The 138,580-nt window shown below is 44.7% G+C and overlaps 9 protein-coding genes and 2 long non-coding RNA genes across 22 annotated transcripts in view; 4 read left to right on the top strand and 7 right to left on the bottom strand.

Moving 5' to 3' along the window:
* The window catches only part of ACTG2 (actin gamma 2, smooth muscle), a 14,130-nt gene extending 1,195 nt beyond the window's left edge, over window positions 1–12,935 (bottom strand). The window contains exons 1-8 of one of the 2 annotated variants that reach the window (XM_039324249.1): window positions 12,813–12,935; window positions 9,123–9,287; window positions 8,188–8,316; window positions 7,321–7,431; window positions 6,867–6,951; window positions 6,050–6,211; window positions 923–1,114; window positions 1–154 (exon numbers count right to left, since the gene is read on the bottom strand). The exon at window positions 1–154 is cut by the window's left edge and continues 28 nt beyond it. In XM_039324249.1, coding sequence (XP_039180183.1) covers window positions 1–154; window positions 923–1,114; window positions 6,050–6,211; window positions 6,867–6,951; window positions 7,321–7,431; window positions 8,188–8,316; window positions 9,123–9,248 — 959 coding nt within the window. In that variant the 5' untranslated portion in view covers window positions 9,249–9,287; window positions 12,813–12,935. Of the gene's footprint in view, window positions 155–922; window positions 1,115–6,049; window positions 6,212–6,866; window positions 6,952–7,320; window positions 7,432–8,187; window positions 8,317–9,122; window positions 9,288–12,675; window positions 12,769–12,812 lie in introns of those variants that run through there. The other variant, XM_039324248.1, reaches the window with a different exon arrangement.
* A 5,490-nt stretch (window positions 12,936–18,425) lies between these two features.
* Window positions 18,426–34,607, bottom strand: LOC120299416 (STAM binding protein). Of its 2 annotated transcripts, none has more exons than XM_039324251.1 (10): window positions 34,463–34,607; window positions 32,842–33,054; window positions 31,157–31,232; window positions 29,624–29,719; window positions 26,863–27,226; window positions 25,660–25,784; window positions 23,798–23,935; window positions 22,973–23,085; window positions 22,061–22,160; window positions 18,426–21,011 (listed from the first exon to the last, which is right to left on the bottom strand). In XM_039324251.1, the coding sequence occupies exons 2-10, from the start codon at window positions 33,042–33,044 to the stop codon at window positions 20,955–20,957; spliced, it is 1,272 nt and encodes a 423-aa protein (XP_039180185.1). In that variant the 5' UTR covers window positions 33,045–33,054; window positions 34,463–34,607; the 3' UTR covers window positions 18,426–20,954. The 2 variants fall into 2 exon arrangements, with proteins under 2 accessions (XP_039180185.1, XP_039180186.1); XM_039324252.1 differs by having other exon boundaries at window positions 27,004–27,226; window positions 34,463–34,583.
* Window positions 34,608–37,891: 3,284 nt separating this feature from the next.
* On the bottom strand, window positions 37,892–49,521 carry LOC120299418 (RNA/RNP complex-1-interacting phosphatase-like). The gene is made up of 9 exons (XM_039324257.1): window positions 49,120–49,521; window positions 47,903–47,978; window positions 47,252–47,383; window positions 46,879–47,002; window positions 45,587–45,647; window positions 44,037–44,083; window positions 43,030–43,105; window positions 41,084–41,185; window positions 37,892–39,022 (listed from the first exon to the last, which is right to left on the bottom strand). The coding sequence occupies exons 1-9, from the start codon at window positions 49,488–49,490 to the stop codon at window positions 38,980–38,982; spliced, it is 1,032 nt and encodes a 343-aa protein (XP_039180191.1). The 5' UTR covers window positions 49,491–49,521; the 3' UTR covers window positions 37,892–38,979.
* On the top strand, window positions 49,448–70,709 carry KANSL3 (KAT8 regulatory NSL complex subunit 3). 6 transcript variants are annotated; one of them, XM_039324241.1, is made up of 22 exons: window positions 49,448–49,587; window positions 51,189–51,464; window positions 51,680–51,850; window positions 54,022–54,112; window positions 54,316–54,501; window positions 54,939–55,070; window positions 55,734–55,850; window positions 56,758–56,859; window positions 56,999–57,070; window positions 57,488–57,562; window positions 57,953–58,110; window positions 58,968–59,031; window positions 59,249–59,452; window positions 60,278–60,431; window positions 62,326–62,505; window positions 64,661–64,745; window positions 66,322–66,479; window positions 67,537–67,649; window positions 68,188–68,410; window positions 68,793–68,935; window positions 69,198–69,351; window positions 70,003–70,709. In XM_039324241.1, the coding sequence occupies exons 2-22, from the start codon at window positions 51,247–51,249 to the stop codon at window positions 70,572–70,574; spliced, it is 3,372 nt and encodes a 1,123-aa protein (XP_039180175.1). In that variant the 5' UTR covers window positions 49,448–49,587; window positions 51,189–51,246; the 3' UTR covers window positions 70,575–70,709. The 6 variants fall into 6 exon arrangements, with proteins under 6 accessions (XP_039180175.1, XP_039180180.1, XP_039180179.1 ...); XM_039324246.1 differs by having other exon boundaries at window positions 69,762–70,146; XM_039324243.1 differs by having other exon boundaries at window positions 49,458–49,587; window positions 51,193–51,464.
* A 345-nt stretch (window positions 70,710–71,054) lies between these two features.
* On the bottom strand, window positions 71,055–76,689 carry UFM1 (ubiquitin fold modifier 1). The gene is made up of 6 exons (XM_039324260.1): window positions 76,619–76,689; window positions 76,470–76,526; window positions 75,950–76,007; window positions 75,677–75,716; window positions 73,214–73,246; window positions 71,055–72,114 (listed from the first exon to the last, which is right to left on the bottom strand). Coding segments are annotated over exons 1-6 (297 nt in total). The 5' UTR covers window positions 76,621–76,689; the 3' UTR covers window positions 71,055–72,007.
* A 4-nt stretch (window positions 76,690–76,693) lies between these two features.
* POLB (DNA polymerase beta) lies at window positions 76,694–104,149 on the top strand. Of its 5 annotated transcripts, none has more exons than XR_005554415.1 (16): window positions 76,694–76,827; window positions 78,470–78,527; window positions 78,839–78,905; window positions 79,253–79,327; window positions 80,693–80,751; window positions 82,288–82,337; window positions 82,849–82,900; window positions 83,721–83,775; window positions 83,862–83,934; window positions 84,751–84,821; window positions 85,166–85,252; window positions 86,384–86,448; window positions 87,414–87,553; window positions 91,625–91,717; window positions 93,546–93,725; window positions 94,364–96,066. XR_005554415.1 is itself a non-coding variant. In XM_039324254.1 (16 exons), the coding sequence occupies exons 1-15, from the start codon at window positions 76,767–76,769 to the stop codon at window positions 101,206–101,208; spliced, it is 1,065 nt and encodes a 354-aa protein (XP_039180188.1). In that variant the 5' UTR covers window positions 76,694–76,766; the 3' UTR covers window positions 101,209–101,228; window positions 104,029–104,149. The 5 variants fall into 5 exon arrangements, 4 of the variants coding, with proteins under 4 accessions (XP_039180188.1, XP_039180187.1, XP_039180189.1 ...); XM_039324254.1 differs by lacking the exons at window positions 93,546–93,725; window positions 94,364–96,066 and adding exons at window positions 101,150–101,228; window positions 104,029–104,149; XM_039324253.1 differs by lacking the exons at window positions 93,546–93,725; window positions 94,364–96,066 and adding exons at window positions 101,150–101,228; window positions 103,911–103,957.
* Window positions 91,741–99,064, bottom strand: DKK4 (dickkopf WNT signaling pathway inhibitor 4). The gene is made up of 4 exons (XM_039324259.1): window positions 97,531–99,064; window positions 96,552–96,705; window positions 96,152–96,286; window positions 91,741–93,812 (listed from the first exon to the last, which is right to left on the bottom strand). Exons 1-4 carry the CDS (start codon window positions 97,639–97,641, stop codon window positions 93,559–93,561), a joined length of 654 nt encoding a protein of 217 aa, XP_039180193.1. The 5' UTR covers window positions 97,642–99,064; the 3' UTR covers window positions 91,741–93,558.
* Window positions 102,231–124,504, bottom strand: LOC120299414 (vitamin K-dependent gamma-carboxylase-like). Its single transcript, XM_039324247.1, has 15 exons — window positions 124,368–124,504; window positions 123,654–123,857; window positions 120,789–120,947; window positions 119,065–119,230; window positions 115,900–115,978; window positions 115,152–115,258; window positions 114,877–115,040; window positions 113,921–114,198; window positions 113,374–113,505; window positions 109,650–109,801; window positions 108,778–108,947; window positions 105,158–105,288; window positions 104,286–104,433; window positions 103,949–104,144; window positions 102,231–103,519 (listed from the first exon to the last, which is right to left on the bottom strand). Exons 1-15 carry the CDS (start codon window positions 124,399–124,401, stop codon window positions 103,360–103,362), a joined length of 2,280 nt encoding a protein of 759 aa, XP_039180181.1. The 5' UTR covers window positions 124,402–124,504; the 3' UTR covers window positions 102,231–103,359.
* Window positions 104,424–107,288, top strand: LOC120299423. The gene is made up of 2 exons (XR_005554416.1): window positions 104,424–104,563; window positions 105,233–107,288. It is a non-coding gene; the product is annotated as an uncharacterized LOC120299423 (long non-coding RNA).
* A 2,802-nt stretch (window positions 124,505–127,306) lies between the features above and the next one.
* Window positions 127,307–131,435, top strand: LOC120299404 (vesicle-associated membrane protein 8-like). Its single transcript, XM_039324230.1, has 3 exons — window positions 127,307–127,464; window positions 129,065–129,232; window positions 130,567–131,435. Exons 1-3 carry the CDS (start codon window positions 127,462–127,464, stop codon window positions 130,708–130,710), a joined length of 315 nt encoding a protein of 104 aa, XP_039180164.1. The 5' UTR covers window positions 127,307–127,461; the 3' UTR covers window positions 130,711–131,435.
* On the bottom strand, window positions 130,766–135,763 carry LOC120299405. Its single transcript, XR_005554412.1, has 3 exons — window positions 135,634–135,763; window positions 133,091–133,304; window positions 130,766–132,068 (listed from the first exon to the last, which is right to left on the bottom strand). It is a non-coding gene; the product is annotated as an uncharacterized LOC120299405 (long non-coding RNA).
* Between the last annotated feature and the right edge of the window lie 2,817 nt (window positions 135,764–138,580).

Raw genomic sequence — 138,580 nt, 5'->3', positions numbered from 1 at the left:
GCAGTTATTTCCTTCTGCATTCTGTCTGCAATGCCAGGATACATGGTGGTGCCTCCTGAAAGAACATTGTTGGCATAGAGGTCCTTGCGGATGTCAATGTCACATTTCATGATAGAATTGTATGTCGTCTCATGAATACCAGCTGATTCCATGCCTGTGGAGAGAGTACAAGATCACAGGGGCACCGTTCCAGTTCTACTGAGGTTTCAGAATCGATCTAGAATTCCCTCTCTAGCTTCAAGGAGGATTTTTGCCTTGGTTTATCACTGTCATTACCCCAAATACTACTAGCGGGCACAATTTCTTTCTGCAGAATATCTTTGGAAAAGATCTGTGCCCCTCTTGTTTCCAGCACTAGTGTTTGGGTAGTAATGGCCAAGGGCATATGCAACACATATAAAAAGAGGCTGGGCTTTGACTGCACCATTGTGGGTACCATGTTGGCTTGTCTGACCACCATATACAACAGAAAAACAAAAGCCTTCAGGATTTGTCATTGCTAACTGGCATGTAATTGCTAGCTTCACTGAAAATGTGACTTTAGTGTTCCCTACAGTTTCACTGCAAAGGTGTTTATTGCCTTCCATTCATTCTTTAGCAATAGCAATAGCTGTTAGACATATACCGCTTCACAGTGTTTTACAGTCCTCTCTAAGCGATACATAAGAGTCAGCCTGTTGCCCCCAACAATCCAGGTCCTCATTTTACCGACCTTGGAAGGATGGAAGGCTGAGTCAACTTGAGCCGATGAGAAATGAAATGCCAAACTGCTGGCAGCCGGCAGTCAGCAGAAGTAGCCTGCAATGCTGCACTCTGACCACTGCGCCATCACGGCTCCTATCCTTCCTTTATCCAGAAAGAGGCACTTTGTCAATGATGCTAATATGCCCCCAGAAGACCCTCCTCCACAGTAGAGACTCACCAATGAATGAGGGCTGGAAGAGGGTTTCAGGGCAACGGAACCGCTCGTTGCCAATGGTGATGACCTGTCCATCAGGCAACTCATAACTTTTCTCCAGGGATGATGAGGAAGCTGCCGTTGCCATCTCATTCTCAAAATCCAGGGCGACATAGCACAACTTCTCCTTGATGTCCCGCACAATTTCTCTTTCAGCTGTGGAAGACACAGGCTGGTTGCACCTGCAGCAGCCCCCAGCAGGGCACTGAACATGCAGGTGTAAGGCACGTACATCCTCTGAGCCCAGGGCCAAGTTGCGGATATGTCCTGCACTAATCCGTGGTCTGTTAGAGAAGCCACACAGTCCTGAACTAGCTTGTTTTAACCACAGGCCTGATATATAAAACCTAAACCATGCAGTGGATTGTTCCATGTCCTGCACTGGGCAGACCCACTTTCAAGCCTTTTCTCAGCACTGGGCAGTCGTTCTGCATTACCTACACGAAGGGCTTCTGGGCAAGGGCTGGGCTTCACCTCACAAGAATTGGGAAGGATGTATTTGGAAAACGACTGGCTCAGTTTCTCTGACGGGCTTTAAACTAAACTGAGGGGGGAGGGTGACCAATCTTTTGGATCTTTAGGATTTAATACCAAGCATAAACCCCAAGACAACCAGCCAAATAAGGAGATAGGCAGTGAAAGGAAGGAAGAAAAACTCAGATGCAAAGTAGAAGATGTAGGAAACATACCCAGGGTTGGCCACAAGGGAGCGAGATGCCTATACACTAACACTCAGTTTGGGGAACAAACAGGATGAGCTTGAAGTACTAGTACACGAGGGCAGGTATGCTATAGTTGCCAGTCATTGAAATTTGGTGGGATGAAACTCACAACTGGAATTCACTGATGGAAGGATACAAACTATTCAAAAGAAACTGACCTAATAAAAGAGAAGGTGGAGTTGTATTATATGTAAAGATCACTTCCTCTCTACAGAGATGCACACAACAAAGGATGAAAGTCCTCTAGAATACACACAGGTCAACATAAAAGGAAAAAAGAATGACATTGCCATAGGGGGATACTACAGGCCACCCAACCAAGCAGAATAAATGAACTTTTTGCCCATTAACAAACACACCACAGTAGTAAGGAAACAAACTCTGCACCAAGTGAGAAATTGAACAGATTCCTAACCAACTTAGTTGACAACTTAGTCATCCAAAAGGTAGAGGAGGGAACTAGAGGCTATACTGGATCTAATTCTTACTAAGAGAGAAGAAATGGTAGAAGGGGTTGAAGTTGCAGGAACTTGGGGGAGTGTAATCACGTCATATTGAAATGCAATATAATGCAAACACAAGCAACAGAATGTAATCAAACTAGGGTCTTAGATTAAAAGAGCTGATTTCAACAAACTTAGAGAGAGCTTGCGAAGGATTTCATGGATGAAAATCTTAAAGAGGAAAACAACTAAGAAGCTCAGGAAACACTAAAAAATATGATTAGTAAAGCTCAGTCCAGCACAATACCACAGAAAGAGAAAAAAACAGAAATCCAAGAAGAAACCAGCATGGTTGCACAAAGATCTCTCTCTGATAAACTGAAAGACAAAAAAGATAAGTATAAAAAATGGAAAGAGGGACATACCAATATATAATCCGAACCTGCAAATATGAAATCAGGAAAGCAAAGGCTCAGAATGAACTAAGTCAAAATATTATGTCAAAAATAATTTTAAAGTTTCTATCAACATATATAAAAAAAGTCAAGGACACAGTTGGTCCACTAATGGGAGAAGATGGCAAGGAAGTGACGGGCAGCATGGAAAAAGCAGAGCTGCGTAATTCTTTCTTTGCATCTGTCTTCACACAAAAAGAAAAACTAGCTCAACCTAATAGAAACAGAACAGAACAAAAGACAGACTAGGAATACAAATTAAAATCGGCAACAAAATGATAAGACAACACTTGTCCTCTCTAGACAAGTTCAAATCATCAGGTCCTGAACATCCCACGGTTCTGAAGAAGCTGGCAGAAATGATTATGGAAACATTTAACCATATCTTACAAAGATCCTGGAGCACCGTGGAACTACCAGAGGACTGGAAAAGAGCTGATGTGGTTCCCATTTTCAAAAAAGAGGGGGGAAAAAACGGATGCAGGAAACTACAGATCAATCAGCCTAACATCAATACCCGGGAAGATACTGGAAAAGATAATCAAGCAAAATTATAACTAGAAGCCAGCATGGGTTTGTCAAAAATTAATCATGCCAAACAAATTGATAAAATGACATAGTCAGTGGACCAGCAAAATGCTGTGGACATAGTATACTTAGACTTCACCAAGGCATTCAACCTTACCAACCTAATTCTTGGTAAGATAGAAAAATGCAGAATAGACAGCATCACCACCAGATGGATTTGTAACTGGCTGACAAACTGCACTCAACAAGTAATCCTTAATGGAACTACATCTACATGGAGAGAAGTAAGCAGTGAGGTACCACAAGGTTCTGCTTTAGGACTCTTCAGTATCTCCATAAACAGTTTAGATGAGGGAATAGAAGGGGAACTTTTCAGATCTGCAGATGACACCAAGCTGGCAGGCACAGCCAACTCCCCAGAAGACAGGTTTAACCAGATGAATCTTGATAGACATGAACGTTCGGCCCTATCTAACAAAATGGAATTCAGTGGTGAGAAAAATACAGTTTTACATTTAGGCAAGAAACACCAGATATACAGGTACAGATTAGGTGAAGCATGGCTCCATAGCAGGAACTTTGAGGGGATCTTAGTGGACCATCACTGAAATGTGAGCCAGCCCTGTGCTGCAGCCATAAAAAAAGCCAAGCAATGACCCAAAGATGGAAGCTACAAATGAAGAAAATCACAGTTTAACCCAGACAAAGAAAAATCTGCAAGATTTTGCCATAATATTGGAAATGGGAAAGACATTTCATTTTTCAGGACTTCAAAACAAAACGGAGGATAAGAAAGAAGCTTTGATAAAATGGACTAGAGATGTCAGGAGAACCACAGAGCTTGGGAGACAAAAGATGAAAAGAGAAATTGAAGGAGAAGGAAAGTGGAAGCTTCTTAACGAATATAAATGGGTGAAATTCCCCCTCAAAAGTGCCTTACTCAATTTGTCTTTCCCATTTTTAACAACATTTATAAAAATACAGGAAGAATCCCCTGGCAAGCTGAACACTCTGATCCGGAAAGCTGCCTGGCAAAAGAAGGCGGTGAGAGCCAGACTCAAGAGAGAGATGATTTGACCTACCAGATGGAGCACAAGAGGACTAAACACTTGTTTGAATATGGTTGAAAGAATAGTTAAACTTTGGATATGAATGGGTTTTATAGTGAGAGAGATGTGATTTATAAACAGTATGGTATTTTTTAATGATATGGGAAATGTAAAAATAATGGGATGAATTAAACAAACGAAATGTTTTGGATATTTAAATGTAATCAACTTGGAGAAAATTATAATTGACAAGAAATGTTCTGAATACTGAGGGGAAATTAAGCTTAAATAAGAATAGGAGAGAGCCAGACTCAAGAGAGATGATGTGACCTAACAGATGGAGTACTATATGATTAAATACTTGTTTGAATAGGGTTAAAAAAATAGTTAAATTTTGGACGTGAATGGGTTTTATAATAAGAGAGATGTGATTTACAGGTAGTATAGCATTTTTTTATGATACGGGAAACATAAAATACTGGGATGATTTAAATGTATAAAATGTTTTGGATATTTAAATATAATCAATTTTGAGAAAATTACAGGTACAGCAGACTGAAATAAGCACATTCAACTCTTTAGTCAAGCTTTGAAGTCTATTGTGTCAATCAAACTCCAAGCTGTTTCAAGTTTGGGTGACAAAGTGAATCCAGATCTTGGTGATTGACAAAAAAATATAATGGTAGCATATCTGTGTCCTTATTTACCAGCTCTGAGGAAGATGGGCGTTTAACAAAGATGAAATATAAACAAACAAAGAAACTTAGTAAGTTGCCCGAGGTCCTGTGACAACTAGAAGAGCAGCAAATTAATTTAATAAAATAAATATTTTTTTCTCTTAGGTGAAAGCAGCGTTATGGATTGACCTTTATCCCAATGATTTCCTGGGAAGTGTAGCTTTGTGGGAGGGAACCTGCACTCGCTGATCCTCACAGTAGCCACAGAGTTCCTCGCATGGAAGTCATGATGTAGACCTATAAAATGGGCTCATCTACATGGAGATGACATGTCGTAAAATCACCAGTCACATCAACTCAACCTCCAAGCAGGAATTAAAATTAAAGCTCTGCTGCTTCCACCTGTAAACTTCCAGTGAAGGGGAGAACATCAGCTCTCTGAATCAAACTGCTTGACTTTTTAGAGATCAGAATCTATCTTCTGGAAAATTAAACCCTTGTATGGTTTTAATCATTATTGTCAGCCCTGCCCCAGCTAGCTCTCTAGGAGAGAAAGATGCTCGACTCCATCAGAAAGTTTCTGTAAAAAGAGAGCATAAGTTTTAAGCTTCTTCTACATGACATCCTTCAGGGGGCCATCACACATTTCTCCCTCCAGACTTCGCCTTTCTCAAGACTAAACATATGCAGCTCCTTCAATCTACCTTTATCAGACTTAAGTTTCCACTTAATAAAAATTACTTCCCAGGCTTTAGAAATTATACTTCAGTTGATGCAGCCTAAAGTTGCATTTGCTACTGTCACAGTCCCTTCATACTTATGGTTCAGATTCAGCTTGCCTTCAATTATTCCAAGAACTGTTCCATAGACGCCATTACCAGGCAAAATATCCTCCACCTTACATTGCGTTCTGTGCCCTGAGTGCAAAACCTTAACTTGTTCTTGGATAAACTTTGCTTTCAACCTATTTTCCCAGCCCCTTAAGATCATTCTGAGGGCTGTGTCTGCTTTTAGGACACTCTTCAGGGCAGCTGTGCATCCATTCAATTGCCATGTCATCCAGACCGTGCTCACTCCAGCCTGGCTTTGTACATGGCACGAAGGGCTTTGTTTCCTGAAAGAAGGGCCGTTTTCTTCCTCGGCAGAGAAAGAAATGCTAATACAGTCTCCCCCCCCCCCATCACTGCAGCATCCAAGAAGTCCCAATCCCACCTTACCGGTGGTGACAAAAGAGTAGCCTCTCTCTGTAAGGATTTTCATGAGGTAGTCTGTAAGGTCCCGGCCAGCCAGATCCAGGCGCATAATTGCATGAGGCAGGGCATAACCTTCATAAATGGGCACAGTGTGGGTGACGCCATCACCAGAGTCCAGGACGATACCTTGAAATTAAAAAAGGGAAAAACATGTGTTTTTTTCTTTTCCCCTCACCTCCTAGCAAAAGCAGTGTGTGTAAAACCTCAAGAGAGATGCCCATTTGTGAGTGTGGCTTAAGGCTGCCGTCACAGCCTCCCTTCCCTAGCCTGGAGCATTCATAGGGGTCCAGGGTAGCTGGAGACCTGCCCTTAGAGGCCGTTGAGACTTTGCCCATTATAAGTATTGATCTCCAGCACACGCTTATAAACTTGCATAAAGCCAATCTGCTATGGCTTCACCTAAAGAATTCAGCCAAGAGATTAAACCAGCCTGGCTAGAAGTTGCAATTTGTCATGTTCCAAGTACCAGCAGGGGAGAGCTGGAGCAGATTGGTAAGGGGAAGCAGCTGATAGAAGATGTCCATGGAGCACTTCTAAGCAGGCCTTTAAAGCAAATGCCTCCTTTTCCTGGTTCTTGCAGCTCCAGGAAGAAACGCAGCTGCTTTAAACAGCTTTATTGTCCCTTTCAGCAGCGCTGTTGGATTTATTTCTGGATTTGCTGTAGTTGTAGTTGTAGAGTCTTTCAGATGAGATGGGTGGTGTAGAAATGTGATGAATTAAATGCTATGATGTATATATGCATGTTACAAAATCACACAAAGATAAAGACTGAAGCGCTCACCAGTGGTTCGGCCAGATGCATAAAGAGACAACACTGCCTGGATGGCAACGTACATGGCTGGGACATTGAAGGTCTCAAACATGATCTGGAGGAGGAAAAACAACAATCAGAAACAGGACCAAGACCAATCACCAAGAAAAGGGCTTTTCTCAATAATTCTTGGGAACTGTTGTGCAAAACCCAAGGAGCACCCTCTATAACTCTAAAAACAGGGGATCAAATCCTCTGAGAAACTCTCTTGAAAATGAAGAGGATCCGTCCAAGGGGAGATCTCCCTGTCTGGTTTTGCCTAGGAAGCTTCTGACCTGCCTGCTTTCTGGGTCTCCCAAATCCTTCTTTGCACAGGTCACGTTGACCAACATCTCAAGTTCTGCCCATGACACTAGCTTGCAGCAGAACCAGGATTCCTGCCCGCTTGCCCTTTCCCACAGCAGCCTTGGGATGGAGGATTTACCTGGGTCATCTTCTCTCGATTTGCCTTGGGGTTCAGGGGTGCCTCTGTGAGCAATGTGGGGTGCTCTTCCGGGGCCACTCGCAATTCATTGTAGAAGGAGTGGTGCCAGATCTAGACAAAAGGACAGTGTTGCTGAGTTTAATTTGCAGCAGGAGGGGGTCTAGAACGATCGAATGCAGCTACCCTAGCACTGGGCTCCCTACCGCAGCTGCCCCCCCATGGCCATTCATATTCAGCTGGCCTTCCATAGGCGCTCCTTCCCCGCTCCTTCCTCCCTGGCAATTCACAGAGGGATAACTGGCTGTGCAGGATATTTAATCAAGCTTCCCGGCTGCCGATTCATGCAGAGGGGTGGGGGGGCTCCGTGCTGGGAAGGTAGGAGGTGCGGTGGTTGCTTTGCTGCAGTCAGCACAGAGCATCCTCTGCATGGGGGGGGGAAGTGGTCCATGGGGGTGGGGGGCTTCCCCTTCCCAGCAGTCCTGGGATCGGGACCACCCGACCAGTTTGCTACGTGCCCAGATCAGGTGGGCTGGGGCTGCCCCTAAAAGGTTTAAGTGGGAATTGGTGGTGATGACATTTTATAAGGTATTGTTGTCCTTTGTGTATCAGATATAAAAGATTCATACTTTAACATACATCCCAGAAGCTTTTTTTCTGGGGGAATTCAATTAAATGCACACCTGTCTTCAATTCTGATTTTGTTTACTTGGAAACTGGCAGGTTGTGGTTTGAACTAGCTGATTAAATTCCAACCGACAAATCAATCAAGGCATAAGAAAGTGTGCCTGAATTCTCTCCAGTTGCTTCCAGTCAGAAATTTTGCTTAAAGACCTGAAGGTCAGATACAACCTTTGAGTAAAAGCCCACCTTCTCCATGTCGTCCCAGTTGGTGATGATGCCATGTTCAATGGGGTACTTCAGAGTCAGGATTCCTCTCTTGCTTTGGGCCTCGTCCCCCACGTAGCTGTCTTTCTGCCCCATCCCCACCATCACGCCCTAGAAAGCAAAAGCCGGGAAGGGGGTAAGGGCAAGTGGGCAAAGGAGGCAGAACCTACTACAAGTGTTGAAAAAAGTTTAATTTTCTCCAGCCAAGGCAGACTCCTTGGCCTAGAAGAGAGGCCAAGTGCTGTCCAACATTCATAGGACAGCTCAACCTTTTCACAAACTTTAACAAGAATTGGAGAGCTGTCGTAGCTGAGCTGGTATGGAAAGCCATACCAGCTCAGCTACGACAGCTGAGGGCCCTCCTAGAGATTGCAATATTTTGGAGAATATTAAAAGAGGCAGAATATTATATTTCCCCTAAGGGAGAAGGGGAGAAACATGTTTTTAAAGGCAGAAATGGGAAAAACAGCCTCAAGTAGAAGCCTGAAGTCTTTTGTAATGGAGATTTTGTAATCCATTCAGAAAGACTGGACCACCCTATTCATAAACAAAATGCCTTCAGCCACAGCCCCCACAGAAGGCTGAAGCTGATGGGATTAGAAAAAGTAGAAAAACAAAGACTCTTAAAATCTGCATTTCCCCACCCAAATGCAGGAGATGTGTGACTTTTGCATTATTAGCATTTAATGTACATTTTCTTGATTGTTCTTACATGAAGCATTTTCCTTTCAGATTTTAATTATAGCATTTCATCTCCTCTTTTCTCTGAACACCTCTGATATTGTACCCAGATCCCACGGTTGTTTTCAGCGGGAGAGGAACTGGCCTTCTTGATGCTCTGGATGCCTTAGCCAGGGCTTTGCACTCCTTCTGTGTACAGAATCACTCCCCCCCCCCCAAGACCTTGAGATACCAACCTGGTGACGTGGGCGGCCCACAATGGAGGGGAAGACTGCACGAGGAGCATCATCTCCAGCAAAGCCAGCCTTGCACAGCCCAGAGCCATTATCACAAACCAAGGCCGTTGTCTCCTCTTCACACATGGCTCCGATAAAAAGTGGTGCAGGGACCTCGCAGGGGACCTGGAAGGACAGAATAGTTTGGTTGTGCCGGGAAGCTGATGGTTAGGAGTTCTTTGCTTGGAAGAACCAGGATGGGTAGGCAAGCAGCAGCAGCAGGACCTATGGCAGGTAGCGCAGCAAGCCCCAGATCCAAGTCAGAAAGGGAAGAAAGCACATCTGGGGAAACTGTTTCTGAAGGCATTGAGCCACAGATACGTCTCTCTGCATGGGCTTCCGAAAATGCCAGTGGGAGCAGATCAGGAACTCTTGCCAAAGTTTGGTTGCTACATCACCAAATGCAATTTCTTGGATTCTTTAAGGGGAACCTTGCTTGATAGACTAACTGGAAGGAAACCACTCTATATGTCCAACAATCAATCAATTTTATTTAGGCCCCAAAGGCCCAAACGATATATGTGTGCTGCACTTACTGGTGCCTATAAAACCCATCATGCTGACATCCTAATAGCTCCCCCTCACTGGATTTCAGCTTTTCGAGAGGCAAACCAGAAGCCTTGACTGATAGTAGCTGCAGCTTATCCTTACAGGTGCACCCAAGGAAGCTGTATCCCCAGGGAGAAGGATTAGCAATGGATGGGGACAAGAGAATTTTGTAGCAAATGAACTCAGGATTGTTAATGGGGATTTTGCCTGTGCTGTGCCCTCCGGCTGCTATTCCTTGCCCAACTGAGACAAAATGCCTCTGATACAAGAAGAGCATTTCACTGCAGGGAAATGTTCCAAAGAAACTTCAGTAGGATAAAACAGAAAACAAGAAGTCTTGGCTACCACTCTTTGAAATAACATGGCCAACCTACGGCACCTCATAAAGGGTTTTGCTGAAAGAATCGGATGAGAAGGCACCAGGCTGCCGTTGAGCTCTTGTACAAAAGGTGCGTGGGTGTGGGAGAAAATCTAATAAATCCAAAATAAATAGATCTGCTTATTATATCAAGGAGCTGCTGATATAGTTCTACAGAGGAATTATTGAGTCCGTCATTTGTATTTCTATAACTGTCTGGTTTGGCACAGCAACCAAACGGGACAGATACACAGTTCAACGGATAGTTAGGACTGCAGAAAAAACAATTGCTACCACCCTGTCTTCCATCGAGGACCCATATGCTGCATGAACCAGAAACTGAGAAAATATTTATAGACCCCTCACATCCTGGACATAAACTATTTTGACTCCTTCCCTCAGAACACCACCATAGGGCATTGCATGCCAAAACAACTAGACATAGAGACAGTTTATCCCCCAATGCCATTACTCTGCTAAACACCTAATTCCCACAACACTGTCTTCTGCCTAAGGATATTTATCCGTGTAATATGGCTGTATTATTGTTCTCTTTCTCACCTTTCCTATTACCTACTCCTATTGGTATCTTGTGATTTATCACTTTGTTGTTGGTATGTACACTGAGAGCTTATATACTGGAGACAAATTCCTTGGGTATCCAATCACACTTGGCCAATGAAGAATTCTATTCTATTCTATTCTATTCTATTCTATTCTATTCTATTCTATTCTATTCTATTCCATTCCGATTCCGATTCGATTCTATTCTATTCTATTCTATTCTATTCTATTCTATTCTATTCTATTCTATTCTATTCTATTCTATTCTATTCTATTCTATTCTATTCTATTCTATTCTACTATACTTTATTCTTATTCTAGTCTGTTCTGTTCTATGCTGTGCCATGCCACGCCAGCATGGAGACCAGGGCTACCAATGAACAATAGCTAATGGTACAATCCACGATGATGATGATGCTCTATACTCAGAAGAGTGAGCATCTTTGCTGGAATCAAATACAGCCCTTTCCACCTGGGTCTAGCCCAAACAAATGGATGCTCTGTTCCATCCCTTCACATTCAGGGAATTCTTGACCAGCAATTCCCAGCCCACACTAGGGTTTCCACATGTCCTGTGTGACCCAGTGCAGTTTAATGACCAAAGGGCAACTTCATATTTACCTCTAAAGATTATTGGGTAATATTAAATTAATATTTTGTACCATCAACTGTTTTTTTTCCAATTGCCAACTAGCTAAAATTCATTTGAATTAAATTTTCTTTCAGCTTTATGTCTTTAGCTTTTAAGGATACCATAAGTCATTCTAATATCCAAAGAGACAACAGAGGAAACAGGCTTAGCACTTTTGCAGACCAAAAGACTCCGGTCTTTGCTCTATCCCAGTCCAGGTTGTGCTTCTCTCCTCACTTCAGGACTTAATGCATGTTTGGGTAAGGTAGGACTTAATGAAGGTCCCCCAGATCACACAGCTTTTAAAGCTAAGCAGCTACAGAAGGAGGAAGGAAGGATGATGTTCCCAACCTCAACATTTGCTTCTCTAAAAGTAAAAGTCTTAAAAGTATTTGAATGAAAACCTGAAAGGAGCAGAAACATTCATGATGGTTTAGGGCAGTGGTCCCCAACCTTTCTGGCTTTGCAGAACGGTGTGTGGGGGGAGGGAAAGGAAATGATTCTGTGTGAGTGGCAGGCTTTGCACATGCGCAAGAGTGCCACCGCTCATGCAAATGGAGCTGCATGCATGTGCTCACCTGCCGCTTGCGTGGCCCTGTTCCGAATAGGCCACGGCCCAGTCCCAGCCTGTGGCGTGCGGGTTGGGGTTCCCCCGATTTGGGGGATTTTATGTCTAATTTCCTTCCCCAGATGATGCGGTATTATCATGAATTTAAACAATCCATCTTTTTTTAGCACAACAGCATGGCAATATGAGACCTGGTTCTTTGCTAGAGTCCCTTGTCAGTAGATGACCACAACCTCTGATTTTTCCATCCATCCCAACAGCTCAGCACATGAATCACAAAACAGTGATGGAGGAGAGCTCCAGCATGGGTAAGAGTAAAGAGAAACATGATGTACACCAAGACTTTTCCCAAAAATGGAAATAATCTTTCTAGTTCTGCCTTTTTAAAAAACAGCCTCTCCCTATACTTCAGATCCAGGCACAACATCCTGCTTTTGTAACAATAAAAAAAGAACAAACGGTCATATCTTAGGAACTGATACTTATTTCAGTGGAATTAAAAACATAATACAAATGTATTAAAGTAATGGAATCAAAAATCTGGGGAGGTAGTAGGAACAGAATAACACATGATCTGCCTGTCTTGAATTATATGCAATATCCAGAAATAGCAATCCATATGCTACACAATTTCCCCAACGTTTGTTTCCAAACTGCCAGATCTAACTTTTCCTGAGCCTCCAATTTAGGTCCTCCCTTCCCTCTTTCTGGAAGCCACAACAGTAGCTGCTGAGGGTGTTTCACCCCTCCTGCAACTGAGACCTGCCAAAAAATTAGAAACAATCTCTCAAAAGGGTTTGCAAAGATTCCCTGGGACTTTGAGAGGATCTAAAACACCAGAGACCTGACTGCTGTTTCTCAATCCAGATGGAATCCAACTTCCACAAGCAGCAGCCACAATTTTTAGAGGCAGCCCTTCCATGGATCTCTCTGATCCTTCCCAGCTCTTCTCCCTGAGCAGAACCTTTCCACCTTACTCACCGAGTGCAGAAGAAAACTCCTTTCCTCAGGGACTTTGCTCTGGGGATGCCTTCAGTATAAATACCAGTGAGATTATAAAACCCCAGAGGCGGATCTTCCCGCGATCAAAACCCTAAAAAGGCCAATGAGTAGCATGTTAGCCATATAAGGTGCTTTATTTCAGTATATTGACCTTGGCCGATGGTAGAACAGAGTCCAGTGAATTGTAAGAAAAATGTGTGCTTTAAAAAAAGTTGGAAAGCAACGCCTCAGTTGTGAATTCGCTCCTTCTTTGCTACACTCTCAATAAACAAGTGAGGGGCAAGTCCTTATAAGCTACAAGTGGGGAGGGAGGGAGGGAGTTGCAGCACCAGGCAATGAGGTGAGAAAGCTTCCCAGAAAAGTGAGATTCTTGAAGGCAAATCCTTCAAGACAAAGGATCTCCCTGCTGCTGGGAAGACTGCTAGGATGTCCTTTCGCTTGTGGAGAGCCACGGGATGGGCGTGAAAGCAAGAGGGTACACCCCAGAAAGCCCAGTCAATTTGGGAAGACTGAGGGTGGATTGGGACCTGGAGGTCAGATTTGCCACTGAGATGTCTGCTTCGTTTTTGCAAGCCTTTTACTTTGTTTTGCTAAGTTTGCACCTGACAGAGCCAGTACCTGATCTGCCATAAACACACATCTACCATGATTTGTGGTAGGCTTAACCTAACAAAATGGCAATTAATCTGGGCAGGGCCACTTTGCTTCCAGGACAGGTCCCAGCAGAGCAACCCAAATGGCCTTTAATGGTCGTTCAAAAGTGCCCACATAAGACCAGTAGAGAAGGCACCAAAGTTGGAACTAAATCAGAATATCTGCCCACTGCCTTGATGAGATTCTACGCACAAACTCACCTGAGTGTCTGCAAAGCAAGGATGGGGCAGACCCACTCTTTTTGTCACACTCCATGGGTCCCCGTTCACACTCCACATATTTTTAGTGAAATGATTGTGCAAATGTGTCCTTAGGGCTTCAGTTGGAAGCAGGAAAGACTGGGGAGAAGATGCTAAAAAGGTTTGTGGTTTGGGCAACCAAAAGACTGGAGTTACAGGCTGCTGTTTGAATTTGGTTCAATTTTTTTGCCACTCGCAGTCATTCAGAGTGGGTGATCTACAAATGTGAATAAAAAATAAGTTTCTTCATGCCTGCCTGTATTTCTGACCATTAATCTTGTGGGGAAAGAGATGTCCATACTCACTGTTCACTTTATTTCACAACCGGAACTTCTCAAAAGTCTTTTGATTTCAAATCCTTAGTATTTGGCAGTAGAAGAATTCACCACAGTAGAAGAATTCACCATTTGTAAATTGTGGTTAAGTTGAGCCATCCAGGAAAACTTACAGTGTGTATAATAGTGTTTCTCAACATTGGCAACTTTATGATGTGTGGACTTCAACTCCCAAAATTCTCCAGCTAGCAACACTAGCTGGAGAATTCTGGGATAGTTGTGCAAATGTGCTCTTCCTATAGCCAGCAGATGCAAATCTGGGGGCCAATTGGAGGTTCATTCAGGGTTCAAAGAGAAGTCCCAAATGATGGATCTGCTCTTTCTGGGAGACTGCTGCCCCACACAACACAAGCTTTTTCATGCTTCCTTCCTGGGCCTGTAATTGGATTAAACCCCATTCAGGATCTAAGAAGCAGAGAAGAACGGGGCCGGCCACTGGCTTTCTGATATACTTTATTCCACTCCAGAACTCCAAATGGCCTTTCTGTGCAGTTGCATGTAGAAGCTGAACAGCAAAAGAGACAAGGGAATTACTCTAGGGAGTATCGCAGACACTGTAGGAAGAGAGATGTGTTGATCTATGGCTGTTTCTCAACCTTCACTACTTTAAGATATGTGGACTTCAACTCCCAGAATTATCCAGCCAGCATGCACTGGCTGGGGAATTCTGGGAGTTGAAGTCCACACAACAGTTGCTAAAACTGAGAAATACTGGTTTATGGTGACCAAAATCACCACCCCACCTCTAAGATGGAGGTAGTATTTTTTCCAGCTCACCAATTTTATTTAAAGACATACGCTTTTGCCTATAGTGGCCAGACTGGTATAGGGTTTAAATTGGGATGGGCTGATCAGCTGGAGATGTGGGTCTTTGTGGGTCAGGTAGATCAATTTCTGATAAACGACAGTGGCAAAACTCCAACTCTGCCCCATCACACATTCTAAAGCAGGGGTCTTCAAACTTGGCCCTTTTATGACTTGTAGACTTCAACCCCCAGAATTCCTCAGGCAGAATGCCTGGCTAAGGAATTCTGGGAGTTGAAGTCCACAAGTCATAAAAGGGCCAAGTTTGAAGACCCCTGTTCTAAAGAATGACTGGAGGGGAAAAGAAAATAAAAAGAAAAAATCCATCAATTCCTACTTTGCAACTTTCCTGCCTTAAACTGTATGAAGCCAGGCCTTGTTGCCGAAGTGCAGACAAAATATTGCTATTTCTGCCATACTTTCTCCAGGATCTGAGAGAAACACATTAATGTGTCCATGAGGAAAAGTCTTATGCTGAGGCAGAGAAGCCCACGCACGCCATCAAGCCAAGATATCTGAATGTCAAGATGGAACCTCAGTTGGAGGAGAAAGGAATTTGACCCAGATCCACCATGATCCTGAAACTTTAGTGTGGAGAAGCACTTTAAGGACTAGAACAATGGTAAGAAAGAGGTCACGTTGATCCACTCAGTTCAGAAAGCTCTAAAGGGGCCAGAAGCCCAGCCTCAAGAGGACTCCCTCCAGAGAGGAAGGGCAGCCTAGTGGACAGGCTCTCTGGAGTAGCCCAGCTTGGAATATACACAGCCTTCGTTTTTTGACAGAGCTGTTTTCAGGATGCACCCGAGACGTAGCTTGGGATGAATACGGTGTGGATATGAGGCCATCCATCTCCTGTCTCTGCTAAGAACTGATCACCCCAGAGACTTTCATAAGGCACCATTTCAGCAGGACGCCAGAGGATGAATTTTAAAGATTGGGTGTAAATTGATAGGATTTAAAATACATTTCTTTTCAGTTGGTCTATATTTTCTCTTATGGCTGTTTTAACACCATATTTTATATGTAATTCAGCGTAATAGAAGGATACTGGCTATTGACATTGATATTTTCAAGTAATTTATATTTTTGTTACATGTTGAACGAAAACCTTGTTCCGATTGACTATAAAAATGGTATCCTGAAGGACCTTAATCTGGAAAATAACTGTATCTCGTGAAAGCCTTCCCTGTTTCTGAGAAGAAGGTTTCTACCTTGAAAGCATCAAAAACTTTGAGGAGCCCAAAACGCCGAACTGCAATTGAAAGGTGTGGGGAACTGGCCGTTAGCTGACCACTCATCATGGAAAAAGGGAGAAGATGGCACAGATCAGTCTGGAAGGACTTACCCCAATAAGAGACTGAACCCCAACCGGAGGCCACCTTTAAAGCCGCCAGGCTATTAGGAAAAAGAGCATTTTCTGGTACAGCAAAAGCTGATGTTCACATTCAAGGACCGATGGGAAATACAACAAACGGTGGATGGAGGCCTGAGACATGCTTTTGCCTGACATGGGCATCCTCCTTTCTCCCTGAAGAACAGGGGTGGGGGTGGGGGGAGATGGGAGAGCAAATGGCACATTGCCATTCCAGTCCTGCGTGCCTTGGCAGCTGATGCGTCAGGGGCGTCAGTTCACCCTCGGTGCTCTTCAGCAGAGGACCGCTCCCTGCTGCAGACATGGGCCGTTTCTCTCTGCTCTGGGGCCCTCTGCTCCTGGGGCCACTGCTAGGAAGCTATTAAAAGTTTCTGCTTAACTTTCAACTCACTCTGAATATTAGCAGACAAAGTAAGCATGGAATGTTCCTCTCCGAGACGCTGAAATGCCTCCTCCCCTTCCTGGTACAAATCCAGTTCTCAGCCCTGCATTTACACATCCATTTAAGGCCCCTGCTGCCGCCCCCCCCACACACTTCCCTTTAATCGTGGGGCAGGCACCTTCAGCCTCCTCTCTGTCTGCAGGGCTGGCTGGCCCTCCAAGAGTCCCTGGGAGGCTCCTTCGGGTGGCACAACCCATTTCCTGCCAGCTGTGATGAGAAAAATCTGCAACAGAAGAAGAAGGAAGAGCAGATGCCTTAAAAGACCCGGCCAGATGCTGAGAAACTCCCTGTTGCCTTTTTAAGGGAAATGAATGTGTCTCCGAGCCCAGCAGAGGCTCCTGGGGGGGAGGGGGGTGCAAGGAAAGAGGGAGGCTAGCCAGGCACAGAGCATGCCAGTAGGACGTTTGCAGGATCAGGAGCAGCTCGTTCCCAGAGCTTCCCGTCTGCCTCCAAACTCAAGGACAGAAATTTGGCATTATATTTTTTGACAGGCAGCAAAATTCACCGCCAGATCCCCGACTTCCACCTCAAAAGACAGACTTGCAGGAAAAAAAAAATGTGGCACCTTAAAAATAGGCAATTTTATTAAAATCCAGTTTCACTTCCCTTTGCAAATGCTGCGCTTTGTCCCCCATCCCCCTAAATGTGTTCATTTAATCTACACAAGATTACGGGCAAAATATGAAAGTTCAGCATGATCCAGCCAGAAAGCTGAACTGGGGAAGAGGGCGGTGGGAACCATGGACATCTTCGGATGCATCCATCAGCCAAGGCTGCCCCAGGAAGGTGGCACAATGGACACCTGATGAACTGCACCCAGGAATGGAGACAGAAAGTTTCCATATAAGAGGCTGAGTCTAAGAAGGGAGGGGGCAGTGGGAGTAGGGAAATAAATCCCCAGGGGGTCCTGCTTTCCATTCAAATCTGGGGAAATCTTACAAGCAGCAGTGGCAGGTGGGAGAGAGTCCTCTTAAGACTCTGCTGCAAAGGCAGGCAGCCCTAAAGCTGCTGGTGAGTCTTCTGCTTCTGAGGGGGGACGAACACGGCTTCTAACAAAAAGCACGCACATATCAGAAATTGGAATCTCTCTGCTTAGAAGCAACAGGCCTAACTGTTCCAGATATCCCAAGAAAACTACCAGAAGTGGCTGTAGTGCTGGCTTCGTGCTCAAGCAAGTAAAAACCTGGGCTAAACATACCCTTTGGTCAACAGCAAAGCTCTGTCTAGGACACCAAAACCAGCTCTTAGCCCTGTAAACAATTGTACCAGAAATTTGTCAACAGAAGCAAATCTGCAAAACACAGTAATTGCAAAAGTTAAGCCCATCAAACCACAATTGGCTTGTTGCACAATGCTCTTCATACTGCAAATGGGCGCTTCTCTGGAGACAAAAGTTGCTGCATCCAACATTGTTGCTGGAAGGGATGCCCCCCAGTTCCAGACTTTCCCAGACTCGGCCAGAAAGGAGGAAGAGGATGTTCCTGTCTGTGGGTCTCCTACCTGCACACCTGTGTTGGGCTCACAAGAGACAGAGGTGGCAGGAAGAACAAGGGAAAAGATGGAACACAGACCTCTTCCCAGCTATCAGTGCAGTTGAAGAACCGCACAACCCACCTCACCACCAACTGTCCTGGTCCATTGGTGCCCTGTTGAAAGAGGAGCAGTGAAGAGGAGGGGATTTTGCTGAAGCCCTGCACAGCACAGCTCCCAATGAGTGGTCTGTGGCAATAAATTTAATGGATAACCCTCAAGGCATGCTGAATATCCTCTGCAACAGTCTTGCTCACCAAGTGGCAGCTTCAGAGCTTTAGGTCAGTTTCTGCTTACGCCAGGAAGGCCTTTTGAGTTCAGCCAGAGGACCCCTTCCCCTTCCAGATTCGGAGCCTTTGTTCAAACAGCCCCAATTTGTGAATAAGGCAGCACTGATCTGGGCATCCAGTCCAGCTCCTGCCTTGGGTTCATATCCCTTGGCCATTGCAGTGGAATGCAGCCCTGAACATAGAACAGGCCTGGCCTGGGGGGGGGGGGACCAACTCTCAGGCCAGGGACGCTGCCTTGAGAGTCGGGGGCAAAGCTGTCTTTGGTTAGGCGGCAGCAGCTGGCCAGCCGTGCTTGGGAATTTGCACTATCCAATTGACTATCATGGACTGAGGCCACCAGCTAAGGTTTTCTGCCATTTAACTCAGTGGTCCCAAACCTTTCTGGTTTTGTGAACCAGCGGGGGGGGGAGGGGGAGGGAAAATGGTTCTGCGCGAGTGGCAGGGGCGCACACTTACACACACAGCTCCATGCAGCAGGCGTTTGAACGTACACGGGTACCCGCTGCTCGGGCACATGGGGCTGCGCCTGTGTGCTGGTCTGACACTTGCACAGCCCAGTTCCAAACTGGCGACAGCCCAGTATCGGGCCATGGCCCAGGGGTTGGGGACCAATTTAACCTTCACATTTTTTATTGATGATCCTGTTTGAAAAATCCTACTTTGCCTAATTATTAATCATTAATTAGCATGATGCAAGATTTCCAGAGCATATTCAGATACTCATTGCAAACCACATAGCAAAGGGTCTGCCAAGTATCCCTTGGAGAGAACAGGTAACACTCTATTTTCCAGCACTTTTCTGCAGTTGCATATTGCAGAGTAAGATCAGTAGCAATTGACAGCTGTCTTCTGAGAAATCTGAACTACTAATGTCTGCTGCCCTTCACCTGCCAGATCCCAAGACAACTTTGGAAGCTTTTGGCTTTCCCAGAGGACAGATCACAGACTGCACAATTCAGTGAAATAATCCCTCCTAAATCAGCTCTGACAGCCACTTTTGTTCCTCACACACCCAGACTTTGGAACCCAGGCACCACCCATGCTGAAACCTGCTGTAGCCTGGGGAAGGACATGCAGCAAAGAAGCCTGGTGCCCTATTTTCAAGGAGCAAACTTAGCCTATTCTCAGTAAGAAGTGACACATCTAGTTCTTCAGCCAGTCCTCCTCACAACTTGAAACAGGTAGCAGAAACACACTACCAAGGGTAAATGAATGAATTTGTGCAGAAATGATAGGCATTTTCATGTCTCTCTCCACAGAAATATAACTAATTATGACTGAATGAAGTCACTGGAGAAAATCAGGAATTAGAAAGGGTCTCATTTCGCATCAGCTGCTATTGAGAAACAATTATGGAGGTCACGTGCATATTTTGGGCACTCTTTTTCACTTTGGGGCAGGAGAGGATCACAGCAGCAGCACGAGAGGAATTTATTGAGCTTGAATACACGTTTTGCATCTTCTACTAGGCTGTTTTTCTGCACATGGACTACATGGGGTAGTTTAGTCTTTCACAGGGTTTAAAGCATAGCCGTAGAAAGATTAAGCTTAGACTGACATGTTTTTATAAAATGCAGATTCCTAAAAAGGGAGAATCGGTAACAAAAAAAACCTCCTAGCTAGTTATTTCAAGAAACTCCTTTGATTCTCTCTTCGTAAACACATGAATTATTCCCTTGGAACAAGGTGCCATTATCTAGGGCAAGGGACCCTAACCCCAAGGCTGCAGCAAGTGAGCACACACAGCTCTATTTGTGTTCACACAAATGGAGCTTCACACACGCACAGGAGTGCCCACCACTCATTCAAATGGAACTGCATGCATAAGTGTGTATGTCTGCTACTCGCACAGAACCATTTCCTCTCCTCCCCCCCCTCTAGTCCGTAAAATTAGAAAGGTTGAGGACCCCGAATCTAGGAAAGAGGAATCTAAGACCTATAGGCACTAGCCTGATTTTCTTTGTGGGTACTTTCTTCTATCCGACACAAAAATTGCTTTATTACCGCTCACTAAAGTCAAAATTTTGGCACAGCAGTTGAGTGTGAGAATTCCAAATCACTGATGGGGCCGATGTTTTCCAAGAACACGCAAGAGTTGAGAAAGATCTTAATAGATAGAAGGATGGATGTTCTCCGAGTCAAGCCAAACACTTCCAAGAATTGTTCCTGTTTGTTTGTGCCTGTGTGTGTGTTCTGGAGCCTGGTTTGTTGAAAAACCTTTGTCAGCAGCCAAGACTAGCTGTATCAAGGTTAGGGTTAATTTTAGTTTATAATTTTGCTTTACTGATTCTCAGCAATGCCCCAAATTATTATTTGCATGTGATCAAAGAGAAGGCAAAATTCCTTTGTTGTTACAGGTAAGATTCTGGATATCACTGCACAGAAAGTGAGAGAAGCAACCATAAATTAGCTTTAAGAAGGACAGAAATAGCTGATGAGAGATATAAAGGCAGCCTTATCGAAGGTCCAGCACTGCCACTTCTTGTTCCATGATGGTCACATGGTTGCAAGTCTGAAAGAGAGAAAAGAAACCCATGACAGTCTGGAACAATATAGGCACTGAAGGGCCAGGTCCTTACCTGGAAGGAACCGATGGCTCCTTCCTTGGAGACAGGGCCGTCCTGCCTTTTCCTAAACAGGCGGCGGTTCCCCTTCCCCCTAGAAGCTGCCCAGGACCCAACTTTCTGGACACTTTTTGTCCAATTTTCAACATTTCCTTTTTAGGAAAAGTTGCCGAGAAGATGGTGGTGCACAGCTCCAGAGAATCCTGGAAGGAGCAGGTTATCTGGAGGCTCTGGGTCTGAATTCAGGCCAGGGGACAAGAAAAGCAGGGGCCGTGTTCTTCGGGCGGGAACGGAATGGGGTTCTTAACCTCTTGGCAGCTGCTGATGCCATCAACCATGGCATCTTTCTGATTGGCTCCAGAGGCTGGAAGTGAGGAGCACTGTGTTGTGCTGGTTCTCTTCTCTCCTCTGCAACCAGTTCCAGTCAGTATTGATGGGGAAGAGGCCTTGCCCTCGAGCCCCCATTTTGTGGTTTCCGTACTCCCTCTACTCGTGTTTAACATCTATATAAAGCCTCTGGGCAAGGTCACCCAACAGCACCAGAGGAGGTACACAGATGTTGCTCAGCTCTGAATTTCCATTGTAGAACCTCCAAGTGATGCTACCGAGGTCCCGTTTTGGTGTTTGGAGTTAAATCTATAGCAGTGACACACTTTTAGGAAGCTTTGGCAGTAGAAAATTTAGAGAGGAGGTGGGAAGAGATGGAGAAAAGTTGTTTCCTGACCTGAAGAGGCAGAGAGAGTTTCACCATTAAAATCCCACTGCTTTATTTATTTTGAAACGCATCCGGTTGTCCAACTCCATGACAACACTGAAGGGATCAAATCCTACAAGGAAGGAAAAAACCTCCCACCCAAAGGCCAGAAGGGCGACCCTGAAGGCCGGACTCGCCCCGCATGCCAGGCCAAGGCCTGGGGAAAGGCCTCCCCTGGACTTTCAGAGGGAGTTCTGGGAAGCAGCTGCAACCAGAAGACCTTTGCTTCTCTCGGGTACTTACAATAAAGAGAGGAGGATCTTTGCAGTGGGGATGGAATCCTTTTTGTCTGCAGGAAGAGATCTCCTCCATTCCATGGTCTGTCAGTTTAAAGAATCCAGTCCTAGACAGTAATTGTGGACAAAATCAGCTGGCTCCAAATGGTGTGAATGGCCTCAGAGCCAAGAATAGTATTAAGTTCAGAAGAACAGAGGGAGAGCTGTACCTTGAAGAAACTTGTCCAAAACTGAACAGTTCCTTCCTACCTACAAAACCAGAACCCTGCTTATCTACAATATGGATCATTCTTTGTATTTTGCCCTTCTCGGTTTTGGCTAAGTTTCCCTCAACAGGTAAACTGGAACAGAACTAGAATTTCCACAGGATTTGAACAAAGTAGCCTCATTAATGAGCTGCTTAAATTCACCCGAGGTGCCTCTGAATCACAATCTTCCCCAATTTCATTAGTTATTCAGGGAGGCACAGAGTGCATCTGAAATGTGGTACTTGTCCCTTAAAGCAATAAGAACAGAACAGAACAGAATAGCTTTATTGCTCGTGTGATTAGGAATTTGTTTCTGGTACAGTAGCTCTCAGTATATATGCAAAGCAACAGAATCATCACCATCATCAATCATCCCAATAAGAGAGGGGGAATAAAGAAGATAATAAGGATAAGTGATAATACTACATATTATATGGGTAAATACACACAGATATTAGACAGCACTGTAAGAATTAGGTGTTCAGCAGATTGATGGCCCGAGGGAAAAACTGTCCCCGTGTCTAGTTGTTTTGGCATGCAGTGCCCAATAGCGCTGTATCAAGGGGAGGAATTTATGTCCAGGATGTGAAGGGTGTGTAGTCCCAAATGCAACCCTGTGATCTTACTCAATCTCACAACCAGATTGGGATAGACACAGTCCAATAACTTACTCTTGATACTTAGGTGAACAAACGATAGCAATAGACTCTGGCAACATCATCTGATAGGAGCAATGGGTGTGCAAATCCACGCTGGAAAGGAAAGCTGTTTGAGTAGGATGAGTCTGAAGCAAGAAAAAAGAGGGTAAATGTTAAAATGAAACAAGAATGGGGGGGGGGGATTTGGGATATGTTTCAGTTTCACTCTGCTTATCATTTTTCCATTCTGTCTTTTAAAAGGCCAAACAAAAATTTTCTTCTGTATTTTCTGGAGATAAACATTTTTAAGCAGTATTCTTTAATATATTGCCGGTTTTTATTCTCAAAAATATAGTTTTTGTGTACAATTTTGAGACACTTGCACGTTCTTATTTACAGACACATTTTGTATATAATGAGAAAAAAATCCAAAATGTGGAAAATATGAACTTCTAAAAATACGAACAAGGAAATATGAACAGTTTTGTAAACTGTTATCAAAGTTCCCATAAGTGGACTACTCAGTGGGCAGAAGGGGCAAGATTCCCAGGAGGTCCCCGCCCCCGCTAAGGGCATGCAAAGGGCATCTACTGGAAGACCCAGAGGCAATCCACCTGGGGGTCCTCCTTTGAAGGAACAGCTTCTGGGAGAGAAGCCGCTGGCTGGACCAGCAGAGAAGCCCAGAGGGACTGTCCAGGGAGAGACTTTGCGCGCGCATGCGCGCGCGCACACACACACACACACACACACCTTCCTCTGCCCTGCAGCCATTCTCTCTCTCGGGGAGAGAACGGCTATAGGAGACCCACCCCAGGGCAGGTTTTGGACCCTGGAAGGGCCTGGGCAAAGGACGCTTACATGGATCCATCCCAAGGTGATCAGGCTGTTCTGATCCTGGATTAGGAAGAGCTCCTCCTCACTCTCAGTGTTGCAATAGTCAGGGCCTCCATGCTGCTTGGGAACAATGACGTGGGTTATTGTGAATTCATTCCTCATCTGATGGGGGAGAGAAAGAAGGCCAAATGTCAGGAAAAAATAATTTTTTCAGGTAAATGGTTGGTAGGCAGGCCTGGGAATATGGCATCCTCTAAAACAGTGCTCCCCAACCTTTCCAGCTATGCGGACCAGCAAGGGAGGGGGAGAGCCATTTTTTACCCTTATGACTAATGCAGCATCCTCCTGGTCACGTGACCAAAATTCAGATGCTTGGCAAAACTGACTCACATTTATGATGGTCGCAGCGTCCCGGGAGGGTCATGTGATCCCCTTTTGCAATTTTCTGACAAGCAAAATCAATGGGGAAGCCAGATTCACCTAAAACTGTGTCACTAACCTAACAACTTCAGTGCTTCACTTAACAACTGAGGCAAGAAAGATCACAAAATAGGGCAAAATTCATTTAACAAATTGCTCACTTAGCAATAGAAATATTGGGCTCAACTGTAGTTGCAAGTCGAGACTATCTGTATTTAGTTGTGAGGTCAAACAAAAAGAGACACCAGTGGGTGAAGGTTGTGAAACCGCTATAGAAGCCTGTGGGTTTGGTCACATAAAGGAAATGGATGAGGACCGAATCCCAAAACAAACGTAAGCTGCAGCCAAGAGTGAGCATGTTAAGAGGAAGGGGAAAGCCAAGAGCACCCTGGCTGCAGAGAGAGCATGAGAGCCGCAAGAGTAAAAGAGACGGGACCTCTCAAATACAAAAGTCAACGGGTGAATTAGTATCGGGATGCAATGGAAGCAACAATGTTTTGCAAACATAGAAAGTTACACGGAAATAGACAGCAGTGAGTTGTGCTGGTGTAAATTCCTTTCCTCTCATCTTCTTTAATTTCTTTTCCTATTGCTTCTTGCTCTTTTTCTGCACTTTGCCTAATGCTGTTTGCTCCAAAAGAGAAAATAGCACATATGTTGTTAGTGGGGCTCATTGGGGAATTCTGGGAGTTGAAGTCTACCCATCTTAAAACATGCTGAGGTTGAGAAATACTGAAATACTGGATGTCGTCTTGTAGCACACTCACACAAAAAAGAGAAAAATGTTTAAAAGAAGCCCAATTTCTATCTAATTTTTATTGCTTTTATGTCTGCGAAAAAATATGTTGTTGTCCTTATCTCAGGCACAAAGAAAACAGGAACATCGAGTAACAGGGCTGGAGGGGACTTTGGTGGTCTAATCCCCTCCTCAATCAGGAAACCCTGCACCATTCTGGACAAATGGCCCTTTTTAGAAACCTCCAGTGATGAAGCACCCACAACTTCTGGAGGCCAGCCGTTCCCGCTGATTAATTGTTCCAACGGTTAGGAAATTTCTCCTCAATTCTCAGTTGAATCTCTCTTTATCATCTTTGTTGCTTTTCTCTGCATTCTTTCTAGAGTCCCAGCCTCTTTTTTGTATCTTGGTGACCAGAACTGGACATCTGCTTTCCCTGAATTTATAGGGCAAATTCCTTACCATTTGCAATTCACTCAGTTAGGAACTCCTGCCATAACTTGATCACGAGTCATACTTAAGTCATACTTAAATCACAAAAGTCTATTATGACAGGCAACAGTTTCTAAAAGTAACAGGACCCTATAGTTCTTCCAACTACTCGGGCCTCCTTCTATCTCATATACTTGCATACTTCCTTCAAAGAGGAATGGCGAGACCTGTATCAAATGATCAAGTTACCATTTCAGGAGACTTCACAGAGCCTTGAGGATTTATGCCATCATCTTACCAGCTTCCCACAGAGGATCCCACATGTCTCCACACCTCTGGCTGTATTTGCATCTGCCAACTGCAGAAATTTATGACAGAGCTCCCTGGGGACAATGATGTGGCGAAGACCATCTATAACTGCATCTGTAAAGAAAGAACAAAGTCACAGGGTGTAATAGGCTGAATTCCAGCATAGCCATTTCCCCAACTTGCTAATTTGCTAGGCAGAGACAGTTTTATTCATCACAAGCTCTGCCTACAACCCACAAGGCACAGTCTAGCAGTCTCACTTGATATTTGTAAAACAGGGCACAGAAAAATGTGGACTTGAGATTTATGCTTTCAGAGGGCCAAGCGTTATTTTAACCAGAGCAAACTCCTGCCAAAAGTGGTGAGAATAATCAGCTAACCTATTGCAGTGCTGGAAATCTTTTTCCAAAGTGGTTTTGTGCTATTCCAGCTTTTGTGTTTTTTTTTTAAAGCTTTCAATAAAAATAAATATTGCTAATCTATTACAAAAACAGATCACTGCAGCAGCACCATCTACAACCTAGAAACTTTTAGGGGGAAATCTGAAAACCTTTTGGTGGCACAAACGAGGACAAGGACCTTTAATGCCAGGACCCTCCACTGGGTCAGAGGTCAGGGTTTTCCAGTTAACAGCTGAAGACCGTCATCTTGCCAGGCTTTGAGGGAAAACTCTCTCCAAGGCCAAGTGGCACAACTCTTACCCAACTTGATTTCTCAGAAGATGGAGCATGCTGGGAAACAGGATGGGCCTTCATCTGGAGAATCAAAGAGGTCTCCTCTGACCCCAGTGGTTGTTTCCAGGCCACCTTGCTTAGAAAGCAGATGGCAAGAATCAACTCTAGGATAGTGGCCCAAGGCTACTTAGCTATAAAGCTGGTTGGAGACTGTCATGGGATGCAAAGAGAAGCATGTAGAAGATTCGACTTTGGTAGGATTTAAGTTTTGGAAAACAACAGATTTCAGACGGCAAAAGAAATGCCAAGCAATCCAGATATTCTGCTAAGAACCTTCCAGTTCATTAGAATTAGAATGTGAAATAGATCAAATGTTGGCCTCTTAAGCATTCCCTCATCTGCAACAAAGGGATTGGATTGTGCAGGGAGAGGGGATTATTTTGAGCCTTGGGAGCCAATTCCGACAAGACTATCACTGCATTCTCTAGAAGGTGTACCAAATTCATCCCAAAACATACTGTTTTCTGAGTTCCCCGAAGTGCCAGGTTTTAGAGACCTGTCCACTATGGGCGGCTTTGGTAGTCCACTTCCTCCAGCGGGGCTCAAAGGTTGACCAGCAGACATAAGGGTTTGGGGATCGGTGGGGGGCTTGAGCACACCAGGTATTAAGGGATCCTCCAAGGGGCCGGGAGTTGCTGTCCCAAATTGCTGCACCACCCTCAGGCGCTCTTTCTCAAGCTCCTGGCGCCTGATCATGTCTTCAAAGGCATGGAACTGCTCCTGTTCGGCCTGCTGTTGCTTCATGCGAGCCACTCTCTGCCTCTCCTCCTCCAGCTGTTGCTGTAGGGCCAAGGTGCGGGCAAATTCCTCCTCTTGCTTCTTCTGGAATGGTAAGAGAAGAGTCACCAGATCATATGAGAAATGACAGCAGGAGCAACACTCTTTGGGCATCTCTTTCCCTAGCAGCAAAATCTGGGTTAAGAACTGAGCAAGATTTGAGGAGCAGGGATGATCTTTGGGAGAATTTGATCCAATAGTTAGAACAGGTGAACAGAACGGAATAGAATAACAAGAGCTGGAAGGGACCTTGGAGGTCTTCTAGCACAAACCCCTGCACAAGCAGGAAACCCTATACCATTTCAGACAAGTGGCCGTCCAATCTCTTCTTAAAAACTTCCAGTGTTGGAGCATTCACAACTTCTGAGGCAGGTTGTTCCACTGGTTAACTGTTCTAGCTGTCTTCAAATTTCTTAGTTCTAGGTTGCTTCTCCCCTTGGTTAGTTTCCACCCATTGCTTCTTGTCCTGCCTTCAGGGGCTTTGGAGAATAGCTCGACTCCCTCTTCTTTCTGGCAACCCCTGAGATATTGGAACACTGCTATCATGTCACCCCTAGCTAGTCCTTCTTTTCCTTAAACTAGACATAGCCAATTCCAGCAACCATTTTTTATATGTTTTAGCCTCCAGTCCCCTGATCATCTTGGTTGCTCTTCTCTTAACTCATTAGGTGACTGGCTCATAAAGCAGCTTTCTATATATTGTTTGCATTTTTTTTTAACTCTGCCTTTCCATTATGTTACAAGGAAAATAGTTAGAAACGCTAATGTACAAAAGGAGCCTGGGCTGGAAGAGAAGCTAAAAGTAATTTAAAAAGAAGAAAGGGGGAGAGGGAGGAGAAGTAGAACTGGTGCTGGGACTAAATGGAAAGTAATATGGGTTTATCAAGACACAATTATGCCAAGCTAACCTGATCTCCTTTTTCTGATAAAGCGACTGGTTTAAGTGATCATGGAAATGCAGTGGACATAGTTTGTCATGACTTCAGCAATGTATTCAACAATTTCCCCCATGAAATCCTAGTAGAAAAGGTGACAAAACATGGGATGGACTGTGGTATGTCACTATCTGATGGCTACAATGCTGCTTGAACAAGCACACCGGATGAATGTCTGTCGGTGGCTTCTCAATCAGCTGGAGGGGAGACTGGGTGGCATCTGGGGGGACCCTCTTCTAAGCCTTCTGTTGTTCAACCCTAAGTGACTTGGGGGATGGACTAGAGAATAAGATGATCAAATATGCTAAAATCACAAAGAGTGGGGAACATCTTTAGAGGGCAGTATCACATAGTTCAGGAAAAATTGGCAAGCTGGAACAATATTCATAAACCATCAAAATTAGTTCCAGCAGAGACAGATGTGAAGCTCTACATTTTGAATAGGAAAAATGGAAGGCAACTAAAGGACTAGGGAAAATCCACAGGGCAACCGTGCATGTGAAAAGAATCACTAACTAAACATGAGCCCAGAGTGTGGAGCAGCTGCAAAAAAAAAGCAAATAGAATTCTAGTTGCAGCAACAGAAGCAGCAGGCTGCCAAGATCAAGGAAGGCATGGTTTTCTCTTTTCTGCACTGGTCATTTCAAACTTCGAGCACAGTACACACACACACACACACACCCCGACTGAACGCTGCAATTTAGGAATGGCGGTGACAAACTGAAGTGTGCCATCATAAAAAGACACTTGGAGGGAAATCTTACAAGGAAGGAGGCGAGGTATGTTTAACCAGAAAATAAATTTGCAACCGTACATGATAATGGCCTTCTAAAAGGCTGTGATGAAAGATGGGGCAGAAGTATTTTTATATTAATATAAACATGTTTATATTTCGGCGGGGCTGCAAGAATTTCCTAATATTAAGTTCACCAGTGGAACAGCCTGTCTTATGAGCTGATGGAGCCTCCTTCGCTGGAAGTAGTTAAACAGAGACTGAAGGAAGGGCTGTCACAATAGTGGATTCCTAAAACAGACAGAGGGTTGGATCCGATGATCCATGTAGTTTTCCTGGCAACTTCTTTGAAAACATTTCTTTGTTTCTTATTCAAATACAAATGAGGGCCCAACACTGCTTAGATTCAGAACCTAGACATCAACCAGCTGCCGTCATTTATACCCAACAATATTCATATTAGATATATGCCATTTTAGTTACATTTAAGTTAAATCTTTTTAGTTTTTGTTAAGGCCCTACCCACTTTTTATCTTGATGCAGCTTATTTTGTCCCTTGACTGTGCATTCTCCCAGTATCTCCAAAGATACCGACTGGGCTTCTGCAGCGCTTCAACAGACATAATTCCCAGAAATTAAGGAGAATCAATCCAGGTCAGCAGAGCTACATTGCTAGCATGACAGCCAGCTGGTTTACTTTCGCACAGCCAGATTAGGGCCCAAGCATTCCAACAGCCAAGGCAACAGAGAACTCCAGAACATTCTGTTACTCACCTTCTGTATATTGTACTCTGCATATTCTTTGTTGTATTTTGCTAAAAGCTCTTTTTTCAACTCCTCTGCTTTAGGGAATGCAACCTCTTTTAGTTTCTGAGTTAAGGAAAAAAATAGCACAAAATTAGACATTTGGAACTAGAACTAAAGCTGTCCAGGATGTGAGGGGTCTGTAGATATTTTTTCAGCCTTCTTTCTGGCTGTTGCCGTATACAGGTCCTCAATGGAAGGCAGGCTGGCTGCCGTTATTTATTCTGCAGTCCTAATTATCCATTGAAGTCTGTACCTGTCCTGTTTGGTTGCTGTGCCAAACCAGACAGTTATAGAAGTATAAATGACAGATGTGATATTTCCTCTGTAGAACTGTATCAGCAGATCTTTGGGCAGTCTGAACTGTCTGAGTTGATGTAGAAAGAACACTCTTTGTTGTGCCTTTTTAATGATGGTTCTAATATTAGGTGTCCATTTTAAATCCTGGGAGATCATAGAACCTAGAAACTTGAAGATCTCTACTGTTGATTCTTTGTTACCTAACGTAGTAAGCAGCGGTAGAATAAGAGGGCTCCTCCTAAAATCCAATTTCATCTCTACAGTTTTAAGTGTGTTCAGCTCCACATTGTTCTGGCTGCACCATAGGGCCAGTTGTTCAACCTTCCATCTATATTCCAACCTAAACCAGTGACTGTTGTATTATCTGAAAACTTCAATGCTTTAACAGAGGGACCCTTAGAGATGCAGTCATTGTATCTAGCGAGAAGAGTAATGGAGAGAGCACATAGTCCTGGGGGGGGGGCGCCTGTTCTAATTGTTCAGGTATTCTATGTGATTTCCCCTAGCATCACCTACTGCAGTGTTTCCCAAACTTGACAATTTTAAGGCATAAGGACTTCAACTCCCAGAATTCCACAGCCAGCAACGCCCTCCACCCGCGCCCCACAGCATCATCTGCGTGCAACGGGACATGAGGGTGGAGTTTGTCCCTGCTGCACAGCAGCCATGTCCTTGGCTGCGCTGCTCCACACGGGCTGTGCCTGGGGGCAACTCTTCTCCAGGGGGGCTGCTGTTGAGGAGGGAGCTGTGGGGGGAGGCGGGGTTGGGGCAAGGGTGCCCATGCCCATAGAGAGGGCTCTGAATGCCACCTCTGGCACGCGTGCCATAGGTTCACCACCACTGTCCTAGGCTCTTCTGCAAGTAAATACTAATTCAGAATTAAAGGCATGAACAACAATGAGCCATGGACTGCCTTGGCTTGGTTAGAAGAACAGAGGCATCACATCCAGAAAGAAACAAACAGCACTTCCCACCTTCCACTGGCAAAGTTGAAAAAGTAAATGTGAGATTGAACAGAGATATTCAGTTTCACAGGAGGAGCATCAAGTTTGTACATCAAACTTGTAAAACTCTCATGCAGGATTCTCTCCAAAGAGGACTTCTGAACATGCTAACTGGGCAGCCAACTTACTTTTTCCTATTGCCAATGTACAGGCAATTTTTAGGAGACACTCTTACAAGAAAAATATTTTTATCACTTACTTTCACTGTCTCTCTCTTCTCTGGAATGATTGCAGTTTTATATTCACGATGCTTGGGGAGTTTCTCTAAGAAAAGCCTGAAAGAACAGAGCACAAAGGGACGTTAAGATAGCATAAATTAGGCTTAGTGTACTCATTATATTTATCCTGGATGCCTAAGAATATGTCTAAACATTTTAATCAGAATACTTATGCCAAAAATAAGGTGAGGCTCTCCAAATGTTTTGATTTATTTACTTATGTATTATACCCTATTTTTAAATTCAAATATTATATAATAATAATAACAACTTTACTGTTGAACGTACACCAATTGGCATACATCAAAATGAAATTTCGTTGCACACAGCTCTCAAAGGGCCACCACCTCCGATATACACTCCTTGTTCGTGGCCAGCTCAAGTTTCAGATCATCCATTTTAGTCTCTAGGGAGCGAACGATGGGAAACAGGACAGATGGAAACGGAGCTCCATGTGGATTATACTATCCTCTTAAATGATTCTACTACTCACTATTCCACCCTTTACTCCTTATCCCTGGCAAGCTGGCAAGAAGAACAGTACTGTGTTTTCCCGAAAATAAAACCTACTCCGAAAAATAGTCCTTAGCTTGACTTTTGGGAGTGGGCCTAATATAAGCCCTACCCCAAAAATAAGCCCTAGTTTGAGGCACCAAAAAATCAAGCTAGGGCATGGATGGTGTGGTGGTGGAGCTTACCATTGCACCCAGACCTCCCGTGGATCGATATTTGCCTCACTGCAAGGATCAGCTTCATTCTGCAGCTGAGAATTGAACTCAGCCTGCATTTCATAGTCAGAGGCCTTTCTGGAAGGCCTTTGCAGCCAAGAACCGAGCTGTGGATTGACTGTGAACTGCAGGCCAGAGCTCCATTCTCAGATGCAGAATGAAGCTGATCCTTTGGCCGAAGAAGGGGGCCAGCTGGGTGGGCTGTCGATGCCACCGTTGTGAAGTGAATGGAAAATAATACCTGGTGCCTCTTTTGGAGGCAAATAAAATAAAATAAAATAAGACCAGGTCTTATTTTTGGGGAAACATGATCAAGTCCACAGAGCCAGAAGCTATACATCCCAGGGTTAGATTCTTAAAAGTATATTTTTAGAGACAAGATTACTATCCACATAACCACACAAATTCTCTTTCCAGATGAGGTTCCAGGAAACCTCTTCTACACTGCAGTAACACAGTGTAGTTTTCTTCAAAGGTGATCAGTTGTATCTGTCACAGAATCATACATTCTCCCTGAGAAATTACATCTCTATTGCCAATAGGATTCTGAAGATCCAGTCCTGTAGCCCAAGAGAAATTTAATTTTATGTAATTCCCCCTCCCCCAAATCAAATTGTTTTCAAGCCAGAACTATTGTATGATAAGTAGCAAAACACATCTTTCCTTTCAGGAAATTGTATTATAATATCTATAACCTACTTTGCTCCTACACATACAACATTCTGACAGAACAAACTCTTTGGAGAAATTGTAATTTTGGCTCCTATATGTTTTACTTAGATGGTGCAAAAGGCAAGGCAAAAACAGATGAACTCATTTGGGCTAAAGATAAATAAAAAGTTTACAAATTCCAGGATGGCTAGCTAGTTTGCAACACAAAGATATTCTATTGATTTGTCAGAATAAAGGCTTATAATTGAGCAAAGCTTATTTCTTACGTAATGTATTTGTTGTACAATATAAAGGCACGTTCGATGTTGCCTTCTTCAGAATAAATAGTTGCCATTCGGATTATTTCAACACCTGAACGGTAGTATCGCCGTGGTGGAACATCTTCATTCACCTCCACAGTACTCCCCATATGAATGAGACCTCTGACCCGGTCTTCTGGGGGCAGGCTGACATCTGCATGGTCAGGCATATAGGTTAATCTGAAAGAAGAATTGATATGATCTGAATATTTGTATCAATATGATCTGAATATTTGTTAGTTATTTAGTCCATATATTCCAGATTTCTTAGATATATCAGTATAACCTTGAGATAACAACAATAATAAAGTTGGAAGGGACCTTGAAGGTCTTCTAGTCCAACCCCCTGCTCAAGCAGGAGAACCTATACCATTTCAGACAAATGGCTGTCCAATCTCTTCTTAAAAACTTCCAGTGTTGGAGCATTTACAGCCTCCGGAGGCATGTTGTTCCATTGGTTAATTGTTCTCACTGTTAGGAAATTTCTCCTTAATTCTAGGTTGCTTCTCTCTTTGATTAGTTTCCATCCTTTGCTTCTTGTCCTGCCCTCTGGTGCTTTGGAAAATAGCTTGAGTCCCTCTTCTTTGTGATACTGAGATACTGGAAGGCTGCTATCATGTCACCCCTAGTCCTTCTCTGCATTAAACTAGACATACCCAATTCCAGCAAATGAATGAGGAAAACTTGTATTTGAACCCAAAGAAGCTTGAAGTTCTAGCTTTACAGTTTGTTTCAATACATGACATTAAAGAATATTTTTCCCTATCAGCCTTATCTCTGAAAGCAGATAAGGGCAACCTACATAGTCCTATTAATGCAATTTCAGTAGGAAAACTTTAGTTGAAACAGTTTCAGCACATAGATGCAAAGCACAGCCCTCATCACCTAATCAGATTAGTGAGTTGATCAGTGTATAAATTTGATCGACAAACTACAAATTGAGCAAACCATGCTTTATATTGCAGGCTGAGTGTTTTCTGGTCAGTAAGAACTCTGGAAGGAAGGAGCTGCATCCCACTTGGCAGCTCCGTAAAGGAAATCCCCTCTAAAACATATCAAGAATGGTTGCAGAAGGACTAGGAATGGCATGATAGCAGAATTCCAGTATTTGAGGGGCTGCCACCAAGAAGAGGGGGTCACAAGCACCAGAGGGAAGGACGAGAAACAATGGATGGAAACTGATCAAAGAGAGAAGCAACCTGGGATTAAGGAGAAACTTCCTAACAGTGAAGACAATCAACCAGTGGAACAGCTTTGCCTTCAGCTGGAGGCTTTTAAGAAGAGGCTGGACAGTCGCTTGTCTGAGATGGTCTAGGCCAGGGATAGGCAAACCTGGCTCTTTTATGACTTGTGGATTTCGACAGTCCACAAGTCATAACAGAGCCAAGGTTCCCTAACCCTGGTCTAGGCTCTCCTGCCCTGGCAGAGGGCTGGACTAGAAGATCTCCAAGGTCCCTTTGTTATTCTGTTCTCTTCCTCCCCGAGAAGCCCTTCGCCCACCGCCCCGGAAGCCCCTTGGGCCCGCCCTGCCTGCTGTCCTGGGGCGGCGGGAGGAAAGGCGAAAGGCGACCCTCTCCCGCCGACTGACCTGCACAGAAGCTCCCGGCCGGCAACAGGCCACCACAGAACCGCGCAAAAGTCGCTTCCGGCTTCTCTAGGCCAGCTCTCGGACACTGAGATGAGGCCGGAAGTTGAGCCGAGGAACTTCCGCTTCCTTCTGTTACGAAGGTCAACCCAGAAGTTTTTCCTGTGAGTGCCGGATGGCCGGCCGTGCTCCCTGGCTGAGGCTTCGGCCCTCGGAGGCGGCTTGTACGGCGCCCGGCTTCCTAGGTGGGGCGGGGCGTGTCTCGCAGGGCTTCCGGAAAAGCCGCAACTGGGTCGGGATGACTTTTTTTTCTTTCGAGGAGGCTTCGTGGGAAAGTAAACACGGCCGGGCGAGGCCTGCGGCTGGCGGGCGGGCTCGGAGCTTTCTCCAGATTCAGTCCCCCGCGACTTCCTCGAGAGCTGCCCGGTGAGGCCATCTGGATCTCGGCAGCTTCGCTCTCGGTGGGCATTTACAGGTACCCCGCGGTGACCACTTGCCGCCTTCCCGGAGAGCGAAATCGCAAAGCAGGGTTAGGGGGCTCCTTGCTTAAAGATCGCATCCCCAGATGATGGAGTTCCCAGCCCCGAAAGCGATCGTTAAGAACGAGGATGTAGCAAAGCGTGTTTATTTTTGGGAGCCGGGCGGTGAAATTAAGCCAACTCTGTGCTCCCTGATCAAGCACAGGCCTATGAGAAGGCTAAAAACTGAACCAAAAGGCAAAGGCAAAAAGCCCCCGTCAGTTCTAATTTGTAAAATAACCTGGAAAAGAAACGCATCTCGTTTTGCAGGAGGCGTATCGCCGTTTTGATGGGTATATACCAGCTTCTGCAGGAGCTCTGAGAAGGGCCTGATCCCATTACGTCGCTCCAGGATCAGTCTTGGAGGATGGAATTACAGTCAATGATTTAATCGAGCAAGGAGACGATGCCTAATGAAATGATGCTGCAGTTATTTTCAAACTTGGCATGCTGCGGTCCCTGGAGGGGGGGGTTGGGTACCCCTACTCTAGTACAGTATTTTGGCCGTCTGAAAGACACCAAGACTTCAGCTCCTAGAATTCCTCAACCAGCATGTCAAGTTTGAAAATCATTTCTCTGCCAAATAGAGTTGTTAATTTCAGCACCAGACTCCCAGAATGTAAACACATTTTGCTGCAGCCACTTTTTGGACTGGGAACTCTTTATCATTAGGGGATGTAATCATTAAGCAAGACACCATCTGACTGTGTTTTGCAATTTTACTGTTAGCTTCTCCATTGCTGTGAAGCCGGAACGTGACAAGGCAATAGTTGTAAATGCCCATCGATTTGTGAAGCAGCCGGAGTCCTGATCACTTAATCGCAGGGACATTGCAGCAGTTGTAAATGCAATTAGTCTTGAAGTTACTTTTTCAGTAACATTGTAACTTTGGTTTGCTAAACAGAGCATTAGTTAAGCAAGACCAGCTCATCCCATTTTTCAGCCACGAATGAGCATTACAATATGAAATAGAAATCAGAAAATTGATCTAAATTACTCATCTCTTAAATTACTGATTTCAAAACATTTGCTGCTTTTGAGTGACCACATTTGGATGCTTATATAGTAGTTGACATAATATTGTTGGATTGATAAGGGAATTTTATTTATTCTTAATATTTTTCACATTTTCTAGTCTCAAAAATGTGTTAATTTTTAAATTTCATTTTAGATAACATAATTTTTAAAATATCTGCTAATTCAGCTATTTTTAGTCATCCTAGTGAGGGCTACCAAAAATGGACTTTGTATCACCAACAATATGGACTTTGTAATATTGTACTTGCTAACTAATGGTTTTTTGAATTTTATTTTTCTCTCTTTTAAACTATTAACTGATAAACTGTTAAATAGTTTATCAGAATCTTGCAGCTGGAATATAGAATTTTCTCCCCTCAATAGTTGGACCTTGCTACTGCTAATTGATTATTGCATTTAATGTTTCCTAACTGCAAGTTAAACTATTTTTGCTCTCTAGGTGAGGATTGGATAGAAGTGTAATTGGGTAACAAGATGCCTGTAGCTTATCTCCTGAAAGATAAATAACTTTTCCAGTGTTAATTTAATCTTATTTGTCTCTTCATGGACTCTAACCTTATGACAGTAACATTCTAAATTCTCCATCTACAAGTTTCTAGAAGCTCATTTAAATGATCGTGCTTAGTATTATAATTAGTATGTAGCATATTTAACGTCATATAATTGACTTTCTATGTAAAGGGGCAGCATGGGCTTTGTCCTATCCAATTAACTTTTCTTTGTACTTTCCTTTGATGTGTTACCATTGGCTGGGCATGGCCCATTGGCTGGGCATGGCTACGGTGGTAATGGCAGACTGGGTGGGACTAAAAAGTTCAATCAATCAATTCCAACTTTGCATCTTTTTTTTCCCGCGAGAAGTTGAAATTGACTGATTGATTGAACCTTTTTTTTTTTTTGCACATGGCGGCAGAGGCCTAAAGCGAAAAGGTTTTATAAAACCCAACTGAAGGCATAGGACTGGGGCAACGGCGAGCGTACTGACAGAGAGGACTGAGTGCCGCTTCTGGCACCCGTGCCATAGGTTCGCCACCACTGTTCTATCCTATCCTATCCTATCCCCAATCCTTTGGTATCAGGGCCAAATGATCTGTTGCTGTGAAAAGTGAAGGTAGAACTGGTATCCACCATTCTAAATTACTTTTATTACCTCGTAGCTTTTTTTTTTTTTTTTTGCACTATCTGAAACTGAAAACATTCAATGGGATGACTAGGCTGGATTTATAACAGGATGTTCAATACTAGACCATGCTTTGATGCTGCAACACCTAGTATAAAAGTATATCCATAATTCAGGACAATTTATCTTTAAAAATATCAAAATCTTGCTACGTTATATATAAGCTTTGCTCACAAATAGTTGCTAATAGTTGTTAAGATATAGTTTTGTGGTGTTCATTTTATTAAACATACTTTTACTGGTCAATTACCAAAATAAAGTTTGTCTATTACAATGTATTCTATTTTAATTAAGGGCTGCAAATTCTATTTTAAAGGTATTATCTATATTTCAGGTACTGCTTTTTCCAGACCACAAGTTCTAAGACTTAAGCACACTCCTTTTCTCCCAGCAGGAAATGCATCCCATAATTCCATCTACTGTACTTCAGTTACATATAGCCGCTCAGGATTAATTCAAGAATAATAACATTTTTAGTTTCAAAAGAGCTACTCCTATAGAGCTTACCAATGTGATCAGGATTAGCAACCTGATGCCTCCCAGGTTATACCAGACCACATAACTAATGCTAAAGGACTGAGAATTTTCTCTAAATCACAATATAACTTTGAATATCTTTTACAAGCTTGAACCTCATACATCAGTAAAGGTAGAAATCAACCTCAAAAGAATAAAACCAGTTTCCTTGTGAAGACATTTTTAGTACACTGTACTGTATTAAGGAACAATAAATTTTATTTAATAGCTAAACAGCAATATCTAAAGATATTTATTCAAATGATATAAGAAGAAAACATTCTGAGTGAATTAATTGAATATCTTTAACAGAATCCTTCTGTTGGAAATATGTATCAGGTTTCCAGTTTCCTCCTCTTCCTTCCAAAAAGGCAACTAAATGATGAGGTGGCAATTAGATGCAACTCAGGAAGCATTCTATCCAAACAGCAATGGTGTAATTTAAAGATCAATTCCACAGATTATCTTTTCTTGCCAAATATTTTTTCATGATTAAGGGATCCAGTAGTGTTTGTCTATTTGACTTCTATGTTGCTACGAAGAGCCATGAGGGTTGAGTTCTTGAAAAGAGGGTCTTTGATATCCTTGAAATTGTTGCTGGGAGAAGAACAGCTTATTGCTGGGCCTGACATTATGACCTGATCTCTGATGTACGCTGTTGGCTGTGTGTTGTGGATTGTAAGCTTGGTTCCCTTCACTGTAACAGGTGATGAGATTCTGGTTCCAGATTTGAGAATGTCTCCTTAAATAAAAAGCATCCATCTGGTGGTGATGCTGTCTAACCCACATTTTTCTATCTTATCAAGTAGTAGGTTGTGGTCTACAACTTACTGAAGTCCAAGTGATCTGGGTCCTCATGTTACTGACCTCAGAAGGATGGAAGGCCGAGTCAACCTTGAGCTGGATTGAACTCCTGGCAGTGGGCAGAGTCCGCCTGGAATACTGCATCTAACCACTGTACCACCACGGCTCATGGATAAGCATAAAAGCCAGTATTTATTTTAAAATTAGTCCATGAAAACATTTATTCCAGGAATCATACTTTCTCTCACACCTGAGCACTGTCGAAAAAGGATACTAGAAACCCTTACTCTAGAAATAGTTATGCCAAATCAAGATAACAATGCAGTTTTAAATTACACAAATCATGACAATTTATGACTGCCTATTGTGGTACAACATGAACACCCCTGGAGCAGATGTCCTCTTCATCTAAGACCAACCAGAGATACATGCTTTATCTGCAGATGTTTTGAGTCCTCTGCAATTTACCTTCTTTGGTTTCGTCCACCTCTCCTAAATGGAAAATGCCTGAAACAGAAAGAAGGCAAAAACTGCTGATGCATAAATAACAGGAGCATTTGGTGAAGGAAGGGCTTGCAGTGGCCAACATGAGCTCATCCTTCCTTTGTTTTCTCCCCTGAAAATATGTGGCACTGGGCCACACCTGGTTTCCACTGATAAAAGAGATACACCGGTAGCACCAGAATGTGGGTGCTGACAGAAGAAGATTTGTGTCTCATGGATGAGTAATGAGGTAGCCATTAGCTTAGCAGGCAATTGATGTTGAAGGAAAAGCTGGCTTGGATTTCAGCAAGCTAATTGCAGACAAGCTAAAAGCTGAAGCAAAGCCCAGCAGCTTTATTACCCCGGCAAAGAGGCTGGCAACCTTTCCCCAGCACAGACTGGGAAATGGCAAAGCCACAGCAAAAGAAGCCAACTGATTTGAAATTGGCTAAATAAAATCGAAAGACCTTACTATAAGGTCAGGCAATAAGGAGAACAGAATTGTTCCTGTAGCCGTTTAGGAATTAGATAAACACAGAGGCATAGAGGTTAGAGTTGTATATTATAGCATAAGGACTAAGTGATAAAATGGAATTTAAGAATATAAGTTTGGTAAAATAAGCTGCCCAGAGTCACCTCATAGGGGAGATGGGCAGCATAAAATTTTAATAATTAAATAAACTTTTATATAACAAGAGCTTCCATGAAAACACAGGGAAGATAGCATCTCTTTATTGGTGATCTATGCTAATGTTTCTCAGTCTTGGCAACTTTAAGATTTGTGGACTTCAACACCCAGAATTCCTGAGTTGAAATCCACAGGTTGAAAAACGCTGATCTTACGCCATTTCCCAGAAGAATCCCCTCGTGCTGTTCTCAAACGAAATCTTGCAACATTTCAGCAAAAAAAAAAAAGAGCTATAAACCATAGAATTTAAGAGCTTAACAGATGGGTTTAGATTCATTAAGCCATGATGTGGCCCCTTTGATTTAGTGACCCAGTTGTTTGTAAACTATGGATTATGTTTGTAATCAGGATCCAATCTGGGTCAGTCACCAGAACTTTCAGACTTGTGCTGTGCCTAGTTGCAATGATTGTTCTAAGCAATGCCCATCTATGTGTAGTATGAAGATGAAGACAATTATGACTTGCTCAATAAACCATGATTATGCACCAGGAGACTTGAGTTCTTGTCCAACCTTAGCCACAAAGCTGTCTGGGTGACCTGGAGCTGATTCCCCTCTCCCTCTCCTCTAAGAAGGCGATAGCAAGCCATTTCCAATCCTCTGGCCAAGAAAACCGCAGGGACTAGTTGCTAGGAGTCACTGACCCAAAGCACAAAAAACCAATATGTGAGAACCCCAAGTTCAGGATGTTGTCAATAGAGAATGCAGCAGACGGTTCTTCCCCCTTAAAATGACAACAACCCAGTAACTTCAAGTCTGTGGTTACTGTTCTAACCACGAGGATTTATTTACTCATATCTATCACAAGATGTCAGAAACAAACCATCTACCAGGAGACGCATAGGTAGTGGCTGGCAAGTTAAAGATTTTGCACAATTTTGTAGTAATTTTAAAAAGCCAAGGGAAGAAGGTTAATCCTTCCATCCACTGCACAGCAACAGTAGCCTGCTTTGTGCAAACCATGTCCCTCCCACCGCCTGGGTCCTTAACCAACATACTCAGCCACTGGGCCTCCTCCTAAATCAGCTGAGTGATCAGGGTAGGGAACTTGTGGAAAGAAGATGTTAAACTGGATCAAATCGACCATTCTGCAATTCAAATGTTTTTCAGGGAAAATGGGTTTTAAAGGTAGGAAAAACAGGCAGGGGACCATGGAACTGCCAATTCTCCCCAGTCCCTCTGGAGTACAAATCAAGGTTTCTTATGGAAGACACAGCATGAAGGGCTGAGCACTGTTCTGGGGGCTGGGGAGGGAATGAGATACCTCTAGAAGTTAGTTGTGCTCATGTCAACATCTAACTTTACCCTAATCTTTCCTACTTTTATATCCAGAACCTCAGAAAGCTCTATTTTCACTGAATTATATTGAATCCACGGAAATAAAAGAAGAAGAAAAACCTTGGTGTGTGTTCCCAGTTTTGTGGTTCATAGTCAGCAACTTCATAATCAGGATTTGGGATATGACCAACATGCCCTTTCATCCAAGCCATATGATGGTTCCTTTAGAAAAAAAGTAAGGAAATCAAATACAGTTGTTTAAAATATTGCTTTCAGGGGTCCAGAGTATCTTGTCAATAACCTCTAGATGCTAGGCATAGTCTTCTGGCTTGCAGGGCGTTTTGGCTATAGCAAAGTTCTAGTTTACCCAGAATAGAAAAAAAACACTGTAAAACTGGGCTTTGGTTATGCAAATTGTGCTCAAGCTGACCAACATACTAGCAGAAAGTGCTGCATTGGGATGTGTTTATCTCTAACAAGTAATTAGTCTATGCCTTTTTTATGACAAGCATTATGTGAAAGCCTTGGATGAGCAAAGTCATGATGAACCGTGGAAGTTAATATCTAAGGTGATTTGGTGATGACCATGGCAAGTGGGAAACTGTGACTCTGAAAGTAAATGTTGTCACTGGTTGTAATGGAACGTGTGGATGATCTTGGGGGAGGAAGGAAAGAGATACTGCTTAGGGAACAATCAGACGAGAGGGAGGAACCCCAAGTGGCTTGATGGTGGAGAAAGAAACTTAGGTTCAGGTGATTAAGTGATGGTGTGAACGTGATTTGCAAGACTCTGTTAATATAGCCTTACAATAAGGTAGAATTAGTTCATCTAATCCTGTTTCCTGTCTGGTTTACCTGGAAGAGCATGAATTAAGGAATGAAATAAATGGAGAAAAAATAGATAGGTTATGTGTCTGTGAAACTAAAAGAAACAGGAACGATGTAAAAGAACTAAATGAAGGTGGTCTAATCAATTTGGAGAAAATGTGCAGGGAAATCATGTTCCCATGGTTTAATATACTTATGGACAAATCTGTAGGAAATGTGATTATAGTATGGCAACTGGCGATGTCAACATACATGTACTTTGTAAGTAGACAATGATATGTTAGCCATATGTGAGTATTAACACATTCTGCTCATTGCAATGGGATATCACATGATCATGACATGGGAATCCCAGGCAAGCAGGCCAGTGGGCAAGAATTATGGATGGATGGTGCTGCGGGCAAACACTATGGTGTGGGTTGATAGGTGCCATGGGTGGATCCTACAGCGTCCAGACAAGAGGGTAAGCACTGCAGTCAGGGCTATGGAGCACAGACAGGCAAAAAAGCAGCCCTGTGAGAGTGACTCTCAACCTCATACCGGCTTCCCCACTGACTTTGCTTAAGGGAAGCTGGTAGGGAAGGTCACAAATGGTGATCACATAATTGCTATTTTGATTCACTTTTCTTAATTATGAACCAGTTGCCAATTGCCCGGATTGCAATCATATGACTATGCAGATGCTGTGATGGATGCAACTTTGAGGACCAGATTTATATCCTCCTTGTATAGCACATCATATTTTTGAAGGATGCTGAACAAGTGGTTGTTACCCGACTATCTGTAGAGAAAACTGTGGCTGGATGGTGTTGATAGATTCCAAAAAAGAAAGGCATGAGAAGTTCAAGCAAAATAAAGCGAAGGATGGAATTGGGGAAAATCAGGATAATTTAGAGGAATAGTATTATTTATTTAACAAACTTATAAGCCACCCATCTTGCCAAAGGTGATGCTAGTATATGGACAGGCATAATGAGTAGCATTTGTATAAATTAGATTCAATTGATTTCCTATGCTCTAGTGCTTACTTCTTTTGCTTAGTACTAGGGGTTTTTTTTGCACTTTGTGTAACATTCTGAAACAGTGTGAGGGATATGTTTGTATGTTGCTTATAGGATAATGTGCAAGAGCTAGCAGCTATGGAACACAACTTCACAGGCAGGAATTCAATAGTACAAAATGCAAAAAAAAAGTTGGAATGTTCCATTTCAGCAAGTCACAATGGAAAAGAGAATTACCTTGTTCCAGATGTTTTTTGAAGAGCAGAAATATAGTTCTTTCTCTCTATAGAATGTCCCCTGCATCTGTTGAACACTATGAAAGAGAACATAGCTTTAATGTTCTTGCCCCACTATACAGATGTTATTTCTACACATACTATTTTCATTAAAGCACAAAGCAGCAGCACATCTTAATTCCAGGGAATCTTGGAGTCTCTACTGTATAAAATAAACTGCTCTATCTCTACAGGCAATTTCCTGGCATGGGGCCAGAGGCAGAGGCAGGAGTTTCTCAGGGAAACTCCTAAATTTGCAGCATGGAGACCAAGATACTTTTCTATGGAAACCAGATCACTATTGTCAGTCAGAAAGTAGTTTTATGCAAAACATCTCATTCTGTCAATGGGACATTCTAAGTAACACCAAGACATTCCGTGCTTCGCTTTTACCAGGGCTATCAGTTTTGCACAACATCCCTACTGGAAAGTGCAATAAAATCTATTGTTGACCAAGTATTAGATTACAGCAACCCGCACTGTGTGCAAGGGGAAAGATACATCTTTAGAGAAAGCATTGCGGGCCCTTTTCTTTATCAGTGCAATTCAAATTTCCTATGTATTTTTATAAGTATTTTAGTGGCAAAGGGAAAGTTATGGAGTTCTTTAATTTTAAAAAACTCCATAACTTGAAGTAGTCATAGAGACATTTTTTTTCTAGATAATCTGATGAATTATATCACCAACACGGTATATTATATCTAATCAAAACTGAAAAATGTTTCTTTTTTGCATGATAGCTTGTAAAATATGCCTGCAATTAATAGCTATTTTTTTGGTTATCATATCCCATAATCCTACTATTTTAATAAGGCAAGGCATTAGAAATTAGGTTAATTCACAGTGCTTATTTGTTAGTGTTTAATGCTTTTTGTCTTTCTTTTCTTTTTTTGGCTGTGCAAACTGTTACATTTATTAGCTACACTGTAGTTGAACTAGAGTGCTCTCAATTAAGGGCACAACACTTACATTCTATTGCTATGTTTGGATCCATTCCTTCAACATCAATAAGGTATCTTAACACAAGAACAATACATAAAGAAAGAAGAAAACTAACATAAGAAAAAATTATAACACAGTGAAGCTCATTTACTAGACTTCAGTGCAACAGACCATAAACAGAACAAATTCACTCTCAGATTTACATTATCTGCATGATGTAAATTTAAAGGAAAATTCAGTCTGCTGAAAACAGCCTGTTTACAGTTTACTGAGTTCCAATAAAATGAGGCTTTATGCAGTTTATGTCAGTTAATATTTGTGCAATGATTTAATTACACAAATGAGATAAATGAACACAAACAGCATCATTTGTATGACCTCATCCCTCATTACTCCATGGAAATGAGATCTCATAACACTTCTTTAAAAATTGGTTCAGTTTTAAAAATACATTAATTGGATTACAACAACTTTGAATATTTACTGTGCATTAAAAACGAACAGAAACAGAGGAATCGGACACAGCACTAAATAAGAGTCTAACTACTAATTACATGACTGAAATACAGGAAGTCCTTGAGTTACGACTGTAATGGAATCTGCCTATCAAACATGGTTGTAAATCAGGTCACTCACATGATCGACCCTTTTTGACAACCTTTTTTGTGGTGATCATTAAGCAATCACCATGGTAATAAAGTGACTGCCATGGTTGTTAAGTGAACCCAAGTTTCACTACTTATTTATTTATTTATTAAATTTATATGCCACCCATCTTGCCAAAAGACGACTCCAGGAGGCTTACAACCTAGTAGGCAAGAATGGGCCAGTTTTGCTGAGACTCAGAAGTAAATGCAGCTTTTCAGCAAGACTGAAACGCAGGGCTGGGCAGGAGTAATGGGACAAGGCCACGGGTGGTAAATGCAGCCTGGCCGGCAAGAATCCAAAGTGTCATCATAAGAATTGGGGCAGGGAAGTGGGGGGGATGATGACCATTGGGATTTTGAAGCTAGTTCGTAAGTAGCCCCAAGGAAGTCCACTGTGACTTCAAATTGTCACTAAGCAACTGGCCGTAAGTCAAGGATTACCTGTACTAGTTCTTTGGAAATATAAAATTCAGTAGCTGTGCACAACTTAAGAATTCTAAAATACTTCTCAATTTTAACAAATTAAGGATTATAAAAATGTGTCTACTAATTCTCTCCTCTCCCTTGGAATTCATGGATAAGCTCTCCTGGGAAGCACGTTTAACAAAAATAAAAATCCGAAGTTTCAAATTTAAGGTACAAAACTATTGAGAAATTAGGATCTCTGACATACAGGCCATCTGGGTTGCCTAAAAAAGCAATTATGAATTTTTCTAAATAAAAAACCCTGTCTTCTTTTCCCATCCTTCCTTCCTTTATAGTATTAAGGCTAACAGAAAATAAAAATTTCTACAGGAATTATAATTAACCGAGTACAACCCAATCCAACAATCTATCAACTGAAGATAGACATAAACTGATATTTCTGCAGCAGATATGCATTTTCAAATCAGATCAGCGGAATCAACTTTGTTTCTAAGAAAAATTTACCTGCAAACAAGGTAACCTGTTCGATTCAAGCCATGTGTGCAGTGGACTCCAATAAGTTTGTCTGGGGAGATAGAAAATGCAAGTGGTGTCTTTATAAAGGCCCAACTACAGAGATGATTTTACTTTTTAGCGGCTTTTATACATGAACGAATATATCTGGTTTTTTTTTATGTGTTGCAAGAGGCAGTAGCATTTATGGGCAAAAAATAGTAATGTGACGTGTAAGTTAAAAATGACAGAGAACTCTTGACAGAATAACAGTTGGAAGGGACCATGGAGATCTTCTAGTCCAGCCTCCTGCTCAAGCAGGAGACCCTATACCATTCCAGACAAGTGGCTGTCCAGTCTCTTCTCAAAAACACCCAATGATGGAGCACCCACATCTTCTGGAGGGAAGCCGTTCCCCTGGCTGATTGTTCTCACTCTCAGGAAATTTCTCCTATAGTTCTAGGGTGCTTCTCTCCTTTTCATCCTTGTTCTGCCTTCGGATGCTTTGGAGCATAGGTTGATCCCCCTCCTCTCTGTAACAGCTCCTCAAATATTGGAAGACTGCTATCATGTCATCCTTAGCCCTTCTTTTCACTAGACTAGACAAGCCCAGTTCCTGGAACCGTTTTTCATATGTTTTAGCCTACAGTTCCCTAATCATCTTTGCTGCTCTTCTCTGCACTCTTTAGAGTCTCAACATCTTTTTGTATCATTGTGACCCAAACTGGACATAATTTTACAAGTGTGGCATTACCAAAGCAGTATAAAGCTTGCTTCTAGGTGTTCACATACCCGTTATTTTTCCAGGATCTTCCCCAAAAGTACAATGTACAATATGCAGAAACTCTCTAAGAAAATGGAGATACATTGAATTATTTAATAGTGGCAGCTTAGTTTTTAGGCAAGGATTAACTGATGTGTTCCTGAAGTAGTACAAGTATCCCTATCTCTTGCTTATTTATCCTCAGTATCTAGTTTTATTATTCCAGAACATCTTTCTGTTTTTACCAACCCTTTTCGGCTTTGTATTATCTTGATGTGTTGGTTATAATTAAAATCAGCTATTTCAGGAAGTAAATTCTCCAAACTGAAAGCATTTTAAAGTTTTCTTAGTTGGACTAGGCCCAAAACAGATTTGTTTCATCCTCCTCAAACCACCTCCAACTGGGAAGTTATTTCCAGAAACTGCTCCACAGTGACTGCCTTAAAATGGTCCACAAACAGGTTTAGGAATGGAATTTTTGGGGTTTAATGCAAAAATTCGGTTATTAAATCAAAATGTTTGCACATCCAGTCAGACTCACCATTATGCTGGTTCTCTTTGAGGAATTTTTTCACAGCGCTTTTGAATTTAGAAACTATAGCATTATTAGGTACTTCGTGTCCAACTGTTAAAATTTTACAATATTGTAGCATTTCTGGTAGCTCCTAAAAGAAAATGCAAAGCACTTGAAATAATTGAAATGAATACCCAAACAGCCACTTAAGAAAAAAATAAATGAGCTCAATAGAGCAGGCAAACAATGACAAGGCTAATGATCATGAATGCTCACCTTAGATTATACAATATCAGAACAATCTCCTTGGACCTAACTATATCTTGCTCCTATAATCCCAAAGCAATGACCGTATTAAGAATTAAGATCATATAACTTATCCCTGTTAAAGGAAACTTACCATTGGCTCATAGTAGCGTGTTGTGTATGTTAAATCAATGATCAAACCAAGTTCCTCTTTTTGCTCTTTCACTTGAGTGATAAGATCTGAGGGAGAGAAGCGCTCATCTGGGGCAAGCCTCCATTCAAAACTCTGAAAAAAGATTATTCAGTGTTGCTGCTAAACTGTCAAGATACTCTGATACATATCAGAAGCCAAGCACAGCCGTATTTGCATAACCTTGTGTAACTTGAGTACAGTCCTCAACTAGTTAACAACTATAATTTGGAAGGGACCATCATTAAGTGATAATCATCATAAAGTGAAAAATCATGTGACTGCACTGACCTATCATGCAGTTACTAAGAGTAAATTTGATGGGCAGAATTTACAGGACGGGCATACAAGACTCAAATAATAAATAGTTGTTTCCAGGGAAGGAACATGGTGGGTCAGAGCTGCCTCTTAAATCAGACTGCAACCAGCTGTCGTCATAAGTATTTCTTTCCCTTGGGCAAAAAATCTTAAAAACGTACACTTGGTTAATGCTACATGAAATCTACAAATTGCTGACATAGTGCCAGCAAATCACCTGCCCCAAAGTGACATTTTTATCTTTAAAAGGCACTGAAATCACAGCAATTGAGTGACTACATTCTTCCCCTTACTTACCTTCCTAAGAGGAACTTTAAAGGCAATGAAGCGCGTCCCGGGCATTCTTTTTCCAAGAGGCAGATAATCAGTCCATCTAGAAAGGAAACTTCACAATGTATTGCTTTTGCTTCAATGTGATTAGGACAGAGTTGCAGTGAGGAAGGATAACATAGAAGCTGAGAACTCTTGAGGCAATGAATACATTTCAAATGTAGGCACTCTTAGAAAACAGCTATCAAACTCTCATTTCAAACTAGAAATCAAATTATTGATGTTATTCCCTGAAATTATCTCTACCATCCCAAACTATTTTTGTCTTTTTTTCTGAGCAGGTAGACATATTTCCAAAGGAAACACTCTGCTGCACCTGATTCATGAAAACCACTTCCAGCTGATGGCTCTGTCTTGCCAAGTCAGCCCATCCAGCTCAGGGGGGCTTTGGGCTCCCCGCCACCGAATGTTTCAGTGTACTTCAGCTGCAGCCTTGCCCTTTCCCCTGAAAGAAAGAAGTAGCTGCAGAACACTAATGGGATTGGTAGTGCCAAAGAATTGTCGTGAACCACCCGCACCATCCCAGCAAAAGAACTGTGAGGCGTCTCCTGCCATTTAACATCTTCTGGACTAGAAGACCTCTGAGGTTCTGTTCTATTTATTCTATTCTCACATACAGAAAGATGCCTATGCAGAATAACCCTTGGCAGCAGACAAGGGACTACAAATAGTCCTTAGTTAGCAACCACAATTGGGACCAGCAGCACTATTGCTAAGTAAAGTGGTCGCTAAGTGGGAAATCCATTCTCCTACCTTTTAGAACACTCAGCACAATGCAGGGATAGCCAGGTTGGCAGCTCCTGCCTACAAATCCGGAACTTAATCCTGATTTTTTTGCCCGGCCCTGAAATTAACCAGGAGGGTGTCTGAAGTTGGGTAGATTTGACGCAAATACACCGAACGGCTCATTGGACGCCACCCTGGAGGGGTTACAGGATCAAGCGCGGACCCGGCAGTTCCGACTCTAAGCCTCCACCTCGCTTGCCTAGTCACGGAGACCGAGGGAGGAGAGGCGCCGGTGCTGCCCGATAAAGCGGCCGCGGGCGGGAAATCGCCGCTGTAAGGCACCGCCTCGCTCAGCGGCAGAGAGCAGGGCTGGAGGACTGGCAGCAGAGTCGATTCCCGGGGAAGCGCTTCTCCCCCCCCCCGATACCCCCGGGCCAGAGGGGCCTCGCCCCGCTCACCTGTCCGGCAAGCCGTTCCTCCGCTTCCCCATGGCTCCCCTCGGGCCGGAGCCGCTCTCGCCCCGCCCGCCGCCCTGGTGCGGTTGGCCGAGAGAGTCGGCCTCCGCCGCTTCCGGCTTCCGGCCCTGGGCAGACCTAGAGCTTCCGGTTAGGCCCTGCCAACCGCTGGGGCGCAGGAGGGGCACCCGAGAGACTCCGAGTTCGCTGCTCCCGCGGCGCGCACCGCCACCTGCAGACGGGCCGGGGTAGCGCGCATGCGCCCAGCCGCCGTCGGACTGCTCCTCTCGCCTGGAAAGCGGTTCTGCGGCCTGAAAGGGGAGGCCCAGCCTGCCGGCCCGAGCGCCCAGCCTGCCGCCAGACCCGAACGCCATCGCCGCCGCCACCTCCTCGCGCGTGCGCAAAAGCGCGAGGCCTGGCCGGGCCTGTCCCGCCGTGGCGGCGTCCCCGCCCTGCTGGATTGGGAAGCAGGTGAGAGGCGCTTCCGCTGGGGAGGGGGTGGCGTAGTTCTTGACGGGAACTGTAGTCCGGGAGTGGCCTGCAGTTTGCACATGCTCAGGCGCGCCGGGGAAGGAGCGGGGCTGCGGCCGGCCGGGCCGGTCGGGCGGGGGAGGCGCCCGGCTTGGCTTTACAGGCTCCAACTTGGGCGCCCGCCGCCCTGCGGTCCTCCTGGGGCCGCCTCCTCGTGAGGGGGGCCGGGGGTGGCTGGCGCCCGGAGGACGGCGCTCCCCGACCTTTCTGCGGACTGACCGGGGGGGAGGGGAAGCGAGGAAAGGGTTCCCCGCCGCATGCGGCAGGCGCGCCTGCCAATAGAGCTGCCGCCTCTGGCGCGGCCCGGTTCCGAAGGAGTGGCGGCGGCGGCGGCCCGGGGCTTGGGGCCCCCGGTCGTGGAAGATCTGGGAGCGGGCGCGCCGTCCCTTCGCTCGGGAGGGTCCTGCTAGCCCTGGAGGCGCCGCGGCTCCTCATCGCCCGGCCCCGGCCTGGCCTGGCCCTCTGCTTGAGCGGCTGCCTCCTGGATCTGGAGGCGCAGAGCCGGGACCCACCCCCGGCTGCTGTGGGCAACGCGAGATGTCCTTCGCTGAGCACTGCAAGGGTCGGTCTTCCCCCCCTTCTCACGAAGCCTAAATGGGAAAGGGGATCCAGTAATGGCGGGGGTTGCTGCCATCGAGACCCGGTTTTAGATTGTTACTCTAGGCCATTCTGGGGCCCTTGGGGTCCTGTTTTGGCCCCTGGAGGCTGCGAGGGTCTGGACGAGATATCCCTTAAGCAAAGCCGGCTACTGTGCCTGCTCCGGGGTTCTTGCTCGACAGATTGGCACCAACCTTGAGGCGGCAGATCTTGGACTTGGGGGTCCTTTTGGACTGACAGCTCCTGCAAGCAGAATCGGCACTAGAGGCTGTGGCCAAAAAGACCCTGTCCAGCTTTGTCTGGTGGGCTGGTTGAGGCTGCTGGAGTAGCAGGACCTTGTCTTCATTTGCAGCAGTGTTGTACACGGAGGTGCCTTTGAAGACCACACAAAGGCTACAGTTGATTGCGAGTGCAGAGGCCCCTAGGCTAAAGTATTCGCCAGCAGAAACTCTACTCAGGTGCTGCTGACTCTACGTTGGTTGCCTAGTTGCTCCTAGGTGCAATTTAAAGGCCTGCTGTTAATCTATAAAGCCCTGCATGACTTGATTTATTAGAGCAGATTCTTCCACTGGGATTGGTCCAGCCAATTTGACTTGCCTGGGAGAGGCAGGGGGAGGCTCAGGCGCATTGCTTGGGCAGGGTAAGGCTGGTGCTTTGCAAAGCTCTTCCAATGGGCCTCAGTTCGCGGCTCTTCTAGAAGGCATTTGGGTTGTGATTCCCTCTAGTTGGATTATAGTTTGGCTTTGTTACTAATTGTATGCTATTTTTAAAAAATTATATTTTACAATCTATTTCATTGTGCATTTTATCTTGAAATTGCATAAGAGTACTTCAGAATTGTAGTGGTCAGTGATTAATGAATAAATGAATCTGGGCCACAAGGAACACAGCCCTGGCTTGTGTTTTTTCAGGCTACTCGCTCATTCGTTCTCCTTCCCTTCCAGACAGAATGAAGTGCAGCTTCAAGAGCAGGTTGTGCCATTGCTAAACACAGAGTGAAACATGTCTTATCGAGGGAATGAGCGTGATTTTCAAACCTCAGCTCGGAGGATGGGGACCTCTTTGCTTTTTCAGCTGTCAGTCCATGAGAGGGAACTAGACTTGGTCTTCCTGGACCACAGCTATGCCAAGCCATGGAGTGCCCACCCTGATGCCAGTAATGCTCGTCCCACACGCCTGCTGTTTGTCACTCCCAGACGACATCAGGATAACAGCACTGCGTGAGTTGTCTCTTTCTTTCTTTGCCTTCCATGTTGACTTGAACATTTATGGAATCAATAACTTGATTCGACCATACTTATTGGGCCCATGTTATTTTGAGTACTGTATGTATTGCTTGTGTGATGATTTCCTTCAAGCTCATAAGCCCTTAAAGAGGAACAAAATGATGATTACAAAATGCTCTTTGTCTTAAAACTGCAATTTCTCTTTTCAGAGAGGCAGATGTTCCTATTGACATAGAAACAGTTACACCAACACCCGTGCCCCTCTATGATAACCAGAAAGCCCGAACTGTGATGAATGAGTGTGAACGCCATGTGATTTTTGCCCGTACAGATACTGATACACCTCCTCCACCTGATGACTGGGAGGAACATATGAACAGGTATAAAAATGAGTGGCAGGAATCAGAGAAGAAAATCATTGTAACTGTTGATGTTATCTCTACCTTGATGCTGTTGTTTCTCACCCTGAGTGTAATTTGGGGATATATAATATTAGAACTCATAAATTTATTTTGAATTTCAAAAGATTCTTCTTGTCATCTCAGATTATACTCTGAACTATGCGAATCATGTTAATTGATGATTCGTGTTTTATTATAATGACAGTGTATGGTAAGTATAACTGCACTCATAATATAAAATCATGCTAAACTGATACGGTGTAGTTTTATTCCATATATTTATGTGAATGAACATATATGAATGATGGAAGATTGAGACTCACTCAGCATAGGCCAAAGAGGCAGGAAGATTTGATCAGAACACTTTTATCTTAGGCAGCAAATGAAAAACTAGCAGTAGGAAGAGTCTGACACTATCAAAATGTAGTTCCCAAAACCACAGATAGTTTCCCTTTGAACAGATGAGGTGGCATTCAGCTTGGAAATGTACCAGGGATGGAAGAAAATTGCCAAGAGAGACCGGCCTAGTTCTGTTGGAACATATAAGCCTAGGTCGGCACTGTAGTCCCTGGATGCCATCACAAAGACCAAGCATTTTGTATTTATTATCTCACTCTGATTCTTATTTATTTATTAAATTTGTAGGCAGCCCATCTCACTATTAGATAACTCTGGACAGCTTTCAACATCATAAAAAAATACAAAACATTTAAACAAATACTACAATTAACAGAACTTGGATGTTAGGAACCAGAATACAATGGGGTGAGGGTGGATCCGCTAACTGCCTCCAGCAAAGTAATGCCCATTGGGGTCCCATGCCAATCAGCAAAACCATTTTTAATGGCTTTTTCAGAAGACCCAGAGGGTGGAGCAGGCCTCATCTTGAGGGACATGAGTGGGGGGGGGGAAGAATCATGGCAGAAAAAGCCCTTCTGCAAACCCCCCCCCAGTTGGAATTTCTTGTCCACAGCATGCCTCTTCTGCCAGAACCTTTCCTCTTGCAGTGATGTGTTTGTCAAACTGCTCTAGCAGTTTGACCTTTAAAGCAGACAATGCCTTAGGATCAGATTTGAGTTTATAAAACTTCATGCCAGCCATGACAGTGTATCCCCAGACTGGGAATACATATATTCAGGAATGGGGTTATAGGAGAAGCCTCATAACTATGATATGGCTAGACAATTTTTTTCATTAGAGCAGGGGTCCTCAACCCCTGGTCCATGGACCGGTACCGGACCGCACAAACAAGCAAAGCCCCATCCGTGAGATTCAGGCAGCACACAAAACCACACACCCTCCACTGCGCAGAAATACCTCTCTCCACGTAACCGGTCCCTGGTGCCCAAAAGGTGGGGACCTCTGTATTAGAGGCCAGTACAAGAATCATGAAGTCATGAGATCTGTCTCCTACAGAATGCAGAAATGCTTGTTGTAAATGTTTACTCCCGGATTAAAATTGAAGTCTCTTTCTCCCACTTTTCCCATCAGAGGAAACACCACAATCTTTTACTTCGACTAGAAGTAAGAAGCCTTGAACCTGGAAAATGTGTGCTCAGTAACCTGGGAATTGCTAGTTCCTGCCTTACCAACTGCAGCCCTTACAGTTTCTTCCATGATAGAAGAAATGTGGGATATTAATGTATTAAATGAATCAGTACAATTTAATGTAGCTGTGCTACTCTGGAGAAAAATACTTTAAATGTACTTCTAATATTTAAATGGAAAATTCTTCATTGCCACGACGTGCCTGGCTGTGGGCTTCCTCCGGGATGGGTGTGTCCATGCACAAACCCACACGTGCTGTGAAGAGGACGCTGCTGCTTTAGGAACTGACACTTGGAGCTGCTCTCCCATTTGGTAGGCACAGTCCTATCATCTAGTTGGGATAGGGCAATGGGAGCATTGCGATCACTTCCTCAAGGCAGTAGAAGTCACTCCAGGTTTAAATAAACCATAATTTCCACATTTGGATGCACAGCAAACATTGAGTATTTGAAGGTGTTAAACTTGCTGTTTCCTTGTCTTTACTTCCAAAAACAAGGGCAGTAGATTTTCTGTTAGTCTGATATAAGCATGAGTTAGAGACTTCTAATGCAGTCCTGATTTCTTCAGGAGCAGGACTTCATAATGGAATCTTTCCTTTACAGATCTGGCTGGACAATGGCCCAAAACAAGCTGTTTAATAAGATCTTCAAAGCCTTGCAGTCTGACCGACTGGCCCGGTTAGCTAATGAAGGGGTAAGCATCTCCTGTCTCTTGCTAATTTTCCCCCTGTCTTCCCTAGGTTCTGTGCTTGTAACTGCTCAGAATATGAAGTTATCCATATTTTGTTTACTCCTACATTTTATCCAGTTGAATCTGGATGGTTCTGTTTACCACTAAGCTTGAAATGCTGTGATACCATAACTTACTGAGGATTTTTCTTTGTTGCTTTTCACAAGGCTTGCAATGAGCCAGTGCTTCGAAGAATAGCGGTGGACAAATGTGCTCGGAGGGTCCGACAGGCTTTGGCAAGCATCAGTTGGGAGACCAAGCTGATCCAGTGGCTCCACTCAACTTTGGTAGAAACGCTCAGTTTGCCAATGCTGGCTGCGTATCTGGATGCTCTGCAGACTCTCAAGGGAAAGGTGATGGGTGCAAAGTGTTGAGAAGTGGGCGAGTGGCTGGTTTTTCCGTGCCCTTTATTCCAGGGTTTCCTCTGTAAAGGAAATCCTCTCGTTTTGACAGTAGAACCCAAAGTGCCAGTGGCATGTTTTGCATTGTAACATAGAGGTAGAATTGATTGATGAAGAGAAGACACCAATGGGAGGGTGTTAAGTGTGAACAAAATACCCCAAAAGAGTAATTGATGTCCTTATAAGAGCAGATGAAAAATGGTTTGAAATCTGTGTTCCAGAGAATGATCTTGTTCATTCCAAGAGAGGTGGGTTTTTTTTTTCATTTGGCGGAGCATAAGAAGAATGTTTAAAAATAAGGAGAGGGTGATGTGTGCCAGCAAAGTAAAAAGTAGGTGGTTCAGAAAAAATGCGGGGCTTCCACAGCCTGCATTGTTGCTGGGTTTCAGATTCCCTCCCTGATTGACCGGATGCTGTTATCTTCAACTGCAAAAACGGGCGCAGCAGGTGCCGAGGCCTTGTCCCTCTTGCTGAAGAGGCCCTGGGACCCAGCCATTGGCGTCCTTTCACATAACAAACCAGTAAGTGCACCAGTAATGGCCTTAAGAAAAGGAGGGCTCTAAGTTACGTTGTTATTAATAAACAGCTAGTGACAATATGAACCATCCTGTCTACACAAGTGCTCTCACGTAGTCAAGTATACAAACCAAACAAGAATCGGTTCCTTGATATTCTTAAAAACAGAGACAGGTTAAAATATTCTGAAACCTTCTCTGGCAACTTTACACCCCTTTGGCCTGCTCTGTTTCCTTTGGGCCAGACTAATGGTCAGCAGAAGCACCGGACTCTCTAACACTGTTGTTGTAGAAGGCTCTCTTCTGCTGTGTCCATAATTGGTCCCCAGGGGACAAATGAGAGAGTTGATCTACGGGAGCAAGAGAGGCTGGCTCTGGAAAGAATTCTGCAGAGGTTAACATGAATTGGGATTGAAGGAGGTAGAAAGCCACTAGAGAGATGGTTGTGTGCATCCACTCAGTCAGGAGACAGCAGTAGTTTTTCTTAATTCCACTACTCATAGAGCAAAGGCTTCCCTGCAGAACAGCATCAATTTAATGCTTGAAAACAATTTTCTCCCAGCAGACCACTGTAATTAGGCTTAAAAATTTAACCCCTAGAGCAGTGTCTGAGCTGGAACAGCTGATGCGTTAGCCACAGAACCTTTTGAACCTGTGGTTTTTTTCCAGAGCAAATTACCTGGTTCTCCCCTCATCTTACTGGCATCATCTGGGCCCTCCAATTCCATGTTCCCCACTTCTCGGCGGCATCGATTCTGGCAATCACAACTCTCGTGTCTGGGAAAGGTTTGTATCGTTTTGGTGCCCTGAAGCTGAGTTTTCAGTTAGGTCTAGACCTCCATTGGCAAGTGTTGGGTGGGAGGGAGGGAAAGAAAGAAAGAAAGCAGCTGCTGGGTTTGCAGGTGAGACTGCGAGGGCCTCTTGCCTTCCCACCTCCTCCTCCCTTCCCAATTCATCTGCTACCCGGAGGTATGAAAGTAAAGCAAGAGTCAGTCAGCCTATCCTTTATCTCCAGCAGCAAAATAATGGCGCAACCCTGCCTGTTTTGTGCTGGATGCCCGAGCAGCTTTTCTCCTCCGTCCTGCTGCGGATACTCTCCTTTTTCTTCCGCTCACATACATTCCATCTTCTGGCCTGATCTAATTTGCAGGAGGCAGAGAGCATCAGAAACCCAGAAGTGTGAAGCTGGCCTAGCAGGTGGCAGCTGTGACCAAGATAACCTTGGCACAAATTAACCTTGGGTGTCAGTTTTTCTCATACCTAAACCAGAAAAGCCTGATTGCCAGTCATTCATGCGTTTGGACTATTGCAGTTCACCTTACATGAGTCTGACCTTGAAGAACACCTGGGTACTACATATTTATTTTATTCAATGTATTTGTCCACCCATCGCAGACAGGTGACTCTGGGTGGCTAACAGTAATTTTAGAAAAAAAACAGTAGAAAACAGCAGAAAGTACAAAAATAAACAATTGGCAGGTGAGATTCAAAAAACAACAGAAACAACCGATAGTACAGCTATTGCACCTGCTCCAACCAGGACTTCAGGTCTCAAGCTCAAGGACTCTTGGTAGAGAGATGGGCAACATGCAAATTTAATGAATAATTACAATAACACAGTCACATCTTTAGGGCCTTGTGGCAGGGGAACATTGGTGCTTGAATCTGATTGTTTCTTCTTTTGGGCTACCAGGTGATCCCAGTTGCTACCCACTTAATGAACAACGGCAGCGGAGTGGGGGTGTTGCAGTGCCTGGAACATATGATTGGTACCGTGAGAGGCAAAGTGCTGGAGGTAAGTTGGGCACCCTGTCTTCTGTGAGCCCAGATCGACCCCCTTGGCCCTTCTTCATTCGTTAGTTCAAAATAAACTTCTAGTTCTAGTTACAAAGACGGTCAATAGTTCGGCTTGGTTTCTCTTTCCCTCCCACCAGATCCACAATCATTTCTCTCATAAGCCGGTCATCCTGATTGGATGGAACACGGGAGCTCTGCTCGCCTGCCATGTAAGTCTCTTTACTACCTCTCCTTCTGTTCCTAGGCTGGTTGCTCTGTCCCGACTTAAATATTTGGAGTTGGAACAGAGGCCCTCCTGGAAAATGTTGCTGAATTACTTGGGCACGGTAATATTAACCATAATGTTATCTGATCATAGGAACAAATGGCCTTGCATGCTGCCCCAAAGACTTCACAATACAAGTGATTATTCTGACATGCATTTTAAAGCACATCAGACCAAGAATGTAGCTGATACAGATAGTCCTCAATTTATGAGAGCAGCTAGGATTGTTGTCATTAACTAAATTCCATGGTCATTAGGTGAGGGAACCTTCTGCCAGCTTCCCACAACCAAAGTCAGTGGGGAAATTGAAGAAAGTTGTAAATCGTTTTGGATCTGCAGCCCCTTTTGTTTCCCCACCCAGGTTTCTGTGATGGAAGATGTCACCGCAGTTGTGTGTCTTGGATTCCCTCTGTTAACAATAGATGGACCCAGAGGGGTAAGAATGAAATGTGGGCCGGGAAGAACATTTTTAATTTCTGTTTTTAAACGCATTCTTTGTTTTGCTATTTTATTTCATTGTGCTTACATTACCAGCTCTGTAGTGTTCTGCAGGTTGTCTTCCTTCTTTTATAAGACAAATACTAAGAAAATTATTTGTTGTTGTCTGACTCTTTGCGGCCCCGTGGACTGCAGCATGCCATGCCCCCCCCCCCGGTTTTCCATTGTCTCACTGAGTCTGCCCAAACTCATGCCCATTGTGTGAATCGTGCCACCTAACCCTCCCCTTCTCCTTTTGCCTTCACTGAGAGAATTATAGCCTATTTCATATTTACTGTGAAATGCTTTCTACTATAACAACCTCTGGACATTTTGTTTTGGGGAGCAGGATGTTGATGACCCTCTTCTGGATATGAAGGCGCCAGTTCTCTTTGTGATTGGTCAGAACGCTCTCCAGTGCAACCCTGAAGCCATGGAAGATTTCCGGGAGAAGCTTCGAGCTGAAAACAGCCTGGTGGTGGTTGGAGGGGCTGATGATAGCCTCAGGTGTGTGAGCCGGAGCAAATCACAACATCCTTTTTTCTGATACTGTGAGAAAACGCTGATTATAGATTCTGCCTGTAGCTTATTAGTGAGTGACAGGCACAGAAAATGCCCTACTCAAGAAGGCTCCGTGGTCTCTCCTTAATGTCCTTGGCCTTACTTGAATGTCATAAATTTTGGGGAATAAGGAGGAACAGAGCTCACCAGAATATGGAGGTGGTTGGTTGAGTAATAACAAATCCTCCCTCCCCCCCCTGCACTCTCCCTATATGTCCTCCGTTTTAATGTCTGATTTTAACTTTTATGTTTTAACTGTATGTGTGACTGTAAGCCACCCAGAGTTACACTATGGTAAGATGGGCGGCCAATAAATTTTATAAATAATAAGGTTCTGCAATGTCAATTTCTTTGAAAAAGCAATAGCTTTTCTAGTTATTTGTGGTGCACGTGGATCTGTGCACATCCAGGTAAAAATCACCTGTCCAAGTTGAGGGGAATGGCTGTTACAAGTCTGAGTTGTCCCCTGCTATTGGCTTTCTGATGGTGAAAATTTCCAAGAAGCAAGGAGGGATGATGGAGAGTAGATAGCTTTGAAAAAAGAAATGTGCAAAGCTTAACCAGGAACAAGAGGAAGGGACAAAGAGGAAAATCAAGATTGCCCCACCCCTTGACGATCTTTGTCATAAGAAGGAAGGAGGGAGGGGAAAACTCTGTCAGGCTTTCAACACGTGATATGGTGGAGCCCTCCTTGTGTTGTCTTTTCCATGACTTGGTCTACCTTGAAGGGCTGACATGAAGAAAGGAAAAGGAAGTGAAATATCCTCTGGATGTTGACAAGCTGCTTTTTTTTTTTTTAATAGGATAAGTAAAGCCAAGAAGAAATCAGAAGGCTTGACTCAAAGCATGGTGGACAGGTGCATTCAGGTGGGTAGCTTCCTCTTTGCTAGTGTGAGGTCACTCATTGCTTGAATTTTATCCCCCATCGGGTCGATGAGGCTTTTCTTCTTCTGGGACTCAGGACTGTCTTTTCTCTTGGGACACCTTTGATTAGCAATGTGATCTCACTGATTGGCTGGCTTTGCAGAATCACTTCTCTACTTTATGATTTGTGAAAAGACGAGGTCGCTTCTTCCCTTTGCAGGATGAAATAGCTGACTTTCTGACAGGAGTGCTTACTCGAGCAGACAGCCACGTAGGCTCTGATCCTCGGGACCTGGACATGGAGAGACAGAAGAAAACAGCCCGGGATGCAGCTAGGCGGGATCTGTCCTTTGACCTGCCGGACAGAAACAGCCGGCCAGCCTCTCCAGCAGCCAGAATTCCGGCTTCACCTTCTGGCTCAGAGGTGAGGGAATTGATGAGGGGAAACAAAGTATGGGACCCTTACCCCAAGCACAGAGTACCTGCTGGATAGAAGATAGTTGGTATGGGGAATTCTCTTTTCTGGCGATCTTAGTTTCTATCTTGCAAGGTTCTCCAAGTGTTCAGGTGTTCCTGAAGCAGAGGCATCCAATCGGCTGCAGCTGGAATTCAGTAAATTTGGAATTGGATCTAGCAGGATTGTTTTTCTGTAGCTTTTACTTGGGGAGGATCCTATTCTGAGTACGTTGCAGGTTGCATGGTAGCATGAAAATGAAAAATCTGGTCAAGCCTTATTATGTGCAGTAACAAAACTTGCAGCTGGGAAAGCAAAAATGTCTATGCACGGAAGACAATAACATGTCAAATATCGACCTTTTCCCAGTGGATCCGTCATCTGGCTAGATCAGTGCTTCTCAACGTTTGTGTGATGACGACCCCCGTCACACAAACGTGCCACGCATGCGCGGCGGCACCCCCATGCACGGGGCCGCCCCCATGCGCGGTGCGCATGCGCGGCGGTGCTCCCCGAGGGGGAAAAATGGCGGATCGCCTTGTTTGGCGATCCCCGAGAAATGGTCGATCGACCCCAAATGGGGTCGCGACCCATAGGTTGAGAACCGCTGGGCTAGATCATCAAGCTGCCTTTGGGAAGATGCTCACTTTGAGCACTGCTGCGCTTCAGTATTGCTCCTCTCTGGGACGTGATTGGAAGAGCAAGGCTGGGAGACGGACAGAGGGGGCGGGTTGGTGAGCATTAATCTTTTCCATGTGCTGCCCATCTCATAAACTGGAAACTCTCTTTTCCTAGGAATTTTCCAGTGTCTCCAGCAGCCCTGCCTCCAGTCCCAAGGCTAAAATGGCGGTGTCTTCTCTTCAAAAGTCCAGCCAGGTTGGTGCCAGCCAGTTGCTGAAAAGGTCTGTGCAGCGAATGGAAGGAGCCGTGATGCCCAAGCAAGTCCAAGGTAAGACCAGGCCCCTGTTGTGGTGCTGCAGATGGGCCATCTCCAGATGGCTTCCATCGAGTTCCTGCTTTGGTCTGCAGGCATCCTTCACGATGGGGCTTCCTTCTCCAGGGGGATCCCAGTGACAGCTTGGGAGCAGAGGCCAGGTGACAAAACGGTAGGCAGAGCCAAAGGCCCCTTTGGGGTCTTGGCCTAAGCAAGTGCCGCTCTCACTGAGCCTGGAGCTGTTGCGGGGCACAGCTGGGCCTGTCCTGCTGCTCTACTTTTTTCTGAACATGGTATTTTTTAAGGAGGTTTTTTTTTTTTTGAGAGCTGAGTGCAATGAAATTTCATTTTAATGTATGCTGATTAGTGTACATTTAAGCAACAATACAGTTTTTATTCTATTCTAATTTATAAATGTTAGTGAAAAAGAAGACTTCAAGAATAAGCAGAATCAGTGAGGTGGCATGCTGAACAAGAGGGGGAACTTTTGATTAATCAGAATTAAAGGGATGAGAGACATGGAACCCCTCCTGAGTGGGGAACCCATGAGTTACAAACAGGGAGTCCTTAAATTACTCCGTCACTAAGTGTGATTATTTAAAGTTGAAGACCATCTCAGAGCTGTTTACAACCCAGTTTTGACCTTCTGACGGCTGCTTCCCCCCCTCCCCCATGGTCAGGGGATCACATGTTGGGTGCTTGGCAACCAGCCTGCATTTATGGCTTTTGCAGTTTCTCAGTCACATGACCAGGATTTGTGGTGGGTTTCTTTTGCCAAAACATGGGTTTGTTTAACTATGCCATGTTTGCTTCACAGTCATGGCACTCACTTAAGAACCACCATATTTGTTTAACAATCACTTCCAAAAAGGTTGTAAAATTGGGTACAGTCACACGATGACTTGCTTAATGACTGCCACAACTTACAGCCATAGTTCCAGGCTCAGTTATGGTCATAAATTAAGGATTACCTATAATTCATTGCCTCTTTTTCTCATTAGTACCCTGGTGTGTCAGAATGTTTGTCTTAGTTTTAGATGGATACCTGTCCAAGCGTTTGTTTTGTTTTAGATGTCGGTCATTCACAAATACAACATGTAAACTTGTTCAAGCCTCTAGATCAGGGCTGTCCAACTTGCCACGTATCGTGATGTTTTTTGCCTTTGGGGAGCCAGGGTGGGCGTGGCCTAGGCGTGATGCATCTGGCCGGTGGGCCGGCAGTTTGACAGCCCAGCTCTAGATTCCGTTTATGAGATGCAGAGCCATAATAACACACTCCAAACCAGGTCTACTGAAGAACAAATAGTTCAGTGCAACTCACACCTGAGAAAGTGGTGGGATGCTCTGAAATGGCACCGAATGATGTTGGTTCTGGCTAGATTGATTTCCAGAAGCATCCAGTCATCCTGTGTCCATCCAGTTTGTTCGATCTACTCGGGAAAGAACTTTGATTAGAGGTTTAGAAAGTGTCTTCCTTTTGTGGTTAACCCTGCGTATAGTACTAACACTTGCGCTGTGCTTTGAAGGTAAGACATCGAAGAAGGTTAGAAGAAAGAATCCTAGACATCTTGTTGTGCTGAAATAGCTCAGGGTTGGGCTCTGAGAATGAGCTAGTTGAAGTCCAGTGCTCAAGGCTCTGGGGGTCTGTGGTGGGACCTGATGCGCTCATTACAAACCTCTCTCTCTGTGTGGACTTTTAGTCTCCACCCTTCGTTAGAATAGAGCACCTGCCAGACATCTGTGGTTCATGTAACGGATTTCCATAGTAAAAACGGCAGAGATTCTGAAGGCAGAGATGAGTCCTGGCGCTTCCTCGTGCAAGCAGCATATAGAAGGCAGATGGTGCCCCCCGTGGGGGGACCCGGGTGCAGGCTGGCTGACTACTTCCTCTGTGTCATTCTCCCTCCAGAGCTGTCCCCAGATGCAGGAGAGAAAGAAGAGCTCCGGAAGCAACTAAAGAGACATCAGGCCTCCAGCCCCACTCATGGCAACAAATCTTCCAAGCGAGCCAAAATTAAGGTGACCATCGTCTCTCATGGAGAAGCTGCTGGCTCCGGAAATGGCACCTCCTTGGATGGACCAGCAGAAAGTGAGTCCTGAGAACAGGAGCCACTTATACGTATCTGGAGGTGGGCAGTGCAGAGGATAAAGTGGAGCCCCCGGGATCCTGGGTTTTCCTTCGTTCTGGTCAACTGTGAGCAAAGCAGGTTTAATCTGGGGGCTGCAGGGAGCAGGGAATAGGAATCTCCTGAAATCCTCCTTGGTGGTGAGCTTGTGCTAAAAAATGTTTAGTATTGTAGTTTGTGACATTTCTTAGCTGCAGTTTTGATTTTGTAAATGTGTTTGTAAAGCATAAGTGTAACTGTACAACTCATTACGAAGACAAAGGAACACGTGGCATAGCTGTTGCAAAATTGAAGGTTTTTGTGAGTTTTGATTGATGAAAAGCAGGACATGACTCAGAAAAGACTCTTGCCTGATTCTGGCAGATACTGATGAATCGGTTATCCTCTCCATGATTTGTATGGTGAAATGTTTGTTTTTTGTGAGTTGCATTTCATCATGTAGTGAAGGTGATTGATGGAGAGCAGAATGAAACTTCATGGAATCTGCCTGGGTTTTTAAAAATTCTGAGGGTTATCTAGTTAACTTTCAACTGTGTCCTTATCCGTGGCTTTCCAAAGGTAACACGCCAGCCTTGTATTCTCTTTAGAAAGGCGAGCACTTCCATGGACTCTCTCAGTATTTCCCATTGGAAAAGTCTTTTGTTTTAGTCAGCATTTTTTGCATATCTTGCTTTTGGGTGTGGTTACCACAAGGGTCTTCAGCCCCTGGGCTACGGCCTGGTACTGGCCCGTAGTCCGTTCAGAACCAGGTTACCTAAGTGGCAGGCAAGCGCACACACGCAGTTCCATTTGCATGCACGAGTGGCTGCCACTCACAGGTGCAAATGGAGCTGCGCATACAAATGTGCTGGCCTGCCACTCTCACAGAACTATTTCCTCTCCCCCCACGAAGCCAGAAAGGCTGGGGACCCCCCTGGGTTATCAAACCGTTTTTCAGACCTCAATTGTCTTCTCCAAACTGACAAATGTTTAGAGACTTTCCAGCTTATCTGCCTTAGCAGTAGTTTTGATAAATTCCCTTCTAATTGTTGAAAAGCACTAATTAAATGGTACTAATAATACATTTGAAAGGAGCCCACCAGTATTGGCAGGACTTCATAACCAAAATCATTGTGAAAGAACTTCCTTGTAGATGGATCTCTTGTGAGTTCTGCTGGCCCCAATGTTGGGAATAACTGCAGCTCGCTGGATGAGCAGTTGATATCTGAGGCCACCAACATGGATGAATGCAGCCTTTGGCAGAAATGGCCATGTCGACAGCAGGAGTAATTGCAGACTGAAGGGTTCTTCTGAGTGAGGTTAAGGCTTTGGAGTCATGTCTACCCTTCTACAACAGCCCTTCATGTGGAGCAGGACTGAATAAACCGACCGCAGCACATTGGGACCTGGAGACTTCCAAAGCTGTACAATATTATACTTTTGAAAATCTGCCTTTGATTAATTCAATAGTAGATTTTTTACCATACAAATAACTAATTTGTATTTGGTCATTGAAGATCAGCTTTGAAAGTCTCAGCTTCTTTTTTTTTAAAAAAAATGTAATTATCCAAACTTTATTTCTCTTTACAGAAAATAATGAAATACAGAAGTAAACTTGAACCAAACAAGAATTCCCTCTTACCATACGTGGACAGGAGGAATGAGCAAGACAATTTTTTGATTTGTATCCAAACACTGCAATAAATATATAATTTTAACTCATTTCTGTTCCTGTGTATTTTATAAATATTTTAGGAGAATGCTGGCAAAGTAAAACAGATTAAGATAAGTCCTGCTGTGAATGACTGACTGCTGAGAAGAGGTGTTTGGGCAGAGAAGGAATCTGGAAAAAGAGATAGTAGTAGAGCTGCTGTATCTCATTTATGAAGGCAGGGATGGAGCTTCATTTGTTTTCTTGCATATTGTAAAAGCTGAAGCATGATGATTAAATTTTTGGCACCTGCTAAGTAAGCAGCAAGGTGTTGTGGTGTTTTGCGTCTTTTTCAAAGTCATGACAGCTTATGAACTGCAAGATGAATGTAGGGTTTTTTTTCCTCAATCTTTGTACATGTTAGAATGAAGCTGATTTTGTATGTTAGGATTACCTGATTCTTCTTCACCTATATTTTCATTTTACAGTAGCTGCAGGAAAGCCTGTTGCTGTGACTTTGGGACAGATGATGGCCGGTACAAAGGAGATGACAGGATTGTTTGCCACTTCGATGTGAGTATCTGCAGACACAGCCCAAGTTGCTGGTTTAGATGACTGAGGAGTAAAGCCTCTGTTCTAGATGGCTCCTTAGGCTACCTTCAGATCAGAAGGTATAGATCCAATAGAGTGGGGTTTTTCAGCAGGTGGTACACGTACCACTGTGGTACGTTGGACCTGGCAGGTGGTATGCATACGATGGATTGAAAAGGACTGTAAAAAGGAAACGGGTTTAAAAAAACTGAAAGTGTAGCGTGAGGATGAGCTAAAGCCGCAGCAACATTGCACAGGCCTCTGGGAGAGTCAGCTGGAGCCGCAGTGTTGCCGGGACTCTGCTGAGTGCCCAGGATCCGCGCCAGGCTCCATCTGACTGGCGCTGCCGGAAGCTGCGCGCAGCCTGGGGAAAGGAGACAGTTGCAGCTACAAAAGACTGTGAGGGGCTGGCCCCTGCCGCCTAGCCCGCAATCCAAATTAAAACCCGAATCCAGCGGGCCAGAAGGCAGCCCAGCCACTGTGCCCCTCCGGTTCCTTCTCCTCGGCCCCAGGGCCCAGACACAGTCACTGCTCCTTGCCATAGCTGGGGCTGGACTTGCAAGTACACCTGTCTGCTTCGTCTTGCAAATCGGTGCTCCCCTGGTGCTCCTGCCCGTTGCTATGCTGGCAGCCCTGACTAAAGGCCGAGCGCTCTAGTCTCGCCCTACCAAGGAAGGGGGCAGCAGCCGAGGCTACTCAGATTTGCAGCTTGTCAGGAGCGCTCAAAGGCTGCCCATCTTTACTCTAGAATTTCAGGGTTGGAAAGTGGAGGCATGGTGGCATCTGCTGGAAAGCCACCTGCTTCCCCCCCCCAACACACACACATACACATACACACACAAACCCCTTCCACAGCTACCTCCTTCAGAGCCTTCCTGATCCTGATGGGCCTGCCATGCCGGCAGGCAAAAGCACTGGGTGAGCCCCGCTTTGCAGGACGAAGCAGGTGGACCTATGCTGGCAGGTCAGTTGGGATCAGGAAGGCTCCGAAAGAGGTAGCGGGGGGGGGGGAGAGAAGCAGGAGGCTTTCCAGCAGGTGCTGCCGGGCCAGCAAATGCGGCTCTGCCCTTCTGCTTTAGCGCCCCTGATAAGCTGCAGAAAGGTTGAAAAGCCCTGCTATAGAGCAGCCATTGGAAAGCCTGTCTTCCCTGGTGGTGGGCTATCAGGGAGCATCTGCCTGGGCTCCAGCAGGAATTTGTGATGGGGATGGGTGACAGCATCTGCCTCTTATTAGTGGGCTATTGGCCTGACCTAGCAGAACTCTGTTTTCAAGAGAGGTATGTGTCATGTGTCAATTGTATCTACGCTGGCATTTATCAGAAGAAGGCAGGTGTGAAACCGAGAGGATGCCTCGAGCAGGTGCTCCAGCAGCCGTATGCAAGGAAGCTGAGACTGGGCGGGGGGGGGGGGGACAATATTTTGTGTGCAAGCAGTTCCACAGCTGGCTATACCAACAGCTCATTTGTGCAAGGAAGTCCACGTGTATAATAACCCCAGCTTAGCTACCTCAGACCAGCTTTCTAGCTTGGGTAACTGCATTTTCTTTCTCATTTCCTAGGCCAAGTCCTGCAACAGACAGCCTGTCCTCTATCAACCCCACACCCTCAGTTACAATCCCGAGCAACACAGCGCCTAGTGCTTTCCATGCTCTGCAGAACAGACTCGTGACCAGTGGCACCACTTGCTTGCAGGCCCAATCTGCTGGTGCACTCCCAGGTAACTTCAGGCTGTGATTCTGTAAGGGAGAAGCAGCCCTCAGAGGAGGGTGATAGGAAAGCATCTTTGTCTTTATCCAAATTTGGGTACTGCTTGGCCCCTGTGGCATTACTGGCACAGTCACAAGGGAGCAGATGTCGATGTTTGTTTTAAGTGTATTTAATCCGTCTGTCTAACTATATCATGTATATAACTCCCTGTCTCGTGTAACAACTCTGGATGGCATACACACTAAAACAATCAAAGTAGATTTTTTTAAAAAAACAAAACCACAATCCAAATGAAGATAAAAAACAAGATGGTGAAGAAAATGTTCAGGGAGCACATTCCAGTTAACCATCATGTAACCATCTAGCACGCTCTATCACAAAACCATGTTTTGAGGTCCTTCTGGAAGGCCAATAGGGTTGGAGCCACCTCAGAGAGGAAGGATGTTCCATAGGCTGGGGACCACGGCAGAAAAGGCTTTCCTCCCAGGCCCTGCCCAGTGAAACACTCTGGCTAGCAGGGCCCATGATGTGCCTCTTGGGCTAAACCTGGAGGGACAGGGAACTGGGAAGAGGCGGCCCCTCCGATGTCCTCTATGTCAGTGGTTCTCCACCTGTGGGTCGGGACCCCATTTGGGGTCGAATGACCATTTCACGGGGGTCGCCAAACCACGTTGTCCGCCATTTTTTCCCTTTTCCCTAGCTGTTCTACTCCCTCTTATTGGTGGCCACACCCACTTGGGGGTCACCACAACATGGGGAACTGTATTATGGGGTCACGGCATTAGAAAGGTTGAGAATCACTGCTCTATGTAGTCCTTCCGAGTCAGTGAAATTTGCAGACAAAATCCTCTATTTAAACAAACAATAACAAAGGTAGCAGCGGACCTTCCAGCAGGGCCTGATCCAAGAAGTTCTGGTTCCATTTCAGAGGGACCTGAGAGCAAGTCTGAAGCTGCTTCAGATACATAATCCCAATGAATTGGCCAACATGCTGTTCTGGGTGACCACGTCTAAAGGACTTCTTGAATTTCCTGATGCAGGGCTCTCTGTTGCCTGTTTCTCTTTAGGGGCAGCTTCAGCCAGCAGCCTTCTCCAAGGTCTGAGCTTCAGTCTGCAGGACATCAACACGAAGGCCGCTGCTCTCCCAGCCGGTGTTGCTGCTGCTGGGTCCTTGGCACAGGTGGGCACTAGAGGCAGCACAGGCCCAAGGAGAGTGGCTCGTGCCAACGGGCAACAGTCGATGGTTAAATTTTCTGGAATTTTGTAAGCTAGTTGAGAGCAGAGCTAAGCTGCAACATCTCACACACCGCTGGCCGTGTGGCAATGGCAATGGAGCTGGGAGATCTGGGTCTTAAACATTTATCAGCACACATTTCGGTAGGTGGAAAATGTGCATTTTAATGGAACATGGAAGTATGAAATAATGGGCAAAGTCTGATTTCAGCCATGCAGATTTGACCAAGTGGAAACCTGAGTGTGAAGCTTAAGAAAAGGTGAGATTAAGGAAAGTTATATTTAGTCTCTGCTTATTCAAAGGATGGAGGTGAATGAGCGCTTCTTCGCATTCCGGAGAATGTTTTTATTCTTCCTTTTCACAGGGTGCCCATACGTGGCTTATTGTGATCGGAAGACCTGAGTGTGGCAGACTAAGCACTCCTTCAGGATAGAGGAAAATGATTTTTGTTTTGTTGTGACCTTTTCTTCGTTCCACTTTGCAGAACTCAACCTTGAAGACTTCAGCACCACTCCAGAGTCTGAGTACCATCACCACCAGCACAAGCACGATTGTTCGAACGATCCCAGTTGCCACATCTTTATCATCTCTTGGAGCCCCGGCTAGTGGGAAGCCCACCACTATTCATCAGTTGCTTACAAATGGGGGGCTGGCAAAACTTGCAAGTAGCCTCCCTGGTTTGGCTCACATCTCTGGTCAGGGAACAGGTAAGGTTCCAGCTGCATGAGCAGATCAAAGAAAAGTTCTTCTTGGGGTAGCTGACACTTGATTACATGTCTCAGTGACACAAACATTTTGAGAAAAGAATCTGTGTAAGGAAGTAGCCAAAGTGTTGGAGTTGAACCAGCACCAGCTCCAGCAAAGTTTGCCCGGTAACCTTCCACCTTTTATTGTTCCATATGGACTTGCCCCGCAGGTTTAAAGTAAGCTCATGCCTTACGAAGTGCCATCTAGACAAACTAAGGTACTGGTACAATGTTCGTGATTGAGGCCCAGCTGGGAAATTCCAGATTGTCTTCAGGTCCCAAAAGCTCCCTACTGGAATGTGCATTTCAGGGCCTCCGGTAACTCTTGCCTCCTCTTTGCCAGGCTTAAAGGCCCCAACCACCATCACAGTGACCCTCCGGGGACAGGCCAGTCGAGCCGCCACACTCAGCCAGACCACAGGGGGGGCTGCCCAGACCCAGTTGGAGGAGCAGACACAGCTGCTGCTTCCCCCACAACTGCCCCAGGTAAGTGCGTGACAAGGTGATCCGCAGTCCTGGGAGGGAGGGATCTGCCTCGCACGTCCTTTGGAGAGGATCAGGCAGGGGTCTTTGGCATTCATCTAGAGACCTAGTTCTTAATGGCTGTGGGGTGATTCAATGAAAATCTGTACTTTCCGAACTATAACTCGCTGTGATGAGTTTCGACTTGCCTTGTGCTCACTGCATTCTTTGAACAGACTTTTTACTAGCCTCCATTTCAGTTCATGGTGCCTGTCCCACTTTTCAGGTTGCAGATCATGCAGCTGGGAATCTGAATTGCTCAGTTTCCAGCCCCATTCCTTCCAGTAAACGGTTGCCTCAGCTGGAACTTGGCAAAACCCAGAGTGCCGAGAGACTGCCTGCCGATCCTCATCCATCCTCAGCCGTATCACTGGCTGTAGGTGAGAAAGAGTGATAGTCCTGGTTTTCTTTCCCTTCATGCTGCTAGAGCCATCAGTTATTGTCTGTATCTTATTCTAAATAGCACCCAAGAATAAAGGGTAGGTTCTTCTGATTTTAAATCTCTGGTTTATGTTACAAACATTGGATCAAACATCAACTTTTCTGACAGCTGCTCCTTCCCAGATTACATCTGTCATGACTAGTGTGTAAATGTCCCAACAGTGTCCCTCCAACTTCCGTTAACCACAGCCAGCATCACCAGGGTGGAGTGGAAGCCTGGCGTTAATCATTGTTTTATCAGCAATTCTGGTGGTGTATTTATGTATTTTTTTAAAAAGGCCAAAAATCCTGGACAGTTTACTTATCGTTAACTTTCCTGACTTTCCTTGTATCATTGCCATATTTACAGGTTCACCGAAATTAAGAAGCTAAAGACACTCTTTTGCTAGAGGGTAGATTGGGAAGCCTGGTTGATTTGAAGGCTGCTAACAGAGGTCACAGTAAGAATTAGAGAATCACTTTATCAGTTTGTGGAGGTTTCCCTGAGGAATCCATGCCTGTGATGGCTCAGCAAAACCCAGGAACTCAGTTATAGGAGTTGAGCATTTAACACCATGTGAACCATCTCCCTTATCCTTCTCCTTATCTAGTAACTACCACAAGCCCCATGAAGACCCTCTACGTGATGTCAGATGCGAAACTGTCTGCACTCACAAAATCTGTCATGGCAGAAGCTGCATCTGTCCCTCTGAAAGCCACAGCTGTCCAAGCTGCTGCTGCTGCTTCCTCTGCTACTCCTTCCTCCCTTCCTGGAGCTATGACCTTTGCCACCTCAACTACAACCAGCACACCTGGCAGTTTGGGGCATTCTAAAGTGGGGCCTGTTTTGCAGACAGCTTCCAAGACAGTGATACTCACCTCTACGCTAACAGCTTTGAAGACTGACCGAAGCCTAGGACAGAGAGGGGAGATGGCCCTGGCCAAAGGGCATGAACTTGGGACTATGGAAACTTTGGGCAGAGTACCATCTGTAATGGATGACAGCAGTACCATCATCCACACCCAGGAGAGCCTCACAAGCAGACATTTGCTTCCACAGGGCATGTTGCCTTCAGCAGCTGGCACCACACTTATTACTTTAAGCAGCAACCTAGCTGGCTCCTCCATCATCCCCACCGCTGGGGCTGCCCTCAGCCAGAAACCAGGACATCCCACCATTTGACGACTTTTTGGCTTTACCACGGGAAATAAAATAAAATAAAACAGCTTATCATTCCTGGCTTCCACGACAAGAGGATACATTGTTTTGTTTCTTTGACCCTTTTAATAAACTTTTTGTGTATGTACCACCTTTTAATTCTGTAAAGGGCTGGCTTATTTTTCACAAGTATTAAGTACAGGCTAGATGCTTCTATTTGGAGTTCTTGAGTGGATAGGCCTAGTGCGTATAAGGGAAGCATAACCATTTCATTAACAAGGTCAGGCTGTATTCAGTGCATCAGGCCCTTCCCAAATAAACTAGGGGAAATGGGATAAATGGGAAAGACCTCATGAACTGAAGAGGTGCTGAAAAAAAAATTATCTTGCTCAATAGCAGCAAGTGTTAATCTGCCAGAAAATTTCAGTCTTTTACTATTTCAAGGGTAAGCAGAAATATTCCTGATATACTTTTTTGAGAACCCACAAATCAATAAGACAGAGCTTTCATTACTGATGGACTTTATTTTGCTTCCACAATCAAAACATTTATCAAGTTCTGTTAGAGTGAAAGATTCTAAGCATGCTCGTGGCTTTCAATTAATTATAAACCCCCTTAGCTAGAATGCAGTTCTATAACAGACTTTAATCAAAAATTTGAAAAATAAAAGGACCAATTGAAAGGTTTAAATCTGAATCTAAACCAAGCCTGAAGATTAGTGGGAACCAGTCTGGCACACCACAGCCTCTCTGGCATTTTAAAAACTCTCGTGAAATAGTGGGCTGGCTTTACGTTTTTTGCTCAGTAGGGCTCGGAAATATAATTTATTATCTATGATAAAATGCATTTCCACATAAAAACATCTCTCCTGAAACTATACATTAGATAACAAAACTCATGATTTCAAGGAACCAACATTGACACAATTTAAGCATATAAGCACCCCCCGTGATAACTTGCTATTTAAATGGCCTTTTTCTTGGAATGTAATAAAGGGTTCCTAATAGTTACACAAACGTTTAGCAAACATTGGAGGTATGTACCATACTTTTCATAATACTCAAATACATGATTACATTTCTAAACCAAATTAATCATTTGTCAATGTATTAAACTGCCTTGCTATGGCTATAGAAGTAGCTCCCCATTGCTGGTAAACAAAGAAAATGCTTCCCTATTCATTTCAAAGGAATAGAAAACATAAGATCCGTTTACTGGCTGACCTTGGTAGCAATGTCAGCTCCAAGTGAACTGGGGAACTCAAAAAGCAAACGAGCCTGGAGACTTCAAAAAAAGGCAGGCAGAGGTGGGAATGGTGATGAGATTCTCCTCTAGGTATTGTTCAAAAAGGACATTCTGACTACTATTCTTATCATGAGTTCACTGTGGTAACAATGGTTTTATAGAGAAATGCAGGATTCCTGGATGGCATCAGGCCAATTGGTGTAATTTGTCTGCTACTTCCGTTCTCTAAGTATAAGCGGACCCTGCATGTGCCAATATCTCCCCACACGATCTCTGGGAATAAGTCGCAATTCTGAACCGTGCTTCAAGAAAACATTCCCTGGAAAAAGAAAAGGAAGGTTATTGCCTAAAAGGATACACAAGAGATTTTTATTTGTGCTTTAATTAAAGGTTTTAGTAAATGCATAAACATAATTCTGCAAGGTGCAGCAGGAAAGAAACAACAGAAATTCTAAAAAAACATCTGCCTGTTTTACTCCTCCACTGCTAGGGAGGAGCAGAGAGAATATGGCAGCAGCTCAGACCTTTGTAAACACCCTCTGCACTCCTACTCAAGACATCTGGACTCACAAGGCCTTTTTAACATCTTTTGCTCATGAAATATTTTCACAGCTTGCAATCATTACACAAATATGCAGATCTAGGTAAACATTTTATTCTCATGTTCAGTAGGTTTGTTTATGACTTTAGAATCTAGACAAAACCTGTTCCTAAAAAGTGACGCTCTTAACCAATGTAGACATATTCAAGGTAAAGTATTTTATCATTTATCATAAATGATAAAAAAAGCTTGCAGGGATCACATAAACATCTGAACCACACATTAACCAAATGAGCCACACATTAACCAATAAGCTAATAAATTAACATTAACCAAATGAGCCAAACATTAACCAATAAGCTCATAAATTAGTTGCGGTCCTAGTGCTAGGTCCAGGCAAGCCTGGACCTAGCACTAGGACCGCAACTAATTTATGAGCTTATTGTAAAGGCTGTTTTGAGCAGCAATAATATAAAAGCATAGAGTCATGAAAATACTTAAAACTTTATAAGCATTTATGCTTGTTCATACTCGCAATTGCTCCTTTGTGTTCCTATGCATGTCTCAAGAGATGCCATCTAACTTCTGAGGAGCATATTTGCCCAGACAACGGTCAGCAGTCTCTAGCTTTCCAGAGTCTGTTGAACTGAAGAAGTCGTCATTCACCACAAGGACCTGCCAATTCATGTCTTAACATAATTATTGTGTATTGAGAAATGTCTGGAAAAGTTGTCAGGATGATGCTTTATGCTGCTTCTTTATTGATATTATATGGTGGAAAAATCTGTTTCTTGCTATCCCTTATCTTTAATATCTACAGCAGTACATCTGTACAGAATTCATTACAAAATACTCTTAGAATTTTACAGGCACTTACCAGCTGTCTGATCAGGGTTTATTCCTATTCCATCTGGGGGGGGGGGGAGAAATTAAAGAGATTAGTGCAGGGATCTTCAAACTTGGCCCTTTTATGACTTGTGGACTTCAACTCCCAGAATTCCTCAGCCTGGGTTAGTGAGATTCTGCTGCAGTATATCCCCTCTGGATCCCGTGAAAACGAATGGAATCATTACTAAAACAAAATCAGATTCTTGCCCAGCTCATGAGATTAAAAAATGTAATACGTAAGAAAAAATATAACAGTGCCCTCTATGAAAATGCTAGCATGATTTTAGTACATGTAATCAGAAACAAGTGGACAAGCTTGATTACTGGATTTCAACAGAATAGGCATTAACAAATCACCAGTGCTATTTTTAGAACTAAAACTCTGCAGCATTTCGAAGGCCAAAAGATACCACAGAGCATGAAGACTCAGCCTACAGTTCCCTAAAGCAGCCCACCATTCCTCGGATCACTTGGCAACTCCAGATGGTTGGCTGCACCCTACAAATTCAAGAAAAGACTTTAAGCAGTTATGGAGAGGAGCTGCATTCCTGCCCTGAATCTCAAACACTGTACAGTGGAATGATGTCTGGATTCTCAGTCATCCGGGGCATAGTGGTCTAAAAGGAGTTTTTTCAAAAGGCAACTGAACTGTTTTTTCCTTGAGGAAAAAACATTTTCTTCTTCCTCAAGAAAGAACAGTCCAGTTGCCCTTTGAAAAAGCACTTTTGCATAGTTGAAATACTTCCAAGTTTCAAAGTACTGTGAGATGCCCTTCACAATGCAGAGCCCATCAAAATTCTGGTTCACCCTTAACAAAACCGAGTATCTATAAGGCTTAGGCTTTTTTTCTGTTTTCATAGGTAAGTTGCTCATGCCCATTTGGTAATGAAAGGGGAATTTTCTTCTAAAGGATAATACATTAGCCCCCTCGTGCTTCTAGCGACTCATGGTCAGGTTTGATTGATGTGGGTGAGCCTAATTCAGGTCTAGGTCAAGGTAGTCTTTGACTCACAACCATACCTGAGCTTGGAATTACAATTATAAGCCATGGAGCTCATGTGACAGCGTCCACGTTCACAATCTTTTTTGCAATGATTGTTAAGTGAACACGGCAACTGTGAAGTGAACCCATTTACACCCAAAGGGCTTTATTTGCTGGAAACTGGAAGTAAGCAGTGGTTTCTGGTAAAACACACCAAAAATCACAAACAGCAGGCAAGTTGCCAAGTGCCCAAAATGTGACCATGTGACCAGAGGGGGATGAGGAAGGAATGGGCATAGCTGTTGGAACTTTGAAACAGGGTTGCAAGTAGTTCTGGGGTTTCCTCTACCACCGTCTATCTTTCAGAGGACCTCTGAGGACCTCCTCATTCTGCAAGACCAGCTTTGCTCTATCTGCACGTGGTGACTGGCTTTAAAAACTACCTTTACTATGCCTGCCTTCCACGCCACCTTCCTTTTCACCCTTCCAAAAGTATGGCAGAAAGAACTGACTAATCCTGAATTGCTTTCTCCACCCAGCAAGTCTCTGATGCTCAGATCCTGGGCTTTGAAATTTTACGATCTGTGGTCAACTGATCCATGACCAACAGTGGAATATATCTGAGCATCTCTTAAATTATGGGTCATGGTTAAAGAAATAGAAAGACTTTAGTTTAAAGAGGGATGAACCCTCTAAGCAAGACAGTATTTTTTCTTTTGTTTTTTGATATGAGAAATATGTTTGGGATGATCAATATAAAGGAAATGTTTTAGATATTTAAATGTAATTGATTTTAAGAAAATTCCAATGGATAAATAAAAAAATATTTTGAATAGAGTTAAAAGATTAATGATTGGATTTATTAAATGGAACATTTAAAGATTAAACATAGGTTTAATTATGGGTAAAAAGAACAGAAAAAATTGGAAATAAATGTATACTCGTTTAAGAGGAATATGTATTTTAAGTAGTATATTATTTTCTCTCTTTTTTTCTTTTTCTCTCATCTTTTGTGTCATGACATGAAAATAGATTTAAATACTTTTAAGGTAATTAACTCTGGGAAAATTTTAACTAGTAAGAATGTTTTGAACATTGTAGGGAAAATAAATTTAAATAAGAATTGTAAACAGGATTCATGACGAGGCAACCAAGATGACTAGATAGAAAAGAAGCATGATATTGAGGTGATTATTATTGGTAGAAATTTTAGAAAAAAATTTCTATTTAACTGTTACCTATCAAGCTAATAAGAATTGTATTAATTTAAGGCTGGCACAGAGAATATTATTGGAAGAAGAGAAAATCAAGCAAAGCTATTATGTGGACTTTGGAATACAGAAACTGATTGTGATTACTTTGTAAACATAAACCAAGACAACATGCTGTTTACCAAATATCAAGGTGTTTATGTTACAAAAATCAATAAAATATATTTTAAAAAATAAATTATGGGTCATATAAACTCACCATTTGTTATAATGGCACTTGTAGCTGCAGGGACTTTGAACTAAATTAAATACAAATACAACAAGTTAAAAGAATAGAATTATACCTTGCCATTCCTCTTCATAAAAAAATTATTTGCGCCACTCCTACTTTATAAGACGAAAAGTGACACTATCATACTACTATATTTTGTTCTTTTTATTCCATTTCAAAACTGCCAGATAAAAAGGAAACAGTCTTTTACACAAAACATGTTGCTAAAAAATCTATTTGTATATTTTGAAAATCACTCACTTCTTCTGCAGCAAACTTCAAGACGGCTGTGAAAGGTGTTTTTTCAGGTACACTTAACCTACAAAAAACAGACAGTTCTCTAAAGTTGGTGACGGTTGCATATTTCTACACCAAAGCTTGTTTTTTAGAACCCAGTCCCGACGTCCATCTCTAACCGCCTGCTCCGGCGGGCCTGGCCCTGGCCCTCCTAGGCGTTATTGCCGAAGCAAAAGCTCCGGGCAGGGAAGCTCGGCTCCCAGCGGCTCCGGGGATCTGCAAACAGATATCCCTCCGGGTTCTCTGCCACGTCTGCGAAGTCTGGGCGTCCCAGCACTTCCCGGTTGGAACCCGCCTCCTCCCCCCACGGCAGCAGCCGGTGACCCAGGGCGGGGGTCCCGGCGGGGGCGGGGAGGCAGGCGCGCGCCCTCGCAGGTACAGAGGGAGCTTCAGGCGCGCGGGGGCTGGGCAACCAACCCCCCCCCCCGCGCTCCAGAGCCGCGCGCGACGTGACCAGCTGAGCCGGCGCGTTGCGTGGACTCACACTTTGTAAGGCAAACGCGGGTCCGAAGTGAGCGTGACCTTGAAGGTGACTTTCGCCCTGCGGGGAGAGAAGGAAACACGGCGGTTAGCAGCCGGGAGGAGGCGCCCCTTCCCCCCCCCCGCCGGCGCGAGCCCTGCAACCCCGCTTACATCTTCGGCCTCTGCAGCCGGCGGCCCCACTTCCGGACCTGCCGCGGCCGTCACTTCCGGCTCCGCCTTTCCTCCAGCGAGTAGGAACGCGCAGAGGGCTCCCTGTGTCCGGCAGCCCGGCCGGCCTCGCCGGTCCTCCCGCGCCCCGATGAGCAAGCGCAAGGCGCCGCAGGAGAACCCCAACCAGGCCATCACCGACCTCCTCAGCGGTGGGTGCCGCCGCTCTGGGCGGAGGGCCGGCCAAGCGGGCCGGAGGGGTTGTAAGACGTTTCAGGGTCCGCCACGGCGGCTCCCGGGCCCCGCGAGGCTCTTGTCAGGCAGGGAGGAAATGGAAGCGGGGCCCCCCGCGGAGAAGCACCCCTGGGCGCCGCGCCGACGGAGCCGGAAAGCCCCTGAAAGCCCCTTGGCTCGGTTCTGAAGAGGCGATACGGCGCCCGGGTTTCCTCCCGGGGCTCCTTGCATGGCGCCCGAACTGCGGCCCTTCGGGCCTCTCTCCCCGGGAAGGCGATGGAAGGCCCCGGGAAGCAGAGTTCGTGCAGGAGCCAGAGAGAGGCCCGCGAAAGAACCTGCAGGCCCCTCGCACCCTGGACGTAAACTCCGTGGCAACACTTGTTTTAGGATGGCAAGCCACCTAGTAGAGCTGTGTTACTATTATCCCTCACTTTCCTATTACCTACTCCCTTAGCATCTTACGACTATCACTTAGTTGTTTGTGTCTTACGATTTATCTTGATTGCTTTTGTTTAGTATCTTATGACTATCATTGAGTTATGATTTATGACGATTGGATTATTATGAACATGGTTTGTTGCTTGTAGGAACTCTGAGGGCTTATGCACCGTAGACAAATGTGTGTGTGTGTCCAATCACATGTTGGCCAATGAAGAATTCTATTAGAAAAATGGTATTTGATTTTGGCTTTGCTCTCCAAGCTTGTTTCAATTTAGTTTCTGAACTTTTTGTTACCAGATAGGTAATATCATCCTCTGGGGCTTTGACTAAAGCCCCAGTAAAAAAAAGCACTCCAAAGCATAATGTTACCACCCCTGTTTCATTGTGGGTATGGTATACTTTTGGTGATGCACATCCTTGTTTTTGCACCAAACATACTTTTTGGATTTATGACCAAAAATTCAACCTTGGTCTCATCAGACCATAACACATTCTCCCACATGCTTTTGTGAGACTTGATGTAGATTTTTGCAAAACATAACCAAGGTTGGATGTTTTGTTTTGAAGAAAAGGCTTCCATCTTAGAACATAGAATATAGAATAACAGAGTTGGAAGGGACCTTGGAGGTCATCTAGTCCAATCCCCCGCATAAACAGGAGAATCTATATCATTTCAGACAAGTGACTGTCCAGTCTGTTCTTGAAAAACCTCCAGTGATGGAGCTAGCTGCTTGAATTTATGAGGGTACAACTCTATTCTCTTGGAAGTTTGGGGATTGGACTAAAGGTCCGTTTCCCAAAATGCTTTTGGACTCCCTCTGTTTTAGTTAGATAGTTTAACAGTGTGCTTTCCTTTACCATTAAAATTAATATAATAGAAATTCATAGTCCCTCCCTATGAACGCCATCCCATTAGAGATGGGAATGGCCTCCACTATGACACTTCCCAAGGCCCTGAAGAGATGGTTCTGCCAATGGGCTTGGAGACCCCAACAAGTGGCTCACAAGATTTGTCGCCAGAGGGATGGGGGATTATTGTTTTTTGTATTGTTTTTATATTGGGATTTTATTCTTATAAGCTGCCCAGCGCCGTTGAGTTAAGGGGCCATATATTTTTAAAAAATAATTAAATAGTTAAATTGAGGTTTTAATTTATGCTCTTCTTTATAACTTTTTCAGAATTGGCCAACTATGAAAAGAATGTGAATAGAGCTATTCATAAATACAATGCTTACAGGTAAGATCTACACTTTGTGAACAATCATCTAATCTGTTTCATATGAAATCTTTCATCACTGTTTTAGAAAATACAGTAGAAATTTTCCTGGTATTTCTTTCTTGCAAGAGGCTGTTCTTGGAATTCTGTCATGCAATTTGGAAAACACTTTTGCCATAGACCAGCTGTCCCCAACCTTTCTGGCTTGGCGGACCAGCGGGAGGGGGAGGGGATGGTTCTGTGTGAGCGGCTGGGACGGGGTTGGGGACCCCCGCCCTAGGCTGACAACGCTGCCCAAATAGGAAGATGCTTTTTTTTCTTGTCCCGTGCAGGAAAGCAGCATCTGTAATATCCAAGTACCCTAGCAAGATAAAAAGTGGGTCCGAAGCAAAGAAATTGGTAAGTTCTGGAGCTAATAAGAATTAAAGAATTTTCCAAAGTTTTTTAGGAGTTCTTAGTTAATACGGTTGGTATTTCAAAGTTCATTAAGAAATTGCTGGATTTTAAATATTCTAAATATAATTAAACCCATTTAAAAAGAAGGTGTTCACTAAACAAGTTCATGAGAAATCTCATACTTCTGTTTTACAGAAAACAAGTCCTATTCTGCTGTAAAAAATAGTTGAGAAATTTTGCACGAATTACTAAATTGAGAACATTTATGTTTGTATGCGAAGAGCTTTTCTGATGTCACTGGTTACTAAATGTAAGATTTGTTTTTTTTAATGTCAACTTCATATTTTTAGGATGGCATAGGAACTAAAATTGCTGAAAAGATCGATGAATTTTTATCTACTGGAAAATTACGTAAGATAGAAAAGGTAAATATTTGAATGCTTAGAGTCTTATTTATGATGATGATGATGATGATGATGATGATGGAAGGGACCTTGGAGGTCTTCTAGTCCAACCCCCTGCTTAGGCAGGAAACCCTATTCAGACAAATTTCATATATATTTTCATTAAAGCTATACTGGACTATTCCATTGGTTAATTGTCCTCACTGTCAGGAAGTTTCTCCTTAATTCCAAGTTGCTTCTCTCTTTGATCAGTTTCCAATCATTATTTCTTGTCCTGTCTTCTGGTGCTTGGGGAATAACATGACCCCCTCTTCTTTGTGGCAGCCCCTCAAGTACTGGAATACTGCTATCATGTCTCCCCTAGAAGTAAGCAGTGGAGTACCACAAGGCTCTGCCTGAGGCCCAGTATTCTTCAATATCTTCATCAGTGACTTAGATGAGGGAATAGAAGGGGAACTCATCCAATTTGCAGGACGCTAAACTGGCAGGAATAGCCAACACCCCAGAAGATAAGCTCAGGATTCAAAAAGATCTTGACAAACTTGAACAATGGGCCCTATCCAACAAAATGAGTTTTAATGTGGAGAAAAGCAAAGTTTTACATTTAGGCAGGAAAAATCAAAGGTTTAAGTACAAATTAGGTGAGACCTGGCTCCTAGTGGCTATGATCAGCAGTGTGCAGCAGCAGCCAAAAAAGCTAATATAATCCTGGGTTGTATAAACAGGCATAGAATCAAGATCATGCAAAGTATTAGTACGCTTTAGTACCTTAGTGAGACCACACCTGGAATACTGCAACCAGTTTTGGTTACCATACTACAAAAAAGATGTTGAGACCTTGGAAAAAGTTCAGAGAAGAGCAACTAAGATGATCAAAGGCCTGGAGACCAAAACATATGAAGAATGGCAGTGGGATTTGGGTTTGGCTAGTGTAAAGAAAAGAAGAAATAAGGGTGACATAGCAGTATTCCAGTATTTGAGAGGCTGCCACAAAGAAGAGGGCAGGGCATCAGATTATTCTCCAAAGCACCAGAGGGCAGGACAAGAAACAATGGTTGGAAATTGATCAAAGAGAGAAGCAACCTGGAATTAAGGAGAAACTTCCTAACAGGGAGGACAATTAACCAGTGGAACAGCTTTGTCTTCAGAAATCGTGGGCACTCCATCACTGGAAGTTTTTAAGAAGAGACTGGACAGTCACTTGTCTGAGATGGTATAGGTCCTCCTGCTTGAGTGGGGGGCTAGACTAGAAGACCTTCAAGGTTCTATTCTATTCTCTCTGTAATTCATATGCTAATATACAGCTCTCATGCATCCTTATGATAATATCCTGTGTGTGTGTGTAAAACTCAAAGTAGTGATTTTATTATATTTTCCTTCCTCTAGATTCGACAAGATGACACAAGCTCTTCTATCAATTTACTGACCAGAGTTAGTGGCATAGGGTAAATTTATGTGCATATTTAATCTTAAACTGCCAGAACGGGTATTTGGAAAAGGCAAATAATTGAAATCTAAAAAACAGGAATCAGGTTTCCTGAACAAAATAATACTAATAAAAGTAATTAAGAGCCGAGGTGGCGCAGCAGTTAGAGTGCAGTACTGCAGGCCACTTTAGCTGACTGTGTTCAGCAGGTCAGCGGTTCAAATCTCACCGGCTCAAGGTTGACTCAGCCTTCCATCCTTCCAGGGTAGGTAAAATGAGGACCCAGATTGTTGGGGGCAATGTAAATATACATTGCTTACTGGTGTACACCGCTTAGAGAGTGCTTGCACTTAAAGCGGTATATAAGTCTCATAAATAAATAAATAAATAAATTACGACTATTCTTAATAGTAGTATGCTTGGGATAACACATATTCATCATCCCACAAAAGTATATTGTTGTTGTTATTATTATTGCCCACTGAGGCACTCCTTGATATGGTTATGGGGCTTATGTGTTCTGACGAAAGTGAGAGCTTTGCCAGAGGTTCACTCATACTGGACAGGTCTCATAAGAGGTGTCAGACAAAATATCTCTTCCATAAAAAATATAATGAGACCACAGTAAATTACAGAAATTTGTAGCAGCTTAGTTGTTGAAGGTAGTATGCACAAGTGGGGCTGCGAGCACGCAAGCACCGACCCACCACTCATGCGACCCAGTTACGAATAGACCACAACCCAGTAGTGAGCCACGGCCCACAGGTTGGGAACCCCTGCCATACACTAAAATACATGCTGTAAACCTTCTCTCTCGGTTTTACTTGTTTGGTATTTCCTCAGCTCTGAATATGTCAGAACCCATTTTCCTGGTTGGGGGAGGATTTGATTCGTCCCTTTCTGGCTTCTTTCTGTGGGTTCTGTCATTCTCCTGAAGGGGAGGGAGGAGGCCCTATGGAATGCACTATTTCCTTTTTCTTTTGCTATAATGTATTCTCTCTGCTGTTTCTATCTGCTTGCTCTTTGAGCTGTTTCCCCTTGATGTCTCCCCTGGGGTGAGAAAGGAATGTGCCACCGGCCATCTGGCTTATCTCTCGCTGGGGAAGAGAAAGGTGTGAAGACTCCCTTATCAGCTCCATTCCCACAGCAGACTTAACACCTGGGGATTAGCTCATTTGAACTGACCTGATGAACTATTGGGTGGGGTTTGCTTGGGGCTCTTTTAACCTATTGATTTGAGTGGGAAGCCCTCAGATCTTGCCTTCTATGCCTGCTGTCAGCTTCTTCTAATAAAAGTTCCTTTTGGAATGAAATGGTTCCAAGAGTCCTGCTTTCTTGGGATGAGGTTTTGAAGCAGGTCCTTACAGAATAGCTTTAGTTTTCTTTGCTTCCCAAAGATTTTGAATTGCTACTATCTTATCTTTCTGAATTATTTCTACCATTTTGGTTAAGTAATCTGTCAGTTTTCTTACTCAGATGTATTAATTTGAGCTCTGCTGAGATTTTACAGTGTAAATTCTGTCCAGTTATTAATGAGTTACCTTTTTCTTTGCAGTCCTGCTGCTGCGAGGAAACTAGTAGATGAAGGTATTAAAACATTGGAAGGTGAGCCATTAAAAGTTTATTACTTGCATATCTACCTTTAGATCTGAAAATTGAGAGATTTGTTGAGCACCCTGCTGAGACAGGTTAGCAGATACCCTGCAAACAGAGTCTCCCTCACTCCCCTGTTAAAAAGAATCTTGTTGCTCAGTTAGGCTTGATTCTCCTGCATGATGATGTTATGTCAGTGTAACTGATGTATTAAAAAATTGTTTGTATGATATGTTAGGTGTTATAGTATTTTTGTTTTGTTAAAAGAATATGTTATGTGTTGATGGAATATTAAAATTAACACAGAAATCAAATTGTTCCTGCAGTAATTAAATTTCTGACACCTCTGTCTGTCTGTCTGTCTGTCTGTCTGTCTGTCTGTGTCTCTCTCTCTCTCTCTCTCTCTCTCTCTCTGACTTAAAGTTTTCAAGACAATAGATAGCTTGTTTTAGGAAAGACTTGGCTTTTCAAGAAAGCTTGTTTTTCAAGAAATACAACTGATTCCATACTCTGTTTTTTCTAGATTTAAAGAAAAATGAACATAAATTGAATCATCACCAACGCATTGGATTAAAGTAAGATCTGCTTACTTTATTCATATGGGGGAAGGGAAGACAGTGTTTTCATACCTAGGAAAGGTGCCTCATTTTTATATTATGATTGTTTTGATTCACAAGAACCTAACAGTTGACCGCAGGGTGAGAGGAGCTGAACTTGGGGAAGCAGATTATTTTCCATTTTGGTATTTTAGAGGAACAAATAGATGCATTGAAACTTACACTGTGTGTCCTTGAAAATAGACATTTCTATTCTCAAAGCAAATGCCAATACTATTGGATTATTTAAAAATTGTATCTCAGTTGTGAAAAACGTTTCTTGAGTAATCTATTAGTGGTCCTCATTATTTCTGCTCCTAATAGCAAAGAGGGCGTGGCAGGGCGTAGCAGTGGAATTTTTAGTTGCAACATTCAGTTGTTATTTAGAATGAACTGCTATAAAATTGATCTAATGTGGTGCAGTGGTTAGAATGCAGCACTGCAGGCTAACTCACTGGTTACTCCAGGAGTTCAATTCTGAGTGGCTCAAGGTTGACTCAGCCTTCCATCCTTCCAAGGTAGGTAAAATGAGGACCCAGATTGTTGGGGGCCATAGACTGTAAACTGCTCACAGAGGGCTGTAAAGCACTGTGAAGTAGTATATAAGTCTAAGTGCCATTGCTATTTCTAAACTCTGTCTAATATGCACGGTCATTTTCTTTAATGTTGATGTGCTTAAGTCCCAGGCAGCATTTGATGCCAATCTAAGCATTTCATTTCAACAGAATTTGTTTCAAAATAAATCTTGTGGATCACAGCCACAATTCATGCCTGATCCTTATTTATTTTGCATGCACAGATACTTCAAAGACTTTGAAAAAAGAATTCCTAGGAAGGAGATGCTTGAAATGCAGGTAAACAATTATAACTCCTTCCTCTGAAGACAAAAGCATATGAATTCATGAGAGATCAAATGACTTGATCTGTTTCTTCACAACAGGACGTTGTATTGAGTGAAGTGAAGAAAGTAGACCCTGCCTATATTGCTACTGTTTGTGGCAGTTTTCGCCGAGGTTGGTGTTCCATATTTTTCCTTGCCTGCCATGTGACTTTGGGACTCTATTGCTAGAATGTGGGCTAGAGGACTACATACGGGTTTCCCTTTCTTCTGAGTTCCATGCTTACCACATCTTGAGTTCCTTCCAAATAAGCAGACCTTTCATTAATGTGTCTGCAGCAGAGATCTGAGGATCATGGTGAGCAAGTTGCTGACAATTTGGCCCATCAGATAAAGCAGCAGTAAGTCCACCAACAATAAGCCCTAGCTTGATTTTTGGGGGTGGGCTAGGTTGCTTTTCTCCTTGTTAGTTTCCATCCATTGTTTCTCGTCTTGCCTTTTGGTACTTTAGAAAATAGGTTGACCCTCTTCATCTTTGTCGGAGCCCCTCAAACATTGAAACAATGCTATTATGTCTCCCTTAGTGCATCTTTTCATTAGACTAGACCTACCCAATTCCTGCAACCGTTCTTCCTGTTTTAGCCTCCAGTCCCCTAATCATTCTTGATGCTCTTTTCTGCACTCTTTCCAGAGTCTCTACATCTTTTTTATATTGTGTACTGTTTTTATATTGTAGACTATTACAGAGGCAGCAGGAAATTTGTACTTTCAGTGCTGCAAGATTGCTATTGGCCCTCCCAGGTAAACCAAAAGAAAACCTGACCGAATGAGCTAATTCTACTTTATGTAAGGCTTCATTAACAGAATTGTGCAAGTCTGAAAGTACAAATCTTCTACTGTCATTTTTAATAGCACTTCATAGATTTCTCTTAAATTGTAAACCCATTTCCAAGGCAGAACTAACTTGTGCTGTCTGGCCTTGCTTTGAAAGGTGCAGAATCCAGTGGAGATATGGATATCCTGCTGACACATCCAGACTTCACTTCAGAATCTGCCAAGAAGGTAGGTTTTCTCTTTGGATAATCCTCTTGTAATCAAGACACCAGCAATTATTGAAATCCAAGGGTTCTTTTCTGTTCCCAGGAAATCCAAGAAACTACCTGAAAGATGGCAAATTACTTTGGGATTAATCTCTTTAAAAATATTGCCATTTCATTCTCAGCCAGATTTTTCATGACTATATCAAAGGTTATGGACGTAGTATTTGAATAAAAGGAAGATACAATTTCCTGTGCAGGGACTGAAACCATTCCTAAACTTTTCTGAGGTCCAGATGAGGCACCAGGATAGCATTCTCAAGCAGTTTGATTCTCTTCCTGATTGTGACACGGTTGTTTCTTTTCAAGCCAAAGCTTTTGCATCAAGTTGTGGAGCAGCTGGAAAGCATTTGCTTTGTTACAGACACACTCTCAAAGGGAGAAACCAAATTCATGGTGAGTCTTCTTTTTTTCCTAAACAAATATTTTATGTGTCTTAAAAAGTCCTGCTTCTCGGGGGAATATTATGGCCTCCCTGAGGGCTGGTCTGTGATCCTCTTCTGACCACAGGTGGTTTCATGACCACCTTCCCTCAGACTTCCTCACCTTCGTGCCCTATGGCCAACCTGGTTGAGATGCTTTGCCACGGTTGGCAATGTTGCCTGGGAACTTGGGAAGATGCCAACCCAACATAAGTAAAATGGGTCAGATTGCAGAATACTGAACTGGGCAAATGATTCAGAAAAGCCCAGAACTGTCTCATCTATTCCATTCTCTGTATATTCTATTGTATTATTCTGCTCTGTTCTTTTCTGTTCTGCTCCGTTCAGTTCTGTTCTATCTATAGTATTAGAATTGAGAGAAAAAAACTCAGGTTAACTCAGAAGGACTTTCAGATAGGTTTTCAGCTTCAGAAGAATTTTGGCTTTGTTCAATAGAAGGGTGTTAAGGTGGAGACATTTTTGCTGTGGTTTTTTGTTTGTTTGTTTTTTGCTAAAAAGCTATTTGGAAAAAGATGAAAAAAATGTGGTACTCTTTACATGCCCTCCAATTTTACCTTATGTCACGACTGACCTCTGATTCTCATTGCCTTGTTTTATTGAGCATTCCTAAAGTTGACTTTACATTTAACATGATCTGAATTCTGTATTTTTCATGGACATCGAGCACATATTCTGAGATTGCTTCTTTTGCAAACATAGGCAATAGTGCTAATGTTAATAGGCACAAGGGATGTTGTCTGCAGAGGTCCAAAAGGATCTCTTAAGAGCCAAAGGCCAGATATCCGGCTTTGAATATTATTATTGTTGTTGTTATTGTCGTTATTGTTGTTGTCGTCATTGTCATCATCATCATCATCCATCTGGTCCTGGTGATTTGAACTTGTCTATAATGGATTGGTGTTCTCTTACAGATAGTGGTTAATTGAATCAATATCCAATTGATTGATTTATGGAAGAATGCTCTAAAAGAATTATAAAATTTGACAAGTTTTTTGCTTTTCTATATTTCTTATTTAATCAGTTGCCATATTGGAAAGAAGTACGGTAGACCTGCAATCATTTTTTCTTGTTCTTCTGGTTCTAGGGTGTATGTCAACTCCCAAGTAGAGATGATGACATCATCTATCCATACAGGAGAATTGATATCAGGTAAATCAGAAGATGAGATTAAAAATCCAGCAGTATTTAAAGGGAAGTTGTAGAGTCCATGCTTAGCCAACTTACTAGGAACAATGAAAAAACAAAAGGAAAAGTCATAGATGTGTAACTCCATGTATCCATAGAACTCAAGCTGAACCACTGTGCAACTAGTAAGCAAGATTAGCAGAGTAGTTGAAAGAACTCAGCAACCTGGATCAACCACAACCACACCTTGTGGCTTTCTGTTTTTGCTTCCCAGCAGCTGCTGCCATGTGGGGCTTAGATTCTGAATGTCTTTGATAAACAGGGACTTAGTCTGACTCAGACAGTGATACAGGATCTCTGTGGAAAGTAGGGAGAAATCTTCCTTGGAGCTTAGAAGGTTTCCTTCCATAAGTTCTCAACTTAAGACATTAATTCAGCCACCATTCGAAATTACAACGGTGCTTGAATGAATAGTGGTTACAACTGTAAACCCCCCCCCCAGAGTTCTGCCTCTCCCCCTGGTCATGTGATTACCGTTTGTGATGTTTGCTGCTGGCTTCCCAAAAAGTAAATGGGGAACTTGGCAGGAAAGGTCACAAGTCTCTAGGGTAAGTCTCCCCCAGCCACACTCCCACGCTCGGCCCTTCAGTGCTTGCGCCCTCCCAGCTGCACACTGCTGCACACCCGCCTTAAGTCCAGCCTTGCCTCCTCTGCCACTTGGGCATCAGCATGCACCCTCCCAAGCTTTGTGGGTGCCTCCTTCACACTCTTGTGCACTTTCACCAAGCTTGCCACACCTGTGTATCTTCACATACACACCTTGCACCCTCACGCACCCTCCCTGCTCCATCCTCCAACACACTCCCCAAGCCTCACTGTGCTTCCCTTGCATCTCGCATTGTAACCACTGCAGCTACTAATGTTGTAATTTGAGGACTACCTGCACTGCCAGGCCAGCAGTGCCAGTGCCTCTCTTGACTGTCTCATAGGCTGATTCCCAAGGACCAGTATTACTGTGGAGTCCTCTACTTCACTGGAAGTGACCTCTTCAATAAAAACATGCGAGCCCACGCCTTGGAAATGGGCTTCACCCTCAACGAGTACACGATCCGGCCTCTCGGCGTCACTGGTAAGTACTCTTCCTTGTCCTCTCGGAGAGCTGGCTGACAAAGAGCTTTTTTGCCTGAGTGTAATGCCACAAATCCCAAATTTTGTTCAAGCAAAGCCATGTTGTATTGTCTAGTCCTCATCAGTTTAGGACGAGGAAAACGCTTTCTTGTGTCAACAAGAAGGAATGCTTTGGTTGATGGGCGTTTGTTAACACTGCTAATAGCCGTCCAATCTTTTTGTTCTCTTTTGCCGGTTTCTGTCCTTCTCCCTATAATGGTTGGCAAAAGGTCTGAAGGGTCTCTCCTCTAGAAGGAAGCAGAAGCTGGCACTGTCAGGCCTGGCCAAGTGGAAGTTGTTTCCACAAAGCAACGCTGCCTATGCATCGGAGGCCTCCTCTTCCTCTTCTTCACTTAACAGGCCTTCTGGCCGGGGAATTGGGCCTCTCTCGCTAGGGTGATAACCAGGTGGAACTCTCTGGCTCTGAATTGGCAGGAGTTGCGGGGGAGCCACTCCCTGTGGACAGCGAGAAGGACATCTTTGACTACCTCCAGTGGCAGTACCGGGAGCCGAAAGAGCGGAGTGAATAGCCACCAGGCCCTGGAAGGTGCTTTCCGAAGCAGAGCTGGAAGCTGTCCTGGGATTAGACTTGACTGCTGTCCTGTCCTGGAAAATCTGTGGCAGGGAGAGGAGGGGGAAGCAACGGGTTTTTAAAACCTGCTTCAAGCGTGCAAACCAAGCGTGCAAATCAAGCATTTGCCATAACCAATAAACATGAAACATTACTTTGGCTTGATTTAAAAAAGAAATTCAACCTTATCTTCCTTTAAAGTTACGATGTTTCTAATTTCCTGAAATAATTAGTAGCAAATGAGGAGGTAAAATCCTGTCGTGAGAGTTGGCTGATTCCTCAAAAGCTGTCCTTGTCTCGGGAAGTTGGGGCGATTCTGCCCACAAGAACTCTCCTGGACAAGAATTTTATTCATGCTCAAACTTTCCTTCACCAAGGAGAGCCAGTGTTGAGACTGTAGGAACCATGTCGAGGACGTTACAAAACCTTTTTATTTTATTTTATTTTAAGCAGGTATTTCTAGTGCTTATTCCTGTTCCAATTGCAGCAGATCAAAAATAGTTTAAACGAAGGAATAACCGTTGAAAAATATGGATTTGTTTACTTTTTTCTCTCGGAAGAGAGCTGTTGTTTCAAGAAAATTGTGTTTCCAGTATTTTGCAGAAGACTTCACTAGAAAGCATCGAAAACCCTGTAAAATCTTCTAGATTTCCACTTCAGTTGAAAGGTACCAAGCCGCTTACTCATAGGGAGGAGCTCCAAGCCAAGCATTCTCGCCTCAGGCACGTGCACTTCATGCCACTCTGAGGTGACAAGAGAATGCAGAGCTCAGTAGATCTTTGAAGTTACATTTGAGATGTGAAAAGTTTCACATTATGCACAGCAGCAGCAGCATCCAGCCACAGAACTGAATCAGGTGAGGGGCTTAGTCCAGTCAAGTTGTAAGGGAACAGGTGGCGGTTCAAAGAAATGAGAAGCATGCTTTTAGAAGCCTACATGTTAGAAATGCTCCAATGCTATTTTGGAGGTTTGTTTAGACACACACAAAGCAAATATTTTAACTGGACATTATTTCACAAGTACTCTAGAATTAACTGTTATACTTTTTGAGCACCTATCGACTGCAGTGTTCAGTATTCCTCTCCAGTCTGTGAGCAGCAGAACACAGCTCACCTTCATTCCCAATTCTGCCTTAGCAGCCAGGGAGACTCGGGAATCTGTCCCCAAGAGACAGAAACTTTAGATGCAGTAGAAGACCCCTTCCCTTAATAGGAGGAGGGGGTCTTCTATTGCAGGGAACAGGTCACCTGCCAGTTTTGATCCTGGGAAAGGGCTCTGCCCAAGAGATCCATCTTCCCTGTGCTCCTGCTGCTGCTCCCCCAGAGAGGGGTGAAAGAGTATCTTTAGCTGTTCTCCCGTGAGCTGGGCATTTCAGCACCCAATCTGTGGTGGGCAGGTACATGTTCTGACATGTTTGGATGTGCATGCAAGAATCTTCCGGACCACCCTGGAAATGTGTCAGAAATACATCTACACAATCCTACAAATTGGGCACTAGCATGGTGGTTTTGGGTGGGAGCTAGAGAGGCCCTGCCTTTCCCCCTTTCCATAAAACATCTTCCTGGGATAAAAGGTAGGGCAGCTGCTCACAGACAGACACCTGCCATTCCTCCAACCTCCGATGGCTGTTGGGCCCAGAAGGAGAGCTCTGATCTCTCCCTGCCCACAGAAGCAGAGTGAGCTTGCAGCGGCCTCAGTCATCAGAGCAGAGCAGATTCCCACAAAGGCTGCTGTCACAGTGGTCCAGCAATAAGTTCTCTAGGAAATGGCTGGCAAGCATATTTCTGCTAAAGCAGTGAGCCCCGGAGGCCTATTACTATTGATACCATCTTTGTTTTTATTTCTATTTGCAGGTCTTTGTATTTTGACTTCTCCAGTTCTTCCTGTTCTATTCTGCTGTCCCCAGGCACTGCCACGTCCATTATCCAGACCTTTTCTTTGACTTTCTTATTGACAGTTGTTAAGTCAGGGCTGTTACGTGTCAGCTACCTGTCTGTTTGAATTCTAAAGTCCCAAAGCATTGTAGCGTCTTCATTTTCTATTGCTCTGACTATTTTGTGGTCCCATCAGTTCTTGTTTGCAAGCAGATGGTATTTCTTGCAGATATTCCAGTGCACCATTGTTATTACTTTGTCATGCATTGTCTGTAGTCAGTCTGCAATCTTATTGCAGCAGCTACTGTTACCAGGTAGTCTAATGTTTCTTCAGCTTCTTTGCAGTGGAAGCATTTCTCTTCTTAGTTCTAGCTTTGTGTGCATTTGTTGTTCTAAGGCTTGGTCTTCTTTGGCCAGAATAAGCCCCTCTGTATCTTTCTTCAGTGTTCCTGCTCTTAGCCATTGCCAGGTTGTTATCTGCTTTGCCTGCTATATTTTTAAAGTAGTGGCCATGTAATATTTTGTCTTCCTGTGTCTCTTTTCTGTTCATTTGGTTTTTCTTGTAGGCCAATTTTGTCTTTCCAGTACTCAGTAGGCCTTTCTGCTATACTAGCTTCAGTGCATCTTCTTCTTTGTCCTTCAGATATTCTTCCAGTGTCCTTTTTTTCTTTAACTGCCTGATGTACTTGCAACATTCCATGCCACCCATTTTCCTTGATAAGTAGAGTCTATCAACATCGTTGTATGAATGTAGGTCATGATTCATTGTCATTATTTTTCTGGCCTTCCTGTCCAGGGCTTTTGATTTGTTAATGTAGCCTTATAATAGCCTTACAATAAAGTAGATTTAGCTCATCAAATTCTGTCTCCTGTCTGGTTTAGGTTTACCTGGGAGGCTGATATAATCTTGCAAGTCTGAAGATACAAACTTGCTGCCTTTAACATCGAGTTTTTTAACAGTCAAATCAGTTAAGTTAGGCCCTTCTTAAGTTTCTTTCTCTGACCCCCTGGGAACTCCTCTGTCTTGCTTGTCTGATTATTCCTTAGGCAGCATATCGTTTCCTCCTCTGCCAAGGTCATCCACACATTCCATTAGACATGCTCTTTCTGAATGCATCTCTTATCCTTTGTTCTACCTTTATTTAAACAAATGATTTCTCTTTTTGAAGCAGCTGACAAGTGTTGCTTGATGCAATGAGAGAGCGCTTCCCCACTTCACCTTGCATCTCTCACCCCCATATCTACCAGACTGTTTTTTTCAGGATACATCTAAGCACAGGTTTAGTGCTATTCCAAAATGACATTAACCTTATGTCTAAAAGCAGAATACGTATGCAAACCTAGAACTTTTTCCCAGCCCCAATTCCCACGTTACGAAGATTGGTTGGTGCATGTACCTGCCCCCCCCCCCCACCCCTCATCAGATGACTGATACAGTATGGGAAACAAAATAAAGCCTCTACCCATGCTTTAACTTATCCCATAGTATTTACATCTGCAAAGGCGCTCTCCTTTATCTGCTGCACCCCTGAAATAGCCTGGGGCTTGGCGATTGGAATAATCAAATTTGTATCATCCTATTCTTCAGTGGGTTCGAGTACTGGAGGAAAGCTCATGAACAGAGCGGCGAGGAAGAACCCAGTGTTTGATAAGAGTGATCCCACCTTCCGTTCCATTACAGGTGAAGTTACGTGGTCAGCATAAATGTAAATCGGGTAACACTTTTCTGCTGCTTGAGTGAACGAGGGTGGGTGAAACGGCGGTTCGGGTAATCCTTATGGCCACTGTGGAGCCAGAATTTCAGTTGGAAGTCATTGGGGTTGAAAGTCAAGGCATCACATGACTAGACTCAATTTTGTGCCCGTTTTTATGATGGTCATAAAGTGAATCACATGGTTGCTAAACAAATCCATTCTTCCAAATGGCTTTTTTTGGCAAAATGGTCATAAATCATGGTCATGTGACTGTAGGATATGGCAACCCATCATAACTGAGCCAGTTGCCAAGCACCCGAAATGCAGTCACATGACTGAGGAGGGCAGCAGTCGTAACATTAATGCCAGGTTGCAGGTAACTAGAGATCCATTGTAGCTTTGACTGGATGTAAGCCAAGGATTACTTGTAGAAACATTCGCTGTACATTATTGCCAAGAATCGAAGCTGTGGCCGCTTCCTTTCCTCGTTAGCATTTGAGGGAGTTGTATTTTAAGGAAAAAGTCTGATCCCAGCAGAAGAGATCGCAGCCTTCACCAACCCTTGCATTTATTCTGGCTAGTTTAGACATAAGAAAAGGGGGTTGCTCAGAAGAATTATTTCTTTTAAAAAACAGTCTTGCCCCTGCTTGCCCATTTTGCACCTCTTCAGTTTCATTTCTCACAGATCTCGAAAGCCGCTGGCAGAAGGGGGGGTAGGGGACTGGGGGGGGGAGAGACAGAGGGGGCAGCTTCATCTCCCAGGCCAAAAAGCACTTTTGCAGAGGAGAGGCTGCAGAGGGGAGGGCTGGCCCTCCGCTGGTGAAGTGGACAGCAAAGGGTCAGCAGAGAGAGAGAGAGTGACGACCTCATTTGGCTCAGCTCCACACCAGCCTTCCCTGGAGCACTCCCAAGTTATTGAGGGGGGGGGAGCAGCTTCTTCTGTTGCATTAGGCCAGGGGTACCCAATCCCCAGGCCATAGCCCGGTACTGCACCGCGGCCTGTTGAGAACAGCAGTGCAAGCACTCGCGCCATGTGTAGCTCCAGATGTGTGAGTGGGGGTGCACCCGCTGCTTGCACAAATGGGGCTTGACGCATGGGCACGAGTGCCCACCGCTTGCACAAATGGAGCTGTGCATGCATGAGTGCCTACCATTCACATGGAACCATTTCCTCTCTTCCCCCTCCCCCCACTGGTCCACAAAGCCGGGAAGGTTGGGGACCCCTGCATAAGTCAACAAGGTTGAAAGAACCAGAAGGGAAGGACTTCTGTTTATGTTTGGCCCAAAAGAGACGCCGGGAGAGAGGCTCTTGCTCAGATCTAGGCAGCTTTAGCAACATTAATATCAGCAGGTCTGGCATAAAAAGAGCATTTCTGAAGGAATTGTGGCTCTCCTTTCGCTGTCTTTTTTCCATTCTTGGCATGCAGGGTGCAAAAGCCAAGGATTGACTGGCTTCCTGCCTCCAGCCTCATCTCCCACTGCAGCCCTACCAAAATTAATGCATTTTCCCCACCAGCTGCTGATACTTAAAAGGGGGGCAAGCAGGAAGACGGAGGAATCTATTGATGGCTTTACTTACTGTAATTAGGACACTCCCCCCCCCCCCACACACACACTCCAGAGATAAGCCAGGTCAGAGATAGGAGCAGAAATGGGGGCAGCAAAGTTCATGCTAGTTAATCTTCTGCCAGCTCAAGTATGGGTAACTGGGTGATGAGCCAGGTCCTAAGGGGCACAATGTCTGTAACGCTGGGTGCGCAGCCAGCCAACCCTTGTGGACTGGTCCATGGGTGCTTTGCTTCTGCCGTCTTCCAGGCTCAGACTCTCCTTAGCTGCTGCGGCAGACACGCAGACGAGCTCTCTGTGGGGCACCCTGGAGGGGCCGTTGACAAACCAGACCGGATGCACAACCGCAGCGCTGGAAGATCTCAGGGCCTGGCGCCCCACCATCCTTCTGCCCTCGCCCGGAACACACGGCCCCTTCGAGGAGAACAGGTTTGCAGATCTTGGCCCAGAAGTGGCGGGCACAGCAGTGCCCTTGGGCGCAGTCGGAGGTGCGGAGGCAGCGCTCTCCCGTGCCAGCTGTGAGAGGCAAACAGTGATCAGCTCTTTCAGAAGCAAACCCTGGTTCTGGAGGCTGCATTGCTGGGTGACAGTGAGGTTGAATGGCGCCAGAGGCAGATACAGCTGGGTGACGTCCGGAGACCAGCCACTTCATCGGGCAGCCAGTCCCTCCTTGCAGGTGGCACGGCAACCGTGCCTCCCTCCCGCACTCTGTTTTAAGAGCAGTGGTGAGCTAAACTCAGACCAAGCGGTTACCACGTGACATGGACTAGTCTACCTCACAGGGCAGCGGTTGAGAAAGGAAAGCTGGGTTTCCCCATCGCAGCTCCTAGAAGACCACCACCACGCTGGTAGCATTCACTGTCCCACCATCTGGCCTGGGCCCTCCTCGTAGAGGTGGCAAGGGCCACTCCTACTGAACCAACCTTTGGACGCATGCCTTGGGGGGCTGCCGGTGTTCCCCACCAGCTCTCCACGGCCAAAGAATAGTTCTGCATCACGTGAGGAAAAGGGCCATCTACCCACCAGGGATTTCCACCCCCTGCAGTGCATCATTTCTTTCCCTGCAGGAAAGACTGGCGATGTTGCCACGGCAAACCCTCCTTTGCTTTCTCCTAGAAGAGGGTCAGCCACATTTGGGAGTGTGGAGGTTGCAGCTCTGCCTCTCCACCTCTCAGGGGGCCAAAGGTGAAGATGTTTCTGGAAAGAATGAGGTAAACTCACTTTTTGTCTATTTCTGAAGTTTAAAGGTAGTCCCTGCGACACAGACAGTTGGAATCAACTGTGTTCCAAGTCTAGAGAGAACATCTTGGGGGGGGGGGGTTCTGCTCTTATGCCACCATTCCAGTCTTGAAGAAACATTTTAAGGAACCAAAATGGTTCTATCCTGGCTGAACCTGGCTGATTTCCAGAAGCAAGCAACATATTTGGATGATCCCAGGCCATTTGGGGCACCACCTGGAAATGTAAAGCAAGGATTCCCCCAGATCTCAGCCAATGAAGTTCCCAGTAGCTGAGAGCTTCAATTAACCTCTCTAACAGTAGCCAAGGAAGGAAATATTTCTTTAAGATGGAATTCGGAGGAAGGAAAAGCCTTTACTTGTTTGGATGTGTATTGGCCTGGCCAGGATAAGAGGGCAAGATGGGCCAATTCTGACATTGCCTAGAAAGACTTCTTTCAAACGAGGTTTGGCTTATTTCCCATCTCAAACCACACAGCTTACTCCACAACTTGATGGAAGGTGGGTCTGGCAATGGCCCAACAGAGAGTGGGTCCAGACCAGCCCTGGGATTGCTGGCAGTCCAGTCCCTAGCATGAGCCATGACGGAAACCCTGCTTGTCTTCTCTCTTTCATCCCACTTTCTGGAATGCAGACAAACTGCTCAGATGGGCACCCATCCCAATATTAGTTGTCCCTTGAAAACCTGGAGACTGTTTGAGGGACAGACGGCTGGTGCACACAGGCTGCTCCAGGGGAGGAGGGGGGCCACCTAGGGGGATCCTTTGGTTGTGCCTGTTCTGGGTCTACCCAAACTGGGTTGCCAAACTCCAGACATTCTCAGCTGGCAGGGAAGAGTTATGGTTTTCTGCCCCACGGCAGTCACCTGGGCAAATCGCCTGGAGGCTTGCCTGCTGCCCTGCCTGCCTGTCACCCGGCCCTGCCCAGCATCCTAGCAACAACTACGGTTGCTCCTGGGCCCTGCCTGCCTGTGACAGACCATGATCCAGTGTAGGTTTTTAAGGAATGAAGGTCCGGCTAGGTCCCCTGTGTCTGTGGGCCCCAAAGTGGACAGTTACCCTGCCATGACTACATCTAGGGCATTGCACGCTTTCCCCCCGAAGAGGGAAATATAGATGGGGCAGCCCAAATTTCATCCTCACAACCCCGTGAGGTAGATTGGGATGGGAGTGGCTGGCCCTCAGCTCACCCAGTGGCCTCTTGAAACTGACCTCTTCCCATCTAATCCTTCATCTTAATCAATAAGCCGCATTGCTGGTGTATAGCTTTGTGGACATGCCCTAGTTCAACTAATCATGGCTTGGTGTGTTATCTGACTCGAGCCCTGCTATTGCCACCACAAGAGCAGACCACACTGCGCCCCACAAGCGAAGGGGATCGGCTCCTGTCACACTGAGATTTAATGCAATGGGGCCACATATTCCTCATTGCCAAATTATTCATTACCCCTCCCCCAACTTGGACTTACTGTAACTGAATTGTTTTAGGTTGAGAAATTCTAAAATTCTCTCCATAAATGATTGATCTTTAAAGAATATGCTATTCTTACGGCTTCTTTCTTTGCTGGGGATGAAGAGCCCTCGGGTGCTTGCGGGAGACTCCTGCTCCCTCTCTTACCTGGGCTCCGTGTCCTCGGCCGAGCTCCCTCCTTCCGGACATGCCCGGCTTGAGCTGGACGTGCCCGTCGTTCCTTGGCACTCAAGTCAATCTGTCGCCCGTCTCTCTGCTCCTCAGCCACCTGGGCACACACATCTGGCATCCAACAGAGGAAGCTCAGGTTACAATTGTCCCCAGCTACCTGGCCCTCCTGCCCCATCCAGCTGGGCACTGGACAGGGGGGGGGAACAAGGGAGGGTAACAGGTGGGTTGGGATCACAGGTGGGCCCTGCGTGAGAGATCAGACTTTGCCCAGATAAGAAAGCAAGTGGGTGCTGCCCCCGCCTCCTAGCCCAGTCCGGTCTCCCCCCTCTAAGCCTTGAGGAGGGCTCCTGGAGGGGCTGCGGGGGCTAAAACTCACCGTTGATGCAGGTCATCCCCGGGCAACACATCCCCTTTCCATGGCATCTTCTTCGTAAACCTTGGCAGGGAGCACAGAAGGGAAGTTGTTCCTCTTGGGGCTTGTAACAATATTTCCCCAAACGACAATCTTTGTCTGTCAAGCATTGTGTGCTCTGTAGAAAGGAGGGAGGGAGGGAGAATTGTTAGAAGATGGGGGGGGGAGAGAACCAGAAGGAAACAAGATTCAGAGGTGCAAAATCTTAGTCCAAGACCTTTGCCAGGAAGGGGGGGAGGGTGTGTTAGTCTAAATTGGGCTATGCGTTACAGACCAGGGAATCCAAGCTGTTAGCTAGTGGAAGGGTGCTCGTTAGAAATAGCACCCTGGAATCCCTTCCTAAGTAATGCAGACCCTTTCTGCCTGAGGTGGCCCTGGGAAGGGGACGGAAGCTCTTTATCCTAATAAATCCTCTGCAGAGTCCCAGAGCAGGAAGGGCTGGGGGCAGCCTCTTAAATTCCCCCCCATGTTTTAAATGGTGTCCAGGTTAGCTCAAACAGACATGCCCCCACCATGTTTTGGTTGCCTCCCCCCCTGGACTCCTTAAGCAAGAGGGAGGGACTTTTGCCATATTCAGCAAGATATCCTAAACCAGACAAGTGGTTTGTCCCCAGGCTGAACTCCCCATCACTCACAGTGTTCGCTTGGGAACTCCTATTTTAGCTTCCGGAGAACAGCTGGATAATTCCCTAAGCAAGACCCCCACCAAATAGAAAGGGGGGGAAGAAATGAAGGAAGCTGTATATGAGCAAATCCCTGGCCCAAAAGTCAGGTCCCGAGTGCAAATTCATAACAATACGCAATGTGTTACATGCATTTCAGACTCAGAAGTCATCCGTGAGACACTCAGTGGTACCAGGATCTAGCCTAAATAAGACTTCTGCTAAGTACAGTCTCTTCGTCTGAAGCATTCTTTGCAAATAGCTGCCCCATGACCTCTCACCTTCCTGGGAGTGGACACTTCAGATGAGCCCCTGATGGTATTGAAGTCAAGAACCAGAGCAGTCAAAGGGGAGCAGAGGCAAGTGAGCCCCAAAAGGAAGGTAGCCTCCATCTTCTGCCCTGCAGGACTTTGATGGTCCCTGGAGATGTCGCCGAAGCTCCTTGTAGACCTTAGTTTCCAGGGCTAAAATATCACTCAATGATACATTTATTGAGCATTTGGGCCACCTGCGCAACGGCTGTCAGAGTGATGCTCTGCTTATAAGAGACTAAGGAGTTAACCTGCCTCTAAGGCCATTTCCACCACCTTATTTATAGTGGCCTGCTTCACTTTTTCTTCCTCTTTGGACCCCCCAGTCTCTGAAAATCCCTTTGATCACTACTTCAAAACAAACATTCAAAGGGATCTAGGAGGGAAGCGGGCCAGCAGGGGCCAGCTCCTCCTCTCGCCAACAATTCCTAATTACAGCATATCAAAGTCAGTTCAAAGGGCCAGAAAGAGAGACGGATGTAGGTATCAAAGGCACCTGTTGGTAATCACCTGAATTTCCTGGTCTTTGTAATCCCTTGCAAGAGTGGTTTTGTTCTGAGATCTGCTTTCACAGCTGACAGATGGTTCACTTGACCACACTGTGGTGGGAAGGAAGTGAGCGGGGCAACATGGGGCATTTTCAGCTTTAAGCAGCTGCCCAGAAACACCTGCTGCAGCCAGGCGGGTCCCACTTTGAAGGAAGCCCTCTTTCCCCCCTGGCCACAAATGCCGCTATTGTTCTCAAGAATTAAGAAGACACTTCCTGGATCTTTCAGGTCTTAATACCAGCCAAATCCTACATGACATAGAAAGACTTTATATCACAAACTGAAACAAAACCATTTGACCAACAAAATGGTGAACTGTCTCTTGCTCTAAGCTCGCCCAGACTGGGCCACAAGTGGTCGCCGTCTGCTCCCTCAACATCCAAAATAAGTCAGTGGGGAAGGACCCACTGTTACCTTCCTATCCTATTCCAGTCTGAACAATCGGATCTCCATTCAGCCAAGGCATGTCTTTCTTGAAAGCCATTTCCTTGGTGGGTAGGGGGGGTCTGCAGATCAATCAAACTGCTTCTTGCTGTTCTCCTCAAGGGAGCTTTTGTTTTTTCATCATTTGGTTGATGTTCTGCCCCCCTTGGCCTCGGTGTCACTTCAGGCCATCTAAACTAACCCTATGTGTATTAACCCAATGACTAATCTACATCATTGCTTTTTAAATCCTAAAATCCTACTAATTCAAAGAGACCAGACATTCTGAGTTCCTTCTCTGTTAAGGAGATGTTTTTAGCTTGTAATTCTTTTTTATTGCAATTGACCCATTCTTTCGTCCTCTCATCTGTGCTTCCACTATCACCATAAGTTGAATGTCTTCAGCTTGAACTCACTGCAAACAGATTGAGAAGCATCAGGCTCCAAAGAAGCATTTTCACCATGCACCTAACATCAAAGTGGTTCCCAAAACATCAGACCGGGATGCTATTGGACACTGAAAATCTGGTCAAGGTGGGAGAGTCACAGAAAGAGAAAAACTTGTAACTTCTGCGTGGGAATACTCAGATCTACTTTCACTTTTGCTGCAACCACTAATCCTTAGTAAAAGAACCTATCACTTCAACCAAATGGAGTCGAGGGTCTTTCTTTCCTAAGGATCTACCTGGGGCAGGTCTAACATTAGGCTAGATCTGCAATAATGGTCAATCTGGAGACGTATTTTGATCTGGGGAACTGTACAAGGAATGTCGGCTCACGAAAGCAACCAAGAGGAGATCAAGGCATGGGGGGACTCTGCAGCTAAATCCCATGGCGGAGGGGAATGGAGCTATGCGCATGTGCTCACCTGCTGCTTGCACAGCCCAGTTCTGAACAGGCTGTAGCCCAAGGATTAGGGACCCCTGGTCTATTAGATATGTTTACCAGCTTGAGATGTTTGAAAATAAAGGTGGGATGTAAATAAATACAGTAAGCATTTAAAATAGCCTGAGAGCTGACTGAAATAAGTCCTGTTCACCTCTAAATGTTCTTTGTTATTGGGATGGAAGGACTTGCTGGAGAGGTGCTCCAGAATATTAAATTACATGTAAACCAGCATCAGCATCCTTGCCTTCCTCATAGAAGTTCATTAGAAGCTTCAAATGGAGTTAAAGGTTTGAATTCCCAACACTGAAGCTAAAAAGACGAAAGCTGAAATGCCAGTCTTTGGAGAGAAGGGTGATGATCAGCAAGAACTATGCTTCCAGACTTACATTTAAAACACATAAAATAGATGTGATATCACCAGTATATATATTTGTAATCATTGCACCTGTACTGGGAAGAAAAATGCATTCAGTCCAGAGTTTAAATTTGGTTTATGTATGACAAGATGTTGCATATTGTGCACTCTATTTGGCAATGCTACCATGCATCCTTGGTATTTTTCCTTATAAAGCACATCTGGCAGCCCGTTTTTTAAAGAGGTGCTTAAAGGGATGATACTGGGCAAATCACTTTTCCCATGTATGACCAACTAATGATTTTTAAATAGTCTCAAGAATCTGACACTGATAGTAGCATTCCATAATGCCATCTCCCCATCTTCTTTCTGTGCGAAAAGACACTACTAGTATCAAATGCAGATGTGTCAGGCTTAATGGCAAGATCTTCTGATAGACAGTTGGTTTGGTGGTTTGTTTGAAGACTTATAACCAGTTTAAGCTTGTCAGATACACAACACAGCACAGCTGCTCAACATCTTTACCTGTATACTAGGAAGAAGTCAAATAATTGGTTACTCTGCAACAGGAAGGTGCCGCTGGTTGTTGACATGATGGCATCTCTCCCCAAGTCACCCTGGCTAGACTGCTAAGACAAGTCCTATAGAATAAGACTTGGGACATGCTTTAATGTTTTGGTTTCAGATGGACACAGGGACTCCTCTTAACTGCTTGTCAACAAATGTAAGCAGGCTCTGGCAACCTCATTTTTTCCTGGCATGTCCTCATGATGCTTGTTTTATCTCATTCTCAGCCATCTCCTCCTCTGCTTTGAAAGAAATGAGCTTCTGCTCCTAAACACAAGTTTGCCTTACTGACAGCTGACGGGAGATACGATTAGTTCCTGCAGGTCGTTTTAGGCTACTGCGAGGCATCCCACCCCCTTTCTGGTCACTGATCACCATACCCCATTTTGGCTTGCATTGCAGGAGAGAGTGGAGACTGATTTCCACCACCCACCTCATGCCAGACAGCACTTTCTGAAAACTATTCTTTTGAAAGACCACCAAACTGGGTTTTACAAATGGGTTTAGCTATTAAATGAGTGTAGTCCTTTGCTATTCAATTGTCTTAACATCTGCCCAGTTTAGCCCACAGAATTCCCAGAGAGAGGAATGGTCCAAGGTACCTTCTTGGGGCCTCACCGTTAGTGATCTTGCTACTAAGCCCTCTGGTTTTGACTGCCTTGCTCTGTCCTGACAAAACTTAACAGAATTAGGTGTGACGCTGGAAGACCCTGTATCAGTGGGGATGGATTATTGTGATTGTGGTGCTGATACGCAATTAAACATATTGTGCAAGATTGCTCACGACCTGCGTTCTCTGGTTCTTTAGATCTCCACGAAGCAACACCAGAGGCATCGCCTGGACAGCTGTATCAGACATCCAGTTAGGCGGCCATTGCCATACCCAGGTAAACATTTTGTATATAATTATGTGGATTGTGTGTATGTGCTTACTTCTGTCGTGTTCTCATCATATGCTAAATAAATACATTCTTTACTGAAAGGTTGGTTTAAAAGGGGGGGGAGAAAGACCCAGCACCAAGCCCTCAGCAGCTGGTTAAAGTTAAACAGTTGGTTTCTCACCATCTTTTTAACTAGATTTATTGAAAGGGAAGGGCCATTCAGCTACAGAAATCGTGGCAACTGGATGTTTTTATTTTAGGACCAAATTTCTTCCCAATTCTTGTGCTGGTACTGAAGAAATCACAAGAGGTGTCACAGCTGATTTCAGGTTTCCTCCTTAGACGCGAGTGAAACACACAAGTGCTGGGGGAGAGGAGAGAGGGAAACACCCGTTCATCTTCAGGGTCCTAGGCCACGGTCAACCTGGAGGTCAAGCCAGGCTCTGCTTCTGGGAAGAATCGCTCGTCACTGTCCTTGTTAAACAGGGGTGCCCAGAATCAGGCAATGGCCTCCGGGGGGGGGGGGGGGGGCTGACTAGGGCAGAGCAAAGGATGACGGTGCCCATACTCTGGACTCTATGCCTCTATTCATGCATTCCTAGATGATAGCATTTGCCTCTGTGGCAAGTACATCGCATTGCTGACTCACATTTTAGCCACCTTAACTTCCCTGAATGTTTTTGTCAATCTCTCCAGAAGATTAAATCATTTTCATTCAGCTCTATGGGGTAGAGTCAAGGCTCAGTAACCTGGGCCTTTCTAAGTGCCTCCTCTTTCAGTTTTATGTTATTTTTAAAAGAGTGTATTTTGATGCTTTTGTTTTATTTTAATTTTTAGTTAAAGTAAGTATACTAGGCTTTTTACCAGACCTGCTAGACTTTTATTAAATGTAATAATTTCCTAATTGACCACTGTCTCCTAGCTTTATAGGATAAGGGTTGCCATTTGCTATAGTGGATATAAAAATGCCAGGTTTTTGATATGTAAAAAAAATCAGACCAAGATAAATCACTTCAGAATTTTCCCATGTTTAATGTAACATATAAGCTATTCAATTCAATTAAAAACTGGCATTTTAACAGGGCTGCGTAGACTTCTTATATCCACTGTATATATGGTAAGAGCAGCTTACTTAAAGGCCTGCTACAGACATTTCTGTCCATGAAGAAGAATCAAAGTTGCCAGGAGACATGAATGGAGGAAGAGAAGGCAAAGGAAAGATGGCACCATCAGATGCTGGTGGCCAATGATTTCTTACAGCCTGAAGACTCAGCTAATGACAGAAACATTGACTTGCACAGTTTAGATATCAAAAACACAGAGACTTTTGCACAATATAATTTTTAATTTAAAAAATGAGACTCATTTTGTCTTAATCACATGAAATGTAGCCAGCCCTTTTCCTTGTAAAACTCTAAAGAAACTGGGAATGTCTATGGGTTTATGTTGCAAGTACGGAGTATTACGGGATAGGGGCTAAGAGAGAGGGGGAGGTGCCTCATGACCGGAGAAGAGATCCTTGGCTCAGCATCCGTGGCAAACAGAAATGCCAGAAAGCCGAGAGAGGAAATTCTAAAATCCACTGAGGAGCAAGGCAGCTATTAGGAAATGGCCAGCCAGACCGGCTTTCTTTTGTCCCTGGCTGGATTCAAACATTCCTTTCTCTCCCACCCACAAGCTGCTTAGCTGGCCACATGGCAGCAAAGAACTGAAACCCCCTTGGCTTATTAAATCAGTCCTAATAAAGGAACTGCCACAGTATCCTAAAAGCAGCCCCTCTGCCCAAATCCTTTCTCGCAGCTGCGCAGTGGGATCATAAGACCCACCAAAGAAAAGACAACTGTTTTAAAAGTGGGATCTTTGATCTCCTTCCATCAAAGAGGGATTATAATTGTGCTGGCCAGCTGAGCCCACAAAGTCTGCCCTCCCTCTTCCTGCCTGCAGCATTTTCTGCAAGGGTAAGTTCTACCCTCTGTCTAGGGCAGGAGAGGATCACGTTGGCTCAGACCCCAGCCCCCTAGTCGCAGAAAGGGGGCATCTGGAAGAGGAGTGGGCTCTGGCTAAGCAACAGAGGGTGACTTCTTAGGCCTGGCTACATCCCTCCTGCTCCTGGCGGTGGTTGAGGCAGTGAGGACTTTCAGAGGTCCAAGCGCTCTGGCCCCTGCTCTGGCCCCTGCGGAGCCCTCTCCTGCCGGCTGGCCTCTTGCATGTTGGCATAGGCCACCTCCTGGGCCAGCTGAGGGAGGGGGGGGCGGCCCCACACCAGGTTCCGCAGGGAGATGCAGGTCATCAGGAGGCTGTGGGCAAAAGGAGGCACACAACACAATCCAAACTGAGCTTTTTTTTGAAGAGCACAAGAGTTGTAAAAATGCACATCCCACACAAAAGTCTGCTTTAGGTTTTTTTGCTGATACCCAGACTGGAGAAGATGATATTTATTGGATTTGCCCACAGTTAGGGGTTATGGGAGATTTTTATCTATTAATTTACAGGAAAGGAAAAGATCATGAAATTGTTTATACTTGGCATGATGAGGGTGGGAAGTCACTTTCTTAGTATTTTATTATCTATTGTTCTTTAATTTTCTCTTTTCTTGCACCCTTTATTCTGGTTTTATATTTATTTTTTTTAGTTTGTATTATCTTTTACTATTTTAACTAAAACTTGTAATAAAGTTATTTAATACAGAGAGAAGGACCTCATCCACCCAAAAGTTCCTCTCTCACCTCCTGCGGAAAATGAAGTACTTCTTGCTTATGAGACGCTGCAGCCGCTCGGCCAGGGTGACGTTGTGTCTTCTTTGCAGCTCCTCCAAGCGCCGCTGGCGGTGGAGGAAAGCCTGAATCACCGGATCTACCTTTGTCACGTTTTCCAGAGAATCTTCCAAGATAGGCTGCAACTCTGGGGGGAGAGGCTCCGTTTCTGCGAAGAGGGAAGGGACAAAAACAGGTTTTAGAAGGTGAAACATCTTCTGAAGACCAGGCTACTACAGAGAAAAAAGTCACAGTCCAGGGTTGATATGCAGAGGGCCTGTCCGGACACCCGGCTTGTTTGCAGGCTTACCAGTCCCATTCTGAACTTTCTCCCGCAACTCCTGAAGTCGAGTGAAGTTCTGCTCAAGAGCCACCTCGGTTGTGTTGACGTAGAGATACATGTAGCAGGAGGGCTCCTGAGAGACTGTGAAGACTTTGTGGTACTCCCCGGCTGGCAGCTGTGACCAAGAAGAGAAAATGGCAAAGGCTCTGGGCAGCCAAAGGCAGCTGGGGACAGCCCCTAAGCAGCAGAGGGCTCCCTTCCTAAGGGCCAGGGGAGCCTCAGTATCTAGGCCGGTCCTAAAGTTGGTAAGTAATATGCCTTCCCAGATAGCCCAGCTTGTGAGAGGAGCTGGCACCTGAAGACGCACAGGGCAACCCAACTCCAACTGGCAACAGGTGGACTGCACAGGGGCTATAGCTAGCTGTGCAGATGTATTGGCATACAGCTATGTGTGTGTGTCTGTAGATCCATACACACACATATGCACACACACACGGACTTATGGTGCCATGCTTCTTCCAACCCTTGGCAGACTCTTTCACTGGGCAGGACAGGGAAGGCCCCCCCCTTCCTTCTCTTCCAGCAAAACCATTTAATCTCGCTGCATTGTCATTGTGAATAGTGAAACACAGCACTGTCGAGATATTTCTTTAGGAGGCAAAGAGAAACCTCTAACTGGTTATCCCAATCTTCCATCTGAAACCTGAGGCCAGATTTGTAGGTCACACCCACCTATGGCTGCCCTCTCCTGATGTAGTTTCTCATCGTGTTATGAGATCCTGTTCTGTGGGAGTGGGGGAGGTGATATTATCTATTTCCCCTCTTCTTTGGGGAGGGGATCAGCACATCAACTGCACAGGAAAGTGTTCTCCCCACACAACATTCAGCCTGGCCCTTACCTGGATCTTGTCTCCCTCTTGCAGTGTATAATTCTTCTGTGAACTGACAATCTCCACTGTGACTTCCCCTTTCAGCAAATGGAGACTTGTGTTACCAAGGTCCTCGCTCACAAAGTTCTCCAGGTGCAGCCCTGCCATGGAGATGGACAACCAAACGTGAACAGCAAAGTCCACGGAAGCACCCAGGTCCACAGTTCTTCCCACATCTCAGCAGCTCCCCAGCTGACAAGAGAGCCATCTTCATTGTGGTTGACTGGCATCAAGAAGCAAAGAGGTAAATACAGGCCTCAAGATGGAAGAGCTTCACCTTAGTAGCCAAAGTCAATTCAGAGAGGCAAAAGAGTAGATGGAGCCAACCTGCAGCTTAGGTAGGAATCCAACTAAAACATCCTGAAGGAGAACAAGGCTTGAAGGCATCCAGGAAAGAGGGGTCATACCGCTTCTTCAGTAGTTCAGTGTTCTTATACAGGTAATCCTCAATTTATGAATACAACTGATCCCAACATTTCAGTTGCTAAGGGAGATAGTTGTAAAGTGAGTTTTGCCCCATTTTATGACCTTTCTTGTCACAGTTGTTAAGTGAATCACTGCAGTTGTTAAGTAATAACACAGTTGTCAAGTGAATCTGGCCTCCCCATTGATTTTGCTTGTCAGAAAGCCACAAAAGGGGATCACATGATCCCAGGACGTTTCAACCATCATAAACATGAGCCAATTGTCAAGTGTCTGAATTTTGATCACATGATCATGGGGTGAAAGACTGTCCTAAGTCACTATCGTTATTTCAAACGGTCATTAAATGAAAGGTTGTAAGTCGAGAGAGGACTACCTGTATTGGAAATTTTTTTCTAAATATTAAATGTTTAGTTGAACATTTGGGAATGCCAATTATGGAAGTCTCCATTATACCCATTACATCATATTGCTCTAATCTCATCTGGCCTACTGCCCATATTTGGAGCATTATTTGTAGACAATGACAGTCAGGAATTTTATGAGTCAGTGTTCTTTCTGACTTTCTGCCAAATAGGTTAAGAGGTCCCATTTAAGGAATACCGGGGAGAAATGGCAGGCCGAGCACCCAAAAGTGCTTTATCCAAAAAGCAATTGGACTTTCTTGGGTTTTTTCTTTGAAAACATTTTGCTTTTCATTGATTGGTAGGGAATAGAAGAATTTATATACTTTTCATTCATCCAGTCATTTGCATTCTGAGAGTTGTTGAGGCCACTCTGTATCCTCGGGGTCACCTGAATCAGAGTACAAACAGGTATGGAAACTTCTTGGACAACTGAAAGGACAGTGTTGTAAACAGGAGACAGGTGGTGTCGTGAAAGAGGCTATCTATGTTAAAATTAAACAGCCCATCCTCAAAAGAGGAGGAGGGATAAGACACCATCAATTTACTTACAAAGCAACAGGCTTTCCTTTCGTTTATTTGACTCTCCTGGGTTAGGGAGAGTCCTAGAATCACCCCACAAGATACTCCAAACAGCAGCAGCCTGCAGGAAGCCCCAGGAGCTGAGCTTCGGAGTAGCCGGGGAGCTGCTGGGGGAGGGGGCAGGGCTGCAACCACTTTGCTGTTGAAAAAGCAGCCAATTGAGAATTTATTTTTCCAAGTGGATAATAGATCATGTCTTCCATTTCTTAATCATTTACTGGGATTATTACCTTTATTAAGCTAAAAAGAGGCTCTGTTTTAGCCGCAGCCTTTTTGAAGATGTGCACTCCTATCAGATCCCCAAAGAAATGTATTCCTTTTTCCTCCTATCCTTCTATAACCATTTCTTGGAGCCTGCCATTCTCTTAGGAGGGGGGATGCTTTGGAGATGCTTTGCATTGCCTTGCCCCTTTGCCCTTCCCACAGGGGAAGGAATGCAACCGAATAATATCACCCTTATCTGGAAGACAGTTTGAAAGCCAGAAAGACCTTGAAGAGCAGGCCAAAGGAGCCAATGACCAAAACAATATGCCACCTGTGGATTGGCTGGGATTCAAATGGACACTGGAAACCTGGGGGGGAGGAGTAACAAATATTGCTTTTGATATACTGCTTGCGCGGGATTTTTCTCTCAGACCTCGCTTTGATTCCTTGCTATCACTAGCTCCTAATAAAAATTCCTTTTGAGACAATGTCTGTTTCGAGAGTTCTGCTTTCTTGGGAGACCTAGTTGAGGCAGGTCCTTACATAAAGCGAGGTCTGCATAGTGCCCAACCCAGAGAGGCAGTTGCCCTACTGAGGTGGGTCGCAATCAACCTGTCCCTTCCTACCAGCAAAATGGAAGAGGCTGAAATAGAGACCTGGAGTGAAGCTGACGCTCTGGAAGACCCCAAGGAAGGTACTTCCAGGGACCTGGAAGAGGCTGGACCCTCGGCAGAAGGAGATCGGACCAGGTGGTCCCTCGGAGTCGGAAAGAAAAAGGACTGGGAAGGAAAGGCTCAGAAAGTGGCCATCACACAAGGCGGTGGAAAGAAAAAAGCTAAAAAGAAAAATCCAGAGCCCCTCCCCCCCAAGAAAGTGGATCCCAAATTGGAGCTGGTGGAGGCAGTCCTAAAGCAAACCGTGGAATACATGAGAGGGTTCCTTGAGGGATGAAAAGCCCAGCTGAAGTGGCACCCGGGGTCGGAGGAAGAAGCAAAAGAAATAGCTGATGATGAAGAACCAGTAGTGCCCGAGGTGGCAGCGGCGGCTTCCCCCCCCCCCCCGCAGCAGCCCTACAGTAAGTGCGCCCTCCCCAAAGACCCAGAGAGAGGCCGCCTCAGCCCGTGGAGGTGAAGCCGATACCGTTGGGGGTGAAATTTGACAGGAATCCCAAAAGATTGGGGTTCTTCCTTGCCCAGGTCTTCACCTACATGCAAATATAGGGGAGGACATTTCCAACGGACGAGGAGAAAGTCAGGGTGGTCACCCTGGCACCGGAAGACGTAGCAGCTGACTGGATGGTGACCCATCCAGAAGAAAACTCCACCGGATGGATGGAAGAGATGGTCACAGCAGAAAGCTCCATGAAACTGAGATGGTCGGTCGGGGTAGGGAAGAGGGAAGAGTGGGAGGGAAAAGCCTAGTGAATAACATTCACCTGAGGTAGCTGGAAGAAAGGCTGGAAACAGGAGATGGAGCTGCTCTCTGATGAGGAGGACTAATCCAAAGGAGAGCAGGAATCAACTAACCAGATCCTGAAGCAAGTCGTGCAATACCTGGTTGAAGCCTTTCAGGACCTAAATAAGTCTGGACAGCGCAGGAGGAGGAGAACAGCTGGAAGAAGCCAAGTGCAGTGGGAGCGAGTTGGGGATGAGCGAAGCCCTGGCAGGGGCAACTGGCTCTATAGAAACAGTGACAGAAGAGTGGCCAACAGCTGGGGGGGGGGGAACTCTCCACTAGTCCCTAGAGGGAGAGCCCCACCGGAGGAGGCAAAGCTGGTTCCCCTAGGGGGTTTCTTCCTGGCTTATGTCTTCACCTACATACAGATGTATGGGAGAACCCTCCCCAGTGAGGAAGCCAGAGTCAGGGTCGTCACCCTAGCCCTAGAAGGAAGACTTTCATGTTCAAGCAACGTCCACCATATAGACTTGGCTTAAAACAAAGATCCGGTTCTAAGAGAACATACGAGCAACTTGGTACCTGGGAAATCAGCAATGAAGACAACCTCGGTCTGGTTGTCCAGCGACTTTTCAATCTCCATCAGTTTGGTCCTCCAGGGTGACAAATCAATTAGAAGAGGCTTCAGCCATGGAGTCTTCTGGAAGGGGGACCAGTGGGCTTGTACAATATCAGTGTTTGGATCAAAGAGCCTGGGAAAAACATGAATGAGAAAATATTAAATTCAGGAGAACTGGCCCAGGGATCAATGGATCAGTGGAAAGAACCAGCCCATCCTCCTCTTTGCCTGTCCAAGCCAATGAAGTTATCATATTTCTATACATCATTTTCCTGAATAGAATAGAAGCCAGGGATTATGCCAATATATCAAACAAAACTTTCATATGATCATAAGCCACCAGAAAGAGGATGGGATACAAACAACTGATAATTATTAAAAAAACAAAAAAATATTAAAACAAAAATTACACAAAATTAAAAAACAAAAATACATTTTTAAGAGATAGATATATAGATATAAAAAAAATAAAACATCTATAGGGACAGGTAAAACGTTAGATAAATACAAAAAACAAATTATGCTACTATATACTATGGTGCTAACTTTATGTTTTAAACATTATCCAAGATTCGGCCTCTGTTCCTTTCTAGGACTGGAAGCAATGTCCCCCTCTCTAGCCAATCCCAACCTCTTCCCATAATCTCCCCAAATGAGGGCTACTTTTTCAGTAATCCCAATTTTACAATTTTTATGTTTCAGCATGACAAATTCCCAAAAGAACACTTTGCTCAGAAGCATCATTTGTTGAAGATTCTGTAACTAAATTACATGGGTTTTTTTTAACAATTGGCACAATTTGCAGATACGTATGCCCGTCTGCTGTCTCACTAACCTTTGCTGGAAACGATCGTTGATGGAAACCCAAACATCAAAGTAGATCTCCGGTTCCGAGACATTGTAATTATGCAACAAGTGACTGAGGCAAGTGGCATACTGCTTCAGCATGTCTGCATGGTCCTTCCAGCGCCGGCTCTGCGTGAAGACCTGCTCCAATATATACAGATCTCAGCTGGAAAACAGGCGTGCAGTTGGCAGAAGGCAGGGCGAGAGAGGGGAGGGGAAAGAAAGGGGGTGCAGAGCATTGGACGGGTCATTGCAGTGGAGGCTGGGGATCAGACTTCTAAGTCCAAATCAGAAGGGTAACTCCCAAGGTCGCTATCACAGGCAATAAACATACTTCATTGGGATATTTTGTCCTGACTGCTAAACAGGCATGGCCTTTTTTAAGGATATGGAGCTTTGTTCCACAAGAAAGCTAGAAGGAACAAGAGTCTCAATTATGGGTTGCACAGTAGAACATTGTGGGGAGGGTAATAAGGCCATATCTATTTATCCAGTCTATATTTAGATATAAATATATACAGATTAACCAGTGATGCTATTCTCTGGAATATCCAAGTCCTCCTCCTCTTCCTTCAATATGAGAATGCAGTGTCTCAAAAACCCAGTGTATTTTTTTCAATATGACTTAAAGCAGCTGTGCACTATGCTTTAGAATAGATCCTAAACTTAAAAGGTCTTCAAAGATTGGGAGGGAGCTTAGACTACAACTCTGGGGAGCTTCCTTAAAAGAGTGGTGTCTTTTCGTGGGCTCATACTGTATCTTGCTAAATGCTTTCAGATCCTCTTCAGTATAAACATGTATTTTGGGGGGGAGGGGGAATTGCACAGTGAGTGTATAGGCCCAGGAAAAGATGTACTTTGGTACTCTGAAGCTTGTTTGTGGCTCCAGGTCCGAAGTGCAATATATTCTTGTTGGTTCAAAATATGTTAAAAGAACTGGAAGAGCAAGTACAGATTAAGCATACAAGGGATAGTCCAGGCTCTGCCAAAGACTCCATTCCACAGCCCCAATACATTAAAATAATCCTATCTGACTGGCAGAGATATTGTTCTGGATCTCTCCACTGATACTGTTATAGTCATCAAGGATCCAAATTCCAAGAAATATCAGAAATTTAACTTCCAAGTGTCTTGCAAATGTCTTCATCCCCAGCTACTGTGGACATCACTAAATCTTTTAATTGGCACAATTAAAGGGCCTTCCAATAATTTGGAAAGTTCTGTTCAGGGAATACTGAGTAGCTGCTGTGATAGCCAAAGTGCAACTGACATGAGCTTGAATTTGACTCTGGATGGGGTTCTCAACAGATTTTCTTTCCCCATCACCTTCCAAACTTCATTGCTTTTAACTTAGGGGTACATGAAAGAGATGTTCAAAAAGAAAAAAATCTTGGTTGTAACCGGTTAGCTGCCTGAATGATCTCTATTTTTGGAAAGCCATAAAATCAGAAGCAACAACTAGAAAAAATTTTCACAAGATTTCAGGAATCTGCCAACAGTTTGCTAAGATCAGCGCTGGAAGCATCTAGAAGAGGCCTGCCTGAAGGGCCACACCAAGAATGCATTTGCCCAAGACAAAAGCATAAAAGCATCATCAAAAACTAGCAAGGGAAAGAACTGTCTGGTAAACAAAGTTTCAAGAACAGATGGAGAGGAAATGTAGAGAAGAACTGGATGGCAGCAACAAAGACACCCTGAGGAGGCTGGGCGATGAGAAAAGGAGAACACAAACAGAACCAGCCACCCTTTAGGAAGAAACATGTGGGCAATGAGCTAACTGCCAAAGAACAAGGTCCCAGGTGTTGATATCATCACTGCAAAATTGCTAAGCCACAACCATCACAGCCTTGGGCCAAAAAAAACTGGGAAACAAACACATGGCCCCAGGATTGGAAACCATCAGTGTTCATTTCATTCCATTCCATTGGATGGAAACTCCAAGGACTGCTCCAATTAATGCACAACTGCCCTCATCCCTCATGCTACTAAGTTTCTTCTTAAGATCATACAACATCTGGCACTGACCATCGAAAAGAAATTGCCAGAAGTTCAAGCTGGCTTCAGAAAGGGTTGTGACACTAGTGACCATATTACAACCAATGCAGAATCATGGAAAAATCTCAAGATTATCAAAAGAACATCTGCTTTATTGGCTGCAAGAAAGCCTTCAATTGTGTTAATTGTGTCAAGCTGTGGAGAGCCCCAGAAGATCTGGGGGTGCCAAAAAATCTGGGGAAGTTGGTGCAGTCACTGTATACAAATCAGGAAACCATTGTGAGAATACTGTATGGAGGTACCAATGGGGTCAAGATAGAAAGAGGGGTGCATATGCACAAAAATGGAAGGATACTTTGATTCCCACAATGGACAAATGGCTGCAAAAGTTGATGGAGTTAGCAGAGATGGCTAAACTGACTGCCCTGCTTTGATTAAAGAAAAGAACACAATTAATTTTGTTTCTCTTTGGAAACCATTTTTGGACCTTGTGTTTGAGGTGGAAAGCCCCAAAAGATGAGAGGAAGTCCTCTTAGTAGGCTTGCAACTCTTCCACTCTGCGTCCCTATTGAATTTCTGGGGAGGCAGAAAAGATTACACATGGCAGTCATAGTATCTTGGCAACCAGGGGCAAGTGAAAACAGGTGGCCAAGCACCCTGAATACGATCCCATGACTGGGAAGGTGGGACTGCCATGTTTTGCAATCATTGAAAATGCTTTATAGGCCACAAAGAACTCTTTCTGAGGCCACTCGCGCATGCATGTGAAGCATTATTTGTGTAAGCACAAATGGAGCTGTGTGCATGCACATGTCTGCCATTCACATGGAATCATTTGGTCTTTCCCCCCACCGGTCCACAAAGCCAGAAAGGTTGGGGATCACTGCCATAGACAATGGCCACTAAAGCGTTCTGGAGCCCAGAGACAAAACTTGCAGAGAAAACTTTTCCACTTTCACAGATTCAAACAAAGCTGGTCTTCTCACATATGAAAAATATTCTGGGCAACTGGTTTTATTTCAGACTTATCCACTAGCAGCAGCAGGCCAGAGAGCAAATTGGAAATACTGTAAAGCTGCCCTTCTGGTAACAACCACAAGGGAGAAAGCGGGAGCTGGTTCCTCACTGAGCTTCAATACTTGCTCCTACAATTAATCCTTTAGGAGAACAATACCCATTAGATTATATTATTATGTGAAGGAGCTAAATAATCTGGAAAAGACTAGTTAGGGGCCCATTAAACAAAGGGAACAAAGAAGGATTAGTACCAGTGGAAACAAGGGAAAGAAAACCTTAACAAGGTTGTTAAAATTTTCAAATTCTTGGATCCATGATATACATTGTTTTGGAAGGACAGCCTTGGGATGTCCTAATCCGAGAACGTAGTTCTTCAAAAACATTTGTGATTACATAAAATTGTATCAAAAAATCATAATCTCTGCAGGCACCAATGGGAAGGTTTTCCTCTTGAAGACCACTAAAGAAATTGTCTCTCCAAACACAATCATGCACATTTATTGCTTCTGCACAGAAAGTTGTATAGACTCCATCTCACTCGTGACACATGGCTTTTTTACAAACACACATGCAGCAGGCAACCTGATGTGTGGTAAACTGCTGTACAGCACAAAAGAAATGTTCACACCCTTGTTTGAACAAGCCATTGTTACTCCAGGTTGTATCATTTTAATGCACATTGAAAGGAAAAAGAGACTGACCCCAGGGTTCAGATAGCCAATCTCCCCAGTGTGACTGTCACGGTAAGTAATCTTCACATGTTGGTGGGAGCGTGAATGGACCATCATGTCCCATGAGTAGCCGTAGAGCCCATTTGTCCAGTTGTTGTAGCCCTGTAGGGAGAATTATTAGGGTCAGAGTTGACTATTCCCAGAATAAGGAGCACTTCTCATCCCGTGGACAGTCCCCAAGTTCCCCTAACTCCTCTCACTCCTTGGGGCTATTTGGGCTACTAAAACTCCATGGAACCGGAACACAACTATGCAGCTTTGATTCAAGTGTAACTAGGGGCTTCCCACCCACGTTCAAGCTCAGGACCCTCCCTTTCTCTTCTGTGGCTGGGATGCTGCTATGAGGAGGCAACAGAGGAGACCCTCTTTGAGGGGCTCCATCTTTTCTGTCCCTTGGTGAGCTCCACTTTGTCAGGACCTGAACTATGGAAAATGTCATTAATCAAATACTATCCAGTCTAAACCTTTTAGTTCAAAAACAACTTATATTTTAAAAAATACTTAGGTTCTTTCTCACCTTGGTAATAAAGTGTGAGTAAGGTAGGAAGAACTGCTCCATGATATACAGGATAGTAAAAATGGCACCCAGCTTCTGCTGCAGACCCAATTTTCTAGCTGCTCCCCTTGGCCTTTGCTGCTCCATTTCCAGATAAACACACTCCAGACTCCGCTGCGGAGGCTTGGTAAGTGGCAGAAACTTTTGGAAGCAGACAGGGAACCTGGCAATCAGTCGACGTGGCCAGTCTGGATAGCAGAAGAGTGGGCTGGTGGCCAGCATGGTGTAAGAAAACATGCCTTTGGGATGAAAAGTTGGGAGTATGATGGAAGGACAGATGTAGGCTGTTCACTCAAAAGACCGATCATCTGCTTTGCATACATAAATATCTGCCTGGACACCCAGCATCTTCAGATGTGCTCAGGAGAGACTCTTGTTGAAATCTGTTGGAACTTTTTTTGGTCATGTGAACAACCCAGGCTGAGATTTATTTAAAACTTTTGTTAAATCCATTGCCTTCCTTTTCTCCAGGAGCTGAAGGCATCTTGGTGGGCATCTCCCTACACTTTATCCCCAAAAGACCATCTCTGTGAGACAGGCTGGGCCGAGAGTGACTGCCTCAAAGACACCCACAATTGTAGGCTGAACTGAACCGGAGTCTTCTAAGTTTTAACCCAAAGCATTACTGCTACAAAAAGTGGTATTGGTTTTCCTTCAAACATACACTAAATCTGTACCAACAAACAATACTATATAAAATAATCCACCTTTAACAAAGGATTGTTAATCTTGTAGAAGGCACCATTATTCATTCCAGATGAGCAGTTTTTACAGGTATTAACCACTCCTCACAAAAACAGATTCGAACTAAAATCCAGTCTTAACCCTTTTTAACATAATGCTTATCACTCAACATCCTACTTTTATAAGTTCTCCTGTGGCTTCTTAAAGGAACAGTTGGATACTGCAGAACTTACCAATACTGAAAAGTTGGGAGTTCATGCAATGGAAGTAGGAGACGAAGAAAAGGGCAGCGGGGCGGGTAGCATCCAGGAACAGCAGAAAGCCAGCAGTAAGATCCAACACAAGCCCTCCACCGTGCACCACTAATAAGCTGGTCAGTTCCTCTGAAAGCAACAACCTGAGGGACCAGGCAGATGGCTTCATCCAAAGTTGCAATGCCCACGATGGGGGAAGAGGAGGGAGCCCAATTCTCCCACCCACCTGCTGCAGCCTGATTTCCAACACTCACCTGAACGGGCTGAAGAGCCAATGCCTCCCCAGGGAGCCCATAGAGTAGCCCTCCACCCAGTCAGCATCCAGCTTCTTGATGCCCGCAATGAAATAAACGATGAAGATCTGTTCAGGAACAAAGGAGGCAACAGCATGGGACTCCAAGGCAAACTAGTCAGCAAAATGCCCCAAGCAGCAGCAGGCGTCTCACAGGAAGCAGCAGACAAAGCTGCCACTTCCAAACAAGCTTCCAAGTTACAGCTTCCTGCCAAAATTTCCATGGTCAATTTCACCATTCAAACTAACTACAGGAGTTTGGAATGTCACACTGAAAAGCATGGGGAAGCAGAACAGAGATGGGGCAAAGATGAGAAAAATGGTAAATTTCATTTCATGCTATATCCATCTACACTTACCTACAATTAAATAGTAGCTCCCAATATATGTTATAATTTACCTATTCTGTCATCTTAAATATTACAACTGAATGGCAACTCTGACAGGGCCTCTCACAAGTCTAAGAACCCAGAATCGCAGGAAGGTAGGCCTGCCTCCTTAGCATCCTCCAGGCTTTCTCTGGGTCTAGTGGGACCCACAATACATTAGAGCTGGTGGCTTCCCCATTTCCATATGGCCTCCTGAAACTCTGGTGCCAGCATGCAATGCAGACCAAGCAACACTAGCTGGGAGCTATTCATTAGCCCTGAAGCAGGCCATTTGCTCCTAGAGAAAACCAAGATTGAAGATGGCACCACTCCGGAGAATACCTGCGTGCGAAGAATGGTATAGTTCCACAAAGGGACATGAGCATTTCTCTTCCGTGGATGCCAGAGACCGTCAACAGACCTGAGGAAAGGAAGCTCATTAGCAAGAGTAGGGACTGGAGGCAGTCTTGAAAACCAACCAAAGCTTCAGTGATCCCTGGAAAAACCTTTGGGTGAATTACCTCAAGAACATCTTGACTCTTGAACATTGCCTCGATAATGCTGATTCTAAACAGCCCAGAATAACTGTCAGGCACAAAGAATCAGAACCATTCATAAGGTTGAAGAATAGAAGATCTGAATAATATATGCCTACACACAAGAATCTGGTCAAATAAGGTTCAACACTAGCTCTGCCTGCTCTTCTACATTCATCTCACTGAAGCACAACATATACTAACACTTTTGTTTTATTGAAAGTAAGCATTGGTTTTCATGTCAAAATTAGGAAACAATAGCATTAATTTCCTCCGTCTTCCAGATGATAACCATCTGAAACTAGCTTTCTCTATGGTTTGAAGATGGTCACCTACAGAATTTTAGGATTTCATGCAGACTGCCCTTGGAGTTACTTGAGCTTCATTTCCAGCTCAACAAAACACCAAAAACTGTGAACGCACCCATGATTTCGGAAGACAAGTTGTTCCACTGGTTAATTGTCCTCATTGTTAGGAAGTTTCTCCTCAATTCCAGGTTGCTTCTCTCTTTGATCAGTTTCCAACCATTGTTTCTTGTCTTGCCCTCTGGGGCTTTGGAGAATAATTTGACCCCCTCTTCTTTGTGGCCGCCTCTCAAATACTGGAATACTGCTATTATGTCACCCCTATCTCTTCTTTTCCTTAGACTAGCCAAACCCAAGTCCTGCAGCCGTTCTTCATATGTTTTAGTCTCCAGGCTTTTGATCATTTTAGTTGTTCTTCTCTGAACTTTTTCCAAGGTCTCAACTTCTTTTTTGAAGTATGGTGACCAAAATTGGTTGTAGTATTCCAGGTGTGGTCTTACTAGGATTTTATAAAGCAGTACTAATACTTCAAGTGATCTTGATTCTATGCATCTGTTTATACAACCAAGGACTGTATTAGCTTTTTTGCTGCTGCTGCACACTGCTGGCTCACAGTAAAGTGATCGTCCACTAGGACTACAAGGTCCCTCTTACAGTTGCTGTTTTTGAGCCAGGGTTAGGGTTAGGTTAATCTGTACTTAACCTTTGATTTTTCCTGTCTAAATGTAAAACTTTGCTTTTCTCCACATTAAAACTCAATTTGTTGGACAGGGCCCATTGTTCAAGTTTGTCAAGATCTTTTTGGATCCTGAGCTTGTCTTCTGGGGTGTTGGCTATTCCTGCCAGTTTAGTATCATCTGCAAATTTGACGAGTTCCCCTTCTTTTCCCTTATCTAAGTCATTGATAAAGATATTGAAGAGTACTGGGCCTAAGCAGAGCCTTGTGGTACCCCATTGCTTACTTCTCTCCATGTGGATGTAGTACCATTGAGGACTACTCACTGAGTATGGTTTGTCAGCCAGCTGCAGTTCCATCTGATGGTGGTGTTGTCTATCCCACCTTTTTCTAGTTTACTAAGCAACAGGTTGTGGTCTACTTTGTCAAATGCCTTACTGAAATCTAAATATACTATGTCCACATCATTTCGCTGATCTACGAATTTACTCACTTTATCAAAGAATGCAATAAGATTGGTTTGGCATGATCTGTTTTTAACAAATTCATGCTGGCTACCGGTTATAACTCTGTTTGCTTCTAGTTGTTTGTAGATCTGTTATTTGATTATCTTTTCCAGGATCTTCCCAGGTATTGATATTAGACTGATTGGTCTGTAGTTTCCTGGGTCTGTTTTTTTTTCCTTTCTTGAAGATGGGAACCACATCAGTCCTTTTCCAATCCTCAGGTACTTCCTCGGTGCTTTTGAAAGATATGATGCAATGGTTCTGAGATAACATCTGCCAGCTCCTTCAGAACTCTGGTGGTGGTGTATCCCTCCCCCTATGTTGAGAGAGGGCTGTTCAATGTTGACATAGATGGTCTCTTTGACCCCTTTCAAACCGGTGGCCCTCTCTGTCCAGAATGTGGACTTTGCTATCTTCAAAATAGTGGTCTTTTTTAAATGCAGATGGACTGCTAAATCTTGTCCTGATAGGTTTGTTCTATGTTGTGCCATGCATTTGTGAAGTGGTTGTTCTATTTCTCCAATGTATGGATCTGCACGTCTCACTGCACTGTACTGCATATATTACATTGCTCAGTTTGGGTCTGGGTGTTTTATCCTTGGGGTGGACAAGCTTCTGCCCTAATGTATTCTTGGGGCTAAAGTGTGCACGTATGTTGAGTTGGTTGAAAATCCTTCTGAGCTTTTCAGATACTCCTGCAATGTATGGAATAACAACATTGCTTCATGTGTTGTTCTCTTCTTTGTCTGTTATGGAGGAGCTCCTGCTGGGTCTTTTTCTGGATTTGATGAAGGCCCATTTGGGATAGCCATAGACTTCTTTGATGTGTTTTAGTTCTTTTTCTTTTCCTTCTTCGCTGCTAGGCAAACCTTCAGCCCAGTATTTACATTTTGTGCTCCAGTGGGCGGAGCACATCAACTCTGTGAACAAATACTTAATGTATTTGTTCACAGAGTTGATGTGTTTAGTGAAGGCTTTCACTTCCTGTGTTTTAATCTTGATCCAAGTATCGTCCACATACCTGTACCAGTGAAAGGTGAAGGAGTTTAGGGCTTTGGCTTCTAGGTTCCATGTTAGAGATTGGCCACAGTGGGGGGGGGGAGACACAGATGAACCCATGGTGCAGGCATATTTTTGTTTGTAGAAACCTTCATTGTATTTAAAATAGGCAGTGATAAAGTAGAAGGTCCAGCATGGCACATACGTGGTCTGGGCTGAGGTTTGTTCTGTCACCTGAAGTGCTATTTTGTAGCAGTCGTTTCTTCACTACCATGACAACTTCTGTGGCTGGAATGCAGGTTTTTTTCTGCTGCATCATGTGACTCCCCACTGGGAACTGGCGGATTCCAAGCTGGGGCAAATGTCAAATTTAAATTATGCAACTGGAATGACAGGAAACACGTTTGCTTATCAAAGCCTTGATCTGAAGGGGAAAAAAGGCAAGATGTGCTTTGCCAAAGCCCACCAAGAGCAACGAAGCTTACCAATAGCGATCTGCATTCATGAAGAGCAGCTGGAACCCCAGGAGGCCATACAAGTAGGAGTGGTTGTTCCAAGTGGTTTTGTCCAGGAAGAAGATATACCAGTAGGGCAGCAGGAAGAGGAGGCAACTGAGTCGGTAAAAGCAGCCCAGCATGATGCCCACAGCACCTAAGGAAAGAGGCGAGGGAGGTGAGAGCTGTGATCCCAAGGCCCTCGGGTGCTCAGGATCAACCAGACAAGTTCCAGCACTTTCTTGTGAATACTTTTTTCCGCTTTATCTTTAACACAAACTGGAAACAAATCTTGGCTTTGTTTTCAGTAGTGCAAGATTATTTATGCAGCATTCAGCTAATAGAGGAAAAACAAGCTTCATCTCCCCACCTCTTTATAGCTTTTGTACAAGAGTTTGGTATACAGTAAAAGAACAATGTTAATTTACTGCTGCACTTGTATTCCAAGCCGAGGCAATGTCTAATCCAGCCTGTAAGCCAGTGCTTCTCAACGTTTGTGTGACGGCGACCCCCGTCACACAAATGTGCCCCGCATGCGCGGCGGCGCCCCCCTGCGCGGCGGCGGCCCATGTGCGGCGCGCGTGCGCGGCGGCGCCCCCATGTGCGGCGCGCGTGCGCGGTACCACCCCCGTGCGCGGCACCACCCCGTGCACGGCGGCGCCCCTATGCACGTTGCGCATGCACGTTGCGCATGCACGGCGCGCCCCCATGCACGGTGCGCATGCACGGCGCCGCCCCCCATGCATGGTGCGCATGCACGGCGCCGCCCCCCCGAGGGGGAAAAATGGCAGATCGCCTTGTTTGGCGACCCCCGAGAAATGGTCGATCGACCCCAAATGGGGTCGTGACCCATAGGTTGAGAACCGTTGCTGTAAGCCCTCCGCTCAAACCACTCCTTGAGTTAATCAAGGGTTTTATTTATGTTTGGCTGCTACTCTCTTATGGCTGGCAGCAGACAAGATTTTATTTACTGCAGTTGTCTTCTCCCTCTGGCAAGTTGGAATTTCTGCTGCTCTTCTGGCCTTGGCTGTCCTTCCATGGGGCCACTCTGGAACAAGCTGTCTTTCTATGGGGCTACTCTTGATTGCTGGTGGGCTTCAGACTACACGGGAACCAGTAAATGTTCAACCGCCAGAGCTGTCTAAATTTTCTAGGGTTCTCTAATTACCTTCTTTTTCCCTTATACAGGGATTCCCAACTGGGGGGGGGGCGAGACAATATTCCAGGGGTGCGAAAACTTGGGTTTTCAAAATTATAGTGTATATGCATAACTCATTGCCGTTATTTTGAACTTCTGTAAGAGATGCGAGAATATATCAGAAGCGTTCTAGGGGTGCGGGATATAGAAAAGGTTGGGAACCACTGCCCTTATAAAACTCCAGTTCCCTTCATCCCAAGCAATCCCCTTGTTTCCCCTCTTCCCCAGCTCCACCTCGTGAGAATCTCTGGGGTTCAATGTCTCATGTTTGTTGCACTGCCTGCCATTTTCCCAGGCCTGGCTTTTCACTTCCAACTCCGGGGGATCACACAGCGGGATGGCTGAGAGGGCTGGGTTGCAATGTTGCTCTCTGACTCTGGGCAGCAACATATATTGCAACAAGGCCCAGGAGGGAAAACAACACAAAAGTCAGGAAGCCAGAGAAAGGGGGCTCAGCTAGCACACCCACGTTACCCCCAATCCCTGTGCACAACCCCAGTGGGTTATGGGTCCTCACCCAACAGCATCACTGTGTAGACAAGGTACATCCAGTCCAGGGGAAGTGGCTCCAGGAAGTTGAAGAGGGGGAAGCGACAAACCTGCAGCCCATCCAGGTATTTGTGATCCAGATAGCTCAAACCTCGCTCTTGGGGAATGTCCAAGGCCATCAGCAGACCTGAAACAGGAGCAGAAAAATGGGAGTCAGCAACAGTAGCAGGCCAGGCTCTCTGTATCTTCCACACTGAGCCAGGAATTCACTAAACAGGGACTGGGATGATACTGGCCCAAGCTGTAATCCTTGAGTGGCTGGAAGAGTTCTGGAGAAGAGCTCCTAAGTGACTCTGCATGATCACTGTCAATCAACTGGAATCAAGTAATAGAAGAAATGGAAGTGACCTTAGAAATTCTGTAGTCTAACCTCTGCCCAGTGCAGCCATGCACAGAGGCTTGAAATGGACTGCGCACACATTGTCCACGTGATTTTCACCAATGCTGAAGGACTTATGGTAATTATGTCAATCTTTCCCATCATAAGGTCAGCTGGCAACCAATTTACTTACCACCCAGCTCTCATTTTGTTTAATTCCCAGAAGTCAAATAACACCACCCATCTGGTTTTACATATTTTCTTATTCAAAATCACCAGGCCACTTTATGTTTGAGCAGGAGCTATGATCTAGAACCCCCCCATGTCACAGATCTGCTTTAACAGGGAGAGCCATGACCCTACTCAGTGCTAATCTAGAGCCCAGTATCAAGCTAAATTGATCATTTGCAAGCAGCAAGGCTGAGATTTAGTCTTAGCTTTCAGCTTCCAAACACCAGGGTAAGACCATAGATGTGAAGCTCAAACCATCCCAAAGCAGATTCCCATAGATATTAAATAGCACAGGACTGAAACTTTTGGGTAGTCCACACTGGAGCAACCACAGCCAGGACTGCATAATTTGGCTGAAGCCACCTGCTCAGAAAGAAGCAGAAGCATTGCAGAACATCTCCAACCTTCCCAAGCAGGCCAGAAGGACAGCATGGTGGAGGATACTGGATGCTGGTAGAAGGTATAATAGGACTGGGGAAGATATACTCTAGGTGCTGATGATAGTCATCCACCAAGAATGGCCAATGCTGTTTCTGTGCCAGGCTCTGGACAGAAATCTATTGGAAAGAATTCAGAAAATCCATTTCCTATAGAGCTGAAGCCTCACTATCTCTCCAGAAATTTCTTCAAAAAGGGAGGATGTAAGGAAGTTAGCCATACAGAATAAAATTGGATGTAGAAGACCTCTTGTGCAGGGTGTGCACTGTTGCCTCCTTCAAGCCAGATGGTTACATTCTCCCCCCCCCCCCCGCATTAACGACCTGACAAATCCAGCTACATCCGCTATTCCCAGAATCTAGCACAGTGGTTCTCAACCTGTGGGTCGGGACCCCATTTGGGGTCGAACGACCATTTCACGGGGGTCGCCAAACAACACAGTCCGCCATTTTTCCCCCTTTTCCTTAGCTGTGCTACTCCCTTTTATTCTATTGGCTTTTGAAAGCCAATAGAATAGACTCTCTTGAATTCTAATTCTATTGGCTTTCAAAAGCCAATAGGAATTGTCCAGGCTGTCTCTGCCCTGCTGAGCCCGCCAAAAGTCCCATTCCGCAAACAGTGCTGCACCAGTTGAGTAGTCCTCGACTTACGACCGGTTGAGTAGTCCTTGACTTACGACCAGTTGGAGGTCGCGGCATTAAAAAGGTTGAGAACCACTGATCTAGCATATGGGGATGGTGCCCTTTCCAAAAATGGCTGGATCCTCACATTATGAAATCAAAACCAAACTCTTGGTAGGCTGAGTGAACATTATGTTAACATCCCTTCCATAGAAAATAGCACAAAACCTCTCATTTGTCACTAAGAATTTCAACTTTTTAGATACAATGTTTCCTCTGATTTCTGACATGACTTTTTTGGAAAGAAATTTTTGGGCAGTTTTCCCCAAATCAAGTATAGATTTGTGTGCTACAATACAAGTAAATTGCCAATCTATATAATGTGTATTTCTTAAAAACCAGAAAGTGTAATAGTCATTTTTTACTCCTGGCAACTGCCTCTTACCGTTTTCTTCTTCCTAAGGCCAAGAGAAATGACTGGCTCTGGGCCTAAGGCGGAAGCAGAAGTCACAGTCTCCTAGGTTCTAGTCCAGCCCTTTCACCCAACTGGTTCTACACAGACACGCTTACAAATTGAAATATAAACTCAGTGGCCTCTGATAATGCAATCAATATTTTAAAATCATTTAAAATTATTTGTTTTTGAGGGAGAATTTGATGTTAAAATGGACAAAAAGTTTTTAAAAGGAAAAAGAATTGTACAAAAATAATTTAGATAATTCCCTTTCAAGTGCACAGTTCTGTTGTGTGCATGTGCACACCTCAGGGTCCAAACAATATTCAAGCTCACTTTGATCCAAAGCCTTGGCTAAACTTCCCAAGTTTATCCCACTTGAAGACTTGGTAAACAACTCCTTGAACCTTCTTCTAGAGAATTTATCTAACATTTTAATAAATTATACGTAACAACTGTTGTATTGTAAGCATGCATTGCAAATAAACATTGTAACCACAGTGGGATCAAAGAGCAGCTAAAAGTCATCTCATGCTTAGGGCTGAAGCTGGAGGTAAATAAACTGAAGTCAGGGGTGCCAGGACAGGAGCAGAGAGTGGCTGACCTCCCTGGAACCCGCTGGCCCCGAGCCACTCCCAAAGGCCACTGGCCCCACAGCCACCCAGGCCTGCTGCTGCCTGACCAGGCCCCGCAGGGTCCAAAGGGTCAGGGCGGCCCTTCTGCCGCTGGATTCTCTGGGCCAGGCCGGGTTCTGGACAGAGCGGAACTCACCAAAGAGGAAGCGAAAGACCCCCAGCGCCGCGGGATCAGCTGGCCTGTTGAGCAAGCAGACCATCCGGGGCCAGCTGGCCAGGTCTGCCCACTCAAGGCCCAGGAGGCGCCTGGCCCAGCTGGGGGGAGCCGGGACCGGGGCCTGGGCTCCCTTGGCCTTCCTCGGCCTCTGCGGGGGCACGGGAGGCGCCGGCGTCTCGGCTTCTGCAGAACCAGAGGAAAAAGAGGGCAAATGAGTCCTGCGGAAGGGGAAGAACCGCCCTGGGCCCCGGGCCTCCACGGCGGGGGTGCCCAACCTCTCTGGCTGTGCGGACCGGAGGGCGGAGAGGGGATGGTCCCCTGCCAGCCGGCGGGGGGTTGGGGGCCTCCGCGCTACCAACTGCATCCAGGGGCGCGGAGGGTTTCCCGGGCAAAGGAGAGCAGCCCCGTTCGGGAGCCCAAACCAAGGCGGACCCAGAGGAGCCCGGGCAGGGTGTGGAGCCCGGACTAACCAGCCTGGTCCGCGCGATGCGGCTGCTCGAGCAAATTACACGAAGCATCGCCGGCCGCCCCGGGGAATGTGGGGACTTGCGCGGCCCCCGAATGACGCAGCGGCGGCGACGCGAAAGGGGGGGCGCGAACAGCCCCTCGCCGCGCCCCCGCCCGGCAGCCCTCCCGGCGCCCTCGGGCCGCCCGCGTGTTGGCGAGCCAGGCGTCCCCCGGGTCCCCCTCCACCTGCGGCGAGCGCAGCAGCGCGCCTCGGCTTCATTCCGGCGGCGGCAGCGGGGCGGCGGCGGCGGCGCGTCCTCTGTTCCCAGCAGAGCTCGGGGAGGAGCGGCTCCAGCGAGGCCGCCGCCCAGTACGCACTTCCGGCCGGAGGCTCAGCCAACGGGCCGTGGACTTCGGCCGAGGGAGGCCCCGGTCGAGAAGGCGCTCCGGATTCAGCTCCGAGTGGGGGGAGGCCCCGCTCCGAGCCCGAGCAGGCGGTGAACGCGGCGCTCTCCGGGCCCTTGAAGGGCTGAGAGCGGCCCAGGGAGAGTCTGCCGGAGCAACCGGATCTCTGTAACTTTTTAACTGCAAGATAAAGGACTTTCTCGGGATGGATAGCAAAGGATTATTCGTGTCAACTTTGAATGAGCGTGGCTGGGGCCATTTTCCTTTCTCATTTTTAGTTGACACACTCGGCACGGAGGGAGGAGCGGGTTGCAGGTATTTCGCTAGTCAAAACAGACTTTTCCCTTTAGTGGACTGTTTCCTTGACTTTTTTCTTGTTATTTATATGTTGAAAGAAACTTTTTTTTAGCCTTGACTTTTGTCTTGCCCTCTGGTGCTTTGGTGAATAACATGACCCCCTCTTCTTGATGGCAGCCCCTCAAATACTGGAATATTGTTATCATGTCTCCCGTTTCTTCTTTTCTTTAGACTAGCCAAATCCAAGTCCTGCAGCCGTTCTTCATATGTTTAGTCTCCAGGCTTTTAATCGTCAGTTGCTCTCTGAATTTTTTCCAAACTCTCAACATCTTTTTTGTAATAGGGTGACCAAAATTGGCTGCAGTATTCCAGGTGTGGTCTTACTAGGTTCTATAAAGCAGTACTAATACTTCGTGTGATCTTGATTCTATGCCTCTGTTTATACAACCCAGGATTGTATTAGCTTTTTTGGCTGCTGCTTTGGTTAGCTAACTGTTTGGTTAGCAAAGAGTGTATCTATTTCTTCTGCTTGGTTGGGTGGCCTTAGTATATGCCTATAGCAATGTCATTCTTTTTATATTGACCCATATGGATTCTAGGAGGTTTTCATCCTTGGTTTTGTGTATTTCTGTAGAGATGTAGTGATCTTTTACATATAATGCAACTCCACCTCCTCTTTTGTTAGGTCTGTTTCTTTTCAATAGTTTGTATCCTTCCATTATTACATTCCAGTCATGAGTTTCATCCCACCAAGTTTCAATAATGGAAACTACATCATATCTGCCTGCATGTACTAATACTTCAAGTTCACCCTGTTTGTTTCCTTTTATCCATCACTCTCTACTTCATTATGTTTTTCTTTCTTTTCTTTCTTTTTTCTCTTTACTCCCTACCTCCTTAGTTGATTGGTTATCTAGTGGTTTTTGTTTGGAATCAGGTTCTAAATGTCGTGAAAATTGGCCCCCTCAATTTTGGTTTAAAGCCCTTTTCATAAGATGAGCCAGTTGTTTTCCAAATATATGATTTCTTCCACCCAATCAACTATTTTATACTTTTTTCTGCTGTACTGAATATAAAAGGAAATCTGAGACTTTGTTCTAGGTTCCCTCTTTTCATATAGAGAGGATATTTGGAATATTTTTTCCTAGAGTATCCTAATAAATCAAAGAAATGATCTTCAATTCAGTTGCTTATTGGTAGGAGGGAGCCAAGGCAGAATCTAGGACCAATTCGGGCATCATGCTGCATTAAGGGTGCACCCACACCAGCTGATCTGAGCTCTCAGGTCCCCTTGATGTATTGTGTACTTCCCCTGGGTGGCTTATTCCCCAGCACTCCTGGAAAACAAAAATGCTGCCTGACATGGATTGACCATGAGATAAAAGCCAAAAAAAGGTCACCAGGGCATGTTTCTGCCAAAGTTAAGCAGTATTAGGCCACTCATGGCTCAGAAATAGCTGTGGAATAGGCAAATCTCAAGCTTTGGGACCCTCAAGACCAGCTACTCCAGTCATGAAAGACACAATGTATGTTAACAGGGCTTTAACCATGTTGGAATTGTTTTGTTTCCAAGGTCAAAAATGGTGATCTCACTATCATTTCTGGCAGAAGAACTGAATACCCAGCCTTTTCAGAGCACAAAAGGGAACGATGGATTAAGCTTATGGAGATGGAGTTGTAGCAGCCAAAAACAATGGAGTTTACTTAACCATCTCAACAATGATACAACCAAATTATCATTATATGCCAAAATCTCAGCTAGCCAAATTGCCCACCAGCTACTATTCCAGCCTACAAAAACATAAATAGAGGATAGTCAGGAACAAGAAATGGAAGAAGAGCAATTTGACATGTCCCTTTACAACAGGAGCCAATAGGCAGGTGTAAGAATGGCAAAGCAGCTGCCATTGACAAGATTCAGCTCCAGCAGATTACACATTTTGGACCTAAAACAAAAGAATCCAACCTCTATAACAGATGCTTAAACACTGTTCAGATATCCAACACATGGAGGAAGGCTGGTGTGATAGCCATACTTAAACCAGGCAAGCTTTTCCAGTCACTTATGCAAGCTATTTGAACCATCTGCCTTAGGCAGAACCTTCAGGTACCCCACTGCTCGCACTCAGCACTCCTGGCCAAGTCAGATCAGGATGAACTACAGCATTAAACGTTAAATTAATTTTTAAAAATCTGCAATTGTCCTGAGGCGAGGGCCTCAGCGTTGTGGCACAGAGACTTTGCCTGCTCCACCTTTCGTCCCCCCTCGCTCTCCAGGCGGCTCGAATCCCGCGGGAACCTTCCGGGAGTCAGATAAGAATAGAATAGAGCTGGAAGGAACCTTAAAGGTCTTCTAGTCCAGCCCGTGAAGGGAGGCGTTTGCCTGAAGCCGGGGCGGAAGAGGGCAGCCGCTCCCGTCCGCTTCTGCTCGGCCCATTTGCCGCCCGCACTCGTCTCGGTCCACGGGACCGGGGCAGCCCTCTCTCGCCCGGGGAGGGCGGAACCGCGGTTGGATCCGCCCAAGGCTACCTGCGAGGAGGTGACGGCGCGGCCGGAGGAGGAAGTAGGACGTCCGGGGGGACCGCCGAGTATCGGGAAGTGGCCTCGACTCTCGAGGCTTGAACGGGACGCCACGGCCATGGTAAGCCCCGTTCTCGGAGGGGGGGAAGGGCGCTGTCCGGGCGGGCTGCCGGCGATCGCACCTGCCTCCGGGACGGGGAGGGGCGCCGCTATTGGGCCCGACGCGACCCGGGCGGGGCGGCCGCCGCCGGCTGGGGGTGTCGCTGCCCGCCGCCCGGGGGCGCGGAAGCCGGGCGCCTTTCCAGCCTGGGGCTCCGGGACGCCCGGAAGGCCGCCTCGAGCCGGCCAGGGGCAGGGACGAGAAGGGCGGGGCGGCCCAGGTGGAGGAATCAGAGGGCTGAGTGCTTCGCCTCAGAACGGCTTCCGGAAAAAGCTCCGTCTTCGCGCTCTGCCCGCGCCTTCTAGGTTTGTGGGTGCTTCATCACTGGAGCTTTTCAAAAATAGACTGAACAACCATTTGACTGGGCTGGTATAAGACTCCTGCCTTGAGCACCCTAGTTCACAAGTTGGACCAAAGGACCTCCAGGTCTCTTCCAGCCCTATGATTCTACGATGGTATGAATTGACCTCTTGGTCTGGTTTATCTAGTGCAGGGGTAGGCAACCTCGGCTCTTTTATGACTTGTGAACTTCAACTCCCAGAATTCCTGAGTCAGCTATTCTGGAAGTCCACGAGTCATAAAAGAGCCGAGGTTGCCTACCTCTGATCTAGTGGAATTGATTCCAGGATCTGTTTTACATAGAAGCAGTCATTCCATTAAATTTCGGAGAAATGCAGAACAGCTTTATCTTCCAGAGGATTTTTCTCTCCTCACATGCTTAGCTTATGTCCATTCCATTCAGCAAGGGGCTCCATTGCAGCTCCATTGTGATGATGAGGACACCTTGTTCTGGTTCTGCCTGTATTGCTTGTCCTGCTGGTGGCTGCAGGGAGTTATTCTGCTGGTCCTGGGAGATGCCTGGCATACTTTTCATACCAGGAGGTAATTTGTATGTCAGCAATTTTTAGAAGTCTTTGGAAACTGCACCTAGTGTAAGGACCTGCCTCCGTTTCTCTAACAAAAAAGCAGTACTTAAAACTTGCATCATTTCAAAAGGAACTTTTATTGGCAGGTACAGAAAGCAGGAAAGTAGGCAGGATCTGAGGGCTTCCCACCCAAATCAATAAGTTAAACCCGCAAAACAATAACCCCACCCCAACTGTCCATCCGGGGTTCAAACAGGCCAATCCACAGGTGACATTGAGCTGTGGGAAAGCAACTGATAGGGTGCCTCTCTTAAGGTTGTTAGGTCTTCTCAAGTTCTTCCCTGCTCGCTGATGGCCCCAGGCATTCCTTTCACACCCCATAGAGGATACATCAAAGCAGATGGAGGCACTACAAGCCCCCAGCTACCCCCTCCCCCATAGAATGGCAAAACCCGAATAACCTAAGCCCAGAGAATATGCATGATTAATCATTGAGGGTTCTGACACCTAGTCATTGGAAGATTTTGTTATTGTTGGACAATGGTACCTTTCCCTCTTTGCCTGAAACTTTGATAACAGACCATCTCGGTTATGGCATTCCAATGTAGAGATAGCACGGGAAGGAGAAAGGAAAGGAGTAGGTAGGATCTTTCTCTTCCTTCTGCCTGCCAAAATCTTGTTCTTTTTCTCACCAGGAGGGAGGCAATGGAAGTGGCCCAGGGATGGCCAATGACCGGGTGAAGAATCTCCAGAATGAAGTTGAGGGTGTCAAGAACATCATGACACAGAATGTGGAGCGGATTCTAGCAAGGGGTGAGAACCTTGACCATCTGCGCAACAAGACGGAAGACCTGGAAGCAACGGTGGGCTTTCTTACTCTGTGTTGTGTGGTAGAAATAAACATGCACCCAAGTTTCACTTCGAGGTCCAGGACAAGAGTGAGGGGGAACCCTTAAACTTCTTCCCGAGTATAAGTCCAGCAGCCAGGGGTGAGAAAAGAGCAAAATGTTGATTATGCAACATAACCTTGTCTGTTTTGCTTTTTATACAATTGTTGATTCACAAAGGATCATGTATCAATAGGGAATGGCAGTGTTAAGACAAGCCAGATGAGGGAGGAAGGAAGTTACTTAAACCGAGTCAAAGGCAAGCCAGCATTCCTAGGCTTTGCTGTGCCATTTGGGCTGTATTAGCTCATCTGGCTTGAGGGGAGGAAAGCGATCCAGGAGAAGGCATGCGGAGAGGAGAGAGGCATCCGTGAAGCCAGAAGAGCCCCTTGTCTTATTTGGGGCTATTTATTATTCTCTGAAATGAGTAGTTGAGGTCTAAAGTGCCTCTGGCATAAGCCATGTGGGGTTTGTGATAGACATTTGGCAAGGTAGGTGAAATAACCTAGAGGGAGAAGGGTAGGTTCTCCCTGCAGCTCAGATTACCTCTGTGGAGAAATGAAAATTAGTTAATGAGCTGAAGAGAAACCAAACATCTTTGTTCAATATGCAGAGAATCAGACGATTGCCTCATCTCTGTGACAGCCCCTCAAGTACTGGAAAACAGTTATCACATCACTCCTAAACCTTGTTTGTTGGGCTAAAGTTGGATGGAATTCCCGTTTGAACAAACTCACTATGTTTGCACACTATATTTAAGCTTCATTATTTCATCGAACCATTTTGTGGGTTCACATATTATATTGAAAAAGCCATATCTGCGCAATATACTAAGACAGAGGTAATCAAGATTAGTATCTTGCATAAATGCAGGCAGTAGATCTTTAATTGACATGGTTGACTGTGTTTCATGAACACAGACCCTGTTTTGCTTCTGGGCTAATAAAATTTTCTTTTTAAAGATTGTAACCTCTTACAGTGGCCTGGTGTGCATGCAGAAGTCACCCTGCATGCTCACCAAGCGTGTAAAGGAGCACTTGCTTTGCTTGGGTAAGAGTTGATATTCTTTTTTCTTTTTTTTTCTCTGCACCTTCTAGTTTTATATTCTTTTTAGTTTGCATTTTTTTACTACGATAGTTGTAATTTTAATAAAATTGCTATTAAGAAAAAGTTTTGGTCAGTCAGAGTAGGCATCTGCCAATATATTTGCAAATGAAGCCTCCCTCCCCCCCTCCCCCCCCCGCCTCCCCAGGTTCAGGGAGGGAAGCTTCTCTTCACTCTTTGTAAGTGATGTGCATCTTTTTCTACAGTCAGAACACTTCAAGACAACCTCACAAAAAGTGGCCCGAAAGTACTGGTGGAAGAATATCAAGATGATTGCCATAATCTGCATCATTGCTGTCATCATCCTTATTCTCATCATCCTGCTTGCCACCGGCGTCATTCCGTCTTAAGTTTCTTTCCTCCCACTGGACTTTTCCTGGTCGTCATTCCCATGTTTTTTTTTTATTTTGCCCCCATCATCCCCTCTCTTAACAACTGAAATTCGTAAGATCCTTTGCCAGATCAAGAGGCCCAGGTTGCCTCACTGTAGGATCTGCCAGTCTCCCCAACCTCCCTCCCATGTCAGGACCAAAAGCATCCCAGCTCCAGGAGTCGCACTCTCTCTTGGGTCTACGTAGGGGCCCTCAGCTGTACGTGTGAATGTAGCAAGAGGAAGCAGAGACTGTTTCTGTTAGATGATCCCCACCCAGCAGAGCATGCTAAAATTCTGATTCTGCCAGTGCCTCAGCTGCTGCTTGGAGCAAAGCTCACCCACCTTGCCATTACATCATCCCGGATGGAGAAGAAGTGATTTACTGAAATTCACCTGGCAATATAAAGGAGAGATGTTTTTGAAATACTGTTTAAATGAAGAAGGGTGGCCAGTTCAGGTTCTCTAAATTTTTATTTCTCTCTCGGGAAAGTTAGCTCTTTAAGATGTCAATTCTGAGGTCCTGACTCCTTCAATTGGGACCCCTGAGTGGCATGGAGAGAGGCGGCTCCTCCTCTGGCACGTAGTCTTCTTTCAGCTATGGCCTTTCCAATCCAGTGCCTCTGATCTTTGAGGAATCTCTAGGAGATGTTTGTTCACTTTTGCATTTGATTTATTAACACTAATAAAAGTATTTATAAATCACTGGCTACTACACAGTGTCTGGATGAGGAGGAAAAATAGAATCTCCCCCAAGATGGGTTGGCTCTGGATTTGTGCCCTAAACAATTCCAGGATAGTTCCATCTTTCACTCTGAACAAGGTTGTGTTCCCTCATTTGGCAATGGTGCACAATTTCCGGACCTTCAACTTCTTGATAAGCAAGTGACAGCTGTGGCCAGCAGGCCATTTGCACAATTCTATCTTGTGTGCCAATTGCAACCCTGCTCACTTAGGAAGCCTTGCGCAGAGTCACTCACCCCTTAGTCACTCCCCTCCTGCACTGCTCTAATGCACTCTGTATGGGGCTGCCCTTTGAAAAGCATACAGAAGCTGCAACTGGTACAAAATCCAGCAGCGCAGGAAATGATACGTGTATCTCAAACAGGCACCTGACAAGACTTCCTGCCCTGGGAAGAAATGCTTAATTGTTATCTAAGAATTATTTGTCTGTAGTTGATGGTTGTTAAAGTACAAAGCACCAGACATATACCTTAAATTTTTTCCCTCCATCTTTACCGAGAGAAAGGTTCAGAGCAGTTACGCGCGCCAGATTCTCTTGCTTGGCCAGCTTCTTAATAAGAGGCTCTGTTATATACCGGATACCTAGGCTGCCATCTGAAATCAACAGCAAGGTTTTTGAGGTAGTGAGTGATACAGAAACAGAACAAGGAACAATCTAAACATTATCAAAGCCATAGAGGTAAATTATGGGAGTTGAAGTTCAGACATCTTAAAATGGCTGTATTAAACTTATAAGCTGCCGACTCCGTAACACTCTCGGTGCCACCTAATAATAAAAACTTTTAAAATCAAACAATCCATTCAATACAAAGTAGAAAAAGACCAGCAGGAGAAAAGCAGAACTCTTCCCTTCCATCAACTTCATAAGGCCTGAAATCTTTATGATAGGATTAGAAATCATATTCATGTTGGATGAAGTGGTAAGCCAAAACACAAATACAGATAGACTTCGACTTACGACACAGCTGAGCCCAAAATTTCTGTGGCTAAGCAAGACAGTCGTTAAGTGAGTTTGGCCCCCTTTTACAACCTCTCTTACCACAGTTGTTAAGTGAATCACTACCGTTGTTAAGTTAGAAATGTGGCTGTTAAGTGAATCTGATTTTGCTTGTCGGAAGGTTACAAAAGGGGATTGCGTGACTTCCCCGATACGCTGTGACCGTCATAAATATGAGTCAGTTGCCAAATGTCTGAATATTGATTATGTGACCTTGGGGATGCTGCAATGGTCCTAAGTGTGAAAAACGGTCATGCAACTTCGGACACTAAATGAATGGTTGTAAGTCAGGGACTACCTGTAGTGTATATTCTACACACACATACACAAAAATCTTAAAAAGCCACGCCCAGATAAGATAACCTTTATTGTCATTTTATACTGTGGGCAAAATGGCACACGTTAAAAATGAAATTGTTTTCTGCCTCTCAAAAGCGTAACACATGCATAACTCACATATAAACATGCTATATATATACATATGCTATATACATACACCCTTATATACAAATACATATAAATATCAATCATAATATTAATATTATTTAGATCTCCTAAGCAAAGTCCCTGAAGGAAAGCTACAACATTTGATTATATCCTTCACGGATTATTGCAATACCTGTATCGCTTTCTTGATCTACCTCTCCTTGATATCTTCGCCCAGTTGGTTGGTGGATCCCTCCTCTGTTCAGCGGAGATAACCTGCTACGGGCGCTTGCAGGAGACTTTGGACTCCGAGCACGGGACGGAGACATCTGTGGATTCCCAAGGGATGTTTTCTGTGGCTGGCCTCTCCTCATCGCACAGACCTCTGCATGTCACAAGGCAAAAAGCTGCAAGGAAAGACACCCAGGCTTTAGCAGGGCATAACCAATTGAGCAGCTGCTTCACTGTAAAACAAGAGAAGTCAGCAACTTTTAAACCGGCTTCCCTCCAAAATATTAACCTGCCCTGCACTAATTTTTCACAAGAAGGGAAATCAATCAGAAGACACGTTCTCCAAGGCAGCCTAGTTTTACACCTCCATCTTTGCTTACTCACTACATGCCTCTTTTCCAGAAGCTGTGGTTCCCCTTCAGCGCATAAAAACTTTAGCAGATGTTAGCTGCTGCTTTTACAGTTCCAAAGTAGCAGGACCCACTCAAGAAATCCCTTCAGTGTTTGCCCCGATAATTTGCTTCCGTTACCTACCTTGAGGCCACTAATAACAAGCATAGATTGTAAGATGACTCTCTCCTCTGTATCGGCAAAGGGGTAGCTACTTTTTTAAAGGTAAAACCAGAGATCAAACAGTTTCATATTTAGGAAGGAAAAAAATGACTTAAAAGTAAGATCTGAGGTTATGCTCTGAATGCATGTAACTTTTTCTGCATAATCTATTCTCTTAGATGTACACTTATGAAAGCAGTGCCCCAAATTTATTTTGGTATTTAATTTTTTTAAAAAATATGCCTTTGATGTTTCTATGTTCTTTCCTTTGGGCATGTTTTTACTGGTATACAAAAGAGCCAGTCATTGCTGGAAACTAGCTTAAACTAAAATCAGGAAAAACACATCGCCTGTTCTAAGTTCATTCTCAACAAATTTTTGAAGGAAGGCATCCCTTTTGTCTTGATGTATCTGTTCAATTGTATCAGATTTTATTGCTAATATATTATTTCTCTTCTGACTGCTTTGTTTCTTGGTATTGGGCTTCTTATCACCTCAGCAGGAGACAGCACTTGGCTGACCATGTTCAATTCAAAAATGGCTGCGGGTTTATGCCTAGATAGGAGACCACAAGGAAATCCAAAGTTATAGGGTAGACTGGGAACTTGAAAAAAAAATAGTAATAAATAGCTTCTATACTGCAGCAAAGAAAATTACATAGACAGGCCTATGAAGTCATAAGACGTTGAGCCTGAAGATAGATTATATTTATCAGATTTGTGTGGTCCTCTTATGCAGTACTAGAGAAATCATGAAGTTAACAAAGAAAAAAAATATATACATGTAACATTTTATCATGTACAGGAACATGCTGTGCTTGCAGATGTTGCTGGATTACAGCCCCTAGCAGACCCTGCCAGTATATCCATTGGCAAGGAGTGCTGAAAACTATATAATAGTTGTACAATATGCAAAAGATCACAGTTTCTCCATTGCAATTTTTTTTCTAACACATGAAGTAGAAAGCAGCAGATTTTATCAATCAGTAACCGAGTTTGTCCAACACAAGGAATCAGTCACCCACTTCTAATCTGTCACCCACTTCAGGGTGCTCTGCTAAAGTAGCCCATGTGGGGCTACTTTAAGTTCAGTGTCATTCAAGAACAGAAATAAACTCAACTAAGATAGCCATTATTATTTTGCACTTTCAGACAAGCACCTCTTTTGAAAACCTCTAAGGGGGATGGGGGGGGGTAAGAATTCCTATAACAGAAAAAGGGAGAAACAGTTTCAAACTTGGGTCAATTTCTTTCACAGGGCAAGACACCATGTATCAAAAACTCTATTATAACTTTTAAGCAAAGCAAAACAAATCAATCCTAGATTTTTTTCTTAAAAAAAACCTGGAAAAAATAAATTCAATATTTGCACAACAAAATAAAACCATGGGCTACCTGGCAAGATTGTAACATGGTGGAGAAGATGCAAACAAAAAAAGAAAAAGGGACTTTGAATTTTAGGTGGGAAGGAACTGCAACCAGAAAATTTAATACAGTAAATACAAAAAATTAAAATAAAATAATGGGTATAGGTAGAGCATAGGAGATGCTTTGGACTACAGTTCCCATTAGCCAGCCTTGGGGTGAGGGCTGATGGGGATTGCCCATCTTGCAACACACTGGCTAATGGGAACTGTAGTCCAACGCATCTCCTATTCTCTACATATAATCATAATTTTATTTTTTTTATTATTTTCTTGTATTAAATTTTCAGATTTTTTTTTAAAAACTGGGCCTTTGCGGGAGGGGCCGTGCAGCCTCCAACCTTACTCCGGCCTCTCACGCACCACGAGAGATCCGCTGACTGCCTAAGGGATGGGATTTGTAGTTCAAAGGCTCCCACCCCCCACCCCCCTCTCCGGCGAGACGAAGGCTCCCCCAGATGGAGCGAAGCCTCCAGGAGAAGGCATTACACACTGACGCACAATGTCGCAACTGCCCAATCTCCCCTCACCTGCGCAGCTTCGGCCCACCTGGCTGGGATGAAGCGCCGCGCGTTGCTTCCCGCCGTTTCCATGGCAACCGCTCCGGGAGCTGCGGCCGGGACCGGATTGCGAGGTTGGGGGGGGGGAAACAGCCGCGCGCGCCCACTGTGCGCGTGCGCACGAGCGCGAGCGCGCCCACTGTGTGCGCGTGCGCACGAGCGCGAGCGCGCTCCCTTCCCCCGCCCAGCGCCACCCAAGGACCTCCTGGCGAGTTTCTTCTCGCGCGGCCACTTCGGCCGCGATTGGCTGCTCCGAAAACCCGTCGCTCGGATTGGCTGAGAGGCCTCTCTCCTCTCCGAGAGGCGGGGGCATTTAAAATGACGGCGGGCTCCCTCAGGCTGAGTGCAAAAAAGAAAAGCGAGCGCGCTGCAGAGGCTGCAGACGCCGCTACCGCGTCTCTTTTTCCTCAAAAGAGACGATGCTGCGGGGCGCCGGGGGCAAAAATGTCTCTCTCTCCGGCGCTCCCGCGGCCCAAGTCCTCGAGCTCGAGGCCGGGCAGGGCCTTTTGAGCTTTTGAGGTAATTCTGAGACTTTTCTACGTTGTAAGATACGGGGGGAGCGGGAGTTGTTTAGCTAATGAATAGCCTGTTCTCGCGGAGTAAGGGGAGCACCTGTGGTAATTTTAACCGCGGCGTGTATTCTTCGGAGTAAAACGGCCAGCGGTGGCTGAGGTAATATCAACGGTGTGTTATTTAAAAGGACGCCGATACCACAGGTCACTAAAGATAGTCTTTCCTTTAGGGAATAACGCAATTCTAGTCCAGGTGAATAAGAATTAAAATTAGTTTTAAAGGTAAAATTGCCTCGAGAGCTGACCTGGCTCTCGGGAATAAAGCAAATTCTTGGCGTCCGGGGTAAGTTTAGCCAAGACTCGAGTTCTTATAGTAAAGTTTTGGTGGAACCAGAGGTAATTTCAACAATGTCTCTTTAAAAAAGAGCAAGCCACCACAGCCGAATAAGAGTTAAAATTAGCTTCAAACTACCAACAGGTGGATAAATAAATTTCGTTTTAAAGGTAAAATTGACTCCGGGGCTGACCTTGCTCTCGGGAATACAGCAAATTCTTGGCACCTGAGGTAATTTTAGCCATGTCCCTTGAAAAAGGAGCAAGCCAGCGCAGCTGAATAAGAGTTAAAATTAGCTTCAAACTACCATAGGTGGATAAGAATTAAAATTCGTTCTAAAGGTAAATTCTTGGCGTCTTTTAGCCAAGACTCGGGTTCTCAGAGTAAAATTTTGGCGCGCCTGAGGTAATTTCAGCCATGTCCCATTAAAAAGGAGCAAACTATCACAGCTGAATAAGAGTTAAAATTAGCTTCAAACCATAGGTGGATAAGAATTAAAATTAGTTTTAAAGGTAAAATGGACTCAGGAGCTGACCTTGCTCTCGGGAATAAAGCGCCTGAGGTTATTTTAGCCAAGACTCGGGTTCGCAGAGTAAAACTTTGGCGGAGCCTGAGGTTGGATTAGATGACCTCCAAGGTCCCTTCCAACTTTAATAATAATAATAATAATAATAATAATAATAATAATAATAATAATAATAATAATAATAATAATTTCAGCCATGCCCCTTTAAAAAGGAGCAAACCAGCAAAGGCGAATAAGTTAAAATTAGCTTCAGAATAAAGTCAGAGGTAATCTCAGCCACGTCTTTGCAGGCTAAAAGCACTTCAAGGAAGAAAAGGTGAAAGTTAATTAAAATTACTTCGGGGCCAGGAGCTGATCTGACTCTCGGGAATAAAGACGAGGCAACTTTAGCCAGGTGCCGTGAAAAGGGCTAAAGGCAAAATTTAGCTTAAAGGCAAAATTGCTCCAGTTATCTGGAGTTGCCCTTTCTTTCTTGAATACACGCAACTCTTGGGACCTGAGGAAATGGTAGTCGAGGCTCAAATCCTTAAAACGGGAGCCGCGACTTTTTTTTTTTTTTTTTTGCATTGCCGGAGCTGGGTGGGCGTGGCCTCCGTATGACGCCACCGGCTTGTGGGCCGGCAGTGTGACACCCGCTTTAAGGATTTGAGCCTTGACTTTCTTGAATACACGCAACTCTCGGGACCTGAGGAAACGGCGGTCGAGGCTCAAATCCTTAAAACGGGGGTGTCAAACTGCCGGCCCACAAGACGGTTGCGTCATACGGAGGCCACGCCCACCCAGCTCCGGCAATGCAAAAAAACCACGTTGCGACGTCACGGGACGTGGCAAGTTTGACACCTCTGCTCTAAAAGAAGCAAAACATGTAGAAGACCACTAATTGCTCGAGAGAACAATGTTACAATTCGTTGTATCTTGCCTTCTTTCACAGTAGGATAAAACACATAAAAGCCCCTTTGACTACTGATAGCTTTTCTAGCCTCTGAACATCCATCCACTGGTCATTTGGTGATGTTGATTTTTTTTTTTATTATTTCAAAGGCATGAATCCATGTAGACGAAGAAGAAGACATCAACAGTAAGACAGATGGTTTAATTCACTCCCCAGTATATCATGAAAGTGTGGAAGCCTGGCAAGTACTGTTTGCAACATGTTAACTACTGCAAAAATCTTTGGGCCTTGCTAAAGTTTACCTTAAGGCTTGCTTTAGCAGTTTAAAAAAAAACATTACAAAGTATCAAGGCTAAAAAGAACAGTCACAAGTTTGACAAACATGCCTAAAAAGTAGCAAAAAAATTGACTCAAGAAAATTTTAGCTATTGGCTGTGGATCTTAGAACCAGACAGCTAACCAGCCTCCTCCAGTGCCTGAGTTGGCTCAGCCAATTTCACTGTATACATGTTATACTTTGATAATAAAGGGTTTCTTATTATTATTTACTGTTAGTACCAGCCAGACTTCTTAGAACCAAAAGTAAACTTGATGATGCAATTTAATATGAGGAATACCAATAAAGGAGAATATTTGTGGCTCAAGATTGAAAT

The sequence above is a fragment of the Crotalus tigris genome, unplaced genomic scaffold (genome assembly GCF_016545835.1).
Source record: "Crotalus tigris isolate CLP2741 ecotype Arizona unplaced genomic scaffold, ASM1654583v1 scf7180000024293.1627790, whole genome shotgun sequence".
Classification (NCBI taxonomy): Eukaryota; Metazoa; Chordata; class Lepidosauria; order Squamata; family Viperidae; genus Crotalus; species Crotalus tigris.
This window is presented reverse-complemented; position numbering and strand designations above follow the sequence as displayed.

Bases quoted from the DNA above. Each gene is read 5' to 3' on its own strand.
- UFM1 (XM_039324260.1), bottom strand. The intron at 73,247-75,676 runs GTGAGTTTATAT...CCCCCCCCCCAG, and splicing joins AAGTGCCATTATAACAAATG to ATGGAATAGGAATAAACCCT. The intron at 72,115-73,213 runs GTAAGTGCCTGT...TTCTTTTTCCAG, and splicing joins AAACCCTGATCAGACAGCTG to GGAATGTTTTCTTGAAGCAC.
- LOC120299404 (XM_039324230.1), top strand. The intron at 129,233-130,566 runs GTGGGCTTTCTT...CTTTTTCTACAG, and splicing joins CGGAAGACCTGGAAGCAACG to TCAGAACACTTCAAGACAAC.
- KANSL3 (XM_039324241.1), top strand. From the start codon at position 51,247: ATGTCTTATCGAGGGAATGAGCGTGATTTTCAAACCTCAGCTCGGAGG. The intron at 57,071-57,487 runs GTAAGTCTCTTT...TTCCCCACCCAG, and splicing joins GAGCTCTGCTCGCCTGCCAT to GTTTCTGTGATGGAAGATGT. The intron at 59,453-60,277 runs GTGAGGGAATTG...CTCTTTTCCTAG, and splicing joins CTTCACCTTCTGGCTCAGAG to GAATTTTCCAGTGTCTCCAG.
- LOC120299414 (XM_039324247.1), bottom strand. From the start codon at position 124,401: ATGAAGCCGAGGCGCGCTGCTGCGCTCGCCGCAG. The intron at 115,979-119,064 runs GTAAGCTTCGTT...TCCTTTCCTCAG, and splicing joins ATGAATGCAGATCGCTATTG to GTCTGTTGACGGTCTCTGGC. The intron at 108,948-109,649 runs GTTAGTGAGACA...TGTTTTTCCCAG, and splicing joins AACGATCGTTTCCAGCAAAG to GCTCTTTGATCCAAACACTG.
- LOC120299418 (XM_039324257.1), bottom strand. From the start codon at position 49,490: ATGGCGTTCGGGTCTGGCGGCAGGCTGGGCGCTCGGGCCGGCAGGCTG. The intron at 41,186-43,029 runs GTAATTCTCTTT...TTTTTTCTAAAG, and splicing joins CAAAAAACATCTGGAACAAG to GAACCATCATATGGCTTGGA. The intron at 39,023-41,083 runs GTTTTTCTTCTT...TTTCTGTTTCAG, and splicing joins AACTGGGAACACACACCAAG to GCATTTTCCATTTAGGAGAG.
- DKK4 (XM_039324259.1), bottom strand. From the start codon at position 97,641: ATGGAGGCTACCTTCCTTTTGGGGCTCACTTGCCTCTGCTCCCCTTTG. The intron at 96,287-96,551 runs GTGAGTTTTAGC...GTTGGATGCCAG, and splicing joins GGGGATGACCTGCATCAACG to ATGTGTGTGCCCAGGTGGCT. The intron at 93,813-96,151 runs GTAAGAGAGGGA...TGCCTCTCACAG, and splicing joins GCCGAGGACACGGAGCCCAG to CTGGCACGGGAGAGCGCTGC.
- LOC120299416 (XM_039324251.1), bottom strand. From the start codon at position 33,044: ATGCCTGACCATGCAGATGTCAGCCTGCCCCCAGAAGACCGGGTCAGA. The intron at 23,086-23,797 runs GTAAGCGTCCTT...TTCTTGCTTCAG, and splicing joins TCACCTTGGGATGGATCCAT to ACTCATCCTACTCAAACAGC. The intron at 21,012-22,060 runs GTAAGTACCCGA...TCTCTCTTTCAG, and splicing joins AAGATCCTCCTCTCTTTATT to ACTTGCAACCATGTGACCAT.
- POLB (XM_039324254.1), top strand. From the start codon at position 76,767: ATGAGCAAGCGCAAGGCGCCGCAGGAGAACCCCAACCAGGCCATCACC. The intron at 83,776-83,861 runs GTAAACAATTAT...TCTTCACAACAG, and splicing joins AGGAGATGCTTGAAATGCAG to GACGTTGTATTGAGTGAAGT. The intron at 91,718-101,149 runs GTGAAGTTACGT...CTGGTTCTTTAG, and splicing joins CACCTTCCGTTCCATTACAG to ATCTCCACGAAGCAACACCA.